This window comes from Gopherus flavomarginatus, chromosome 12 (genome assembly GCF_025201925.1).
Source record: "Gopherus flavomarginatus isolate rGopFla2 chromosome 12, rGopFla2.mat.asm, whole genome shotgun sequence".
Taxonomy (NCBI): Eukaryota; Metazoa; Chordata; order Testudines; family Testudinidae; genus Gopherus; species Gopherus flavomarginatus.
The window spans coordinates 30,906,632-31,050,810 of NC_066628.1; the positions used below are offsets into that span (position 1 = coordinate 30,906,632).

The 144,179-nt window shown below is 45.4% G+C and overlaps 1 protein-coding gene across 1 annotated transcript; it reads left to right on the forward strand.

The window, feature by feature from the left end:
• Positions 1-20,911: 20,911 nt before the first annotated feature.
• Positions 20,912-80,495, forward strand: CDRT4 (CMT1A duplicated region transcript 4). Its single transcript, XM_050919462.1, has 2 exons — positions 20,912-21,178; positions 78,416-80,495. The coding sequence occupies exons 1-2, from the start codon at positions 21,070-21,072 to the stop codon at positions 78,889-78,891; spliced, it is 585 nt and encodes a 194-aa protein (XP_050775419.1). The 5' UTR covers positions 20,912-21,069; the 3' UTR covers positions 78,892-80,495.
• Positions 80,496-144,179: the final 63,684 nt, after the last annotated feature.

Below are 144,179 nucleotides of genomic sequence, written 5' to 3' on the forward strand. Positions count from 1 at the left end.
CCTCTTGACCATCTCAGCAGCGAAACCAAGAGCCAAATGGGCGGTCCTCCAATCGATGAAGAATTCTTGCACCCTACTGCCTTGCTGGAGCTATAGCTGAATATTCTGCTGTGACTCGGGAAGGGTTACTGGGCTGGCACATTCCATAAACTCTCAGATATTAAGCCATTAACATAAAGAAACAAAATATAATAACAGTAGATCCAAAACTTGGTTCCCTTGGATGGTGTCACCATGATGTGAGAGGCACCCAGGGAACAGTGAGGGGCAACGTTTGTCATAGAATAATCTATGACTTTCCAGAGCTACCTACTAGCATAACATGTAAATACTGTATATGCTTCCTACAGCAGAGCACTAGAGCCATAGGAATTAAGGGATATAGCTGCTTCTGCTCCATAAGCCCCTATTTTCTTGAGGTTGTAAACTCAGCTGTAAATCCTGGCTCTGTAGGAGAGCTCAGCCAGGAAGTCAACATTTTTGATGGATGCAAACATTTGGCCATTATTGAGTTTTGTGATTGCAAAAAATAGTGCCCTCATCCCAGATACTCAGAGGTACCTAGACTTCTTATTCCCACTGAACTTAATGGAAATTAGAAGGCTGAATACTTTCATTGATCTGAGCCCTGGTGTTTTCTTCCTGCCCGGGGATAAATGTAGCTCGTCTTCTGAGTCAGCTAGATTGGGATCTCCAAATGAAACCTAGAGCTCAAATGAAGAACAAGGGGAGGAAGTCTGCTCCATTTCTGCCTGTTCCTTGATATGCACTATTCTAATTTGAGGGGTTCCATCCGTTTCTACACTCTTCAGTCGCATCTCCATACAAGCTCTCATTCCACTGGGTGGTTAGGAGACTCCATTTCCCAGTTTGGGGTATGGTTTGACAGATCCAGTACAATGGCAGGAAGTCTTTTCGTGGGGATTGTTTGTTCAGAATTAAGCAGCAAACCCCACTAGCTGGAAATGGAACCATTCAGGGCCCCCACTAAAGGCCAGTTGACCGTCTCACTCTCCCAAGCCTTCACATTAACAGGTCAGGACAACTTCCTGACCAATCCACTCTTCAGCATCAATCACTGGCAGCATCCCCTCTCCCCCACGTATGGATTGCTTGCTATTTTGGTGACAGGGGATGCGAGAAGGCTTGCAGAGTGAGTTTGGGGCGGCGGAGTGTGGGCTAGAATCTGGATTGCAGACTGTGCCAGAGGAATCCTAGAATCTCACCTGATCCAGTGCAGTGCACCTGTGCTATTGCTGAGCCTTGCCATGCCATTAACGTAAGAGAGAGGGAGAGATTCTGCTGCATCTGTCCAAAATATCATCCTTTGCTTTGCCCATAAATCTAAATATATCCCTGCAGTGAATGAAAACGTGTATCTATGTAACTCTCAGCCAAGAGGAATGCACTGTGCAAACACAGCCAGGAACTGTACGTTACAGGAATATTTTCAGGCCATTTCTTGCTTTTAAAATAAGGACCAGCTATTCCACAGTTTTATAATTCAATGTAATCTATGGGTATTCAGTGTATTCTATGGGTAGCCCTCTTTCAGGTGTGCAAATCATTCCCAAACTGACTGGGATATTCGTTGAATGTGTTTGTGATTCATGTTTGCCATGTAGTTCATTCAAACAAATACATTTCACACCGTTTGAGACCTAGTTCAAATATTGATTATTTGTGGTGTGATTAGTCCCCTAAGCCACACGGCATTAACTGGTCTGATTGGATGTCTGCAACACATGAAAAAGAATAATGGAGAGAAAATCAATCACATTATTTTGGGTATTAATTTTTGGAGGATTAATAATTTTGTGCTAAAATTGGTCACACTTTTGGAATTTGAGAACATGCTGGCCATCAATATACTCTTGGATAATAAACAGCAGGTTGTCCTTTTTCTTTTTCCCAAACATACTCTTGCAAAACTAAACCACAATCCCTCATTTTGAGCAGTTCCAACATCATTTCTCATTTCCAGAAAAATGAATGTAATTGTACTTTGTAACTACAAACAATGTAGTTGCCAAGTAAATCCAAACAGTGCCAGGTAGCGAGATGAGTGAATCGTACCAAGGTCTTATGCCTTTGTGCTTACTATGGTGATACGTTCTGACCACCCTAGCTAGTATTTTTTTAATTTTACCTTTGTGGGTTTTTTCATCCTAATTGATTCATAGATTTTAAGGCCAGAAGGTGTCATTTGATGATCTAGTCTGATCTCTTGCCTGACACAGGCCAAGGAACTTCATCAAGTAACTCCTGTACTGAGCCCAACAACTTGTTTAACTAAAGCACATCTTCCAGAAATGCATCCAGTGCTGCTTTGAAGACTTCAAAAGATGGAGAATCCATCATTTCCCTTGGGAGTTTGTTCCCGTAGTTAATCACCCTCACAGGAGGGGAAGCCCAGTTTGTCTGTTTTTAACTTTCAGCCCCTGTAAAGGTACTCATCCACCACAATCAAGTCTCCTCTCACTCTTCTTTTTAATAAGCTAAACAGATTGATCTCCTAAATCTCTCATTGTTAAGGCATTTATTCCAGCCTTCAAATCATTTTTGCAACTCTCTTTTGTTTCCTTTCTAATTTGCCAGTATCCCTGGGCACCAGAACTGGTCATGAAAAACTACGGGCTAAACAAGAAGTATGTCTTCCTATAAAAAGGAGGTCCCATAACAGCCATGTGTAGCAATTATCTAGTGCTGTTCATCCATAGATCTGAAACTGATTTACAAAATGTTTTCATCACAGAGTGAAGACTGTCAGTTTTACCTAACGACAGAATTTGTTTCAAGGGATTTTGGGACGAAGGTGATGAATACATCAAAATTTTTGATAGATTGAGGAAAATTTAAATGAAGAGTCCACCACATCTGCACCTATCCTTTCCAAGATATACATTTTTAATAAGGGGCATGGTGCAGATTTCACATCCAGATTTTGACAACCTCAAACTGCATGTCTTTAATATTTGGTTTGGTGCAGTGTAAAGATAAGGGCTATTTGCAAAATTCAGACTGGGTTTGGTGTTCAGACAAGCTCAAAGTCCAGAGGTAGTTTTGGATCTGGGATTTGTTTGTTATTTAATGTCCTTTTTCAGTTTTAGACAAGAAATAAGGCCCTGGTTCAGCAAGGTACTTAAGCAGGTGCCTAGCTTTGACTCCACTGGGACTAAACCTAAGCTTAATTAGGGCCTAAATGCACCTGCCTGTTGCTTTAAAAAGCACAAATGCACTAAAAACATCCAGATCCCGCAGCATTTCTAATTTTTAATAGAGAGTTCAGGCCTGTTTGATCTTTTAGAGCAGGTGAGCAGGTCCCACATGATGCTGGTAATTAGGTAACTGTTAGAATTTTGTCTTGTAAATGTATGTGTTAGGAAAGCTATTATTTTGTGAAACAGAGATGAAGCAGCAGATTACAGAAGAGACATATACTCTGTACTCTTTTCATTCTTTCTTGTTTTTGTTTCCCCCCCTAAATCTAACCTGAGAGTCATTTGGTCTGAAAGCATAAGGTTGCTCTTTGTGAACAGGAAAACATAACACTATAAAATAAATTCTTTTACAAAACAAATCAGTGCCATAAGCAGTTAGGGCTAGATACAGTTAGTGGGCCATGTGTGCAAATGCCAGTCATGGCAATGAGAATTCTGAGCAGGGTTTTAGGGCAAAATATGGCACTAGCTCGGCATCAATATGTTGACTCAGATTAGCATCCACATGTTCTACGGCTTAGCTGAACCATTTGGATTTAAGTTCAAGGGAACAGGCACTTCCATGAGTTTCCCAGAACTTTTTGGTACTAGGTGGCCCAAAAAAAACCTCTCAGAAACCACAGTGGGGTTCAGACTGAGTTTGGGGCTGAGGTTTATATATATTTTTATTTTATCTGAATTGACTTGCTGGCCTCTTGCGTTGCATGTAGGAAGTAGTTAAGTTGCCCCAATGATGGACGAAGGAAACTGTCATAAGATCTCTCATGATTCACCACAGAGTTTAGAGGACTGAAGCTGTGAACCCTGGGCAAAGGGAAGACCCATTCTCTTCGCTTAGTCCCTTAGTCGCATGACTGACCCACAGGGTGTGTGCATTTCCTTACTGGAATGAATGCCTGTAGTATGAAGCTCTGGGGAAAGGGAACATAGACAGATGGGTGCGATATTTGTCTGAAGGAGTATTGAGTGCTGAACACACGTTTATGGTGCTTGAGGCACTGAACGTTCCAGGAGGTGCCTCTCATCCTTTGGAGTGAGAGCAGGATCTAACAGTTAGACCATGAGCCGGGGAATCATAAGTCTTGGGTTCTAGGCCTAGTTCTGCCATTCTCTCATTCTTGTGGCTTTAATTCCCCTGTCTGTTTTCCTGTTGATAAAATGGCAATAAATGGTGACGATACTTTCCTAGAACACATCAAAGAGTGTTGTGAAAAACACGTCATTATTATGGGTCCCGGAGTAGTTAATATTTTCACTAGAGACTTGGATAATGGGGTGGAGAGCAGGCTTATAAAAGGGGTGGATGCCACCAAACTGGGAGGGGTTGCAAGCACTTCAGAGGGGAGGGTTAGAATTCACAATGACATATTAGAAAATTGGTCTGAATTCAGCAAGATGAAATGCAGTAGAGATGAGTGCAAAGTGCTTTACTGAGGGAGGAAACATTAAATGCGCAAATACAAACTGGGGAATAATGGGCGAGATGGTAGTACTGCAGAAAAGGATTTGGAGGTTATAGTGAATCACCAACTGCGTGAATCGTCAACAGGGCTGGTGCAACCATTTAGGCGACCGACGCTGGCATTTGGGGATGTGCCATTTTCTTCGGCCGTGACCGCAGCAGCCGGATCTTCGGCTGCCCCGGTCGCTGCTGGCATTTAGGCGGAGGGAGGTGGGGCAAAGGGGTGCGGGGAGGGCTGCCTGCAGCAAGTAAGGGGGGGAGGTGGCACGCAGGGGAACTCCCTGCCCCAGCTCACCCCTGCCCACCCTCCTCCCCGAGCACGCCGTGGCTGCTTCACTTCTTCCGCCTCCCAGTCTTGCAGCACCTAAGCTGATTGGCGCCACAAGCCTGGGAGGCGGGAGAAGTGAAGCAGCCACGGCATGCTCAGGGAGGAGGCGGGGCAGGAGTGAGCTGCTTCACTTCTCCCGCCTCCCAGGCTTGCGGCGCCAATCAACTTAGATGCCGCAAGCCTGGGAGGTGGGAGAAATGAAGCAGTGATGGCGTGCTCGGGGTGCTTGTGCATGGAGCAAGGGTGAGCTGGGGCGGGGGGGGGTGCCTCAGGGTGGAGGATGGGGGGTGGGGAGCTGCTGCAAGGGGGGCGCCTCAGGGCGGAGGGGGGGAGCTGCTGGGGGGGTGCCTCAGGACAGGTACTTGGGGGTGGGGTGCAAGGTGGAAGTTTCGCCTAGGGCGCGAAACATCCTTGCACCTGCCCTGATCGTCAAGGTGATGCAGCTGTAAAAAAGGCAAATATCATTCTGGGATGTATTATCAGGTATTATCAGGAGTGTCATATTTAAGACATGGGAGGTAACTGTTCCATTCTACTAGGCACTGGTGAGGCCTCAGCTGGAGTAGTGTGCCCAGTTTTGGGTGCCACACTTGAAGAAAGATGTGGATAAATTGGAGGGAGTCTACAGGACAGCAATAAAAATGATAAAACATTTAGAAAACCTGACCGGTGAGGACAGGCTTAAAAATCTGGACATGTTGAGAAAATAGGACTGATGGGGACCAGATAAGCCATTAGATATATTTAGGGCTGGAGAATCGGAGGGATGCTTGGTGGATTAGATAACACCTTGAGGTCCCTTCCAGTCCTACATTTCTATGATTATTTACAAAATACTTGGCATTCAGATGGCTCTAAGTCCTGCATGTGACTTGGAGATGGAGGGGCTGTAGCCACAACATGCAGTGCAGTGAGAATGAATGGGTGGCCTTGCCCCAAAGAACCACTTGAAAGAGAGCCACAAAATGTTCTTCTCGTCCTGTTCTTTTGACTCAGTGGATCAGAATAGAACGGAACCCAGCAACCTAACCCTTGATGGCATTGGTTCTGCAGGGCTAACTGGAGTCATTTTGGCACTAGAGTTGGCTCACAGGACTCTGGCTCCGCAAAGGGCCCAGTCCATTGAGTTAGATGGTGCCATTTTGGCAGTCACTTTTCAGAGCACAATGGGGCTGTAAAGGATGTACAACCCCGCCCTAGGGTTGCAAACTGAGCATTGTTCTGAAGGTCATTTTTCCATCTCTGTGGTGTGTTATGTTACTGTCTAAACCCTCTGATTCCATGCAGAGAGCTAACCAGGCTAGCAATCTCCAACGGCCTCTTTTTGGGGGCGGGAGGAGGACAGTAAAATATATCAGGTAAACAGACACTGTCTAGTGCCTCTGGAACACGGATCCAACCAAAGCAAACGCCTCTTCTGTGGGGCTCTAGGGCTGTCTTTTACGGCAGAGTGATTTTGATGGATGCGCATGTGTTTGACTAATAACATCTGCTCACCTGGTGCCTCTTATTTGCTTTCAAGCTAGCTAAACTTGGCACTCTGCACAGCCATGACCGCTATTGCTCTAGAAAGGCCCTGTATAGTTGTACTGGGATTTAAGTTATTTTGCTGGCGGCTAAGACTCGCTGCTGGTCGGGGAAGGGATGCAAATGCATTGTGGCCAACCGACTCTCCCACTAATTTCATTCATGGCATGCATGTTGCGGCAAGATAGCGCAGCTCAGGTTTCTTATTTCCCAGCTACTCTGAAATCTGTGGTGCTGGGAGCTATATTTAGGCCTGCATTTAAAGTGAAGGGTGGGTTGGGATCAATACAAAATGTCCGGCTGAAACATGGGTTGTTAACAGCCTCCTGGTCTCCTCACATGCTGTTGATGTAGGAGGCCTAGTGCTTTCTACTGAGATTTGCTGCTGCAAGAGGTTACAAAAGAGCATTTCAGTGGCGGATACTCAGGCAATAACAGAAGCTACAGTAAAGCCAGGTACCTTGCCAGAGCATCTCTCAGAGTGCCTGCTTCCTCTTGTTTCAAAGCAGAGAATCCATCATAAGTGTGGAGCAAATAAATTTCATCTGGATCCCGAATAATTTAATATGGAAAAGCACTGTGGGCTGACTGGCTCTTTCCTTCTGACATTGAGAACAACAACAACACTATCCTGCCATCTCTCCCGAGAACTCTAGCTCCCTGGACTTTCACTGCCTCACACCCTCAGATTCTGAAGCCTGCGGGGTTTCTGATGCTCTTTTAATAACTCAGTAAAGAAGTCTTTGCATGTTTCCCAGCTCTTGCCACTGGGGGATTTCAGAGCTCAATGAATTGAGCCTCAAGCATCCCACTGAAGAGGTAAGGAGGATGGTCTCCATCATACTAAGGCATAGAGAGGATAAATGACTTGCCCATGGTCACACAGTGATTCCACAGAAAAGTGAGAAATAGGAGCCAGGCCTCCCTGCTCTGTCACTTTTCTTAGTCACAGGCAGCTTTGATCATGTTGTCCCATTCATGTCTGTGCTTCCACTCACACTGCTCTTGGCTCGTGCCAGGTATCACACACCCCAGCACTGAAAGTCACTGCCCTCTGACAGCTGTTCAGTGGCCTGTGTGCTAGTCATTTGGTGATCTTGGATCTGTTGCTAGAGGACAGATGAGCACATCACAACAGGCACTAGTATGGCTCTGAGGTCAGTGATGGAAAATATGGCATGGAGGGGTGAAGGGACAAGCCAATGGCAGAGCCAGGATTAGACCCCCAGGCACTAAACCTAGCTCCCACATTCACCCTACTACTGCTACTCTACTATCTAGCTTTTACCGTATATAGCTGTCACGGAGTGTGGGGGAGTCCGGCCCTGCACCCCTCTTTCTGGGACCCACAGTGACTCTTAGCCAGCCAGTAAAACAGAGGTTTATTTGATGACAGGAACAGGGTCTAAAACAGAGCTTGTAGGTACAGCGAACCGGACCCCTCGGCTGGGTCCATTCTGGGGGGGGGGGGTTAGTGAGCCAGACCCCCAGGTCTGCCCTCCACCCTTGACCCCAGCCAGCTCCAGACTAACAACCCCTCCCAGCCCCTCCTCTCTCCTCAGCCCCTTTCCCGGGCCAGGAGGTCACCTGATCCCTTTGTCTCCAACACCTTCAGCTGGCACCTTTGCAGAGGAGGGGCCCAGGCCATCAGTTGCTAGGAGACAGAGTGCCAGGCATTTAGGTGCACTGGCCCTTTGCTCTGCCAGATACTTAAGAACTGCCATGGGGACACTGAGGCACCAACACCGTATTCAGAGAAAACATTAAGAACTTTCCCAGTTCGTCACAATAGCGCTTTTCCGTCAGTAGATCTCAAAGCACCTTACAAAAGAGGACAGTGTCATTATCCCCATTTGACAGGTGTGGAAACTGAGGCACGACAGTGTGATTTGCCCCAGGTCACTCAGCAGGACAGTGACAAAACCAGAATGAGAACACACATATCCTGAGCCCCACTCTAATGCTCTGTCCACTAGACCACACTGCTTAGCGAGTTAACTCATTCATTGGTGTTCTCCGAAGAACGAGAAAAGATGGAATGAGCTCTGGAGAGTGAACAGCCCTCTTGCCTCCACGGGTGAGCTTCCCAGCTCAGGGGTTATCGTCTTCTGCTGGAGGTATGAGGGTATTTCACTGCTGCTGCCCATGCTGTACCTAGTCAGGAGACAGGCCCAGGCCTCCAGTCTTTAGAAGCAGGCACTGTGCTGACTAGCTCTGTAGAAACAGAGACAGACTGAATCAGATATCTTTCACTGATACTACAGTACATTAATTTTATATAAATCAGTCACCAAAATCTGAGCTAGAATTGATTTGGGTAATATTGGAATCAGGATTCCAATGCAATTTCCTTGCAACCAAGATAAGGATATGCCTTCCCCGTGCATACAAGCATAACTTAGTGAGTTTCCGCCTCTGGTGGTTGCAGAGGTGGAGCGATAAATGAAATTCACCCTACTTGCTGCCCCTCAGTTGCTCTCGAAGTAGAACAATTACCAAAAACTACTGCCTTTTGTGTAGTCCTCTGCCACAGGGCAGGGTTCCCTCTCTGGAAACAGTCCTCATGCACACCAGTGACAAGTGCAACAAGGGCATTCTAAATGCTTGTTCCCCACAGCACAAGGTTCCCCCTAAGTTTTTACCCATCACCAAAGCACCTTCCTGAGATCCTGAGTTCCCTCAGCCCTGCCTTCCGGCCTCTTTTAACTGTCCTCAGCTGAGGAGCTGAATCTTTTTCCTAACTGGTTAATCATCTGATTCTTATCCAATTATCTCCTCAGTTTGACCCACAAGGGGACACTTGCAAAGTGCAGGGAGTGATGAGCCATCTTAAGCTGCTCACACTCTGTCACATCCTCCTAGGTAGGCCTTTCTTATCACACTCCTGCTGTCTCCTGCCTCTTGTGCGGCATTGCAATGTTACAGTCTTCCCTGGGATGGAGATGGTCAGGCCTAGTGGTTGGAGCTGGAGCAGTCAGACCTAGTAGTCAGAGCCGGAATCAGGCACCCAGGGTTGGGGAGGAGTAAGGCTGGAGCAGACTAGGAGCAGGGCATCAGCAAGAGCAGGGCTGGACCAGGCCTAGGAACAGGGCTGCAGCAAGAACAAGGCTGGAGTAAGCTAAGGCTGGGACATCTGTTGCCACCATCAGCAGGGCCATCCCTACCCATACACAAAGTATGCAGCTGCGTAGGGCACCAAATTTCCTGGTGCCCTACGCAGCTACATGGTGCTCCAGCCACTGCTCCGCCTCATCCTCATGGCCTATACCCCCCTGCTCCACCCCCGCCCCACCCCCACTCCCCTGAGGACCACAGCAGGGGTTGGGTACCTGCAGTCACCAGTGGCTGTAAGTACAGCGACCCAGCCCTAGCCTGCTCTGCTCTCCTGGCTCCCAGCCATGTCACCGGTGAGTGCTATGGGGCGGTTCCCCCCTGCCCTCCCAAACCCCAAGGCTGGGAGCCAAGCAAGCGGGCTGGGGCTGGGTCACTCCACTTCCCACCGCCCTGTAAGTACGGGGTCACCCTGGCTGCCCTGCAGTCACAGGGCAGCAAGAAGTGGAGTGACCCAGCCCCTACCCGCTCCACTCTGCCAGCTCATGCTGGGGGGCAGTTTCCCTTCTACCCCCTGCAGAGACCTGGGGCTGCGTAGGGCACCAAAATGGCTAGGGACAGCCCTGACCATCACACAGGAAAGAGTTATAAGGCCTGGAATGATGTTCAGCAGACTGAGCTGCTGTTCTGCCTGTGGGTCTTATATAACTGGCCTGGGAGTCACATGACCAGTTCCTGGCTTGTGGATTGGCTAGAGTCTAGCACAGGAGTGATTCGTCATCTTACATTCCCCTTCTGACAAAACTTCTAACCACTAGGAGGCTCAGGACTGAGCTATTGGCATCAAATGCCAGAGAGGCACTTAGTATTTAATCCCATTGTTAATGATCACTTTCTGATGACCACAGAATGGGAGGCAGCTGGTGGAATTCCCCATCTTGTGTGAAATGGCATAATTTGCCATGTTAACTGTGGCTAACTCCTAATACTGGTCATTTGACTGCCAACGTCTCTGACTTGATTTTAAAACATTTGTGGTTTCAGGTGTGTTGCTCCATATTTGTTCTTCTCAGTTGACTTTGACATGGGAGACAATGCTTCCCTGTCATAGGTACATAATTTGACATAGGAGTCAAGAATGAGGTGCATTGTCAGAGCTAGGTGGAGGCCCCAACTTGAAACAGCAGGAAGTGTTGCAAGTCAGGATTTAGGTGCCATGCCAGAACTCCGTATATAATCAAGAACTATTGCAGCAGGTGGTGTTGCAGGTCAGGTTTTAGGTGCATTGGTAGAACTGCATGAATTCAGAACTGGAGCAGAAATGGTTACTGCAAGTCAGGATTGACATGAGAGATTCATGGACAGATGACTGTGTGGGAAGCTTACAGAGCTCTTGCCAGCATGATGTGCATGAGCGCCATCCAGGGCTCTTATTCCCCTACTTTCCTAAACATCAAATTCACTCACCATATTTCAAAAAAACAATATCTGGCAGAATTTCACATTCCTCCTTGTGGCCTTTTATTTCTGGCCTGTTCCTTTCTCTCTTTGCTTTGTAATGTGACCAGTGTGACATTTGGGTTATTAGTACAATCAGTCATCAGCTTTCCCTGCCATCTGGAATCCTGCCACAACTTTCTCATTCTTTGAATATTATACATTCCTCATTTGAGAAGGGTTGATGCTTCCTTACCACACTCAGGAACATGAGCTAGAAAGACCCCAAGAAAATATCTGCCGTGTTGTTCAAGCTAATATCTATGCATTAGAGCAGTGTTTCCCAAACTTGGGACACCGCTTGCGTAGGGAAAGCCCCTGGTGGGCCTGGCCGGTTTGTTTACCTACTGCTTCCGCAGGTCTGGCCGATCGCGGCTCCCAGTAGCCATGGTTCACCGCTCCAGGCCAATGGGGGCTGCGGGAAGCGATGGACAGTAAGTCCCTCGGCCAGCGCCGCTTCCAGCAGCCCCCATTGGCCTGGACCGGTGAATCGCGGCCACTGGGAACTGCGATCTGCCAGACCCGCGGACGCGACAGGTAAACAAACCGGCCAGGCCCAGCAGCAGCTTTCCCTACACAAGCGGCGTCCCAAGTTTGGGAAACACTGAATTAGAGGAAATCCCATTATCCGTGAGTATGGTTTGAACCATTAATAATAGCAAAAGTAGCAATATCCATGCAGTGTAATATATGTGAGTAAATTCTACAGTGCAGACATTTAAAAGGCCATTTGTTATATCCAAAAGGTTCCTTTAATTTTGTGGCAAGGGAAGAAGTAATATGGTAGGAGAGATCAGAGTTGTTGAATATGTCTCCTGTATTAACCGCACATCTCTTTTCTGTACAGCTGCTTTGTGTTTGGATGGGGTTTTATTGCTCTTGGTTTGTTTCATGACTTGTGAAACTTACCCAGTAGTTTTATTTTCAGAAAAACAAAGGACGTTTGTATCCTGCCCAAGACATTTAATATGCAGCTCTACTCTGAGATGTTACTGTGTAAAAACAGCACCTTCTTTTATTATGATTAGGCTTTACCACAGTGTACATGTTAAATAGTAAAGGCCACAACCCTATTAGATCCCATTGTGCTAGGTGCTGTACAAACATAATAATTGACTGTCCCTGCCCCAAAGGCTTACATAACACATTGGCTCTTCATATGTATTCAGCCTCATAGACTGGCCTGTTAGGGATAAAAATAAGCTTTGACTATTCTGTACTACTGGTAGCTCTATGAAGCCAACACAGTTGGATGCTGTTCTGATTCATGCATCTTCAACAGAAATATTTAAAAGGGTCTAAATTCTGCTCTCACTATAAAACAGAGGAATCCATTGACATCAGCTACTCCAGCATTACATCGGAGTAAATGTACTTTCCAACAGCAGGATCAAATTCCACCCTCAGTGATTTCTGTGCATCCCCATGGAGGGCAGACGTTACTAACTGGGGCCAGGAAGGGCAGGTGTTGTTAAGTACAGAAATGGTCTGCGACTGCAGAATCTTTGTTACCATTTGCAACAGGATATGTGTGATCCATCTGGATCTCGGAAGGACTTCAGATGGTAGACTGGGGGGTGCCTGTGTAGAGTCCTACCTATAAACTCCATTTTCTCCTATGCTTTTTGGCAGGATTCAGGGACCAGGCAGGAAAGAGTTCAGAGTCTGGAAGATCCAGGCACCAAGAACTCACCAGGTGATCAGAAAGCAGGAAGCAGGGAAGAGGAAAGTAGGAGCCAGAATTGGGAGGAGGTTGCTTTAATCCTAGGAGATGGTGGATCAGAAATTCAGAGTGAAGATGTTTGTTTGAGTAATCTCACAGCATAAGCTGGCATTGTTACAAAAAGCCCTATTAATTAGTATACTAACCCCACCCCAGACAGCATGTTCCGGGGAACCTGGTTCTTTCTTGGTTCTGCAGAACCTCTAACACGGGGCTGATTAGATGCACCTTCCCCGCTGCCCCACTAGTTGCTTTTGGCTGGCTGCCACTGGTGTTTTAATTTATGACTTATTTACATTTTTCAAATGCTTCCAGTTCTGGGGATCCTGGTAAATACTGAGTGTGAATGCTGGGTGGACAACCACGGGAGGCCCAGGATGCGATAAACTGGCATGGGTTGGTTAGCAAATAACCTTGTATAATCATGAAATGAAACTTGCCTGATTCTGATAAGATGCAAAGCAAAGGAATAGGCGGAGGCAGTGAATAGCTCCTGCTCTGCATTCCCAGCTCCATGAGGATGGGAGGAAGAGAACTGAGCAAAATTCTCTGGCCTGGACCATGCAGGAGGTGAGACTAGATGATCATGATGGTCCCATCTGGCTTCTCTCCGTGGTATCTCTTGCTTGCCCCGCAGCAGCAGGGTGAGCGGAGCCCAGCACTGGGTGGGGGCACAGAAATTGTTCCCCAAAATAGACCTCTGGCACTGCACAGGGCCCTCTAGCAGAGAGAGGTCAAGATATTATTTGGCAATCTCCAGTTACAGTGGCCTCGGACTGTGGTTACTCACAACTGGATTAAAGAACTGTGCACAGTCCCAGTCAATGGGGGAGTTGGGAATTCAGCCATAAGGCTGCGGGAGCAGGGACCATGTTTTCTCATGTCTATACAGTGCCTGACACATGCTGGGTACAGCTGCAATATAAATGAAGTGTAATACCACCATCCTTTTCAACACGGAGACAAATTCGCTGCTGAATGGAGCTGGACCAGTTTACACCAGCACAGAATTTGGCTCAGGGCTTTCTAATAGCTGCAAAATTGCTCACCCTTCACCCTGGTTCTTAAAGTGGCAGCAACTATAAATGCCATGGGTTTAGTCTGACTGGACACAGTGTAATCTGGGAGAGTTAGGAAGTTCTGCATTCTAATTCTGGCTCTGATATTGACTCTTTCTGTGGCCATGAGCAAGTCACTTCAGCTGTCTGCCTCAGTTCCCCATTATCAGATGGGGATAAAAAGTGACCTGCCTCACATGGGTGTTCAGGGGATAATGTTTGTGCAATGCCGGGAATATGTTTTACACCTTAACACTTGGCATTTTATCACATGGGCAAGTGCACATCATTTCAGGGCATGGAATTAGCCTGAGTCACAAGTGAGTGAAACATCCTTTCCTCTTCCACTCTCCATGTTCCATATCTAGGAAGTTCCCCAGGAGGAACACGGAACCCAGTCACTGTGCAAATAATCAGTGTCACTGACTAATGACAATTACTGAAGGCAACTGTCACTGCTAACATACGCATCACATAGGCATTCGGAAAGGGAACCCTGCCCAGGATGGGAGGCTCAGAGACTGGCCAAAGTCTGACGTCTGCTTGAAAGGTTAAAGTGACTCTTTAGGGGGTGTTCTCAGAACAAATGATTCGATTGTGTATCAGAAAAATACAACATCTGTGCCAAAGAGCCTAGCACTCAGCAACATTCACCTCTCCCAGCTCACAAATATACTTGACTTCTTGCCTAACTGAAGGCCAGTGCTTAATGGTGACGTGTGTTGTCCTGTCATTTCTTTTTGTCAATCCTGAACAAAGCAGGGAATGTCTCTCTAAGATTCTGGGAAATTGGGAGAGGAAGAGATGATATACTCCCAGGAATATTTGAACTCTAGAGCGCTCTTGGCAGCTCAGTAGTTTCTGGTGACAATGAGTTTCCCTGAGACTATGGATCACCACACCTAGCTTCACAGATCCAGTAACCACCCCAAACACACCAGGAAATCTGCTAACTACAGCCAGGCACTCAGCTACCACAGGATACGCTCCGAGGAGAATGTCTGGGATATACACCTTAACACACTTAAAACTGCCTTCACCAAACAAGGATACTCCACCAGAGAAGCAGATCGCATCATGGAATGGGCCATCCAAATACCCAAAGAGAACCTGCTTTAATATGGAAACATAAGCCCCTCCAACTACACACCCCTACTTCTGCCCTACCCTTACCAACTACCTGAGGGGGGTTCCAAAGAGGATGGAGCTAGGCTGTTCTCAGTGGTGGCAGACGACAGAACAAGGAGCAATGGTCTCAAGTTGCAGTAGGGGAGGTCTAGGTTGGATAATAGGAAAAACTATTTCACTAGAAGGTGCTGTTACCTAGGTGGAGAATGGGTTACCTAGGGAGGTGGTGGAATCTCCATCCTTAGAGGTTTTTAACACCCGGCTTAACAAAGCCCTAGCAAGACCCACTTGAGAAAGGCCTGAGAGGCGGGCATGTAGGAGTAAGACTGTAGACCGCAGAAGGGTGGTGGAAATCCACATTGTAAATAAACTGCACCAGGTTTTTTACCAACACAGAAGTCTCTGAGCAGTTTGTGGACTTGAGCAGAGGCAGGAGTGAGGGGGCCCTGCCATATTTACCCACCTTTCAATTCTCATATTAATCCCCATCTTCTCCAATTTAATAATTTACCATGTGGAACTGCTTCAGATACCTTACTGAAATCCAGGTAGATTAGATCTACAGCACTTCCTTTGTCTAGGAAATCACAAAGAAAGGAATCAGGGGGGTCTGGCACGATCTACCTTTTGTAAAACCATGTTGTATTTTATCCCAGTTACTGGTTACCTTTATGGCCTTAACTACTATCTCTTTCAAAACTTGTTCTAAGACTATGCATACAATTGAGGTCAAACAAATGGACCTTTCACTATTGGTTTTAATTTCCTTTGCAAGGTCCAGCTCTGCTTGGCTTTTGGCACTTCTCATGTTTGCCCTAACAGCTCTGATCTCCCAGAGGTAGCTTTCCTTGCTGATCCATCCCGTCTTCCGTTCCTTGTAAGTGTTTTGCTTTCTCTGAATAACCTCTTTGAGATGCTTGTTCATCCAGCTTGGTCTGTAACCCTTCCCTATGAATTTTTTCCCTTTGCTTGGAATGCAGGCTTCAGAGAGCTTCTGCAACTTTGACTTCAAGTAATTCCAAACCTCATCCACATTCAGATCAGTGAGTTCTTCAGTCTAGTCTAATTCCCTTAATATTTTAAAGTTGCCCGTTTGAAATCAAGAATCCTACTTTCAAATCTATTTTTGTTTATCCTTCCTTTTAGTTTCCTCAAAAAGCAGAGGACATTGGATCACTCGCTGAGGGAGGGGGACTCACAGGAAGAGAGAAAATAGCCCTGTGTGCTAGAACAGGAAGCAGGAGTTCACTGATAGGTTCCGCCCCAGTGATGATCAAGCTTACTCAGCATCTCTGTTGGACTTCAAGGGAACATAACCCAGCATGGGAGGGGGCTGGGGAATTGAGCACACAGCTGTGCCATTGTGGTTTCTTAATCTACCGCTCCCCCTGCGTGTGCTGTCAGTCCTTTTGCGACATCTGTGGCATGAGATGCAGCATTACACACACAGTTCCTGAGCTAGGGAGGGGGGATCCTGCCAAATTTATTACTTAATCCAGGCACACCATGTGGTTGAATCTTTCCCATGTGTAGTCATATACTGAACCACACCCAACCTCCGGCATTGAGTCTTCACCCACTCGCTGCAGGTGAAATATTATTTCTTTGCAGATAGAATCGCTCTCCAGTTTAGTGTAAAAGCATTTTTCCCAGCCAAGCTGCTACCAGACAGACACTGATCCTAACAAATACCTTGCCCTCACCTGAAGTTGACCATGAGCTGCTAAATGGAAGTTCCGGGAGGACTCATAAGTGAATAGACTTAAGATCTAGAAAAGACCTGTTAGGTCAGTTACTCCACCCTACTGCCAGAGCAAAATTATTCCCTTGTCTGTGTCCCCTGTAGCTCCAGAATTTACTCTGTTAACTGTTTCATTGCTGATCATTCAGAGCATGTTACTAATTCATTAAAACTATTAAGGTTGTTTAGCTTGCAGAATTGCATTATGCAAATATATTAAAGGCCGCTGTAGTGTGTCGTAACAGGCTAAGTGACCTCTTATGTCACAATGCCTGCTCCCAGCAGTGACCTGCTGCCCCTCTTGAGAAATATTCAGACAGAGGCAGGAGCTGTGGTCCAGGAGGGCACCTGGGGTGAAGCAGCGGGGTAGAAGGAACAACAGCAGGTGCTACATGGAATAGACAAAGGCTGGAGCTTCTTTCAGAAGAGCACCAGTCATGCCAAACCCTGGGATTCGATACCAGCTAGGAGACTAACACCTGGGAGAGATTTTGCAAGGAGGAATTTAGGACTCGAATAGGACTAGCCTTCTTTCCAATGCCAGGGCAAAGAAGTGGATGGTTACAACAGTAGCAAAGGTACCATGCCCACCCCTCTATAGGAGTGAGTTAAAGGAGTAAGTGCATGTACCAGTGTATCATGCTCCATGGCATATCATAGCCCCCAACGCCACTGCTGAATATGTTTTTTGACTTAGATCCACCGATTGGTAAGGTAAACAGGCTCACTTTATTTTAGACCCAATAGCCTCTGCTGTTCGAAAGTGGCATATTTTTATTATTTGTTTTCCTGTATCACCTCGGAGCCCTAGTCCTGGACCAGGACCCCACTGGCATAAGGCCACTGATTTTAGGGGACCTCTGCTGATTGACCCCAGTAGATAATCTGGCACACAGCCGTCAATGACCGCAGAAAGGGATGTGAGAAAATAACAGAGCATCCTTGCTGGGGCAGTAGTTCCGCTTGCTATGCACTGGCACTGGCAGTTGCTATCTCTTTAAGACCATGGGGCTCATTGTCACTAGACTGATTCTGGGATGGCTGTTGCTAAGGGACGAGCTTGCTCCAGTGCTATCCCACTGGCCTTGGTGCAGAAACCTTCTGCACATAAAACTCCTCTTGGGGAGCACGTTCTGTTTGGCAGTCAAACAAACCAGCCCAATTTTCACATGCAGACACCAAAGCAGGATGTCTGGAACCTACCTCTCGGGCCCTTATGCCTGTAGGATGGACATTTATGCTCCACCTGAGCATCCAGGACTTGGACTTCCTCTTAATGTTCCCATGTTTGAAAACTGGGTCCACTGAAGTGAAATCTAATCATCCAGAGAGAGGCAAGATCACCTCCCCTTCTGTTCACCTTGGTTGACACAATCTGGCAACATGGGCCCAGATCTTCAGCTGCATTCAAAGACCATTCAGCACAGATCACATGGAGGAGGCAGGAACAAAGGTGTCTTTTGCACTCCCTCCCCGCAATCTTGGGCCATCTGTGCACCACTCGGGTCCTGTGACACAAGTTAGAGAAGCCTGAAGGCTGGTCTAAATTAGGCCAGCTGACCTAGGGGATACAGGAGCTGGGGATCACTGGACCATAAGGGAGCCCTGGCTACACCTGGTTATACTCTGTTTGTCAGTAGCAGGGCAAGGGGTGTGGTAGGAGCCAATATGGTGATCTTCACCATCACAGGTTGCCCCTGTGCTGGTCAGATTCTCCCATGGCTGGTAACTGTGATTCTAGGGCCATTTTGAGCTGGTGGGGCAGCCATGGGGTAGCAATCTCATTAGGATTCTACACAGGCTGCAGGGAAGCAGAACCTGCCAGCCTAGATCAGTTGGCCAGGAAGTGGTGTTGCCCTGGAAATCCCAGCCTACACATAGCACGGAACAGACCAGAGAAATGGGGAGTATTTAGATACTGTAGCACCCCATTTAAGAGTAGTGTCTCCTCCTCTTCCCCTGCCAAACAGAGATTTTAATTCCCTGCCAAACAAAGATTTTAAAAAAACCAAATCTCCTACTCTTTCTTCCTTTCTATTCTTATTAAAGGCCATAAAATCTCAGGCCAGCCTGATTGCCTCACCTTGGGAGTCATGAAGGATCTAAGCCATTTTTTTTCCCTTCTGGTGTCTAATAAGCAAACACGAATCAGTGCTGGGTTGTAATGGAAATCCCCTAGAAATGCATGTGACAGCCCCATGTGAGGCAAAGAAAGATTTCAGCCTCACTGGGCTGAAATCTTCCATGCTGGGTGCCTGTCTTGCGCTGAATATGTTTGGAAAAGTTCAGGCAGCCTCCTGGGAAACCTGAGTGCCAAGCCAATTCAGCAACACTGCTGGCTTTGTGCAAAGCACACTTGGCTGAAAGATCACACTCCCCCTCCAAATATTTTTAATTGAACGTGTGAATTACACGATTACTCTGATTGGAGGAGCTCAAAGCCCTTTACCAATCTGGATTGTTTCACAACTTGTCAGTGAAGTAAGTTGCTAATTATTTGTATTACAGTAGAACCTAGCAGCCCCAACCAATAGGAAGGCCACATTGTGCTAGGTGAGTGAAAAGACAACCTCTGTCCCAAGAAGCTTGAAATCTAAACAGACAAAGGAGCAGCAGGTGACGTGTCTTGGACACCGTCATAGAGCCAGTCAGTGGCATAGCTGGGAACCCCTACTCTGACTTCTAGTCCGGTGCTCTAGCCACTGAGACACAATGCATAGTATATCTACTTTATAGATGGAGAAACAGGCACAGGGAAGTTTGTGTGACTTACCCAAGGACTTCGCAATGAGTCACTCACAGCATGTAGGATTTATGTCTCTGCTGAACTGCTTGGGACCGGGTCTTTCGGCTCATGGGTCAGTGGGACTGTTTGCCGTGCCGGGGCTTGGCGGCCCTAACACGGACACGCACTGCACAGTGCTTCCAAGTGGGCGTAACCGCTGCCTGATTCCGTGGAACACCTGCGTCCAGTGGTGGCTGTGAGGGCATTTGGCCACAGGCGTGGGAGTCTGGGAAAGGGAGAGCAGTGCCCACCCTGTAGCCAAAGCGCACACAGGAGCTGGGAGGATCCAAGGCAATGGCATCAGAAAAGTGCCAAGCTTCCAGGAATCAGGGCCTGCAGCAGATCCAGTCTCTGGGCTGCCTAATGAGCACAGAGGGCCTGCAGTAGGCCCTAAGATGTGGTAGGATCCTCAGAGCTCAGGCTGCAGCCCAGGTCCAAATGTCTACACTGCAATTGATCAGCCCCTTAACCTGAGCCCAGAAGCCTGAGTCAGCTGACATGGGACAGCTGTGGGTATCTAATTAGAGGGTCCATACCCTGAATGTGGCTCTGACTTGGGGCTCCAATTCCTGACTCATGACTCCTGCTCTAAGCACCAAGCATGACCATTCACATCATGGGCGGTGCATGAGCTCCCCATTTGCGGAGGTTAGCCATGCAGCCCCGCTCCTACAGCTCCTACCCAACCCCCCTCCCATCTGCCGGAGCCCCAAACCTTCTCCCAAGTACTCTGAAAAAATCCTATACTAATTGTCTCAAGCCAGGCACCCAAAATTATGGATAGTTTTGACTTTAATCTTTCTGTGCCTTAGTTCTGTATCTGCAAAATGGGAACAATACCATCCCCACAGCTCACAGGAGGTTGTAAGAAAAAAATCAATATTTGTGAAGCACTTGGATACTATAGTGATGAGTCATAGGCTGGGTCGACATTTAAAATGCTACAGTGGCACAGCTGCAGTGCTGCAGTGTAGACATGGCTGCGAAGGAGGCGGTTCTCCAGTTGCTGTGTAGAACCACCTCCCCGAGAGGTGGTAGCTAGGTCAATGGAAGAGCACTGAATGAGGCCAGAGTCCTGTGGAAGAAATATGATGTGATCATGTAATAAAGACTATCATGCATACACACAAGGGGTCTGAATTAAAGTTGCACAGGCAATCTTCATTCTGGCATTTCCTAATTTTAGAGTGCTTGGCTTTGCAACATTAATAATGAGGTGGGTGGGTATGGTGGATCTCCCCTCCCCCTTTTTATAATGTGTGTTTAAGGTCTGATCCAATGCCCACTGCAGTCAGGGGAATGACTCTTACGAGCGTTTGTTAAGGCTTTGTGCCTGGTGGTGTACTAAGTAACTACCACAATTCCCTGTGAATGGGAGTAATGTGACGTCCCTATAGTAACACAAATTGTTTACTGGCACTTGTACAACTTCCTTCAATCTGCTCTCGGCTAGCAGGCCTCTGAAAGGAAAATAGCTGAAAATGTTTTTGGTTGGGAAGCCGTCTGTGATCAATGTTTTGCACCCCGTCCGCTTAGTGAGAGACAGAAATGGATGCTTTTTTAAAGGAAATCTTGGAGCCTTCTCAAAGGGATGCGTTCAACCACCTGACACAGATGGAAACAGCCACTGCTTGCAACTTTAAGAACTCACTGAAAGGTAAGATGACTGCTCTGTGGGTGATGTAGCTTGTACCTTCCCTGGTTCAATTCAGCTGCCATGGAAGTCAATGGCAAAGCTCCCTTTGAGGTCTGTTGGAACAGGAGTGGGCATGCAAGCTCAAAGGTTAAATTCATCTGCAGCTGAGCAAATATTGCAAAAAACAAGCCCTCTAAAATGCAGTCAGACTTGAATAAAGTCACTCTGACTGTGCTCGCTCCCCTTGTGTGCTTGCTTTCCACAGATACTCTAGTGCCCAGTTTACTAGTATGAATACTCACTGAGTGTGAATGTTAAGCAATGATCGGGGTCAGGGGGTGCGGGGAGCAGATACGCTGAGCTCGCTCATTTAACTCAAACTGCAAAGAATGGGGCAGACAATCCCCCAAACTGGTGGCTATTCTAATACTCAAATTCACCAAGCCAGCAACAAAACAGCTTCTACAATACCTTACTGGTTACCTAGAAGCCAGAAATACAGTTCCCCTAAAGCAACCCAGTGTTGAGCTCTCACCCAGACAGCCAAGTAAAATATGATGAAGATTACTGAAAATCTTGTTCATCATATGAAAAGTTCTACTAATCCCAAAGGACCCACCAGGTCAATGAATATTTCAGATCTTACCCAAATACATGCTTACAACTAATTCTTATTAACTAAACTAAAATTTATTTAAAAAGAAAAGACAGCGTATTGGTTAAAAGATCATTCTACATACAGATATGAACAGAGTTCTTAGGTCAGTTTCATGGTAAGGATGGTGAGCTTTAGAGTTGTGAAGAGTCTGTTCTAGAATCAGTTCCATAGGTTATATCCATAGTCCAGTGTCCAATATCCAGAATGAAAGTGGAAACCTCAGTTTTGTGACTTGAACTTCTCCTGATGAAGCTTAAGCAGATCTGAGATAACAGGATCAAGGGCCTGAGAGTAGCTCAGTGAAGAGATGAATTCGTCCATTGACCTAGTGCTGTTTATGCTTGGGGGGTAAGGGGGTTAAGTCCTGGGGCAGAGCATGCCTTAAAATCCACTGCTCAAATATTCACCAAAAACAGATTGCAAAATATAGAGCCAACCAGGGACAGTGAGAATTTTTTGCTGTGAACTTTTCCCTTGACTATGCCGTTTGAAAGTTGTGCTCTTGTTGGTTAGTTCATTCAATCAATCAATCAATCAATCAATCAGGGAATTAAATCAAGGCCATCTGACTTATGGAACTCAGCAGGAAGTTTGAATATGCACTAAAAGCTGTTTGGAAATTATCCGCAGACCTGTCATTATTCACTGATTAACTTTGTGATTCATTTCCAATATACTGGAGAATATTGGAATTTGTTCATGGACAATTAAACAGAAAGAGATGAAATCGATCAGATAAGTTGCTTGTCACAAATCATTTGCCCACCTGTAAATTCTGCCCTCTGAAGTCCCCAGTGAGTGACTGTACTTGAGTGGAGAAAATTGGGCCCAGGATTTTAGCTTATTCTACAGGGTCTTGCGAGTTAGGATCACAAGGTGTGTAACTTCCAGCAGATGGCATGAAGATGATTCTCAGTGTAAATCAGTATGGCTAAATGAGAACCTAGCCCAAAGTAGTCTAACATTGATTAGTCCTCTCTCTAAGCAGGTTTAGTATGAACACAGTAATGGTTAAACTTATTTTCACTAGGCAGGATTACTGTCTCCCTAGCTAAGTGCATTGTTTTGTAGTTGATTCAGTCCAGGGAGTCAAATATCAACACGTTATCTGTTTAGTGCATGCTGTAAGAAGAGGTGCAATTGTTCTTTACTGGGAATTTGCTCCGTTGCCTCTCAATGAAATTGGAAGTAGGGATGGTGCCAGAATCTCAAAGCAAAGCATTGAGCTGGCAAGTCACCCACTATATGACTGCCATGTGCTAGGATTGATTTCATGGAAGGACAGATGCAGCCTGGCTTCCATTCCCACTGAAGGCCTTGTACGGCCATTATGTGGTTACATACCTCTGCAAATGTGGACAAAACTATTCTGCAGAGCTGCCAAGTCGCTCTGCGCTTCAGAAACAGCAGCAGCGACTCTGCACAGTTTGCTGGGCACAGGATTTTGAAGAGAGCTGTTGATAGCAGCTTTTAGAGGAATGGCTGGGGGGCGGGGGTGGAGTGGGGAGAGGGGAAATCTGTTGTATTTAGCCATTAATGTCATGAAGCTATCGGTTCTAAAGAGAGGTGATATTTCACAGAGACTACTCGTATTCCAGAAGTGGAAGAGCACAACATAGCAAAATATGGGTGTGTGACTTCTTGTTTTAATTTAAATGTGTGCAAATACAGCCATACAATCTAGGTGATGTTTGGACATTTCTACTCCAGATCTGTTTTCTGTCCAAACTGCAGCCTCAGCCTGTTTCTCTGGCATCTCCTTGTGGATGTCTAGCTATCAGCTGGAGCTCAGAATGGCTAAGACTGCGCTCTCTATCCTCACCCAAAGCTGTCCCACTACCTCCTACTGTGGATAGCACTGCCATTCCACTTGTCACTCAGGCTTGTAACCTGGGTGTCATCTTCGACTCAGACTTCTCCTCACAGCCAGGCTGTCTGAGTCTTGGAGCTTCTTTCAGCAGAACATCTAAGATCTGACCTTTCCTGTCCATCCACACAGCCAACGCTCTCTCCTCCTGGATCTCAGCTCGCTTTTTCATTATTGCGGCACCGTTCTCTTCGGCCTGGACAAAGGCTGTTGTGTGCTGCTCATATCCATTTAGAAGGCTACTCCAACAGTCATTTTCCTTGCCCATCGCTTGGACCATGTCATCCCTCTCTTAGCGTCCCTCAACAGGTTCCCCTTTCTCTATTGCATCAGACCTATCTCCACCTACCTATCATCTCTCATTGGTTACTGAAAGATCAGCTCCTGTCTCTGATTACCCGGATATGATGCCAGCCTTCCCTGCCCGCTTGTTCAATGTTCAGTCAAGCACCTTTCTGCTTTCTCCCATGCTGCCTCACACACTTGGGAGGTGGCTGAGTATGACCCTTAGCCTCCCTGTGCCTCAGTTTCCCGTCTCTCAAATGGGGATAATAGTATTTATCCACCTGTGTGTTGGGAAGACAAATTCATCAAAGATTCTGAGGCACTCAGACACTACAGGAATGGAGGCCGTATCAGGCTTTTAGATATCCAGAATGGAGCGTGGGTGGTAGTATACTGTCAATGACTGGTAGAGGGTCAGAACATCCTCCCTGGAAGCTCATAGCATCTCTAAAGCCAATGTAACGGTCCCTTGAGAATTCCTCCTGTGGTGGGGCATCCTCTGGGTGCTGCAGAGGTGCTGTGTAAAATAGTCATTTGTGAGAGGCTTAGAAGGAGATCAAATGGCCTGGGGGCTGAGTAATCGTCTACAGACCCGTCAGTCTCTCAGTCATTAGAGTGAATGCACTTACTTGTTGGGAACTAAAAGTAGTTACTGTTCAGTGTGAAATGAGTCTGTGCAACAAATTCAACCCTCGCCTAAGTCATCATCAGCAGGAGTTACACCCACTTGCTAATGTTACTGCATGCTCCAGAGCAGGCTCTCAGCTGGGAGGATTGAACCCAGGACTTGTCAATCTAAATGCACAAGGCACTACTGCCACAAGTGAAAGAGCCAGCTGTGTTAGCTCAGGCTGTAGCCAGCTCAGCTGTTCTCTGTGACCTCAGCGCCACACAGAGTGGGTGTGGGTTACACCAGGGATGAACTTGACGTTCATGGTGTGTGGGTATCTGCATCATCGAGCCCACTTCCATGACTGGCACTAACTAATACCCTTAGTCTCAGCACAGAGGGCAAGGGCTGGTGGTGACTGGCCAGCCCTGGTGCCGATGGAGACCGGGCAGTAAGATGGGAGTTGCTAATACCTGTGCTGTGGACAGATGGAAAAGGGCACCCTGCAGAACTGTCAGCATGACACCTGTCTCCTTTGCTGGGGCTGTGATTTTTCAAAGGCTGTTTGGCACCCAGCTCCCATTGACCTTCAATGAAATTTGGCTACATGGCAAATCCAAGCCTAGGTTCACCAACAGCTTCAAAAAACGGAAAGCCTAGTCCAGTTTGTGTTGGTGGAATTAGAATGCAAGGGAAACTCCGAAGAGGGCAGCTGAGATGAGGGAAACAAAGAGCAAAGGGAAGAAGGGTGAGGAGTGTGGTACTTTCTCCAAGAGATACTCCTTAGAAATTGGATAGATGGGTCGGGAGCCCCTTGTGGTCCCTAGCAAGGGACAATTGAAACAGAAGGAGGAACTCTCACTCCAGAGACCACTAACAGCACAAGATGTGATCCTGAGCCACCAAGCTAACAAGGGCTGCTGCTCAAGGCGATTCGCTTCAGTATCAATCAGTTCCTTTTCCCATTAATTTCCATACATGATTAAAGCAGCCCCACCTGTGGCCTTTTCTTTTAGCTAGTGCACATTGCAACAGTGCCTGGATGTTGTGTGTGCGTGCGTGCGTGCGTGCGTGCATGCACCATTCAGCAATTAACTCCAGCTTCAGCGACACTATCACATATCTCAGAGGTATATCTAGTAGTCACACCCAGAGAAAGGGTCACAGCCATTGTACTGCCCCACAGGCACTTTGATTGAAATTGAAGTTTCTCAAACAGGGGTGGCCACTTGTGTAGGGAAAGCCCCAGGTGGGCCAGGCTGATGTGTTTACCTGCCCCGTCCGCAGGTCCAGCTGATCGCAGCTTCCACTGGCCGTGGGTCGCTGCTCTGGGCCAGTGGGAGCTGCTGGCCAAGGGACGTACTGGCCGTCACTTCCAGCAGCTCCCATTGGCCCAGAGCAGCGACCCGCGGCCAGCAGGAGCTGTGATCGGCCTGACCTGCGGACGGAGCAGGTAAACACACCAGCCCGGCCTGCCAGGGGCTTTCCCTACACAAGAGGCGACCCCTGTTTGAGAAACCCTGGTCTAAATCCTCTCCCTAAAGGCCAACTCACTTGGCTGCATGCTTGTGGACTGCAGGGGGGAGGAAACTTTCCTCCCAGGAAGCCACGCTGCAGTAGCCCAGCGGTGAGTGTGTGACAGGTCTCCCTCTGTCCAAGATCTGAAGGTACAAGTCTAGCTGTGGAGCCTTGGCTCTTTACCTGTAGCAGCTCATGTGTGTAGCCATGGAGGTTCCTGGTTCAATCCTGGTGTATGGGTCAAGCTAGCAGCCATCACATCACTTTGCAGCAAATACTTCATCTGAAGAACTGGAGTAATTACTGCAGCCCCTCTCTGTGGCATGGGGGAGGAAGAGGGGATCCACATAATAGCCTGTTCTCCACTCCTGCCCCCAAAGAACCCCTGGAGCTGGGCCCTGGGGCACACAGGAAGCATGCAGAAGGGAGCAAGAGTTGGGCTCTTTACAACTGTGGGACCAACTGGCGGAGGAAGACAGAACCCAGCCCCCTTCCCTCATGAAAGACAGACTGTCTCCAAATTCCAAACAGCTGGCAGCAGAGCAGTCACGCTCTGGACATCTTGAGGTGGGTGGGGCAAGTTTCTTTTTAACCTATTTTTCTTAGCTCACGTCGTACTGTACGCGTCCATCAGCCTGCAGATGTTTCTGTTGCCACCCACGTGGTAGAGGTTACAATAACACTGTCTGAGCCCTCAGGATCAGTGACCGTGGGCTGCGGAACACCGCCTTAGAGAAAAGGATGCGCTTATAAAACCAGCAAAGCCATTGGCATTCACTTAGCACGGCCAAACTTTATGGCTTCATTTGACAGGCAAAAACACTGGCGGGTCTGCTTGCCATGCGGCTTGCAATTTCTCCCCAGAGGCGAGATGTGCATAGTTACCAGGACACAACAGAGAGGCCATCTCCAAAGCCTTGCTGACAACTACTGGCTGTCAGAGTGCTGGTAGGAGGCAAATAACGTGTACTGTCTGGAGACAGATATATGCATATGTTGTTATAAGCTTGGAGTCCTGCCCAGGGGGACACAGAAAACAGATGGTGCTAGTATTGTGACCTGCGGCTAAGCTATAGGCCTTCACTGCCAGCCCCGTGACATCAGTTTCCTTCTTACACGGGCGGGCCTAAGCAGTCTGGCTCTCGGCCTGTTACAGAGGCCACAAGGCTGTAGCTAGTAAATTGAGGCACGTTTACTACAGCTCCGGTCGGTTCAGCTAATGGTTTATGCCTCATCTAGTAGAATTGTTGGGCCAGGTTCTCTGCTGCATGCAGAGCCAGGTGCTACCAAGGAACTGGTTAATACTCCCTTATTCTCTGCCCTGCCCTGCCGCAGGCCACAATAGCCTGGGGGCTGCTTATACCAGCAGGGGACCATACACAAGCTGGAGTGCAGTGTGCTCTTCTGGTCAACTTCCATACATTCCACCCCAACACATCATAGACTTATCAATTTTAGGGTCAGATGGGACCATCATGATCATCTAGTGTGACCTCCTGCGTATTGCAGGCCACAGAACCTCACTCATCTACTCCTGTAATAGACCTCTAATCTCTGGCTGTGTTACTGAAGCCCTCAAATCATGGTTTAAAGACTTCAAGTTACAGAGAATCCACCATTTACACTAGTTTAAACCTGTAAGTGTCCCATGCCCCCTGTGGCAGAGGAAGGCGAAAAACCCCAGGGTAGCTCTGCCAATCTGACTCGGGAAAATTTCTTCCTGACCCCAGATATGGTGATCAGTTAGGCCCTGAGCATGTGGGTGAGACCAACCAGCCAGACACCTGGGAAAGAATTCTCTGTAGTAACTCAGAGCCCTTTACTTCTAGTGTCCCATCACCAGTCATTGGAGATATTTGCTGCTAGCAGTCGCAAATGGGCAACATGCCATTATAGGAAATCTCATCATACCTCCCTTCCAGAAACTTATCAAGCTCAGTCCTGAAGCCAGTTAGATTTTTTGCCCCCACTGCCCCCCTTGGAAGGCTGTTCCAGGACTTCACTCCTCAGATAGTTAGAAACCTTTGTTTAATTTCAAGCCTAAATGTGTTGATGGCCAGTTTATATCCATTTGTTCTTGCGTCCACACTGGTGCTTAACTTAAATAAACCCCCTCCCACCCTGGAATTAATCCCTCTGATGTATTTCTAGAAAGCAATCATATTTCCCCATAGTCTTTGTTTTGTTAGACTAAACAAGCCAAGCTCTTTGAGTCTCCTCTCATAAGGCAGGTTTTCCATTCCTCAGGCCATCCTACTAACCCTTCTCTGCACCTGTCCCACCTGTGTTAGGGGCTGCAATGAGGAAGCATGCTCAGTGAAGGACCCTCAGTTCTTCAACTTGCTTCCACAGCTGCTTGAGCAGAGTCTGAGGTGTATGAGTGTGCACCAGCTGGGGCGCAGGTTCTAGTGCACACCAGCATGTTGGTGTGCACTAAAAGTTCCTTAACGTATGTTATATCCTTGGGGGCAGCCGGATTAGGAAGAAATCACTTGAGGTAGAGAGCAGACAACTAACAAAACTACCATTTATTTACAGACACAGAGCTCACCTAATCGGCCGAAGCTGGCTGGGTTATCCCCTAATAATCTAACTCAGTTGCCATAGGAACAAAAACCATGACAACCAAATACACAACAGCGTGTGCTGAGGTAGTCCCGTTTCAGAGTACTATATCAATGCACACTAGGGAACATTTACTACGCCAGCAAGGTCTGCGCGGACAATTAGATCACGGCACGCAATTGTACGTTAGAACTCACAGCCCAGCTGGTCTGCACTAAGACATGGGGTAGCCAAGCTCTGAGTTTGTTGCCCTAACTAATTAGACCTTTTCAAAAGGTGTGTCTAGGAAAGATTGCTGTTTGGGAGGAGGCTGTTGGTTCCTTTAGTTGAGTGTCCATTTTGTGTTGTATTAATGAATGAGGTCTTTGGTATATCACCTACAGGTGGCTGGGACTTGTATTTCCTCCTGCATCCCACCTCACCCCCAAATCCTGACAAAAATGAAACCTCCTTGTTTTCTTCTAAATGTTTCCATCTCAATTTTTGGAGGTTTATTTGAAAAACTGAAAAGTTTCTAGTTTTTTGGCAACTGAAATTTTTTTAGGGGTTGGTGTTTGAAATAAAACCCCAAAATGTTAGATTTTAGCCATTTAAAAAAGTTGTGTACATTTCCATTTTGTTGACAAGCCACTTTTCATCAACCTCCCCCCCAAACACAAATACAAACCCCTCACCCCAATTTAAGCGCACAATTTCCAATCATCTACAATAACATAAAGAGATATATAAATGGCGTCTGTCCATTGTGAGTTCAGTAGCATCTTTTCTGGTCTTTGAACTCGCATTTTATTTGTTCCAGTGTTGGTGTCACTCTGGCATAACCCTAGATAACTCGGAAAGGTGATAGACCACAAGTGTCAATGAAGCCCTCCTGTTGTAGGCCTCAATGAACCAGTGTTCCTCCATGTTAAACACTTTGTGTAACCTAGTGTAACTTAATGTACTAATAGCTGCAAAAATGTAGTGTTAGCAGTTAGTTTTGGTTGTAACAGCCAGTTCTCTGCTGTAATACACTGAAGCTCGGCTAAAGCCCGCTCAAGGCCGTTTTAAGATACTGTGTACATGTCTCAGCAGCGGAGAGGGGGGAGGAAGGGGGAAGTCAAAAGATTAACTGAGAAAGGATACTGCAGCTGGATGGGAAAGTACAGGGGAGTAAAAGATCAGCTAGTCAGCATCAGAAGAGGAATACAAGAAGAAGGGTATAAATATTCCTGCCCTGCCTGTGTGCTGTGTGCAGGATCTGAGATTGTTATTTCTCCCTGGCACCTTATTTGAGCTCAAATAAATTTGGTTGTTTGCTTCTCCACCCTAGTGTGTTTATTGGCGCTTAAGCACTCTAGGCAACGAACCACTGTTGCTTGCCTCTGGCACTGATGTGTCTGCAACACCAGGAAGTAGTGAAGATGCCAGAAATGTGACAATGCCTGGATGATTGTCACTCACATGATCACTGCTGGCTTCATGAGTATCTATCTTCAGTGGGCGGAGCCGAGTACATGAATTCAATTAGAAATGGCTGACATTTTCCTTGGGACTCTAACACTTGCCAACATACAATGTGCTTGTTAAGTGTCTGAAGCACACACTATGCAAAAATGCAAGGTGCTGGAACCTCCCAGTGGAATAGATATTTCATCAAGTTTTCCCGTTGGGATTGGGTCAAGATTTCTCTGAGCTGGATTAAATGGGGAAAGTTTCTACTGTACTCACCTAAGCCAGGCTTCCGTCTACACAGCTATTTATACCAGTGCTAACTGGGTGTGCAGTGTCTGAACTCTACACGCTTCCATAGATGTATCCTAAGTGGGTGCTGGAAAGTGATATATTGAGGAGCTTGGAGACAGAATTTCTCTATCAACAGAATAAGTAAAGCTTGAGGCAACAGCAGTACAAGGTTCTCCATCCACTACTGCCCATCTGCCTCAACCCTGACCTGGAGAAAGAAGCTCAAGGAGAAATGTTCAGTCTTCATGACTGTTCAGTCATTGGTCTCACTGCTGAGACTACCTAGATGGGAGGGTGGGTTTGGCAGGTGGACATCTGTCTGTTTGAAAATGGACCAGGCCCTTGTATTCGTTAATCCACACAGGCCATCAAATGGACAGTTGCAAACAGAGCTGGCTGGAAAAATGTCTTTTATTTCCCAGTAAAACATGTTGAATGAAACATTTTTATTTGAGATTCTTCAGGGGATCTTTTGAAATGAAACAAAACTGAAATTGTAGTTCCGTTTTGATTCAAACTGAAATTTTTGTTTCTTGTTGTTTTTTGAGTACCAACCTGAAATGAAAAATGCAGTTAGAAACCAAACCAAAGATTTTGTTTAAAAATTTCCTATAGAAAATATTAGTCAAAAATGGCCCTTTCTTGCAAATATATTAAAAAAAAAACCAAAAACCCTCTCACCCCTATGGGTGGTATGTGTCTTCCTCAAACTCGGGTCCTCTACCAGAGGCCTGGGGGTTTGAGGGTTCTGCGCAGTATCTTAGCTGTTCCTAGCACTGCACTCTTCTGGACAGAGAGCTCTGATGTTGTTCCTGGGATCTGTTGGAGCCACTCACCCAGCTTAGGAGTCACAGCCCCGAGTGCTCCTACCACCACTGGGACCACTTTGGCCTTCACTTTCCACATCCTCTCTAGTTCCTCTTTCAGGCCCTGGTACTTCTCCAGCTTCTCATATTCCTTCTTCCTGATGTTGCTGTCACTTGGCACTGCTATATCTATCACCATCGCTGTCTTCTGGTCCTTACCTATTACCATGATGTCTGGTTGATTGGCCAGTACCTGCTTGTCCGTCTGGATCTGGAAGTCCCACAGAATCTTAGCCCTGCTATTCTCCACAACCTTCTGTGGAATCTCCCATCTGGTCTTGGGAGGATCTAGCCCATACGCTGTGCAGATGTTCCTGTACACAATGCCAGCCACTTGGTTGTGCCGTTCAGTGTATGCTGTTCCTGCCTGCATCTTACATCCCGCCACTATGTGTTGGACTGTCTCTGAGGCCTCTCTGCACAATCTGCACCTTGGGTCCTCTCTAGTGTGGTAGACCCCTGCTTCAATGGATCTGGTGCTCAGTGCCTGTTCCTGTGCTGCTATGATCAGTGCCTCAGTGCTGTCTTTTAGTCCAGCCCTTTCCAGCCACTGGTAGGATTTCCCAATGTCAGCCACCTCAGCTATCTGTCGATGGTACATCCCATGCAGGATCTTGTCTTGCCATGGCACTTCTTCTGCTTGGTCTTCCTCCCATGTCTGCTGCTGCCTCAGGCATTCTCTCAGCAGCTCATCTTTGGGGACCATCTTACTGATGTACTCCTGGACGCTTCGGGTTTCGTCCAGGACAGTGGCTTTGACGCTCACCAAGCCCCGCCCGCCTTCTTTCCGGCTGGTATACAGTCTCTGGTTGTTGGACTTGGGGTGGAAACCTCCGCGCACTGTGAGGAGCTTCCGGGTCTTCACATCGGCAGCCTCCATGTCCTCCTTTGGCCAGCTCACTATACCGGCAGGGTATCTGATAACCGGCAGGGCGTATCTGTTAATGGCGTGGATCTTGTTTTTCCCACTGAGCTGGCTCTTCAGGACCTGTCTTATCCTTTGATGATACTTGGATGTTGCTGTCTTCCTTGCCTCCTCATCGTGGTTTCCATGTGACTGTGGGACGCCAAGGTACTTGTAGCTGGTCTGTATGTCTGCTATGTGGCCTGCTGGTAGTTCCACCCCATCAGTCTTGACTACCTTCCCTCTCTTCACTACCATCCGGCCACACTTCTCCAGTCCGAATGACATCCCGATATCCTCACTGTAAATCCGCGTCAGGTGGATTAGCAAGTCGATGTCTTGTTCATTCTTAGCATACAGCTTGATGTCATCCATGTAGAGGAGGTGGCTGATGGTAGTTCCACTCCTAAACCCATACCCGTATCCAGTCCTTGTAATTATCTGGCTGAGGGGGTTTAAGCCTATGCAGAACAGCAGTGGAGACAGTGCATCACCTTGGTATATGTCGCACTTGATGGCCACTTGTGCAAGCTGCCTTGAGTTGATTTCCAGTGTTGTCTTCCATAGTCCCATTGAGTTCTTGAGGAAGGTCCTTAGTATCCTATTGACTTTGTATAGCAGCAGACATTCACAGATCCACTTATGCGGCATTGAGTTGCAGGCTTTCCTGTAGTCAATCCAGGCTGTGCTCAGATTGGTCTGTCTAGACCTTGAGTCTTGGGTGACTGCTCTATCTATGAGCAACTGGTGTTTTTAGCCTCTGGTGTTGTTCCCAATGCCCTTCTGAGCTGTGCTCATGTACTGACCCATATGGTCCTGTAGCTTGGCGGTTATGAGATCTGACAGGATTTTCCATGTTGTGGGGAGGCAGGTTGTTGGCCGGTAGTTGGATGGTTCTATTCCCTTGCAGGGGTCTTTCATAATCAGCACTGTCCTTCCTTGTGTTAGCCAGTTTGGGTGGGAGCCTGCTGCCAGCAGCTGGTTCATCTGTGCTGCTAGGCGTTCATGCACTGCTGTTAGTTTCTTTAGCCAGTAGGTGTGGATCATGTCTGGTCCAGGTGCTGTCCAGCTCTTCATGTTCTTGACCCGCTGCTGGATGTCTTCTACTGTGATGGTAACTGGTTTCTGTTCTGGGAGATTGCTGTGCTCTGTTCTCAGGTCCTGCAGCCATTTTGCACTGGTGTTATGAGTCTTCTCTTTCTCCCATATGTTCTTCCAGTACTGTTCAGTTTCTGCTGCTGGTGGCTCTGCTGTTATTGTGTCATATATATATGATAAAATTGCATTTTTTGGCAGAATATTCTTTGGGAAACAAAAGATTTTGATCAGTTTTAGTAGGAACTTTTAGTCATGACTTACCTGGATGGGATTCAGGCAAAGGTTTTATGTCCCATTACCAGAACCCGCACTGCACCCTTCACAAGCCTTTCTTGGGGAAATGCTGCATGTCTTCTGAGGAAAAGCCAGAGAGGAGAGACTTGGTAGATTGGAGAGTTGCCTCATAATTGCTGAGAGCCACTGATTACATGTCTGTAGCTATGTGAGCATGCGTGTTTCAGCTTCATCAGACCACACACGTCATCCTTTGCAACACATCTTCAGAAAGCTTTAGAGTAGCCCTTTGGAGATAAGGCATGGGGGAGCAGGGAAACACAAAATCAAGGGTAGGACTGGCCACATTTCAGAAAAGTTCTGTGGAGGGGAGTTGTGTCAGTATATGCAACGTAATATGTTGTTATGTTCTATCCTACAAAGTCAGGTGATGGGAATGGAAGACATAGTGGGGCACAAAACCCATGGAAAGTCTTGGGGCGGGGTAATTGTCCCCCTTGATCTATATCAGGGGTTGGCAACCTTTCAGAAGTGGTTTGCTGAGTCTTCATTTATTCACTCTAATTTAAGGTTTCATGTGCTAGTAATAAATTTTAACATTTTTAGAAGATGTCTTTCTATACGTCTATAATATATAACTAAACTATTGTTGTATGTAAAGTAAATAAGATTTTTAAAATGTTTAAGAAACTTCATTTAAAATTACATTAAAATGCAGAGCCCCCCAGACCGGTGGCCAGGACCCAGGCAGTGTGAGTGCCACTGAAAATCAGCTTGCGTGCCATCTTCGGCACATGTTCCATAGGTTGCCTACCCCTGGTCTATATCCAATGATGCCCCTGGAATAGGATGCAGCCAAACTTTATTTTTTTAAATAGTCTTCCCAGTGCATTACAAAGGCAGAACATTTGACAAAGTCATTAAGCAATGATTCCATTTCAAGACTGTGCAGGAAACACTTTGACCCTGCTTTTCATGTTCAGTCTTTCATGCCAGGTAGCTCAACTTGCCAAAGACACTCAAGGTACAGAAGGATCTGGCTTCATGCATAACTTTTCCATGCGTGGAAATGTTGCTAAGCAGATACAGATGGGGCGGTATGTCCTCAGATAGTTCACCAGAACTAAAAAAATTGTCATGTCTTCTCAATCTCACTGTCTCAGTCTCCTTTACAGCCTGGCTCATTATGGTCACGATCTATTAAGCCCCATGAAACTGGTGTTTCATCACCACTATCCTGTCCTCATGACAGTTGTAAAGCAAATGGCTCACGTAGCCCAGAATATGTTCACTAGATCAATGTAAAGTAACGTCTTGACTGCTGATCCTTTGTTTGTGTGCGTATGGCACGGCAGGCAGGTTTGTTAAGAGGAACAACACTGCCCGCAAATAACAAATTAACCTTTCCCCACTGTCTCTTGGGTTTCTTTCTGTTCAATATAGAAAAATCTCATGAGCCCTTCCCCAAAATTATCTTCAGTAAGCGTAGAATATGTCTGATGAATGTCTCTGATTAATGTGTTGTATTACAAGTGCATTTGAAGACATGAATAATGTATGTGTATTGGAGATGTACAAAAGATTTGTAACAAAACCAGACCTGGGAACTTGAAGCAGGTTCATTGATGACTTTCATAAACTTTTGGTGATCCAGGCCTGAAGTCTGAGTTAACCTTAGGCTTATTTTAGCACATGTGGTCCTGCCTGGAAACCGTTTACATTCCGTGTTTTGCAGAGATATGGACTGAGAAGCTGCTGGTTGTATGTGAGCTAGGTTTAGTCCAGTGTCTGGATTTGATGCTGCTGAAACTTTAGGAGCTAGTCTCATGAGATTTTGGCCCCAAGAAGCAGAAACTTCACCAAACCAGCTGGTCTCACAAAATCTCATCACCTTGGGTGAAAATCATGTGAGAACCCTTATTTCCAGGTACTTGGGGGCACATCTACATTGGAATCAGAAAGCTGGACACTCTGACCAGTTTCATCCAAGTTTCATTTTCAACCCATCTTCAGTTTTGCCTGATTCCACCTTGACGCGAAACTAAAACTGGTGCTTTGGGCTGAGCTTTTAAGTTCATTTGAACTGCAGGCTCAAAGTCAAACACAAAGGGGCTAGAGCCTCAGCTGCAATCAATAGAGCTGTGTTGCTTTACCCCAGCTGACAGTGTAGAGGGGCAGACTCCCCTCTCTTTCATGGAACTCCTTTTCCTCACACTGGCGCAAGCTATTGAAATGAGAGGAGAACCTGACCCAGAGGGAGCACAGAACACACACATGAATGCTCTGCAAACACAGATGCCTGTCTGTTATTCATTGTTAGGGTCTCATTGTCCTGCCTTTACTCGTGCTGAGTAGTACCTTTGGACTGTGTGCACTAAGGGACTGGTATGGATGGCACAACTGGGCCCTAATGAAGGGCCATTCAGGAGGTGTAGAAGACATTGCTCTCCATAAGACACAATGTAGTTCCTTCCCCTTTGTTTCATATTAACAAAGCATTCTTGGTCATGTCAGACTACGTGTGCATTCTCACGTACATGACAATAGTCCCTTGTTTTTGCTCTTCGTGATGCCCTGAAAGTTCACAGGCTGTTTTGTATCAGCTCATGCAAATGAAAATAAGAGCTGCTAGTAGTCACTGAACTCTGTAAACATACTAGCTAGTGTCCCACAAGCTAAAAGAGACCCAGACTTAGGGTCAAGACAAACTGCAGTCAGTGGCCAGAGGCATGGGTGCCAAGTTTGTATAATTTTTGGTGGTGCCCAGAATGGGTCCAAGCAGAGCCGTCCTGTCCATAGGACAGACTGGGACAATCACCTTGTGCTTTGGGGGGGCCCATGGTTTAGGGGGACTCAGGGTCCAGGCAGAGACATTCAGTCCATAGGACGGACTGGGGCAACCACCCCGGACCCTGTGTTCTGGGGAGCCCCATGTTTCAGGGGGACACAGGGTCCAGGGTGGCCTGGGGGATTAGAGTGGGCCCTGGCACCAGCAGCAGTGAGCAACCCAGCCCCAGTCTGACCCTGCTCCACCCTCTCCCCACCCTCATTCCACCTCTTCCCCCAAGCACCCGCCCCGTCCCTTTCCAACTTCCGCTCCCTCCCCTGAGCGACACTGGGAGCCAGTGGAGTAGGCTGGGGCCGGGTCACTCGCTGATGCCAACACCAGGCCCCCTGCTAACCTCCAGGGCCACCCTGGACCCTGCGTCCCCCTGAAGCACGGGCAGCCCACAAAGCACGGTAAGCCCAAACATTGGTGGAGCCGGGCCCATGTTTATAAGTATTGGTGGTGCACAGGTAGAGGGACACACAGACAAACCTTGGTGAGCTAGCTTTTCCCCCTAAAAATGTAACTTAGGTTAAGTTATCCTCGAACACACCGGGACCCCATTTCCTTCACATTGGCTCTGGCATCATTGCATTACAGCTCGGATCCCTCTCAGCAAAAGTTGCTGAGCTCAGGGTAGTGCTGGCTCTGCATTCCTGGATGATAAGTCACGGGTGTCAGTGTTTACTTTGAACACTGTTCCCTGTGTCTGAATCCACCGGGTGTTAAATTCTTCCAGATTTCTGGCTCTGTGCTGCAACTCAGATGTGGCAAGGAAACTGTTCTGCCGCAGAATAGGGAGGTCTCTGTATGAGCTACTCAGCCGACTGCACCCTGATGGTTCTTTGAGTCGAACACAATCGAGAAGGGATTTATTTAATTCTGTTATGCTCATAGGCTCCATTTACCATTACATTTGTAAGGGATATTGGAAGTGCATAGCTGAAAACAGGATGGAGAAATCCCTGTAGAGAAAGCACTATTGCAGAGTTCATTGATAGAGAAAGCTCAGAGATGCTCACAATGATTGTTCTTGTGTAGTGAAAGGCAGTATTTGGGAGGTGGTTTCTAATGTCTTGCATTTTACATTCAGCCACATCTGTCTTTTCCAGAGGAGAGGAAAATACACTGGAACCAACCCCTCAGTGTGGCCCCTAGACTTTTGGAGTCTGAAATCCAGAGGCAAATATTGTGACTTGAGTCCATGTTTCATAGGTTTGGGTCCTTGCGAGGGAATCAACAAAGACTCTGGTCAAGATTTCCAGAAGTGATCAATGATTTTGGAAGCCCAACTTCAGATACCTTAAAGGGACCTCTCTCAAGTTGAGCAACCCAAAATCACCCATCGCATTTGAAAATATCAGCCAGCATTTTCATTTGTCAGCACCGCTTTTCTGAAGCACTCTGTTGTGCTATGTATAAAAATGCTGTTGTAAAATGTATTGTATTGTGCTGAACTTATATTAATTCCAAACACCCTGTCATCCAGTGACAGGGGAGAAAGTGTAGGTTAGTGCTTAGAGCAAGGTCCTTGCAGAAAAAACTCCTGCATTCTGATTCTGGCTCTGCTTTGACTTGCTGTGTGACTTTGGGCAAACCACATAACATGCTTGGCCTCAGTTTACCCATTTGTAAAATGGGAATAATTATAGTAACATTTCTGTACCAAATGGAGGATGATGTGAGGCTGGATTAAATGTATGTAAAAGACTCTGAAGATCTCTAAGGAAAGGCCCTGGGAAGTGCAAAGTGGTACTTTGTTGGTCCAGCCAGGAAAATGGCAAATACTGGGGTGAAAATAAATAATAATAATAATAATAATAATAATAATAATAAAAAACAGTTCAAATTTGTAAACAAATTCAATTCACCTCTCTCTGTGCCTCTTTTGTGTTCATTTCCCACAAATGTTCTGGCAAATAAGTTTCCCAGCAGAAATGTTTGGTGGGCCCAGCAAATTTTTAAGTGACTGTCTTAGGATATTTGTAGAAAGCTAATTTAGCATTTGTAATGGGAAGTATTCTGTCTGGAAGCTTCCATCTGAGAGTCACATTTATTCAGTCATGCAACAGAAACATAGCAAGTGATCTATATGTACAATCAAAACCGCTCAAATATGACCTATGTGTCTGTCCAGAATGACTCAGAATATTGAATACTCACATCAAATTGCTGCAGGACAATCTATGGACCTAGAATCATCTGAGGAGATGAGTATGTATCCACAGGGCAAATGCACCTGAGCCCATCACTGATCTGATTGCAGATGGTTTGTAAGAGGCAACATTTGCCTGATACATTATTATGAGTAGTCCTAAACTATAGCCATAGCCCTTCCAGGGTGTGTGTGTGTGTGTGTGTGTGTGCGTGCACACACACACGTGCATGTGTGTACATGTATGTATGTGCTTTGCTTCTTCCTGTCCCCTCCTTTCTCCGCTGGGATTCGTGTCCTTGTCACCTACTTTTGATGCCTTGGGTCCTTCATGGGATTACACGGTATAAGCAAATCTTTTTTTGTTCAATCCACATATTCAAAAAGTTTCAGAGAGTTGCTGCCATCTGTAGGCTAGAAAAAATACAGTAACAGAAGCATGCAGGCAGCTGCGTAGTAACTTCCTGGACAAGGGCTGCTGATTTAAATATGGAGAGTGGGCAGGAGCCAGTAGACAGGATGATGGGTAGAAATGTGGCTCTCAATAGCTTCCCTAGGATGCTAGGTCCTTTCATTAGTCATCTTCCTCTCTCGCTCCCTTTCCCAATAAAATTGGTTCTCATAAGTGGGCAGCAAGGCAGAGATTGGCAAAGAGCCAAAGAAGCTCCACATTTCTTTTCTTTTCGAGTTACTCCCTTCTGAGGGTACACTGACATTAATGAATGGAGTCTCACTACCTGATTGTGTGCTAGGGAAGTAACATTAGCCCCATTTTACTGGTAGGGAACACTGAGGCACAGAGAGTTGCCAACAGTCCTGCAGCAAATATATGGGGCTGTCTCTCAGCTAGGGGTGCTGGAATGAGCGGTGTGCGGGGTGTCGCAGCAGCCTCTGGCTTGAAGTGGTTTCCATCAAATACAGGGTTTACAATTTTGTTCAGCAGCTCTCAGCACCCCCACTATACACATTTTTCCAATGTCACTGCTCTCAGCTCCATGCCTTAACCCCAAAGCCAGCCTCCCTCCCTTCTGATCTGATACTCTGCAGAGTCACAAGGATGCTCCCATCTTTCCCACTTTACTCCCCTTGTGCCCTAGCCACTGTCTTTCTCTGCAAGAAGTCGACGCCATAGCATTCAAAACCCATCAGCACAGCTCTGCAGCACAGTTGGCAGGGGACACTGATGAATGGTATGACAATCCCTTTACCTCAGAGACCCAGGGCTGATCCAAAGCCCATTTTCTTCAAGAGAAATCTTTGGATTCACTTCAGTGAACCAGCAACAACTCATAATTTATCAGACAAATGTTGCCTCTTGCAAACCATCTGCAGTCAAATCAGTGATGGGCTCAGGTGCAGCCTTGAGAGATGGGATTTGGAAATGAAACCACATCTCTCACATAGCTTCCCATAAAAGAGTTTGCCAGACTGGGTCAGACCAGGATTCTGTCTAATTCAGTACCCTGTGTCTAACTGTTGTTTCAGAGGGAGGTGCAAGAAATTCCCACCTCATGGATAACTAAGGGGAAACCTGTGAATAGAGGAAGTTTCTTTCTATTTCCTGGAAGTTAGTAATTGGCTCATGACCCAGTCTAGGAGGGTTTATACCCCTTATCAAATGTTTTCTTGTCAGCATAGCTGTGGATGTTCTTGTTATTTATGTAAATGTCTTATCCATTTTGAACCTTTCTAATTTCTTGTCCTCTGTGATATACTGTGGCAGGGAGTTCCACAGGCTCAGTTTGCATTCTGTTAAAAACTTTTCTTTTGTCTGTTTCATACCCCAGACCAGGCCATGGGCCCTTTATATCTGTAGTGGTTCAGTGGCATCTCTGCCATCAGCATCCTACAGTTTTTAAAATGTTTTGTATGTTTAAACTTTTAGTGCACACGCACAAAAATCTAGCCTGGAGAAAATGCACCATCAGTGAAAAAGTCCCTCCTGGCCCCAGTTAGGAAGTTTGGTGACTCCGACGAGCAAAGCTGATTAACTTTCCTTTCACTTATTAAATTCCACATAGCCATCCAGATGGGAGGACAATAGGATAGCCCGAATCTGGTATTTTGGGTCCTGATTCAGCAAAACATTTAAGCATGTGCTTAATGTTAAATATGCTTCAGTGGTCTGCAGGGTATGTGTTTAAAATTCAGTTTGTGTTTAAATGCTGTGCAGAATAGGGATGGGATTACCCACATGCTTGAAGTTAACCATCTGCTGAAAGGCTTGATCTTGATCCATCGAAGCTGATATAAGTTTCATCAGGATCAAGCCCTAAGCGCTTTGCTGAATTTGTCTGTCATGATCAAAGCTTTGAAATAGCCGTTGGCTTGATGCACAAATCTGAGTCCTGGATTCAAATTTACCCAAAGTTCTGGGTTGTTGGTTTGGACCAGTCTCTAAGTAGGAATAAAGCAATTCTTAGCTTCTGGTATCTAAGGGGATATTGGATCCATTTCACAGCATGTGGTTTCTGTATGAATTTATGGTAAATCCATCAATGCTTTTGGTGCTCAGTTACCAAATTTTATCATCAGTCAACCGAGGTCAAGAAGAGCACAGGACTTATGAGAAAAAGCACTGTTAAGTCTTCAGTGTCATCTCCTGGAATAATAAGAAAAACTTTCTTAGCCCTATCTTCACATGGACAGGCACAGAGTTGGAGAGAATTATCTGCTTGAGGCAAAATAATTGTCTGACCAAGGATAATCTGGGACAGCAATTATTAAGCGGACCGAGCAGTAGTTAGTTTTTGTGGTCTGACCCTTCCCCCCATCAACCCAAGCTGTTCATGCCCAGAGGCATCAAAACCAAATTCCCAAGCCTGGGATACAAAGGACGGATTTAGCTATGGACTAGCTGTTAAAACATAATAGCGGAGAGTTCCTTTTTGGTGCACCCCTCTCCTGTTATTGGAGCCTGTGCTTCCTGCACACCGCTTCAAAATGCGCTGCTGCTTCCATATGGTCTGTGTAGGCCAGGGGCCTCTAAAGCCATGGAAATCAGGTAATTAAGAGGCTACCTTAACTAATCAGCTTCACACAGGTCAATCGCTGGGCTCCTGAAAAAAAATTACATCAGCCTGACTCAATAAACTGCAGCTACTGTGGAGCTTTTCTGAGTTTAAAACAACATTTATCCTCTTGTACAGACCGACTCCTTGACTGGAGTGATGGCATGGCATGGAGAGAAAAACGAGGGGCCTGCAGAGGCAGATGGGAAAATGGAACCAAACGCAAGAATTCCTTGCAGCTTAAACCGCTTCAAAAGCCCCTTGAGTCAATAAATGTGACAATCCATCTGGATAAACTGAACAGACTCATTCAGCCTAAGGGAGGTGTCTCAGTACTGAAATGTGTGACATGTAGACAGCACAGATCCCTTCCCGAGCTATATTTGGGGTCATGCGCACATATGATTTCCCTTTATGCCCTTGCTGTTGTTTTCTGTTCTTGTTTGTTGCTTAAGAGCGACAGAGCTAAGAGAGCTCCTTGTTGGGTTGTACCATGTTTCCCAGAGACGAGATCAGGGGAATGTTCTTTTCCCCTTGGGAAGATTAATTGTATGAAGTTGACATTTCTGTTCTCAAGGCTAATTCTTCTGGCTACTGAACATTCCTGCTTCACATGTTTAGCATGGCTTGCCTGTGTCATGGCCTCCCAGTATCTTCCTACTAAAAACAGACTCACACGCAACCCTACGGCTCACATTTCGTACTACAGTCCAGCTATACTGTTTTACACAGTAAAATGTGCACATAGATTTTAAAAAGTGAGCCTCTTGGGCTCACGAGGAATATGTCAGTGACGTATGGTGGACTTTCCCTAGGTGTACGTTGATGGTAATCAGAAGGGCAGCTAAGGAACGATCAAACCGCTAACCAATGGGTCATTTCAATGAGCTGGCAGAAACCTCCATTGCTAACTCTGGGCCAGCTTCTGATACTCTTATGCATATTGGGTGAAATCCTGGATCCGGTGAAGTCAATGGCAAAACTCCCACTGGCTTCAGTGGCACCAGGATTTCACCTACTGAATAGCAACTTGGTCTGTAAAAAGTCCTGTTGACTTCAAGTTCTCAAAGAGATAGGTACTGCCCAGTGTGAGTAAGGGTAATAGAACCTGGGGCCCTCTGAAATGACCTTGATGGCCACCAGGCAGGGTGGAGGCTAAAATAAAGCATGCTCTTTTGGAAATTAGATGATGATTGCAGAACCAAGGGTGAAAACTAGAATAGTGCTTTCCATAAGCAAGGTGCTTCTGAGGGCTTGTCTGCATATTGGAACATCCAAGAAAATGAATCTGAATGAACTAAATATGCGAATTTGAAGTGCATTAGTTAAACTTCATGAAATCCCTGAGTAGAGGCTGGTATTTAGCATTAAAGTGGTTTTTAATTTGATTTTATCTTAGTTCATTTTGGAAGTGAATATCAAATTAAGGCCACTTTAATTCTGAATGAGGGTGTTCACACAAGGGTTTAAGAGAGTTGGCGATGCCGCCTCAGTGAAATAGAAATTGATGTGTTTGGTAATGTTACACCTCATCCTGACATTCTTGGTGCTTCGTTGTAATATCTCACCAGAAAGGACCTCACCACAGCTCTTCCTCCACTGCCACATCAGGAGATGAAAAAACCAGCTTCAAGGCCCAGTGGTGAATGACTGATGGGTGTGATACCCACACCACTGAGTGCAGTGGTTTGTCCCCCTCTAAGGGGTTAGGGGGCACATATAGAGGTTGAAGTTGGGGTTTGATCCTACCTTTGATGATCCATCTGAGATGTTAACAGGTTAATGTTGCCAGCAGTCTCCCAGGCACGGCTGTAGTTTAAAAAGCAGCCCTGTTGCAGCAGGTGAAAAAAGCAAGCAAAACAGCGCTGGCAAGAGGGATTTTTGTCTTCGTTGTGAACTAATCAGAAAAAAATTCACTTCCTGTGCAAAACTATTTCTGGCGCTCAAACTGCAGTATTATGTGCACCTGCTTCGCCCAATGGCCTGGGCGAGGCACCGTAAAAATCCCTTCCTGCTGGGAAAGCTGAGTCAGAACACCAGTGGATGCTGCTCCCGGGCCTGAGCAAAGGCAGAATGAAAGAGGTGGCATTGTAAATACATCTCTCTTTAAGGAGCAGGAATCTCTGGTGGAGATCTTACCCAGCTGTCCTATCATAGAATCATAGAATCATATCAAGGTTGGAAGGGACCTCCAGAGGTCATCTAGTCCAACCCCCTGCTCAAAGCAGGACCAACCCCAACTAAATCATCCCAGCCAGGGCTTTGTCAAGCCGGGCTTAAAAAACCTCTAAGGAAGGAGATTCCACCACCTCCCTAGGTAACCCATTCCAGCGCTTCACCACCCTCCTAGTGAAATAGTTTTTCCTAATATCCAGCCTAAACCTCCCCTGATGGACAATGATTTCTTCTGAAACCTTTAGAGACTTGAAGTAGAGCTCTGTGTGACTCTAAAGCTTGTCTCTCACTCACCAACAGAAGATGGTCCAATAAAAGCTATTACTTGCCCCACCTTGTCTGTTTAATATCCTGGAACTGACACAGCTACAACAACACTGCATACAGTGATTTCTACCATCAACTCTCTTCTTAAATTGTGCCAACATATTTACAAGACATTCTGTATGTCTATTGCCTGGGATTTCAGGCTTGCAGGATGAAGCATTGTCATAAAACTTTACACACTGAGGTTTTCACCTAGAAACATAGAGTGAAATCCTGGCTCCATTGATGTCAATGCGAGCTTTGCCATTGGCTTCCACGGGGCCAGGATTTCACGGACAGGGTGAAGACTTATCTCTGCCTAAACAACAATTAGAAAGTCCAGATTTAGGAAGCATGAGTTTTATCCCAAATTCCCCTATTTCTGTGCAAAAAGTGATGATTATTCATATTACTGCCCTAAGCAGATCAAGGCCTCATTGTGCTTGCCACATTGTGTACACACCTTAAGGGTAGGTCTACACAGTAAAGCGAATCTGAATCCAGCTAATACGGGTAGAATAGACCTACAAGCCCTGCACAGACCCTGGGTATGCTCTCAGCTTGCTGACCTGCTCTGACACCAGTGCTACATTGTTGTCACTCTATTGTTACCAATGCCGGCTGGATCAAGCTAGCTTGGGTAGGCTAATCCATGCACCGCTTTTGCTGTGTAGACATAAATGAAGTGAAAGTCTCCAGCTCCACTTGTTTCCTGTCCCTTCTGGCCCACTTCCCTTCCACACTGCTAGCCAGAGCAGCAGTGGTATGCTGGGTTTGAGCCCCTTCAGCTGAGCCGGAGGGCTATCCAAGCCAGCCTGCGGCCTGACTGAGTTCAGTGCTGTAGTGGTGGGATCACCTGGTTTGCTGTAGGGAGCCAGCAGCTTTTAAGTTCGGCATCAGCAGTTGGTTGCTGGCTGCTCAATGCTTCTGCCCACAGCTGTGACCTTTTTGCTCCCACTCTGTCCCTTCCTTGTTCCTGTCCCGCACCAGCCCTGCATTCCCTTCCAGGCTTCTGACTCCAGCTCTGAACCTTGGCTGTAGTTTCTGGTTTCTGACTTTGGCTCTGACCCTTGTCCCCTAGTTCCGGTTCCTGGCCTCCTCAGCCTGGTTCTCACTATTGATCAGGATGGCCAGTACCTGCCCCATAACATGGCCTCTCACTGCTGTACAGTGATGCAGCACAATCTGGCCTTCATGGGAACCTAGATGCAGAGAAATTAGGTGCTGTGCCCAAAGTCATACAAGAAGAGCCAGGAATAGAACCAAGATCTACTGAGCAATGTTGGTGGTCTGTGATCAGCAGGCAGACTAGATGGTCTGCTGGTCCCTTCTGCCCTCAGACTCTATGGGTGGGCCTATGGTGCGGTAAAACACCCATGGCTAGCACAAGTCAGTGGACTCGGGCTGCGGGCCTATAACACTGCAGTGTAGATGTTTATGCTCGGGCTGGAGCCTGGGCTCTGAGACTCCACAATGGCCGAGGGTCCCAGAACCTGGACTCCAGCTTGAGCCCAAATGTCTACACTGCAATTTTATAGCTCTGCAGCCTGAGCCCTGCAAGCTGGAGTCAGCTGATATAGGCTAGTCCCAGGTATTGTATTGCATTGTAGACATATGCTGTGACAGTAGTTCTAGGGGTGTGCAGGGGTCTTCCAGGGAGTACATCAACTCATCTAGCTATTTGCCTAGTTTTAGAACAGGCTACATAAAAAGCACTAGCGAAGTCAATACAAACTAAAATTTCATAATGACTTGTTTATGCTGCTCTCTATACTTTGCACTGAAATGTAAGTACAATATTTATACTCCAATTGATTTATTTTAGAATAATATGGTAAAAATGAGAAAGTCAGCAATTGTTCGATGATACTGTGCTGTGACACTTTTGCATTTTTATGTCTGATTTTATAAGCAAGTAGTTGTAGGTGAGGTGAAACTTGGGGTACGCAAGACGAATCCAACTCCTGAAAGGGGTACAGTAGTCTGGAAAGGTTGAGAGTCACTGCCCTGTGAGACCCACACTGTGACTTAACCCCAAGCCTATCTTTCCTCTCTGCTACATTTTGCAAGGAATTTTTTAATTCAGACCACTGACGTTAAGTCACAAAGAAATGTAAACACCCACAAATGTTCTTTTTCTGATTTAGTTGCTAGCATTTCTCACAGCATTAGAACTCATGCAGGCAGGCATGGCACAAACAGGAGCAACTTGTGACAAAAGCCACATGTGGCGTCATGCCCCTGGCTATGGAAACCGACACGGCACGCTTGGACTGCTCGTCAGCAGAACTAGTCGGGAAAAAGGTTTCTTTTTTCCATGGAAAATTTAGACTTTTCCTTTAAAAAATGAAAACATTAAATGAAAATGGAAAGTTCACATTTCTTGGTTTGGGGTTTTGTTTTGCTGATGAAAAATTTCAGTTTGAGGGTAGGAGGTTATTTCTTTGATGAAAAGATGATGGTTTCCATGGAATCCAGACGCTTTCCATGAAAATGTTTCTTTAGTCAAAACCCTGAAGTTTTCCTTCAAATACAAATATTTAATCAGCCGTACACATTGGCATTATTCATCGAGGATAGGTCCTGATACTGAGTGCATTCCATGGGCTGCTGGGCAACCTTCATTCCAACTGAAGTCATAAATAGTGGCTAAGAGATATCTCTTTGCTTAAATATTCATTTCACTCAGAGATGTCGCTCTACTCTGGAAGCACAAGGCACATTCTCACGATCAAGTGTGTATGTGCATGTGTGTATTTCACTAAGCCATTGTGCTTCAAGGGAAATTGAAGTGTTTGGGGTGTGTCACATCCACACCCTGATATTCTTAGTCCATGCAAAGAGTAAAGAACAATATGAAGATTGGACAAGTCTTTTTCTGGAGCAGGGAAGGGTAAATGGGGGCTGGAGTAGCTATTCTGAATTACGTGACTGAATGATGGTGCCTAGATGAGTAATGAAGTGTATCACAGTTTGACACTTCTTGGTCTGTGTGCGTCTTTCCTTTTCAGAGAGCGAGAGACTTAGTACAGATAGGACCGTATATTTTAAAATTAGAGTCTGACCTAGGAGGACAGCTACATTTAAAGTGGACTGTCCGGGAATACAAGGGTTTGAATTAGTTGTGGGATAAGGTGGAACTTGTTTCCTTAGTGAAAATTCACCTGGCCTATCATGGGAGATAAAGTGACTTGTAAACATGTCATCCACCATACTTGCAAAACAATAATACGTTTATTAAAATTGGTCTTCTGGCAGGACACAGGGGTCTCTTTGAGATCAGGGGCCCATTTTGCTGGGTATTGCACAGACAGTCTCTCCCCCAAAGACCTCAGTCTGTAGAGATGAGACAGTCAAAGAGTGAGAGAAAGAAAGTCTCATTAAGCCCATTGTAGGAGCAGAAGCAGGGAGAGATTAGGTGACTTGGCCTGTGTCACAAAACAGGGGTTTTATCCCAGATCTCTGGAGCTCCAGTCCTGAACCATCAGACCATTCTCCTTTTCTACAATATAGTGTAATTTGAGATGGGCCAAGAACAGTGGGAACACTCAGCTCTGGATCCATCCTATGCAGCAAGACCATTCTCTGAGGGCTAGGTGGTGCCCTGAGGGCACTACCCCATTGGGGAGGAACAGGAGAGGCAAGCAGCCAGGGGAGAATGAGAGAACCACAGAAATGTCAGTCTGGAAGGGACCTCAAGCAGTCAGCTCATCCATCCCAAGTGCTGAGGCAGGATTACACATATTTAGAATGCCTTCCACTGGGCTGTCTGGTGGATGGGGGAGGGCACAAACTGCCCTCATGTGAGAGGTGGCAGCATGATCCCGCCTGCTTGATTAGCCAGCTCTGCCTGTTTTCCATCTCTTGCACCCCGAAGTGCTGCCCCTGTTAGACCCCGAGTGCAGGGTCTGCAATTCGGTCAGCACCTTGGGCTCTCCCTCCCACACCCCCATGCACCATAGTGCACCAGTGTAATGCCGGGTCAGAATCCAACCCCAAGCCAAGTGCCAGAACAGAACGTTGCACGTACTCAGCGCGTCTCTGGGAACAGCTGCCCGTCTTGCCCCAGGGCACTCTGCATAGCTCCGTTGGCTCTCTGTTGCTGACGAGCTTTCCTGCAACATTCTGTGCCATCTTCTGATTGGCTGACAACAAATCCAAAACAGCTACCACCCACCAGCTACTTTATCGCTGACCCCAATGTGCCTGAGGGGGTTTATTTAAAGGACATTTTCCCGACACACACCCCTGCCACAACCTGACAGCCCATCCTGAGACTGAGCCATTAGCTCCCACTCTGGAAAAACCCTTTCTCTGTGCGCTGGGTACATTGTGTTGGACTATGAGAGACTGGAGGACCAAGCAGGAGAGAAGAGTCTCCTAGCGCAGTCAGGGACTCTCAAAATCAAAAGATTCCCAGCTAGAATAAGAAACTTAGAAACTACATTCCTTTTAGGCTGGGGACTGAGGCCAAGTTAAGGACAATCACACACACTGTTGTGGTCTGCAGCACGAATCTAACCAGTGGAAGCCACTAATTAGCCCTGCCAATCACATCCACTTCACTTTCTCTGTCTAATCAATATATAAATACCCAATGTGCATGTTGCCGTGGCATCACCATCAAGTTTGGGTCAGACCAAACTTGCAAGGGAATTGCTGGGCATGCTGCGTATGAACTCCTGCCCCGGGCTTCCCAGCTTTGCATGTGAAACAAGAAAACGTGAAAGGTCAGAAAAGGGGAACATCAGACAAAATGAAGGCTAGGAAGGATTTCTCCAGCTGCTAAGCGGGCGACAGCTAGCTCAGGTTTCCTGGTGCAATGTCTGAATTATCACTCAACCCATTCAGCACATGTCTAGATTTGAGCTCATCTAAGCAAGTTCTATTTAAATGAACTCAGCCAGAACAGGAAGCTTAGACAGTGTTATCAAGCTGAGTTTGGGTCCCAGCCACCGCATAATAACACTGGGAATTCTACATCATCCTGTCTGAAACTCATTCACTGATTGCTACTAACTCCCATGCTGTCTTTTTTTTATTGGTGCATGGGTGGGGTAGGTTGTAGTTTGCCTTCATCTGAGAAAGAATTTGCCATTTTCCTGAACAACACACTTAGTGGGGAGTTGTGCTGTGATTATTGGTGTTTGGAGCCATCAAACCAGAGAAAGAGACTCCAAAACATCCTCTTAGTTCTTGTGGGGAGCCTAGGCAGGAAGGAAAAGCAGTAGTATTTCTTTATCTGGTGTTCTCCATGATAGATAACACATTGACACAAAACCTCAGCATGTCAGGAAGCCGTCAACTAAAAACAGGATTATTGTTCCATTATACCATGAAAATAAATACAATGTCAAAGATATCAGGGTAAGTTTGTAAGTGGCACATAGGTGCTGGAACTAGAGCTGTGGGGGGTGCTTCTGAAGCAAACGTGATTTAAACATTTATCAGCGCCCAGTAAAATTATTTCGCAAGGGCAACCTAATTATTTTACTTATCCTAGGTCACTCAAAATGCCCTTCCATAGGTCCGTAGGCTTATCCACCAACTTATGTACCTCTTCAGAGTGACTGGAAAACAGAATTTTCATTCACAAGAAATTCTGACATTTTGGGAAGAAAAGTTTGTTCTAAATCCGAATGGAAAGTCAAAATGTTGCTGTTTCCCATTAAATGAAAATTACCCCAAATTTTTGACTCAGGACCACTGAAATGTTTCATTGTGATAATATTGAATCATTTAGTTTCCATAAGATATAAATATTTCACTTCAGTAATGTCTAAACATTATAATATTATATAAATATTGAATGTAATATATATAATATTAAATATATCCAATGAATTTAAATGAGAAAGTCCAATCATCACCTTATTAAAATGAAATATTTGGACATTACTGAAACAATATGAGAGAGTTGAAATGAAAAGTGTCACAGCACGCAGCAAAAGTATCACAGCACACTATTACTGAAAAATTGCTTACTTTCTCATTTTTATCATATAATTATTAAGTACATAGATTGGGATATAAATATTATACTTACATTTCAGTGTATAGTGTAAAGAGCAGTATAAATGAGTCATTGTCTGTATGAAATTGTAGTTTGTCCTGACTTTGCTAGTGCTTTTTTATGTAGCCTGCTGTAAAAGTGGGCAAATATCTAGATGAGTTGCTGTACCCCCTGGAAGACCTTTGTGAACCCCCAGGGGTATGTGTACCCCTAGTTGAGAACCACTGAACTAGACTGTCTCAAAATGGCCCTACCTGTATGGGAATATCAAGAATTTAGGATTGTGAGTTGAGGTTTTCAAAGCACTCTGGGGCATTTAGACATACCTCTTAATTAATATAAATGGGAGCTATGTGTCTAAATCCCCATGACTGCTTTTTAAATCTTAGCCATAGAATCCAGTTCTCTCCATTACACCATAGAATCCAGTTCTCTCCCTTACACCAGATTTACACTGCTGTTACTCCATTCATTTTGGTGAAGTTATTCCAGATTTACACAGTGATTGCTGATTCATTATGGTCAAACTAGGAGGAGAATGAGTGCCATTATCCTTTCTGCAGAAGGAACCCAATACTGTTATTCTTTCCTTACCATAGACCTTAGTTCACCCCGTGCTTTGCTGCACATTGGGTTACCCACATTTGCCATCCTTGTCTGTCAACTGCCCTTCTCTCCAAATCTTCCCATTTCACGTTGAGGTGTTTGATGTTCATTTCTATGTTATTCGCGGTCTTCCTCTCTTTCTTCTTGTGTTTTCTGGCTTCCATTCAAGGGCGGTATTTGGCAAGCATTCTTTTTCCATTCTCAGCACATATCCCAGCCACTGATGTCTTCGTTTGTAGATTATTTGTGAGAGGGTACCTTGCCCAGTAATTTTTCTGACTTCATTCGTCTTCCTCTCTATATATGTTATTCCCAATATTCTTCTCAGACATTTGTGATGAAATGCATCCAGCTTTTGCATTTCTTGGTTAAGTTGCTATGTCTCACTGTTATATGTTATGGTGGCGATAACAATTGCTTTGTACACATTCAGCTTTGTCTTGAGGGAAATGTTTTTGAATTGCTAGATGTTTTTGAGTCTTCCAAATGCAGCGTTTGCTTTCCTGACTATTCTTCTTATTTCCTCAGAACTAGTACCATCTTGGCTGATGGTACTTCCAAGATACGTAAAATTGTCCACCTTTTCCATTTCTCTTCTTCAATTTTTATTTCTGTCCCTGCAGTCCCCATTAACAGGACTTTATATTTCTTTGCATTGAATCTCAAACTTATCTTCTCCATTACTTTTACTTGGTTTGTGCATTTTTGTAGTCCCTGGGCATCTTCACCAAGAAGAGTGATGTCGTCAGCAAAGTCTGGATCAAGTAACCTTGAATTGTTCCATTTTAGGCCATATGTATCACTGTCACATTGTTTTAATCCATAGTCGATAACTAGCATAAACAACAAAGGAGACAGGACGTACCCCTGCCTTACACCTGTCTTAATGCTGAATGGCTTACTCAATCCATTTTCCATTTCAATGCAGCATTTTGATTTGGTATAGAATGCCTTCATAATGTTAACTAATTTTGTTGGAATTCCATATTGTTCCACAATTTTCCACATTGTTTCCTAGGGTGCAACCATTCCTTCTACCAATTGAGAGAATGGGGAGTGCACTGGAACCCTGCTGCCACCCACAGGGAAGAAAAGAGCAGGGTTACGCCCTATGTCTCCCCTTCCCCAAATGGCAGCCTGTCCCCCTTCAGAGTCATTGATCTCAGTGTAGGGTGACCAGATGTCCCGATTTTATAGAGACAGTCCTGATATTTGGGGCTGTGTCTTATACAGGTGCCTATCACCCTCCCATCCCGATTTTTCACACTTCCTGTCTGGTCACCCTATCTCAGTGGGAATTTTGCAGTAATATCAACTGGATCAGAACTGAGTAAAGATGGCAAGACTAGGCTCTAAAATAACAACAGGGCCAAAAGGCTGCAGATGACAACGGTATAACTGAGAGCAGAATGCGGCCTCCTGACATGACTGGAACTTGAGCATCAAGAATAACAAATGAACAGTACAGTTGGAAAACCACATGGCCAGAGCCTCAGTTGGTGTCAATTGGTTTCCCCTAATGAAACTATCAAAGCAATGCTGATTTAGACTGATTGTGGATCAGGCCCTGAATACTTTAACTACATCTAATTTTTTTTTACAAATTTCAGGTGTTTTACATTCACACCTTCACTTTGGTCAGTGAGGTGCACACAGATTTCCCGTCTTTGTTTAAATATTCGACCCAACCAAAAATCAAACGGACCCTACCCCATTTCCCCACCATCCATCGGTTTGAAATAACTCAGCAAAGAATTTTTATGTCAGCACCTGCAGATTTCACAGGCATCATACGTATGAGCCTTGTCAGAGGACAGAAGCTGTTCATTTAATTGGACAGATAAGACCAAATTCTACATTCTACAGCTCTTCTCTGACATGTACCACACAGGAGGTCAGATTAGCTGATCACAGTGGTCCTTTCTGCCCTTGGACTCTATGAACCTGATGGTGACTTTTTACATGCGCAAAGTGTGAGCCAGATCCCCAGCTAGTGTGTATCGGCATTGCCCCATTAGAATGGTGCTGATTTATAGCAGCTGAGGGCCTGGCCATATTTCCAGGTCATGTTACGGTAATCAGACTGTTCAAGGATCCACTAAAGATACTGTCTGATGGAAACCAAATAGTAAACATGCTGAGGGGAGGCCTGTAGCAGGGATATGTGGTTCTCTTTTCTGCTTTGTAGGGAGCAGGGAAATGTGTTTTCTATTTATCCTGGTGCCTACCCCATAAATGGTATTTGTACTGTGAGTATATTACAGACAGGCCTGAGTTGTTGCATTCAGAGCTACATCTGGAGCTGGACTTTCTCTGCGTTCCAGCAAGTCACACCAGGGGATTAGATCTGGGCCCTTCTCTATGTTGGACTGGGGAGAAAGCACGTCAGACCAATCCATTTCTAATATGTAGAAGTGGCCTGATGCCACAATCATTGCAATGGAAGGGGATTCCCATAGCAGGCTGCTCAGTGGCTTTGGAGACGCAGTCTGCAGTGGGACATGAAGGTTGTGACACTGCCGTAGTTGCAGCTCCCAGAGGAGGAAGCATTGTGGCAGAGGCTAGGAAAGTGCCTTCAGAAGAGCTGGGGGGTGCACATCTCCCATGGGCACTACTATCCCCTGCCTGGCTCCCTCCCTCCCCTGTGGCGCTCAGTGTCCTCGTTCATATGCAGTATTCCTGACTTGTGGAGCCATCACAGCTCGAGGTATGATATGATCTTCCATGGGCCCCTTGGGTTAGAGATCTGCTCGGCTCTAATTGAAAAGCCCAAGGTGGAGCTGAGCACAGCCAACCTGAACCCAACCCAAGAGTGCTGAATCATTTTCAGAATCGACCCAACGCTTCCTCTCCTACCTGTGTCAGCACTGCCGCTGCCTCGTCCTTAGGGTTCAGCCTGGCGGGGGCTTCCTGCTTCTCATGCCTGTGATCCACCTCCGGCTGCCTCCTGCCCATGGGGTCAGAGAAGTGGTGGTACCGTACCCTACTCCTGCTGGCTGCCGCCATCTTGCTGCCCTGTGTGGACTGCGGAGTGAGAGACACAGCAACTTGTTGATAGCTCATGCAGTGCAGTGAGGTGGTGGTGGCCGGCAGGAGCAGGGCACATAGCTGCCGCTGCACTGGCCACCTGGCAGGAGGAGATGGTCAGAGATGATCCGACCTGAGGCCGATGCTTGTAGTTGGATCCCACTGGGGTTGGGTCAGATTGCAAGACTCTACTTCGTGTGCCTGCTTTTATTACTGGGTATCTCCTCCCTGCCTTTGTAGCGCCACTCTTCAAGGGAATCTTATTAAGTCTGATGCCCACAAGCATCCTTTTGGAGTAGGCTCTCTGTGTTCTCCCCTTATAGGAGTGGAGTCTTTGGGGACTTTCCATGACCTTCAACCCCAGTATCAGTCTTGTGCTCAGGCTCCAGAATGCAGAAGCCTTAGGACCTGTGGTATTTGGCTTTTCCAAGCCCATTGGGATGGACTCTGACTCATTTACACTAGTGTAAATCTGGAGTATCTTAACTTATCAGAATCTGGCCCCGTGTGTATATTACTGGATGTCAAAAGCCAAAGAAGCCCTGGTACGGTGCTTTGGTGGCAGCAATTGACTGGGATCCCAGCACCAAAAGGTAAAGGAGAGGAATTAACCAAATCACAGGTTAAGGAACATGTTCTGCTCAAGGGATGAGCCAAAATATGCTTGGATCTAACTTTGTCCAGTTTAAATCTCTTGTGCACTGGGGCTTCCATCGCTTCCAAGTGATGCTGACCAGCAAGGGTGAGATTGTGATGGAGAATCCTCACTGAGAATTTCCTGTCTCTTTCATGCTTCTCAACCTGAGTCGGCACTTACAAAGCTTTTTGGCTGTGGGAATAGAGTGAACTTTCGACTCTTTCTGACTAATACTTAAGCCATTATCCCTCCCAGCCTGTACTGCCAGCTTGGTTTGTTTTTTCCTTCATTTTCATGATCTCATCTGATAATAAGTATGATCCTTACCAAATGGGAGACAATGGCATGATGATTGTAGTGCTTTCTAACCACCAGCCTTCTAGCCACTGTCTCATAGGTAACCTGGTCATTAGCAACTACCTAGAGCAGTGTCAGGGCCCCCATAGAAACACAAGGGCCTACTCCCTCACCCCAGGATAAATTCACTGGTTCTTGCTCCTGGGGATCCATGAAGGCATAGGGCCATCTGTATGGAAGCCCTGTGCTTCTGCACTGGTTCCTGTCTTCCCTCATTCCCCACTCCCATCCAGCCTCCTGGCAGTATGGTTCCTGGCAGGATTCCTCAGTGACCTCTGCCCATGATCCTTTTAAATTGGGGATGAGGCTTCACCATCAGGAAGGGGAAAGCTAGTAAGTGAGGTAAGCTGCTGAAGGATGGTTTTGGGGGCACAGACAATGCTGCAAACTGTGATTAGTACTTAGATTTTTAGCCCTTTGGGGCAGGGACTATCTTCCTGTTCTGTGTTTGTACAGTGCAGAACACAATTGGGTCCTGTTCCAGGACTGGGGCTCCTAGGTATACCAGAGTTGGAAAAGGTTCTCCTATCTTACGAGAATTTTTGAGATTTAAAAAAAATTCCGTCTTGAATTAGGGCAAAATGCCAAAATCAAATTTGCACGAACTGCTAATCCAAAAAGAATTTCAGGTTGAGTCAACCAAAATGTTTCATTTTAATTGCAACTTTAAAAATACATATTTTGTTTTGGTTTTTGTTGGTATAAATTAACTAAAATTTCTAAAAGGAAAGTCATTTCCAAGGAAAAATGAAAGTTTTCATTTTGAAAATATTGAAATGGGATATTTTGACAATTCCAAGCCCTTTTTTTAATCTTTTCCTCCAAATTGGGAAATTTTTCCAAACTGAACCTTTCCTGTGAACAGTTTCACTTCCAAAGAATTGGTGCTTCCTGCAAAAAAATACTGTCAGAAAATTCTCAACCAGAACTACTCCTGGGTGCTATTGCAATACAAATAATAAATAATAATTAAAACAACTCTGGGTATCCTCCACACATCCCACAGCCCTTTCCCTTTCTGTATCCTGTAGCCTGAACCAAAAGACGTTCCCATGAATGTCCTTTCATGAACTCCTGGGAAAGGAGAAGCAAAGCTGCATGTATCTCCCTTGTGGAGGAGGAGTGGGTGACATAGCCTGTAGACATCTGAATGGAAAACCCGTCTTAGGACTTAGCTACCTTCCTGCAAATGCAGGACCATATTTTTAGGTAATTAACCAGCCTAGTTAAAAGACACTAGCAAAAGGATTTCCCCAGGAGGCTATTACAACCTCCCACCTCATTCAGGTTCTTCATGATATTCAGCCCAAATTTTCTTGGCCTTGTTTCTTCCAAAGTTTCACAAGATTGTTGATTATTCCTGAAACAATTCTGTTCCTTCCTTGGGATTTACCCTCGTTCCTAGTACCGGGCCTCACAGTAGGATCATTTCCGCACAGAACATGCCGAAGCACCCGTCGACGTGTTGTGGCAGGTAGGGGACCTCAGCAGTTGGCCTTTATGTTCACATTCTGCTTTGTGGCATTCTGCTGTCACTGAGCACTGGAAGAAACCCACACTGCTAAACTGATGGTTTACACAGCCCTGTTTGAATAGTCCCATGGTTAGATCTCAGGACTAAGACTGGAGAGAGCGGGGATCAATTTCAGGCTCTGCTAGAGGCTTCAGGTGCTACCTTAGGTTCTCCTAAGAGTAATTTACTCTGTCTGTGCCTCAGTTACTGGTCTGTACAATGAGCATCATAATGCTTCCCATCTGACTTGTCCATCGTTGAGAATGGGAGCTTGCTGGAAGTAAGGAATGTGTCTCACTGTGTGCACAATAAGGTTCTCCTTTGATCTTGCTTGTGTTATGGCTGCAGTCCCTTGTAATTGCACAGCCATCTGTTTGAGGTTTTCCTGTAGCATCCATCCCCATATAAGAGCAGTCACTTCAGTGGGCATAAAACATGTCCTTTTAATTAATCAGGAAAAACTCAGTTCTCAGTCTGGATACTGCATGGCCTTGGTGGGTCAGATTCGCCTCACACTTACTTTAAAGAGTCTTTATTTTGGAGGAGGTGGAAAACATTGTGTTAAAACAAGACAATTTTCAGTGAAAAATGAGCCAGATTTCAAGGACAAACAGGCCAGCTTCTGAGCAAAATTATGTTCATAGGAAAAGGTAACATAAATTATATGATTTTTATGTGCGTTCTTTATTTGGTTTGTGGTAGTACCTGAGGCCTCAGTCAGAGATCTGTGCTTGACTGTCCCAGGCACTGTACAAAACACCATAAAAAGATGGTGACTCACAACCTAAAGAGCTTACAATGATTTGGTAACTTCTCACAGCCACAGTGACAGTAGACCCTCAGGGTTACAAACATCTCCAGAATGGAGTTGCTCGTAACTCTGAAATGTTCGTAATTCTGAACAAAACGTTCGGGTTGTTCTTTTCTGAACTGACTGGTCAACTGCACAGCTTATTTGGAACCGGAAATACACAATCAGGCATCAGCAGAGACAATAAATAAATAAATGAATAAATAAATAAATACAGTATGGTACTGTGTTAAATGTAAATGACTAAAAAAAAGGGAAAGCAGTGTTTTTCTTCTGCATAGTAAGGTTTCAAAGCTGTATTAAATCAATGTTCAGTTGTAAACTTTTGAAAGAACAACCATGATGTTGCAAAGAGTCCTGTGGCACCTTATAGACTAACAGACGTATTAGAGCATGAGCTTTCGTGGGGGAATATCCACTTCGTCAGATGCATGTAGTCCATGCATCCGACGAAGTGGGTATTCACCCACGAAAGCTCATGCTCCAATATGTCTGTTAGTCTATAAGGTGCCACAGGACTCTTTGCTGCTTTTACAGATCCAGACTAACACGGCTACCCCTCTGATACCTGAAACCATAATGTTGTTCAGAGTTAAACATTTCAGAGTTCCAAACAACCTCCACTCCCAAGGTGTTCATAACTCTGAGGTTCTAATAAGACTCGGGCTTTTCAGCTTGGAAAAGAGACAACCAAGGAGGGATATGATGGAGGTCCATAAAATCATGCCTGGTGTGGAGAAAGTAAATAAGGAAGTGTTATTTACTCCTTCTCATAACACAAGAACTCTAGGTCACTGAATGAAATTAATAGGCAGCAGGTTTAAAACAAACAAAAGGAAGTATTTCTTCACACAACATGCAGACACCCTATGGACTCTTTGCCAGAGGATGTTGTGAAGGCCAAGACACTAACAGGGGTCAAAAAGAACTAGATACATTCATGGAGAATAGGTTCATCAATGGCTATTAGCCAGGATGGGCAGAGATGGTGTCCCTAGCCTCTGTTTGCCAGAAGCTGGGAATGGGGGACGGGATGGATCACTTAGTGATACTGTTCAGTTCATTCCCTCTGAAGCACCTGGCATTGGCCACTGTCAGAAGACAGAATATTGGGCTAGATGGACCTTTGGTCTGACCAGTATGGTTGTTCTTCTGTTCTACTCTAGCACAGCAAGTGGGAGGGAGAAAGTGGCTCTGTGCTAGCTTTTTAGCTGTCATACAACCATACTACTATGGAAGTGATTCTTCTTTTCCTAATATTTACTGTGGGCCATGTTTCTCATGCTGCTGTCACATGCAGTTATAAAAACATTTTGCAAGATTCTTCATGCTGAATTATGGTGAACGAGAGGGCTCTGATTAGCAGAAGAAGCCAGTCTATAATGTGACTAGTTCCAGCTACATTGCTGCAATTTGGCCGTGCTAAATCAGATCTCTGGTCTAATGAGGGAATGATGCTAAGTTTTTCTCAATAGTAATCACCCCCTTGAAGTGTTGCCCAGGAGTTTCCTGGTTTCCAGTGCTGATTCTGGTGCACTGGGGTTGATAGGCAGGCACATTCTGCACTAGCTGATGTTTCTGAGTGACTTCTGTGGTCAGCTCCAGGTAAAGTTCAGCCAAGAAGTAATGAGAAAATGTCTGGTTATGGTTAAGACTGAATCAGAGAAGAAAGGGGGCAGTTTTCTGCTCCCTGCAGAGATCAACACATGTGTTTATGGCCATCACTGCCCTCTGAGAATCCAAGAGCAGAGGTGTGTCCCCCAGACTGCGAATGGCTTTAACAAAGGGTGAACAGAGGCCCACAGCTGATGGAGTGGACAGCAACACTGGCAACAGGAAGCATCTCAAGGGATTGCCAATCAGCATCACCTCTGTCTTGTTTGGGTCCCTACATCTGCCCGAAAAGTGGAGAGCAAGGAAACAGGGCTGATGGACAGGAGTCATAGAGTCAAATGTCATTTGCACGGTGAGCCCGCTGTGGTCCATACCATCTTGTTCTCTCCCATAGTGCCTGATTTCACATAAATGAAGGACAACTGGGGATGGCAAGTCAAGGTCTTATGGCCCCCTTAGCTGAGAACTCACTGGAATGTCTCCAAGAGAGGAATAAAACTGTGCTGGAACATAGAGAGATGGTCAGCAACCAAGAAAACGATTCGGCAAAAATTTCTGAAATTTCACTGGTGTTCCCAAGTTGCAAGGTTTGAAACTAACCAATCTTCTGTGTTTTCACAACTATTTCTACCATATCTTTTACCAGAAAGTTCCTTTCCTTAATAAAACCCCAGTTTTCTGTAAAAAGATGCAGTTTTCAGAAGGTGAAAAATTTCAATAATAATGAGAACAAAACTTTGAAAAATAATTTAAAGGAAAATTTTATAATGTGGATAATTTTTCACAAATAGTTTTGGTTTCGAAAAAAGCCCATATTTTGAACAAGTCATTTTTTTATGGCAAATTTCTCCAGGCTCCACTTTCTGGTTAGTAAGGTCCAATATTCTATGGCAAGGGTAGGCAACCTATGACACGTGTGCCAAAGGCAAGCTGATTTTCAGTGGCACTCACACCGCCCAGGTCCTGGCCACTGGTCCGGGGGGCTCTGCATTTTAATGTAATGTTTAATGAAGCTTCTTAAACATTTTAAAAACCTTATTTACTTTACATACAATAATAGTTTAGTTGTATATTATAGACTTGTAGAAAGAGACATTTTAACGTTTTTAGAAGGTATTACTGGCATGCTAAACCTTACATTCGAGGGAATAAATGAAGACTCAGCACATCACTTCTGAAAGGTTGCTGACCCCTGTTCTACAGGGCCGCCCAGAGGATTCCAGGGGCCTGGAGTCTTTGGTGGCAGGGGGCCCCTGCTTTGGGGGTAATTCGGTGGTGGGAGGTCCTTCTGCTCCGGGACCCGCTGCCGAAATGCCCCAAAGACCCGCAGCGGGGGTCCTCCACTGCTGAATTACCGCCAAAGCGGGACCCGCCACCAAGGCGCAGCTGGATCTTCGGGGCACTTCGGCGACAGGTCCCGGAATGGAAGGACCCCCCACCGCCAAATTACCGCTGAAGACCCAGCTGCACTTCGGTGGCGGGTCCCGCTTCGGCGGTAGTTCAGACGCAGGAGGTCCTTCTGCCCCAGAGTGGAAGGACCCCCCGCCGGCGAAGACTGGGAGAGGAAGAAGCTCCGGGGACCCAGGCCACATGAGAGTTTTCTGGGGCCCCCGGGGTGAGTGAAGGACCCTGCTCCAGGGGCCCTAAAAACTCTCGTGGGGGCCTGGGGCAAATTGCCTCACTTGCCCCCCCTCTGGGCAGCCTGCTGTTCTGTGGCATGGTGTTAGAGCGGACAAAGGCCTGAGTCTGGTACTCCCACAGCCTAATTCTCCATTGCTCTGTGTTTCCATGATCATTTACACCAGAGCACATGAGAGCAAAACCAACTGTACTGCACAGCTATTGGAGTATTACACCCCCCTTTGCAGTGGTGGAACGGCTACCTGGAATGATGTGACGTAGGGAATGGGGCCCATGGCCTCCAGCATCTGTCACCAGTTTGCCATTCACCACCAAAATGGATTTATGAAAAGAAATAAGAGGCATTGACTGCTCCTTTCGGAACAAACAGGGTTAATCACAGGCTGAATCAGAGCGGTATTATAGAGGCTTGGAAATCTGGGATGTATTAAAGCTAATCAAACTGGGAATTAGGAGGAAGAACCATGTCCAGCCAGTATAAGAGTTTTCTCAGGGCTTTAGAGCCCAACTTCTTCAAATGAAGCTCTGATCTGAAGTAGCAATGCCAGAATTTCTAATTGGGGCCTCAGGGAAATGAAGGATGAACAGGCTGATCTGTTTGAACCACCATGCTCGCCTAGCATGTAATTTTTAATGCCTTGTTGTACTTTCCCTGCTTGTTCGCCAGGCTTACAAAGCACCCATTGTTCAGACTGCAGCAGCATTTACTCTTTCAGATTGATTAGAAATTGTGCAGTTGCATATTTTTTGTGGTCTCACGGCCTGATGGATAGGGAGGTTAGTGGCTCTGTAACACAGCAGAATAGCCCCTAGGTATATAAACTGCAGTGGAGTGCCAACAGTCATAAGCCAAGGAGGACTCACTTCCTGAGCTTTGGGGCCCCTTGATCTCCTGAGGGAAGGAGAAGGAGCTTTTCACCTCTCAGTGATCATTTCCCTCTGTTGTGCTGCTTGGACTGTCCCCTTACGACAAACTGTGCCATTAGCTTTCCATAGGGGGTACACTCCTTAAGTACCCAGGAGACAGCGTGGCCTGCCGGTCAGAGTCTAGGATTAGATAGGTGTACTTGGTCTAAATTTACTTGGTCCTTTCTCAGCATAGGGGAATGGACTAGATGGCCCATCAAGAAGCCTTCCAGCCCTTCATTTCTATGATTCTATGAAACCTAGATTCCCCTCCCAGCTTTGACCGTGTGACTTGTTGTTTGACCTGGGCTAGTGACTCAGTTTGCCTGTCAGTAAAATGGGGATTATAAAATTGACATGTGGCTGTGACTAGCTTAATTAATATTTGTAAATTGATTCTAGGCCCTTGGACGGAAAGTTCTGTAGAAGTGCTAGCTATTACCACATGTTTCAAAGAGACGCAGACTCACAGCTAGACTGGAGAGAATTATTCCACTAATTCTTTCTGCCTTCTACCAGGCTTAACTGAGACAGTGAAACGTCAGGTCATAGTGTGGCCACGCGCCAATCACTCCAGTATCATGTGATTCACTCAGCTACAACCCAATGCATTCCATTGTCCTCGGCATCTGTAGCCCCCGTTCGTATCGTGCTGAAGCTGAATTACTAATTTTCACTGGCAGTAGGGTCACAGTGAGCCCTTACTGTAAGAATGGTGTATTTATTTTGAGTGTGTCCAGCCTCACATACAAACACTATCCTGAACTGACCTTGTTTGCTAATAGCTTTTCTTGCTATAAGTGTCCAGCATGGAAGCAACAGAACCACCAGGATGTGGCACCATCCTGTGGTGAGTCGAGCAGCCTATCACAATCTCCAAGAGACATCAGGATGAGTGTCAGGGTGGAGTCCCCCTGCTGCTACCTTGTTCCAAACTCTTACAATCCTGAGGGAGGCAGGAACTCAGCCAGGAATCAGTCCAGTACACAGAACTCTCTGTGCCGTTATCAGCGTGAACAGAACCCTTTTGCCGGTGCACAGGGCCGTTAACAGGAGCACGGCATAAATCCAACAGCCACAAATAGTCTTGATGGCTTCTCCAGCTTCAGCCTCTTAGTCCTGGATTCAGGCATCTCCTTCTCTTTGGGCAGTGGCTGATTCCTGCATGCAGGAATTCCCACACTCAGGCTGCTCCCTGGGCCTGTCCCTCAGCCCCGAGCTCAGGCTCTCAGCCTGCTGCGCCCCTAGCATGTGCCCTCTTCTGCAGCCTGCACAGCTCCTTCTTGAATGGCATCCTAGAGGAGATCTGGCAGGATTTCCTGCTAGCAACCTACTCAGCCAGAGCTGGTGGGAGGGCAGAAGGTGAAGAGGCCAGGTTTTCCAGTCTGCCTACCCCAGACCACGCAGGTCTCCAGGGACAGGGCTGCCACGTACTGATCTGAGCTGATCCGTGAAGTGGGGGTCCTGAGTGATTTATAGCCACCTCTCCTGGGTGCCGCTTCCTTGTTTAACACATTTGTTCTCTCTGTTCCAGACCAATGGATGGTTGTACATTTATTACCATAGAGCAAATGCGTGTGTTATTTATACCTCCATTGTAAGTGCCCTAACGGGATAGCCTGAGTCACACATACCCTAGTGTACTTTTCATCACTTCCAGAAGACTAACTGAACAAAGGGAAGAACAGAGGGATTGTTTGGCTGCAGTCTAAGGAGTGGGATCTTATAGGAAGTGTTTGATATGGGATAGAATCAGATGGATCTAGATAGCATAATCAACATGCAATAGGAACGAGTAGAAAAATAAGTCCCACTTTACAGAGAAGTAATCTGAGGCAGAGAGTGCATGTGACTTGGCAAAGGCCAGTGGAGGAATCAGAGAGGTGATGAAAATGCAGGAAGCCTGGCTCCCAGGCCAGTTCTCAGACCACTAGACCATGTCATATGCAACATGACAAAACATTGAGTGGTAAAGATTTCAAAAGTGCCATAGTGACTGAGGTGTTAAAGTCCCATTGACTTTCCGTGAGACTTAGGCACCTACACATCTAGTTCACTTTTGAAAATGGGATGTAGGTTCCTAAATCACTTAGTTGCTTTTAAAAATGCTACCCTATAACTCTGAAGCCATCTGGTCTGGCTTACACAAGCTGGTCCATTAGAATAGACAGGTGGCTGGAGCAACTGGCGATTCCATAAAGCATTGGATCTTTGGCCCACCCCTGCTCCAGCCTTGTGCACTGCCATGCAAGAGATTCTGGAGAATAGGGCTCTGCACACACACCTCTTCCAGGGTCAGGAGCAAGACTGGCTCCTAAATGAATATCTTCAGTGCATTCATTCTCCTCCTTGCTGAGACTTTATATTAGCCATGGGGTTAGTGCTCAGCAAGCACACCCCACTGCCTGAAACAAGTCTAGACTCCCAAATCCACTGTTGGCCGAACTCACTGGAGCTCCAGAGGAAGCTCAGGGCTTTGGAGCAATAATGGCTTTGGCTGGGTGGAGGCTGGTGGGGGTGGCAGCTAAAAGAGGCAGATACAGTCATAAGCGAACATCTTGGCCTTTGCGTCCTACTTTGTCTGTCGCTTTGGAGCGCAGGACATTGTGTCTCGGGGAGAGAGAAAATTCACAGAAATTCCAAAGACCCTTCCCTGGCCATCAATATGGGTTCTGTGTGTGGCTGTTATTTTGCTTCTCTTTTACAGTGTGAGGGGGAAAAAGGGTCCCTTTGTGTGAGAACTGAAAGAAATAGTCCAATCCCACAGCCTGCCTGAAATCTTAAGGTCAACTATTTGTCTCCTTGTGTTTTCAGATAAACAAGCTCTTTCCCCCGTATTTCTGACCACTCCTGGCCACTCCCCAAAGTTTTTCGCTTTACTCTGTCCTAGAGGGCACTGGCTCACCACCAATGGGGATCAGAAAGCTGTTGCTGGCAGGGCCCATGCTGTAGTAATAGGATAAGTCTGTGATATGCTTTATCACAGTCAGTAGGAAGGCTTCCGTCAGCTGCAGTGGGCTTTGGAGCCAGGCCCTTTGGGATTATTTGATTCTGTTTTTAAAACATCAGGAGTAAAATCCTGCCCTTGTAGGAATCAATGGCAAACTCCTCATTGACTTCAGCAAGGCCAGGATTTTGCCCTACATTTCAGTTGGAAAGATTCGGGTCCAGCCAGGGAACAAGGCTTAGTAGCAAACAGGGAGGAGTGGGAATCAAGCTGAGTTTGAAGGGACATGAACTGCAGTCACCACCTGTTTCTTGATTCAAGGGACTGCTGCTCATTTTATATGCAGCTGGTATGAATCAGCACAGCTACAGTGAAGTCAAGGGAGCTACTCTAATTGATGCCTGCTGATGTCCAGTATCTCTTTGGACCATTCATTGGGCATCAGATAGCATCCACCCTAGCTAAGGTTCCCAAACAAAACTGGATCAGAGCTTCCTCTGCTTTAAATCAACGGAGCGACATTGAATTCCACCAGTTCCTGGCCTGCCCCTTCTGTTGTAGCTCCTATTTATACCCACTCAGAACTTTCTGAAATGTTCCGGAAGGTTTCCATGCATGATGCCTGCCCCCATTTCTTTCCTCCCTCTTTTCTTTTAAAGCAAAGAAATTAGATATAATCCCCCTACCGCAAAGTTAATGCAGTGGCATGGCTGCAAAGCAAAACTAATGGATGTCATGAAATGCAAAAGTCAAGTGGCAACTGTTCATCCAGGTGCATTGCACAGGTGCATTTTTAAATGTTTCTTGTCTTCTAATGTATTAACGGGTAGATTGTAAAATATGTCGGGTCAAACACAGAGGATAAAGTGCATCCAAATTGCCATTGCTGTCAGAACTTTAACTTTTGCATTTCTTGATGTTTTCCAGTGTTAATTTTGTAAACCTAATGGCTGGTGCTTTGCTATGGGATATTTTGCTATGGGATATTTCTGATGGTGGTTTCTGTCACTAAACTCTATGAAATACATAGTTTCATAGAGTTTAAGGCCAGAAACCACCATCAGTCTATTGTGCTCACTAAAGATGTTGGAATTAAAGAAGCAAAGCTGTGGAAGGGCTCCACTGTATTCTGGTTCTTAACCTGCCTTCATCTTGGTAATAGCTGAACACCATCCAGTAGTGCATTAAGGGATATGACTAGCATCTGCCAGGTTAATGCTGGATCTCAGCGAATTGATTTCATATCACCACAAGCCTGCCTGGTGATTCTGTTTCACCAGTCAGATGCTGATTTGCATTAATGGGCCTGATCTAAAGCACACCGGAATCAACGAGAAGAAGGGTTCCCACTGAATTGAGCGGGTGTTGAGGCCCTTCCAATAGGAAACCGGTGAAGAAAGGAAATATTTGCCAGGCTGTTTTCTTCTTATATTAATTTCTCACTGTGAGCTCGGACCCCAGGTTCAGCATTTTCCTCTTCACTGGGATGTGATGCTGGGCAGTAGACACACAGGTTCTCCCATGCTGCCTTGTCTGTCATCTTCTCCTCCACTGGATTTCGTGAAGATCACTTTCAATCCTTGTTACACAGCTTCCCAATTCACACTCATGGGTAGGAGTTTGGCTGTGAATCAGTTTATGGAGAATTTTAAGTAGTGAAATCAGATGTATGAATAAAGAGTTTTTTGTTGCTCTTATTCCTTCATCAGCTTTATTCAGTTTCAAGCAATACTTTTAACAGTTGCTGCTATATCTGGGTTGGCACTAAGGGTGGAAGCCGTATCCCATTAAAGTCAATAGCAAACTACGATTGACTTCAATAGGACGAGGATCAGCTGCATAGGGAATTTCTTGTCAGTGAGATTTTAAGTTGGCTTCATCTCCTGAAAAATATTACTGACATCCCTTTGTACATTGCTGAATTACAGAGGCAGAAAATACATCACCTTGTTCTTGGAGTTTCATATATTTTGTTCAGGAACCTTGATGGGGGGAAATGAACAGCTAAAACATTGCTGTAAAAACTAAGAACCACTAATTATAATCTCATATCTAGAATGAAGAAATGCTCCTGGGAAGATGGATCCATTATATCCGCTGTAAAATCTAATCTATCCATCCCATGTTCAGCATCAAGGTAGCTGCATCTGCACTTCAGAGAGTGATTTTCTCCAGGACTGAAAGCATTGACAGAATCACAGGTTTTCTTGCCTCTTTTGTCAGTTCTGCTGCAAGGCCTCACCCAATTTCTCACCCTAGGGGTGCACTGAGGAAAACAAGGGATGTTTCCAGGATCCCTGAGGAGGACCAAGTGGTTGGACCTAGGGAAGGAAGAAAGAAGTGACGTGAAAGATCTGGAGTAAAACCACAGTTGTCACAAAGTTTGATCACATTTGTGATCTGACTGATATCCGCCATGATGCATCAGTGATTTCTCCTTCCCTACAATATTTGATATGACAACAACTCCTTTCCCAGAGGCTGATCTAAAGAAACTGATTAAATTAATGGGCCCCTGAGTGGGTTCAGATGGGGGTTGGGTGCTTAGCTAAATTGCTTTGATCTGGCAATTACTTGGGGATTACCTGTAGGTTCCAGCTTTGAAAAGATTGCAAGAGGAGATGTCCTAGCATGTTTCAGTATTTGTATGCACCATATATGGATTAATTCACAGGAATTATAGATTTCAATTGGATTTAAAATATAATGTCAATGAAAGACGTTATGTCTCCAACTCAAAGCCCACTGAAGTCAATGAGATATTTTTCCACTGCCTTTCGTGGATCAAGCCCTATATCTGTGCACTTTTGCAGTGTAAATGTGTGTCTCTCCTGCAATCCGTTAAAGCCACTCAAAAAGCAAATGTTTTTCATTAGTCTGATTCCTGATTCCAAAGCAAAACTAAAGTATTTCTCTCTCCTCTGCCACAGTCTCTGGAGACATGAGCTCTTTCTGATTAGCAGACCCAAACCCAGTGAATATAGAAACCACATGGTGACAAGTAAAATAAAGAAGAGATCAGCATTTGGGAGCCAGCAGTCTGTCAAGAGAGAGCAGCGAGAAAAACTGTAACTTCAACAAAAGAGTGAGAGAAAACTAGTTCTAATTATTCCAAGGTTATTTTTTTTTTAAACAAAAGCTTATTAGTTTGCAAAGTTCCCCTCTGAAACATGTAATTTCATTTCCCCCTCATTTGCTTTTACTACATGTTCTGGGCACTGTCAGAATGGCCTGATTTATAACTGACAGCTTTGGCTATTTTTCATACAAGCTCTCTCTAAATATAATAGTGTGAAAATTGTCCCACTGCCAGGAATTCCTCTTAGAATTATAACTAGCAGCAGTTGCAGCATGCAGAAAAGTGTCAGTAGCTTTATGTTTTTCATAAAAAGCAAAATCCTCTTTTTGGGGGGAAATTGTTTCTCTTATCACTTTGAGTACATTGACTATCTCAACATGTCCTGGGAAAACAAATCAATGGGTGTTACTGCAATGATTCCTGCTGCCAGCAGTGCAGATTTTAGATTACAGAGGAAATGTTTATTGACCAGGATTTTTTATCTGCAGTTTTGTTCCTTAGGCTTAATTCCCATCCAATAGTCTCCTGAAGCAGCTTGTAAAATAAATCAGCAACACGGACATGATGCATAATGTGGTGTTTCTGGCTACAGGGACTGTAACATGGAGAGCAGCATATGGACAGGCGCTCAAGTGCTGCATTTTATTCAGTGAAATTTCAGCATTGGCCAAAAATTAGTTGTTTATTTTTGGTCCGGGATGGAAATTGCACAATTTTAGCAGTGACAAGCGTTGTCCATTAAGAGACATTTCTCCACCAATGATGCTGGCAGATTTCTCCAGCTGTTCGTGAAAAGGGTCTCCCTGTTTGTCTGCAACAATTGCTGGTTTTACAAGGATTTTCCATTGTTTTCATCTCTTTTTGTCAAAATTAGAGTGAGCTCTGAATCTCACGCCTTGAATCAGAGCACCCGTGAACTCTGGAAGCGTTTGATCCGGACTTGAAATTGACTGCTCACATTCCAAGGGGTGGGAATATTTCTCCTCGCTTTTAGTGCTTTTGATTTTAAACTTCCTAAAGAGCATCTATTCTTGCTGGTTCATGGAGCCATTGGTTTGATGAGGATCTTTGTGGAGATGATCACAATGGGCCAGATTCACCGACATATGTTGGGTTCTTAGGTGACACAGAACAGCTGTAAAGCTGGTTTGGTAGCAGATTCAACTGGACTGCTTGTTGTTTTGCATCACCAACACAGTGCAAAACAATTGGGGTTTACCAGTGAAACTGGCCTAATAATGGCCAGCCTAGTAACACTGCATCCAAACTTTCTAGGAGTAGTTGAATGTTCCTAATTTGAATCTGCGTTGGATAAGACTGCAGAAGTATGGATGCTTCCAGCAAGCTCCTCTGTTATGTCTGTGCCTGTTGCACACTCAGGGTCAAATTGTGGGTGTGTAGTGTGTGGGTGTGTGCTGTGTAAGGAACCTTCCTCCTTTTGCACACCACATTCAAGGCTAGAGAAAAATTGCAATCCCTGCACTATGCTAAGCTAGGAGGCTGCTCTCTGCCAGCACCCTCTGTGACACAAGCCATCCCACGAGGGGTGTGGAAGATGCTCCACGGTCCCCTCTGTCCTGGCCAGCAGAGCTCACTGCTGAGGAGGAGAACACCTACCCTGCCCACCCAGAGATGCACTCCCCTTGAGTGCCATGAAGCACCAGGAAGAGCTGTCCTTACATCACACACTGGAACGCAGCCTCTGTTTCTGTTTGTTGGAGCAAAGAAGTGAGAGTTCCAAATTGCAAATCAAGTGTCTGTGAGCAGTGGGGAAGTCCTGGCAGATCCCCCAACCTGCATTCAAATTCTGGCTCATCCCTAGAATAAAGATCAGAAGATTGAGATTTGAGTGCCTGTGTGAAATGGACTCAGCTGGGGGCAAGAGGAACCCTTCAGGCAAACTGTTTTCTAAACAGAGAAAGGATCTTCAGCGCCCATAAGGAGATGTGTTTCCAGGAAAACCAGCTAGGGTATAAAATCCAAATCCTTGATAAATGCATGCACATGCATTTAGGAACCCATCCTGCTCCCACTGGGTCAGGGACAAAACTTTGACGGGACCTGGATCATCTAAAGCCCTTCAGGGTGTGTATGAAATTAAGCAGGTTTAGGTTGCTCAGAGGTTGAATTTTTGTTGCAAGCCTGGACTTCATGTCCCCAGTTAAAAAGTCTGGCGAGTTTCTACCTGCCCTGAAGGCCAGTGCTCCCCAGGCCTATTACTAACAGGAGCTGTTCCGTGTGAGCAAGGCACAAACCTTCCATGCCACATTCTTCTTTGACAGGTTACTCCTGGAGATCCTCCATCTGCCAGATTGGCTGGGTGCTGCAGGAGAGGTGCCTTGTGCTGACCTCTGGCTCATAGAGTTTCAGTCTGTTTCCTAAATTATTCAGTTTAAATACGGAGGAGGATGGGGGGTGGGGATAAGCTTCCTAGGAAAATAATAAACATCAGGGATAGATCCCTCTGTTTGGGTGGGATATTGAAGAGCATTTCGCTTAACTCTGCTCCCGCTGAAGTCAATGAGAGCTTTGCCTCCTGCGAGTTTGACTGCAGTGGGCACAGAGTCAGGCCAGCACTGAGCGCTTCTGAAATCCCGTTCTGTATGAATACTGGGGAACGATATTCTCCTGAGCCTTCCCTGGAACTTTCCCATGGGGAGGAGTTTTCAGGTTTGATTTCCAGGGCTTGTGTTGTCAAACTAAATTTTCAATAGTGCTTCAGGCTCTCAGCCTCAAAATATTTAGAGATCTGACTCCCATTGATTTTAGTGGGAGTTAGACACCCAGATACCTTTGAGCATCTGGGCTTAAGGAACTTAGGAGCCTAACTCCTACTGCTTGCTAACAAGCCTTGCTACCTTTGCGTATATCCATTTCATGGTCTCGGTGGGTTCAATCAGGTTCCACTGCTGTCTTTAAATCTGGGGCTTTCCTGGAGTCACATAGGAAATGGGATAAATGCTTTCGGGAATGTCTCTTACCTATGAGATTCGATTACAGGAACTGGCCAGACACCTGCAGATAGATTCCCAGAACCACACCTCACCTTCCCACACCGCAGATATCACCCAGGAGAGGGAACTGGGTGTGGCCATGGGACCCATCGAGCTGAGGGATTAGGATACTCGAGTATGTGCATGGTATAAGCAAGGGGAGGCTGAAGGCAAGGATTGTTGGCAAAGAAAGTGAATTGGAAGCAGAGAAAGAAGGATGGAGTTGGAAGGAGGAGAGGAAGAAAGATGGGGCTTGGAGGAGAGAAAGAGAAGGGTGGGATGGAGAAAGAGGTAATGGAGACATAAACTGTGGGGGAACAGCTGAACTCAATGGCTGTGGTTTATCCCAACAGCCAGGCTTTTTAGAGGTTTGATACTTGCCGATTGCCAGGCAGCTGAATTAAATGTCTCTGAAGACAGGACATGAGAACGTGGGCCTGATTTCAGCTGTGTGGTGCAGTGGATCACAGGCCAAACCCAGCCTGTGGGCAGCATGCCCCAGCTGAGTGGGCAGAGAGGCTCAGCGAGGATGCTGGGGGTGACCCAAATGAATATCCTGGCAGCAGCCACTGGGATTCCCCCGGCACTGAACCAGCCTGAGCTTGCATTAGCAGAGTTTGCTGTGCTGGGCAAGGGTGTGTTGCTAGAATCCGCTGTGAGGAGGGAATGTGAAATTTCCATTGGGATATACCTGGAGAGCTCCTGCCAGCTTCAGCATGAGACAAGAGACAGCTCTGTTAGGCTGCTCAGCCCCTTTGGGTAGTTCGTGAACTGTTTAATTCTTGAGCAGCTACAGATAAACCCCAGGCTGGGTTTACTAACCACCTTCCAACTTCAGTGGCAGACAGGGACTCCTGTCCATGCCATGGGAAAAACCTCTTCTCCTAAATGAGCTCTGGGATGCATCACCAGATGCACTGCAGAGGCAGCCCTTGGTAACAGCCACTCGCACAGTACAAATCTCAAGATTTGTAGTGGATCACAGAGCCTTTTCTCTGTAGGTTGGGGGTTCAAATCCAGGCCAGGCTAGTAGCCAAGTCCAAGATCTTACCAACTGATGGTTCTTCAGAACCCTCCTTCATTTCTCACTTAGGTGCAATCCCTCCACCCTGAGCATAGCCCGCCTACTTAGCCCCCAGTCCTTCCATGACCCTGTTTCTCCTCAATGTGTCCCACACCAATGTATCCCTTAGCTAGCACCCCGGTTCGTATCTCTGGTGGAAATGTATGGAGGGACCAACTTGGAGTGACCAGAAATCCTGATATTATTTGGGCCGTCTCAATATTAGGGGCTTTGTCTTACATGGGCAAATATTACCCCCGCCGACCCTCAAAAAAGAAAGTATCCTGATTTTTAACACTTGCTATGTGGTCACCCAGCCTCTTCCCGGTGGGGTGCTGAGGTGGGCTAGACAGAAAATTGGGAGAGCTGCGCTATACAGCTTGTGAGCACACACACTTTTTTTTAACAATAGGGGGTGTGGAATGTACTCTGGGAGGGTATGAGCTGCCCAGCTCTGAAGGCAGAGCAGACAGCGGCAGCTGCTGGCTGGGCACCCAGTTCTGAAGGCAGTGCTGCTGCCAGCAGCAGCACAGAAGTAAGGGTGGTGATGTCATACCATACCACCCTTACTTCTGTGTAATGTTTGACCTTTGCACTGGGAGGGGTGGGGGCTAAGGCAAATTTTGGGGTGGCTATAGCCCCCACAAGCCTCCCTGGCCAATGCTGCCCCTGTGGTCACCATAGACCAACTGCCAGGAAAAGTTATGGAAGCCTTGAGGACTCAGACTGGGAATGGGTGTGGTGTTCCAAGCAGTCAGTGTTGTTCTCACTGCTGTCTTGGAATGTAGCTTGTGCATCATTATGGTAGGTGCCAGTGCAGCGAGGACTGGAGGTGAATGTTGGAGGAGAAACACCTGGGAGAAACACCAATGATATAACAGAGGACAGAGGGAAGGTTTGGAAATAAGACCCTGAGGCCTCATCCCAGGTTTGTTTCACTGTCACATGCAACTCAGACACACAAACACACACAGAGAAATGGAAATATTCTCGTTGGCCAACACCAAATAGCCTTAACTTTGCTTTGTCGCAAAACATTCCCAATATCTACAAAAATCTAAACCAACGCTATCCATCCATCACATAACTTTCTTTCCTACCTGTGCACAAAAATGCAAATGCCTTGCTCGTTCATCACACAGAGTGAAGTCTATGCACCTATCCAAAGCATATGCAATTCCACAAAAAGGTATTTTAGCAATTCGAGACTCTAGGCTTTTTTGAAAACCTCAGCCAACATGATTATCATGCAAATAGCAATGCTTTCCCTCTGATCAAAATAATTCCATGCAACCCTAATTAAATATCATGAGATCCAAAACTAGTAAATGCACATATCTTCCTATCCCTGACTCTTACCCATGACCATAAAGTTATCTATCCCCTTTGTATCAAAAGAGAATGTGGTTCAATACAGTTTTTGGTTTAGTGGAGCTCAGATAAGTATTTCTTTAAAAAAACCATATAAATGTAATTGAGATGTGCACATGCCAAAGCCAAGTCTCGTTGCTGTAATTCTCGTCATTCCTTATTCCATCCCCTACTATGGCTCGTTGCTTTCATTTGTTGCACTGTAAATTCCCTGAGGCAGGAACTATACCATGTCTCTTTGTTCACTATCCTTTATCACATTTTCAGGGAGCTCTACATATAAATTAAAAATAATCTGCTCTCCTTACTTCACCCTCCCACAGAGACCTTTGAACGAAGGGCCCGTCGGCTGTCTCTTTACAACACCTACAGTGTTACGTTTTGATTTGCTTTGGTACTACTGTACATAGCGCTGACCGTTTGTGGCTCTCTCTCCAAGATGATCGGAATGCAGCTCACAGCTGTTTCATAGCAGAGCCTGTGGTATGGGAACAGACTGTAAGTTTTGGATGTGCCTGTGTGGTGCATGGAGTTCTTTTCCATGGCCTTTGTTATTATTGTATTTAATTTACAACTCAGTGTTGCTGAGTGGCTGGGTGCACGGCTTTCAGCTAGAGTGTTAGTTCTTCTTTTTGAAGACCTGATTCCTAGCCTATTGAAGTCTGTGGAAGGACTCCAAAGTGTTTTGGATCAGGCCCTTACTCCTTGAGCCTTCAAACACAGAATCATCTTTGTTGCCTTTGGTGCGGATCCTTCTGTTACACAGTGGACCTCAGTCTGCAGGGCTGTCAATGCAACACTATATTTGCACACAAACACAGTTTAAACACATTTTCTGTTCTGCAAATGTATCACATGCAACCACTGATTAGTAGCCAGGCTCCTTGCTAGCAGATGCCTTTTGGTTTGCAAAATGAAGGCTGAATGGAGCTGCTTAGTGTTGTTTTCCTGGCTATGTACCAGGCAAAACTCTCATAAATAGAGCTGTTGGGGGGGGATGAGATTGTCCTTTTATGGGAAATTTCAACATTTTGAAATGACTTTCTGCTCAGAAAAGGAACAAAAAGTCAAAATGTCAAACTGACAAGTTTCAAATCACAAATATTGGAATGGAAAATTTTGATATTTTTCATCAACAGAAAACAATTTGATATATCACCAGGACTTTTTTTTTTTAATTTTGGAGTAGAAAATTTCGCTTTGTTTCAAAAAGGTGATTTCAAACAACAGTTTTTGTTTTGATTCACCTGATCAGAAAATTGAATTTTGTTTTCAAAATTGACAGTGTGCTGTGGAAAATTTTGATTTCCACAAAACCACATTTTCTGACAGGAATTTTGTTGTGAGAAAATTTTTCATCGCCTCTACTTATATATTGGTGGAGGAGCTTGCCTGTCTCCACACCACCTGTGTATGTAGTAGCCCATTGCTGTGGCATCTGAACTATAAGAGAGCAATTGGGGAGACCAAAGCAACCTCAACATTTATTCTACAAGTCCTCCTATTGCATAAAGTGTAGACTACTCCAGCTTAGAGCTGAGCGAATAATTGATTTTTTGGTTCAGGGCCAAACTGGAAAGCAAAAGTGGTTCAGTTCAAACCAAAACTGTTTTTTTCACCAAAACCAAAACAATTGGAAAAAAAAAACCTTTGTTTCAGGATGAACAGAAAAGTTTGTTTGATCTCAAATGATTTTTTGAGGGGGGGTCATTTAGTTGTGGGCCATTTTTGAATACCTCCCCTTACTTTAAATTATCTAAATTTTGTAAGAAAATGCTGTTTTTTTAAATGAAAAGTCAAAACATTTCATTTCAAAATGGTCGAAACTAAATGTTTTGACTTTTCTGGAAAAAAAATCCATCTTTTTTTCAGCCAAAACTCATTGCCAAATTCAATCTGAATTTGTAAATAGTTTCTGTGGCCTGAAAAACGTATTCTTCTGCTAATTTGCTATTTGCCCCTCTTTTTTGTGTGTGTTTTGTTTTGCCCACCTCTAGCTGATCTACTCACATTAGCCTCACTAGTGCTACCGAGAGCCACATCTGTACATCAGAGGTAAACTCAGCTCATGCAGTAACTACATGGAAATTCCACTCAGAAGCATGAAGGAAAATGCCTGCAGCAGACCTTGAACAACTTAGTAATGCAGGAGAGTGAAGAAAGCCTACAACACATGCCCTTGGGATGTAATGAAAGATTCTTCTGATTCTAATCAGGTGACTGAAATGAGTGCCAGCATTATCCCGGTCAGAATGAGATTGCTGACAAGCGTGGAGAGAGCCGAAGGGAGCAGCGGGAAGCAGAAAATAAAAGAACAGTAGCCAGTTATCTCAGTGACTTTCTTGTTCTCCAGGGTGGGCAGGAGTACCACATACATAAGAGCAAATTCTGGACTGTGTGCACCCTGCATGAGACAGTATGTCACCAGGAGCTGCAGAGCAACAGAGCCAAGCAGGCTGCAGGAATAATTATACAGTACAACTGCTGCTGGATTCTCTAATTTTCTTGGAGCTGGGAATGGACAGAACGTGGGTAGGTGCAGAGCACTGAAAACAAACACGTGGTTTTTTTCTGGCACAGTGCTATTCCACCAGCAAAGTGAGCAGAAGATAAGCTTGAGCAGAGCATGGTTTCCATTAATAATTAGGCATAGCGATGTTGCTTAGTGGTTAGAATAGATGACTGAGAGTCAGGTCTCCTGGGTTCTGTTCCTGTTTCTGCTAATGACTTGCTGAGTGACCATGGGAAATTCATGTAACATTTCTCAGAGTCTCTGTCTCTAAAATGGAGATAAGAATATCTCCCTACCCGACGCAGGGATTGTGTCTATTATAGTAGCGCGTAAAGGCCCTAACAGAGATCAAAGGGCCCTTTGAGTATGGCACTGTACAAATACATAGTAAAAGCTTAACCTCAAAGAACTCTTTAGCTGAATAGAGCGGGAGAAAAGAAGTGGTATCCCCACTTAACAGATGGGAAACTGAGACACTGAGAGATGGGATAGAATTTAGGAGCACCCTAAGGGGTTTAAGAGCACAAGTCCCATTGACTTGCATTCCTAAAGGACTTAGGTGCTTTTGAAAATTCCACCCTAAGTGACAGGCCTGAGGTCATGCAGAGAGTTTGTGTCAGAACGAGGAACTAAGACTAGAACGGCTGAGTTCCAGTGCACTTCCTCAGTTGCATAACCATATTTCCTCTCTGTGCCTCACTGCCATTTGGGGCATTGAGAGGTTGATCAAATGACTGCAAAACATTTTCAGCCTCTCAGATGGATGGTGCAGATATTTACTGGTGCTAATTCTTCCTGTATAAAACATTTCATAAGGTGTCCTGGGGTAGAAATTACAGACGCTTGGTGGGCTAGGCTTCCTGCATCTGCAAATTGAACTACAGCTGGTTTCTCCCTTGCTCTTTTGAAGACACCGGGAGTCTCTGCATTGACTTTCATGGGAACTGAATCTGGCCCCAAAAGAGCATCATACAATCCTGGAGTGATGGGGAAAGAATCCCATTAGTCTGGGTTGCCTTGCCCGTCCCCCTGCCCGCTGCACTCTTCCTGCCAACAGTCTGTTCTCCAATGCTTAGGCCAAATCTAGTTTTAAATATCTCTACTGTGGAAGCATCCCCCATTTCAGCAGAGTGATTATACCACAAGGTGGGCCTGGTCAATGGAACCTTTCCCCTGCTCTCCATCCTCAATGACCTGCTTGTTTAACCAAGAGCAGGCTTTAGCCTGTAAATATTTAATCGCTAGTTACATAATTGTTGTGATTATGCAGTGCTAGTAAAGATAAAAGCAATTACAGGAAATTCTATCGCTGCTCGTGGGCTGTGCAATTCTTAAAGGAATAATTGCTGCCAGGCAAGAATGAGTTGCTTTTGTGACAGGTTTTAAGTTCAACACTATAAAGGAAACGAAAAGTCTGATTTCTCAAGGCATGTTTGATGGGCCATCAGGTCTTTTCAGCAACTTTCTTTCTTCTTTGGATTTTCTCTCCTATATGAAGCTGCATGTGCACCAGAGAGTCTAGATCTGTCTCCTCTGCACGCTGAGCTGTGACTGCAGCATAGGTAGGCATACCTGGGCTGGCTTGACCCATGGCTAAAAACAGCAGAGTAGATGAAGAACTGTGGGCTTCAGCAACACAAATAGGTATCGAGGGTCCCTGGCATGCTGGTACAGCCCATGCCACTACATTGACATGGCTATCTTTAGCTATGCTCGGGGCATGTGCAGGGGGTGGGGCAAGCAGGGGCATGGGCCCTCCCAATCGGCAGGGGCACAGAGATCCTCTGGGGCCCAGGCGGGGAGCATGAGCTCCACCAGCCCTGGGGCTGTTGGGGGGAGGGAGGGATGGAAAGTCAGCTCCACTAGGCTCATGGGGAGACAGCTCCTCCAGGTGCAGGGGACAGAGGTGGGGGTGGCGGGAAGAGGCAGCTCCTCTGGACATGGGGGGCACAGAAAGTGCCCCTCCAAAAGCAGCCAAATTTTTATTCCTGTGCATGCCCCCATGCTAGTGTAGGTAAAGTTAGCACAGGTCTGTCTACTCCAGCTGCAGAATAGACATACACTCCGACTCTCATCTCTCTAGTCATATCTATAGCTTCTAAAGCTTTTTGTTTTGTTTGTTGAGATACCAGAGGAGAAACTGTGTCTAGTGGTTAGAACAGAAAACTTGGGAGTTGGGAGATTTTAATGTAGGGATGGGCCCTGCTACTGATGCGCTGTTTGACCTCAGGCATGGAGCAGCTCTGCAGAAAGGCTAAGTATTGTTATGATTATGTTTCCTTTGCCTTTCGTCTTTTTGTTAATTGATATGTGAGGGTTCCAACTTGACCTCAGTTCCATATTGCCCCCAAGAAAATGCTGTTTGGAATAGTGAGAACAACCCATGCCTTCAGTGCACAGTAACACCGAGCTCTTACATAGCCCTTGTCATCAGTAGATCTCACAGAGCCTTACAATGGAGGTCAGTGTCATTACCCCCTTTTTACAAAAGGGGAAACAGAGGCACAGAGCTGAGCAGTGACTTGCCCAAGGTCACCTAGAAAGGCAGTGGCAGAGCCAGGAATAGAATCCAGGTCTTCTGAGGCCCAGTCCAGTGCTCTAGCCATTAAGTCACGCTGCTTAGACGGTAGAGTGATAAGTGCCTTAGATATGTAGCTTATTTTAAATATAATTAAGCAAGAGGTGATAGGCCCCAGCCGCTCAGTTGTTTCCTTGGGCATAGCTGCAGTCCCGAGGTTCTCCTGAGTGCACGCCCGGCTCTCTGATACTGCCTGGTAGATTGCTGGACAAACCAAAGAGAGTTGGGAAGAGGTAGGGCCTTGGCAGAGTTAACTGGCCATGATGAAGGGGAACTTACGCCCCCAACCCCAGAGGTGCTGCAGGCAGGAGCACTCTCCCTTCATGTTGGGCAACTCTGGCAGATCTTGTGCCTTCTGCTGCTCCCACTGAGACATGACTCTGCCTCAGTAAAAGTGCAAAGGGAAAACCTTCCATACCCTACACGGGACCTGTTATCTGGTGAGGGTCAACCCTGCTGCAACTCAGGTACCAATGGCGGCAGCAGCAATGGGAATCTTGCAGCAGAATAGGTGCTGGGCATTGCACTGTTTGCCCGCCAAGCTCTGCCCACTCTGACTGGTTTTGTCGGAGCCGTGGGCTCTTCGCTGTGGCAGGTGTGGGTGCTGCAGATAAGCGCACTGATTTCTTTCCGTCTTGGAAACCAAGCCTTTCCTCCTTGTACCTCTGTGAGTGCTGTGGCGAATTCAGGCCTTTCTCTGCTGCCTCTGAGGCCGTCAAAGCAAAGCAAAACGTAACTGGCTGTGCGTGCTGCATTCTAAACTTGTCCTTATCTCTTGGTTTCCAGAACACAGTTTGTTCTCAGCGAATATCGGCCTCCCCAGCCCTTTGATCCACCGCTGCCGCCAGTGGCCAGCCTACACCACTTTCACGTCTCCGATGGTCAAAATGCTAGTGGAGCAAGACGAGCTGAGGAAGGCTGGGTCCCAGGGAACATCTGAGGAATGCAGACAGGGAATGGGCAGCAGCAGGAGCAGCGGGGGCCACATGCCAGGACGAAACCCAAGTGATGGGTCTCAGGAAGCAGGTTTTACTGGGACAACCCAAGAGTCATCAAGGCCAAATGAAGATAGCAGACCCCTTAGGATTGCCAGGGGCACTCCAGCAAACACCGAGGGCTTGGTTTTCCAGAGTAGTTCATCCTCAGCGGGCCCCCCAATTAAAGGCAATAAGGTTATTTTCTCCAGTAAACCCCCCTTCCGTGTGCTACCATATGGCTCCCAGATGTCTCCCAGCAAGCAGAAATCAACTGCCTGCAGTTAGAAAATTTGATCTCAAGTGTTATGCTTCACCACTCTGGACTGCATTAAAGTTCATCTGCAACTGACTGTTCAGGGGTTGGTTTGGTTTTTAATCATATCCTTAAAAGCCCCACTTGAACTCATTTGGATGATGGCATGAAGGGTAGAACGATGCTTACACAGCATACGGAATGCTGTCTTAGGAAACACCCTACAAGGGGGTATAATGTAGAACACAGCATACAAATGTTTACACAGGCACACACAGATCTACACGTTCTGGACCTAATTCTTTGCTCCCTTGCACCATATGTCTTCATTTGCATCCCCACAAAGTGAGCGTAAGATGCTACCATTCCAATTTAGCAATGTTTTACATTCAGTGGACTGGTGGAACTGACTTTTCACTAGTAGACATGACTAGGCAAAGTATCAGTGAATCAGACTATAATGATCATAATAATTAATAATGAATAGTGTAATAAACTGGCTCTTAGAGTATTGACTTTAGGTGAATACAGCAAGCCTCCATTAAAGCACATCAGAATGGAGTGAGTCCAGCAGCCCATTTATATATTTATGTGAATATCATCCTATAAAGAGTCAAAGATTCTCCATTGCCCTGTAGCTTGTGTGGTCATTTATGCCAGAGCAAAGTGGGTATAAGATGCTACTTAACCAGAACAGCCTGACTCTTATTTACATTAAGGCCACTTTACATCACTCAGGCAGCGTAACGTGATGGTTGGTTAGACTGCCCAAATGGTGTCGAGTGGCCTTAGTGCAAACGAGAATCAAACCCAGACCCTTTGCACTGGTGAAAGTCACTATCGCAGGGCAATGGCTGATCAGGCCCGTATGCATTCTGTGTCCCGAGAACAGATGTTCATCTTGTGATGTTGCACCCCATAATGCTTTATAGAAATACGTTTATGAATGTAAATATGCCATAACTGGAATATGTTTTATGCTACATATGCCATGTAACAGATCTCTGCAAAGGTTATGATCTACTGAATATATTCATCCGATTTGTATCATTTTAGTTTTCAAAGTTATGAATATTGGCTGTGTACTTGTTTGATTTTAAGTAGCCTCAGCTTCTTGAGAAAAGGTCAGCTTCTTGAGAAAAGACTATTCTCAGTAAGTGCCCAGTCAAGAAACACTTAATCTGACAATAGACTTTGATAGATGCAAATCCACATCTGAGGTTTCTTGGGAACATTCCTGTAGAGAACTAGGTCATGCATAGACATATGACCTGCCCAGGTGATTCCAAAACTCCCTCTTGTAGAGGGGATTCTACACAGGGGAAGTGGGGGTTTCCACCCACAAGATATAAACTATATAAAGCCCTCGGAGACCCCTCCATTTTGTCTTCAGCTGGCTCAAGAGGTAGCCTCTCCACCCACAAAGGATACCTGAAAGAAACTGGAACAAAGGACAATAAGTGTAACTGATTGCTGGACCCACACTAGAAGGAGGCTAGTCTGTAAAAGAAGCTCATTGGAACATCTCTGAGGGTGAGATATCACCAGTAATCACTTTCTTACTGTATTAGGCTTAGACTTGCATGTTTTATATTATTGTGCTTGGTAATTCACTTTGTTCTGTCTGTCATTACTTGGAACCACTTAAATCCTACTTGTTATATTTAATAAAATCACTTTTTACTTATTAATTAACTCAGAGTATGTATTAATACCTGGCAGGGAGGGGGCAAACAGCTGTGCATATCTCTCTATCAGTGTTATAGAGGGTGAACAATTTATGAGTTTACCCTGTCTAAGCTTTATACAGGGTAAAATGAATTTATTTGGGGTTTGGACCCTATTGGGAGCTGGGTATCTGAGTGCTGGAGGCAGGAGCACTTCTTAAGCTGTTTTCAGTTAAGCCTCCAGCTTTTGGGGGACATGGTTCAGACCTGAGTCTGTGTTTGTAGCAGGCTAGCATGTCTGGCACAGCCAGATGTGGTAAGAGGAGGCCCTGAGATATAAACCTTGGTATCAGAGGCCTGGTATGAGGCCTGAGGCCTGAGCTAAAGAAATGGTCAAGACTTTGCTAACATGAAGCAAAGTTAAGCTGTGAGCCAGAGGCAGGCCCTGCTCACAGAAGCTGGCAAGGAAAGGGCTGATGCTGCAAGAAGATATGTACCTAAAAGGTACTGAACACTAGAGATCAGAACATTCACATACTTGCACATTCCACACAGATAACAAGGAACAGGCTGACCCATCCCAATAACAGGGCCAAAAGGGTAATATAATGGATAGAGTTGTTTTGTTTGAACCAACATGTACAAGGTAAGAGGCGGCACCTTACTACGTAGAGGGGTTGTACCTGGCTACGTAGAAGGGTTGCACCTCAATACGTCAGGAGTGATGTGTAACTTGTTTGTACCTGTGTATAAGAATGCATCCCTGGGGCGGTGTTTTTGTCCGGCTGAGGGGGCAGTGGAAAGTCCCGCCACTGACTGAGCCGAGTCCATTGCCAAGAGGCACTTTCTCGTAGTATACCCTGAATTAGACTAAGAAATCTACAGGGAACTATCATTGTGTCCATACGGCAATAAACCTGGCCGACGTGCCTTCATACCTTACTAGACTCTGTGGTCATTGGAGGTTCTCTTCGGGGTCTGCTGTGTCAGCTATTTGCGCAAGCTGGGACGGCACACAGAGGGAACACACTCATGCAGATGAGTGATACCAACATTGGAGAGAGCAGAGCATCACACCGGTAGCATCTGACAACACCAGACAGGGCACTGAAGTCCCAAGCTGCCAGGGAAAATGGGCTCAGAGGTAGTCTCGGCACCTCAGGTGGCAGTTCCCAAGAGGGTGTCTGTGATCCAACTCGTCACACTTCTCTGAAATGCTCCCCCGCAGTTCTAGTTAGTTATTTTACACTGAATCCTATTGTGGGGTGGCGGTAGCGGAAATGAAAGATCTACTTCCCAGTTCTTCCTGCAACCTGGGGCTCATTGTAACTACTGACTTAAACCACTTTCTCCATCACCTTTCTTCACTGGAGGAACTGGCTGCTAATTCTGCAAATGCAGGAAACCAGAGCTATTTATAATCAGCTCAGCGAGCAGAAAAAATACAGTAGAAGGCTAAAATCATCCCTAAATCCCAGAAATAGTGGCTGAGGTGACTGAAGAACGCTTTTGTTTTCCTTTTGCATGAGTGTGTGTTTGTGCATGTGCGTACACACCTGTGTGTGTGTGAATTTAGTGCTGGTGAAAGGACAAAGCAAGGCATCCATGGCAATTGAGTTCTCTTCAGACAGGAAGTGTGGTCTAGCAGTTAGAGTGCTGGATTGTCTGGGACCTGTTCTCTGCTTTGCTGTTGATTCTGTTATATTTGCAGGTCACTTAAATTATCCATGCCTCAGTTTCCCTGTCTATAAAATGGGGATCACAATATTTAACTGCCTGACTGGGAAGTTGTGCAACTGATGGAAAACTTTTGGACAGAAGTTTTCTATTGGAAAATGCCAAGTCATTTAAATCAAAATGTTTCATGGGATGTATTGTCTTTGTTGAAATTTTTCAACAAAAAATTATTGAAACTTTTGTTTTGATAAGGTGGAAGCATTTTGTTTTTACAATATAATAGGGCTTTTGTTTTTCTGGGTTTATCAGTTTCGTTGAGGAGGGGTATTTGTAGCAATTTTTGAGTTTTACATAGCTGTCCAATAATCAGTGTGTGTTGGGGCTTTCTGTTTACATATGCTGTGTGCAATGAATAATCTCTTGGTAATGGTCCCTAGTGCGCTTTAACAAGGTACCGTTTCAAACAGCACTACATTAAACCACACTGGGGAACGTTCAGTACGCGCCAGCAGAGTATGCACAGACCAATTAACGTGCAGCACATCAGTGCATGTTAGAAATCACACCCCTGTAGGCCGCATTACTGCTCTGTGCAGACAAGATAAAAATAGCGGTTTGTGGGGTTTTTCTAGTTTTTATTGGATCAACACTGCTTTCTTTGTGTGTGTGCGTGTGCATGCGTGCCCAGGGTGATTTATCTGTGTTTATTGGCTAAAACCTAAAATCAGAAGCCCTAAATAAATAACTAAATATAATATAATATAATCTAAAAGTCAAAATGATAAATATGAACCAAAGCGCTTCAACCTTGTTGTAGTAAAACGTTTCAATAAGGCTATTTCATTATTTCCTAAATTCAGTTTTTCAGAAACTTCATGTCACGGGAAATTTAGAAACTTGGGCTTTTCATTCTGAGTTGGGATGAAGGGAAAATAGGAAACGTTGGAATGTCTCATCGAACGAAGTTTCTGAGTTTCAGCCAGCTCTATCCATTAGCATTGCTAAAATACTTTGAAGGCCTGATCCAAAGCCCCTTGAAGTCAATGGAAGGACTCCCGTTGACTGCAATGATTTTATATTGGGGCCTTCCATCTTTTAATGAAACATGCTACAAGAGGGCTAATATTATTTGTTATCCAGAGTTGGTAGGGCTCCGCAGCAGCAGTGTAAGCTCTTCCATGCTGCTCCATCATCTGTGTGGACAGGGGATAGGTTACAGACAGTTGTGATTGTTAACCAGGATGCCAATTAGGGCCAGTTAAGTTTCTGTGTTTTGTGCTGTGGATGCTTATTCTCTGGCAACTGGACTGAGACCTACTAATGATTTTTCATGTAGGCCACTGAACTGCCATCAAATAGTGACAACTTTCTGTTAACTTACAGCCATATCCTAAGCTGGATACAAGCTCTGGATTCGGCTACCAATTCTGGGAGCCAGCCAGCCCCTCTGTTACACTTTAGTTCTCGTGAAAACCACCAAACGGACAAGCCTGCAGGCTGTAGTTCACTCTTCCTCTGCAGACCAGACTCAGCCCCGACGGAAGCAAAGCTTCCTCACTCCCCACCACCAACCTACCTCAGATTTGGACCTGGACAGATGGCACCTTTCCCAGAGGAGAGAGGAATTCACTGCTCGTGCTTCCTTAGTTCTTGGCACCTCTGCTGAGATTGCAAGTAAGAGTGCTGATTGGAGCCAGTTATCATGGCTGTTTGTGTGGAGTGGACACCAGTTCACCAGGAACTGACAGAAAACTACCGAACAGAGAACGTAGGCCAGGCTTTTCATCGGTGTCCAAATCCTCCTGGAGTTGGGCAACCAAATGCCTTAGGCTCCTTTGAACGTCTCAGCCTTGTTTCACAAAGGCCACAGACCGGCTGTCAGATAACAACTTCCAGTTCCTACCCGCCTGAGCTGGCTTTGAATTAATGACGTAGAGGTGAAAAGTCCCATGTTCCTGTTACCATTCCCCTGTTCCTGCCAGGCCTCCGTGTTAATCCACACAGTCTATAATTCACTCATTTTATATGCCTGTGTGTATATAGTGAAGTGTAGTCCACTGGTTAGCACAGGGGCTTAGGGGTTTTATTCCTGGCTCTTCAACAGCCTCTATGGGTGAAAAGAGGCAAATCGTTTTGCCTCTCTGTGCTTCAGTTTCCCCAACTTTGAAAGAGTGCTCACAATAATTAATAATTAACCTGCATCTCAAGAAGGCCCCACTTCATCAAAGCACTTAAGTATGTGCCTCACTTCACTCATATGCTTAAGTCCCACTGCAGTCAATGGGACTTTGGCACGTGCTAAGCATGTGCTGAATTAAATCCGAATTCGTTCATGTGTGTAAAGTGCTTAGATATCCCCAGGTGAAAGAGGAAATAGAAGTGAAAACCTGGAGCATAACATAAAATATAGGCCAAATGAAAATCTGGACTTAGACAAAAGGAAGAGGAGACATACCAATCTACCAGCTTTTCCATCTGTGCTGGATAGGGAGTAGCCAGAATATGCAATTTAAAAGAAAAGTTACTGTTTAATGAAAAAGAATCAAAAGTCCCTGAAGCTGTCAATATATGTGGCAGCACCAGTCAGGTATTGTAATATAAAATCAGGGGCCCCAAAGCTAATTGCTGCTCTAAATGACCCTCATTACATTGTGACTGCTCCTGGCTCTGGTATATTGAAAGCAGACATTCATCTCATTAAACAGATGCAAGCCAGGTGCCGCCTGCCTTGTTTCAGTGAAACATTGGCTGATTTCACAGAAAGGTGAGTGTGGTCAAATTGACACTTACGCACCCCCAGAGACAAACAGCAGGGATTTGGAATGATGGCCACTGGCTTTTATTTAGGACCCAATTTGGGTTGTTAATGTTACTTTGAGAGCTGGTTGGCACTGAGGGCTGGCCACAGATGAAAGCAGTTTATAGCTTCCTGGTTCTAGGCTGCAGTAGCTGACGCAGGATCTTTGCTGTCCTCTCAGCTAAAAGTAATTATACTGTGATACTGAGCATACCTCTTGCACTTTCTTTGTTAGGCCCTTGCAAAAACAAGAGACTCACTTGTGTGCATGCAGACTCTTCAGGGCTGCCCAGAAACTGGATAGCGGAGCCATGGATGGCAGCTCCATCTAATGAGCATAACTATTAGAGTGCTGTGGTTGTGGTGCTCAGGGAATATGGAGAATGCATTGTCAGTTTGGGTTCAGGTGGGGTTTGTAGGCCTGGGTTTCACTTTGTTTTTATTCCAACCCATCCAAAATTTCAATGTCAACCAGTCAGAAAAGCCACATTTAGACTAGCTTGGGATACAAGTCAGGTGGAATCTCTGAATTTGGCATGGTTTCTGGCTTCAACTACAAAGCAGCCTGCAGTGTAGTCAGCAATCCATACCATAACGGCACAGGAAATCTGTGAGGTCACAGGTGACAACCCAGCCTTGTCTACAGTAGGGAAATTTCCTTCTAGGCTAATCCTGATTCGGTGAATCCTGGGAGCCTAGGGTCCCTGGGCCACTGGCAGATTCAAACACCACATCTACAGCTGGTCAGGAAATGTTTTCAAATGATTCTGCAGAAAATATACTACTCTTTTCTGTTTTAATTGACTTGGGAGGAGGCTTCACTGAAAAAACCCCAAAAACCTCCTTTCCAAAAGCAAATGGAAACAGACCTTTGGTTTTCAGTGTGCTTGGTGAAAACCACTTCTTGTAAAAATGCCCATTTTGTGAAAAAGCCATTTTTTGGAGGGTGGAGAGGAGTTTTGCTGAAAGATTCCCCACCAGATCTGGTTGTGTCATCTATGTGTAGAGAATGATCTAACTGGTACAATGGTGACAGACCACTTCCACCAGGCTTCCCAGTGTTTCTCCAGCTCTTTGGGGGCAGGGATGGTCTTTTTGTTCTGTGTTTGTACAGCACCTAGCACAGTGGGGTCCTGGGCTGTGATTGGGATTCCTAGGTCATACCATAATGCAAATAATAATAATAGAACTGAATATGTGTCACCAATGGAAGGATATTTCTGCCAAATGTCCCTAGTGTGGACAAGACTAGAGGGAGCCCCAGGGTCGGTCTGTGGCCATCAGTCTCATAAAGAATCCCAATTTGTATTAATTACAAGTGAGTCTTGTCTCTTCTCTACCAGGGGAGAGATTACACTCAGCCCAGGTTCACTGGCTTGCTGAAAGGTTTCTCAATAGACCTTAGGAAAAAAACCTCTGAAAATATCCCGCTTGCCAATAGAAAACTCGAGAGAGAAATCTGAATTGATCATTTAAGATGCTGAATGTTCCCCATTGTTTTCTCATGCCATGTGTTGTAACCCTTCCTGTTTTCAGCTTTTAAAGCTGTGGTTGTCCTGACCCAGAGAAAATCCTGGAGATCACTTAAGAGAGGGTGTAGGGGAGGGCTTTGGAGCTGTGCATGCTGTGCTTTGCTTGCAGATTTTGAAGATAGTTATCATGACTGGATGGTGCAAGACTTAGGATGTGTCTACACTTGGAGCTGTGGGTACGATTCCCAGCTCCCCAAGATGTTCCTGTGCTCACTCTGATCTAGATTGTGCACGATACAGAGTGTAGCGACAGCGGCCTGAGCGGTGGGAGGGGCTAGCTGCCCCAGGTACAGACCAGTCTGAGACCACAGAGGCACTTGGGGCAGCTAGCCCTGCGGCTCATGCTGCCATGGCTATGCTATTTTTAGAGTACTAGCTCGGTCAGAGTTAGCATGAGTATGTCTCCTCGAGCGCCTCCTTACAGTGGGTAGGGAAGGGCCAGCTTTTTAATTAGCTTGGAAAGATTGAAGGGTTAGCAATAAGATGCTTCAATGTCTTGCCATGTGAGGGTGGTATCTTGGGCATCTCTGAAGCGTAGCCATTTCCAGACGAATCTCAGTTTAGCTGCGCAACTGTAAAATTTCCAGCTGGGAAAAGTGAATTCCTCATTGGCCGTATAAGAAGCCAAAGAACTAAATAGACTAAGCCTGCGTCCTTGTGCCTTGTCTGATAAATGACATACGGGGCAATTTTTCCTATACGAGACTGGAGAAATTACTGGTGAGACTACAGGTATGAAACCCTCACTAGCATATTTATCTTGAGTTAATAAATGCAACCACATAGAGATAAAGGGAGATTATGCCACCTTTGAAGGTCTAAGGTTTCAGCTTACAACATGAAGGAGGAATAGATTCACCATTATCAATTTAGTTAAATCAGGTGCATTTTATGCTAACTACAAGTGATAAGAACCTTAATTTTGGCATGAAGCAGAGTTCATTGGAGAAGACTGAGTAAGGTGCTTTCTTACCATCTAGGTGGAAATCAGTCATCCAAGATGGAAAAAGAGATGAGAGTGGATCCAAGATTTGCACTTAGCTGAAACCATTCAATGTAACTACAAACCTTTTAAGCAGCCTGGAGTTCAGCCAGATGACCCGTGGTTAGCCAGACTCATCTCTTAGAAATCCATATATGTTGACTGACACAACTGGAGACAGTGAGCTAGGCAAGCCCTGTTGCTATTTGGTTGTATCTGGTGTGATGGCCTGCATGAGTATTTTCTCCAAGAATTACAGGTCCCCAAAGCATACTCTGGGTTAGAGAAATTCTGAGGAAAGAGGTCTCTGAAAGAGGATAAGGAAGTAGGAGAATTTCTGTGCTGGTGATGGGCTCATGGTAGAGTGAAAATAACTAATTCCACCAGCAAACTAGTACATGGGATTTTGAATTAGTGTCTGTAGCTAATCCAGGTCTTTATCTTTAAGGGCAAGAGTGTAGCTGGTCCTGCCTGAGTATGAAATGGAGGGAACGGTTGAAAAGCGTGGTCTTCCCTTTATGCCCAGCTCTCTAACTGGGAAGCCTAAACCTAGTGTTGCATGGACATCTTTCAGTGTAGAACAAGGCTGTGAAAATTCAGGCTTTGGGAGAGGTATGGGGAGATTATGAAAAGCCACACCATGCCCGTTCTTCAGGTTCACCTGGCATTTTTCACAGGAACAAACCCACCATTTTCACACGTGAATTCTTCCCACACAAAAGTTGTTGGCTCTTTTCAGGCTAAGTGGCCAGCTTCTTTCCTGGCCCCTGAGACTGTGCCAGAATGTTGCTATGCCATTCCACGTCTGCCTCAGTAGGAGCTTGGTATGATGTCAATGTTTCGAGTGGGTGAAGCAGAGGAGGCAAAAATAGACATTCAGACATTTTTCCAGCTCTGTCTGCTTGAAAGGGAATATTTATAGTTCTGTGCATAAACACAAGTTCTCTTTGTGTGTCCGCTACCAATGGCATAGTGCTTGTCTTTCCATAACAGCACTCAGCCAGAACGTTATCCTGTGATCCCATCACATACTTGCCTTCTCATCTAAGGCCTACTCTGAGCCCATTTTTCCTCACCAGAAGTAGGAATCTTTGCAGGTCCCTTTTCCAAAAGCCGGCTGGGCAGCACTGCTTTGCAAAGGTGCTTCTTCTTTGGAGCTCTGAGGATCCATAAAACTCTATTTTTAAAAACATCACATCAGTGGCTTAATTATGGGCTGGACCCTACGAGGTCCCAAGCACCAGCTCCGCATTTCCCTTTTTGAGGCATCCAAAAATGGAGGTACCCAAAGTGACTAGGCACTTTTGTGAATCTTGACCATCTCTGGAGAGCACATGGTACCAAACAAGAAGATGCAGCCCCTGTGACCTCAATCTAATTAGGAAGAACAATCTGAATGGAAAGCCACATACTTTGGGTTGATTTTTTAATTGCGACCACAAGATGATTTGTGATTCTTGGTCACTAAGCTGAATAACTGTACAGAAGCTGTCATGCCTCGTCTCAGTGCTGCAGTGGTTATGCAGGGACAATGAACCCTAATGTGGATTCAGTGCTGATGAAAGAGGATGAACAGCTATCTCTGCAGACTGACATTTTCTCTGCATGCACAGGATCGGGACAGTTCAGGCGCCAGTGGTGAAAGCTTTCTTCTTCTCACCTCCATGTATCGCAAATCCTTCAGGGCCTGTACATATGTGACCACAGCTTCAGCTGGTATGAATTGGAATATGGCCAATTATTTTATATTAATTGGTAAACAAAGAACTGTGATCTACCCACCTACATCACTATAGTGTCTCAGTGCCTGCCATGTAAATTCATTAGCAAACTCCCTGGTGGATTTCATGGAGTCTCTGGCACTTCTCTCGTTATGGGTTCAGAATTCTGCTTGGGGTAGATGGTGTGTGAGGTTTTTGTTTTGTTTTGTTTTTTGTGTTTATTTTTTAAGAGGGGAGATTGGGAATGAAAGGGGTGTTTGAATTATGAGCATCGTGTATGTGGAAAGGTTTTCTCAAAGAGGAAGACTTTGCATTGTTTCCTGACACCAGTCAGATTCTGGATTGGCCTGATCTCCTCTGGAAGCTCTCCTCTTTGCTGGGTTCTCTCAACCCACAAGGCTTTGTCTCTAGATTTCCCATGCGTTGCCCTGGGTGCTCTGATCTTCATTGTCCCAGAGAAGTCCAGTTGTCGTCAGGGTTCCTAGAGCGAAATCAGTCTTTGAAGTTGCTGTAACCCCTGACTCATGCAGGCAAAGAGCAGAAGGAGTGTATTTGCAGGGGTGCTGGAAAAATTTGTACAGTGGGGGTGCTGAAAGCCATTGAATCAAACTGTAAACCCTGGATATAAAGGAAACCACTTCAAGCCAGGGGATGTGACAGTACCCCCCACGCCCCTAGTTCCAGCACCTATGTGCATTTGGGAAGCAGAGTGCGATGGCCAAGACAGTCCAGGCGAGGAGCTGAGGCAAGCCTTTCCTTGTTTGGAGGAATGCTGCTTTCCAAGGCAGAGCTAAAAAAGGGCTTGCCTGTCTGATGCATCCCTTCTGTTTACTATGCTTGTAACATCTGATCCCCCAGAACGAGGGGAAGGAGGATCATAGCAAAGCGAGGGAAGATGAGACTCATTTGGTAAAAAGATGTGCAACTTCTCGGGGCAGCTGCCAGGTCAAACCGCTGCCACACACAGCACTGTACATCCAAATAAAGCAAGCTGCACCTCTCCAGAGGCAGTCCTGGCATTCCTCAGGGAAGCAGATTACAGCCCTAATGTCAAGGTTTCCTATTACAGTGGGCACAGCAGCATGCAGGGGAACAGGCTGTCAGATGCTCGGCATTCTTTGGCCTCCCGAACGGAGGAAGTTGTAGGAGATGCACGTGCTGTTCTGTCCTTTATCCATACCCTGTTCCTTGCCCAAGCCTGGAATCTGGGAAAGGGACAGAGATATATTACCCGGGGCTAGATCTACAGCCCGTGTCCATTGACATCAGGTTGATTTACATCAGGGGAGGAATTCCTGTGCTCCCTGCAGAATCAGAAATGGGGAGGTGTTATTGGGACCTCTAAGTGCCAGCAAGATCTGGAGTTTAAAACAGCAGAGGAGAGAAGGAATATGCCAGCAGACCTCTCAGTCATTATCAACAGAGATGGTGGACCTGTTCCTTATTGATCATAGAAGCAATATGATACATGCCTTCTTCTCACTTTCCCCCCAATCTTGGCTATATCTTGGCTATATCTGGCCAGGCCCCTCTCTAGCTGTATGTGATCTGGGATGGGGAGGGCAGTCATGCCATAAAGGATATTAATCCCATGCAAGAAAGGAAGGGAAACCATGCAGCAGCCTGTCTGCCTAGAAAACCACTAGATCATCTGGCCCAATAGCCCTTTCTGCTGGGCTAGGATTCCTCCATAAGTGGTTATTGATACCCATAGATTGGTTTCTATAAGCAACCCCCTGACATCAGCAGGTGTCCAGGGTGACCTGTGATGTCACTGAACAGAGCCATAGAGTAAAATCGCCTTCGAATTGCAATCACGGTTCTCTAGGGACTCCAACTCCATGTGGGGTTTTGTCATCCAGTCCTACCATCGGCACATACTGGCCCTTTAGTGGAGTGAATGGAATGCCACGCCACTGCAGCTATCAAAAGAATTCCACCCTCCATATTGGCACCCCAGGTCCTGTTTTTGCAACCTCAGGAGATGGATGGCATTCCAGCCACCCACAAAAATGATCCATCAGCTAAAAACAGCCGGAGGACTGGGTAGTGTGTAAATGAGCTGTGTGTCTGGCTGCTGCTGCATCCTACACTTGCTGCTGCAAAGCAGAAAAGGGAACATAATACATTACATTTGTGCAAGATGCTTTGTTTCTTGTCAGTCCAGTAGGCTGGCAACTGAGGCAGTTTTCTTTTCTTTTCTTTCATGCACTTTAGACTATACCCTAGCTCCAAAATGTGTACTTATTAAAAGAATAAATAGATGATTCTTCTTGTAAATTAAGGAGGGGGCTATCCTGAGTGGTACCTGGCACTTCCTAGAAGGTGCTGGCCACTCTCACTGAAGGCAGGGGAAGAGAAGGGTGCTCAACACACAGCAGCAGCAAGCTCAATGCCTTATTTCTACTGTTGTTTATTTCCTATCAGCCTAGTTAATGAAACCCAGGGGGTTATTTGTCTGGATGCAATCAGATGTCAGCAGTGCAGGGAAATTGACCCATGCAGGTTTCCAGTGTATGGATCGGGTTACAGGCACCTTGCCTATTGCACAGCCCAGCTACGCAGGGGCATCTTTGCATCACCCTGCAGCGGGGTTGGAGAGTGAGTCAGTGACAAACCAGCTGGTTACTGGCCTGCTCTCAGCTACTCTGCTGCAGTGTCTGAGCTCTGTATTTTGGGGGGACTTAATGCTTGATTTTAATTGATCTAGATATAGGTCTGGGCCAAAAGCTGTGCTCTGAAGACCCCGAATTTGGGGGTGCTGGTGGCTGAGGACCTGAGCCCAAATCAAAAAATTTTCTCTCAAACCTCAGTTCCAGCCATCCTGAATGTGAAGCTGTTTCAGTGGGGTCCTGGGTGTGAATTACAGAGCCCAGGGCCACCTCCGATGCTCACCTCACTGGGTCCATCCTTTCTGTCTTGCTTCTGACTGTTAAAGGTTCTGCAAGCTTGGTTCCTGGAAAAGTCTAGCTGTCTTGTATCAAATTGCCATTGATCTCTTACATATGGATATGGCTTCTTCCTCTTAGCAACTGCTCCTATTAGGGCCACTGGGAACATGCAGTGGCTGGGCTGAAATACGCCCCCAGTGCGTAAATTCTGTCTGTGGCCTCAAGAGCTATTCTGGGCTGCCAGCCAGCCTCCTTAGGATGGATTAATGGCAAAGTACAATGAGCAGAATGAGGGCTCTCACTTCTAATGGAAAGCTAATCCATAGCGAGCAGAGCGACCGGCTGCTGATTCAGACCCTAATGGATAAATAGGAGCACTCTCCACACTCAAGCATCTAGATGGAGCAGGGCATGTGTAAAGAGGTGTTGCTGGGAAAGGCCGGGTGACTTGCACTGGAAAAGTTTGGCAGCATTTCCACTAGAAAGCCCCCTGGCTTGGGGAGTTGATAGTATAATGATGTCCAATATAACGGTGCAGAAATGACTGGGTGAGGGGCCATGGCCTGGGTGATGCAGGAAGTCAGCCTAAAGGATCGTAGTGGCCCCTTACAGCCTTAAGAAGCTCTGACTCTATGGATAATTGTGATTCTAATGCTCTGCACTTCTTAAATCTGAAGATCTCAAAGTGCTTTCCAAATATAAGTGAGCAAAGCCCCACAGTTGCCCTTGGGAACTGGGGTATGATGCCCACCCCTTATGGGAAAGGCCTATAGGATTTAATACAAGATGGTCACCTTTCTATAGGTGTTTTTTTTTAATGCAGCTGTAGAACGCAATGGAGAAATATATCCCTACTGTGGACTTCTACAGGAGGGTCCCAAAAACCCATTGAGAGGATCTCATATATTATTCAGTTCTATAGGCTTTGAGAGTCATTTTTCATTAGAAACCTGCTGGCTTTCTTCCTGAATTCAGCTTCTCTGCAAAGGTATTTTTGCAGTTTCAGCTCAGCATTTCAAATGCTGGGTAAGTTCTGGGTTTTATCTGAACCCCTTTCCTTGTCCCCCAAAGAGACACTATGGCCCTGTGGTTAAAGCATCAGCTATGGAGGAACTTGAACACCTAGGTTCTAGTCCTGCCTCTGTTGTTGACTCAATTTCTCCATTTGCACCTGGGCAACAATTCTGGCCCCATTGATGTCAATGGGAATTTTGCCAGCCGGGAGCTGATCCCATGTTCCTGAGCAGCATTAGAGGCAGGGGTTTGGTTTCATTTACACTTTGATTTATATTTTCCCATAGAGAGAAGAATTCCCTGGGGGTGAAACTCTCCCTTGTGCAGTTAGGCCAACAATAGTACAGTCCTACTTGAGTCTTCAGAACAGGGTTAAATGTTGCCTACCCCCTCACCATCCTCCCGCACAGGGGCAAATTTCATTCTGTTTTTGTTTATATAGCATAAAAGTCAGATGAACGTCACGCTGATCAGTGCTAGCTCTGAATACACTCCACTGCAGATCAGCTAAATGCATCCCCATCCTGTCCCTCACCAAACAGTTATCCTGTGTGCAGTAGTGGAAAAATCCCCTTTCCAGGATAAGGGTTTGATCCTACCGAGGTGTTCATGGCCGCCTGGCAGCCGTTGGAGTGACCTTCACTCCCATGGATTTCAGCACCTCCAGAGAGGCACGCAGCGCTGGGCAGGATGGGGCCCTAAGTGAAAGAGAGACCCAAGCCACAAAGTTTGGATCTAGGACATGATATGAACTTTCCCCAAGTTAGCGAGAGTTCAAAATCAGGGCCGTGGTTCGGATTTATCTCTAAACTCCGACGTCACGGTGCTGAGCATGGAAGAGAGAGAAAGGTTAGATCGATATTGAACATCAGTGTTTATGACTATAATAGCCCCAAATCAGCGAAGCACTGAAGCACATACTTAGCTTTAGACGTGTGTAGTTTCTTTGAAGTCTACAGTATTTAGGTATGTGCTTAACATTAAGCATGTACTTAAGTGCTTTATTGAATCTGGGCGCTAGAGAACAGGAGCATTACATCCAGTCTATCATCTCAGCCCTACATGAGAGTGAGGGGGGAAAAGGCAAATGAAAACACTTCTCTTCCACTCAGAAATCCACTCCGCCAATGTCGCTCCATACATAGACTGTTGCAGTTTCATGCCATTCATTGGGGAGATGTGATATGCTGCACAAAGGGGATGAAAAACAGTGCAGTACATTTCATGTGAACAGTTGCTGTCACTTCATTCTGCGCCATGTGTGGATACAGAAATTTAGTTTCTCATCAAACATCCATTTGCATGCCAAGAAGAAGTGAAATCCAGATGTTCCAGGTTTTCAGTGCAAATGAATGTACATCCCAAAAGCATTTTTAAAAATTTAGTCTTTTTTTGTTTTGTTTTATTGCTAATGGTAGGACAATTTTGAGTGGAGACCCATAACATCTTGAAGGTTTTACATACATTTCAACCATTTTGGAAAATGGTGAAAATGTTTTTCAAAAACTTCAAATTTCTCAAAATTTAATTTTTCTTTCATGATTTCGTGCTTTGGAGACTTGGGCTTCTGACCAAAGTAAACACCACTCGGACAAATCTAGTGCTTGCAATTTCTAGGCAGGGATCGTTAATCTTCTATAAAAAGGGGCTAAGGCCTTGATCCCTCCATGTGTTTAACCTTACACGCATGAAGCTTCTATTGAAGTCAATGGGATGACTTACCTGGGTGAAGTTAAGCAAGTGCCTACATGTTTGTAGGATCAGATATTCTCTTGGATGCTTAGCTGAAATGAGTCTCCAAACCTCATCTGACCCAGGGATGGGGGACCCCTTCAAGCTCACACTGCCTTTATCACAGGCAAGTATCTGAGAGTCTTTTGCAGATAGTAATCCACATATCTTCACAACCTCCTGTGAGGAAGGGAGGAAAACAGAGGTGCAGAGAGGTTCACTGGCTTGGCCATGGTCACACACAAGTCACCTCTGCTGGGTCCCAGTCTTTTATCAATAGGATCACAGAAGGTTTTGTCCTTGTTGCTGGGATATAGACATGAGCCTGTGGTTTCCCCCTCTGCTGCTCCGTGGGAGAGGTTGAAACGTTCACTAAGGGGTAGAGCTGGTCATGAAATGATTTTTTTCCCTTTAGAAAAATTTCAGTTTTTATTAGAAAACCCAAATAGGTTTGGTTTAGTTTAGCTCTTGGCCATGGAAAATGTTTTAATTTGAGAATTTCTTTCTTTCAATGAGAACCTAAATGTTTTCACTGAGAAATATCTCACCAATCTCCTAGAATTCTTTGAGGGGGTCAACAAGCATGTGGACAAGGGGGATCCAGTGGATATAGTGTACTTAGATTTTCAGAAAGTCTTTGACAAGTTCCCTCACCAAAGGCTCTTAAGCAAAATAAGCCGTCATGGGATAAGAGGAAAGGTCTTTTTGTGGATTGGTAACTGGTTAAAAGATAGGAAACAAAGGGTAGGAATAAATGGTCAGTTTTCAGAATGGAGAGCGGTAAATAGTGATGTCTCCCAGGGGACTGTCCTGGGCCCAGTCATATTCAACATGTTCATAAATGATCTGGAAAAATGGGTAAATGGTGAGGTGGCAAAATTTGAAGATGATCAAAACTACTCAAGATACTTAAGTCCCAGGCAAACTGCGAAGAGCTACAAAAGGATCTCACAAAACTGGATGACTGGGCAACAAAATGGCAGATGAAATTCAATGTTGATAAATGCAAAGTAATCCAACTATACATATAAAATGATGGGGTCTAAATTAGCCGTTACCACTCAAGAAAGAGATCTTGGAGTCGTTGTGGATAGTTCTCTGAAAACATCCATTCAATGTGCAGTGGCAGTCCAAAAAGTGAACACAATGTTGAGAATCATTAAGAAAGGGACCAATAATAAGACAGAAGATATCATATTGCCTCTATATAAATCCATGGTACATGTACATGTTGAATACTGCATGCAGACATGGTCACCTGTAACAGGGTGGTTACCCTGCTCCTGCCCTGAAGGGGTGAAAACAGCCCTGGGGGAAGGCTGTGGCTGGGAGCAGCTAAGCTGGGCTGATTGGGAAGTGGCTTCAGCTGTGCCATGCCCCAATCAGGCCACAGCTGGCCTGTATAAAGAGGCTGGGAGCCAGGCGCTCAAGAGTCTCCCTCTGCCTGTAGAAGCTAGAGACAGGGTACCTGAGTGGAGCAGGGCTGGGGACAAGCTGGGGCGCTCTAGCCTGGAAAGCCCCAGGCTGCTGCCTAGCGTAAGGCCAACAGGTACTGGAGGTTGCAGAGGGCAGCCCAGGGGTAGGCCAAGGCAGCAGATTCAAACCCATCCTTGCCAGTGATGAGTAGGCTGATACTGCAGTCTGCCCTAGGGTGTGAGGCTAGACAATGACTGGCAGTAGCCTTATACTGAGGCAAGGTGGGAATAGTGGGTGGGGGTTCCCCAAGGAGGGGTGACCCTAAGACTGAGAGGTTCCTGCCAGGGGGCAGCAGCCAGAGAAAGGGTGTCATGGAGTGTGGGGGAGTCAGGGCCCTGCACCCCTGGTTTCCTGCTATTCACCATGACTCTCAGCCAGCCAGTAAAGGAGAAGGTTTATTTAACACAGTCCAAAACAGGTTTTGCAGGCACAGACAACAGGATCCTTCCCAATTAGGTCCATCTTGGGGTCCCAGGAGCACCACAATCCCCTTGGGGGGTCAGAGCCCTGTCTGTCCTTCCCTCCATTCCCCAGCCAGCTCCTGAAATTCTCTCTCTCCAGCATCTCCTCCCCCAAGCCTTTGTTCAGCTTTCCAGGCAGAGGTGTCACCTGGCCTCTAACCCCTTCCTGAGTTCTCAGTTACATGCTTAGGCATCTTCCCTCCAGCCAGTCTCCCATCCCTCAATGCAGATCATCCTCTCAGACCAACAGCCCCCACTCAGCATTCACAAACCACAGTAAGAACAGTCCCAGTTTGTCACAAAGGGGCACCGGGGTCCTGGGAGGGACACAGGGCCAGAGGACAAGTGGAGCAGTGGCCTGCAGAGGGTGCTCCGGAGCTGGAACGAGCTAATTCCCGGAAGTCATCACCAGGAGGTGCCGCAAGGGTAAGTCCACTCGTCTACATCGCCCTATCTCAGAAAAGATATATTGGAATTGGAAAAGGTTCAGAAAAGGGCAACAAAAGTGATTAGCGGTATGGCATGGCTTCCATATGAGGAAAGAGTAATCAGACTGGGACTTTTTGTCTTGAAAAGAGACGACTAAGGGGGAATATGATTGAGGTCTATAAAATCATGACTGGTATAAAGAAAGTAAATAAGGAAGTGTTATTTACTCCTTCTCATAACACAAGAACTAGGGGTCACAAATAGAATTTCTTTACACTATGCATAGTTAATCTGTGGAACTCTTTGTCAGAAGATATTGTGAAGGCCAAGACTATAACAGGGTTTGAAAACGAACTAGATAAGTTCATGGAGGATAGGTCCATTAATGGCTATTAGCCAGGATGGGTAGGGATGGTGTCCCTAGCCTCTGTTTGGCAGAAGCTGGGAGTGGGCAGCAGGGGATGGATCACCTGATGATTACCTGTTCCGTTCATTCCTTTGGGGACACCTGGCATTGGCCACTGTTGGAAGACAGGATACTAGGCTAGATGGACCTTTGGTCTGACCCAATATGGCTGTTCTTATGAGTTTTGAGATGTAGGGATGAAAAGTGCTATATTAATGATGGAGTATACCTGCATCTGCCCTGGTATCAATAACCCATCCTCATTATGTTATTTCCCCCTATTGATGAATCAGTCTCTCCTTGTTTGCAAACACACCCCACCCAGATGCATGCGTGCAGTTTGGATAATCAGGCAGATGGCAGAGGTGGTTTGAATAGATGGTGTTGGTTAGGTAGCTTTCATTGAAGCAAACAGGGTGGCAGGGATTGTTCATCAGGAGTCAAACAAGGCAGGAGGGGAGTTTTCATTTATAACTCAATTTGCCCTGTCCTCTGCAGCCAACACCCACAATAACACAGGAGATGAAGCTAATCTGAAACAGGAGCCTTTTTCATTGACATCAGGGTAATTCTGTAGGTTTCAGTGGCGTGTTTCCTGATCCTTTCTAGTGTAAATGTGATCAGAATTGGGCCCTTCGCCCTTGGACTCCAGCAGTAGCATTAATGAATGAGCAAACTCATTGTCTCTACTGAAGGGTACAACAGGGGATGAGCAGCTGCCTCTTTTAGTTTGGCTTTAAGTCCTGCCCCCTTTTGTTCCACCCAGCAGTCTGTCTGACAGTCCCTAAGGGACGACTTGCTCCTCTGAGGGAAATGTGCTGGAACATTAAGGCCTTGCTCCTACTACAGCCTGGCCCTGGTGACTTCCTGGAGTCCCACTGAAGTCAGTCAGGCTCTGCAGCGGTGCAGAGATCTGCTCAGTGGATTGGATTGCAGGAGTCTTGTTTAAACTCCTTAATTACAATGGCTATTTTGACCCTGTAACTGGCGGCATTTGTTTTACTGCAAAGGGACTTCCCTAAGGACACAAGCAATGCAGCAGGCTTGCGTTCAAGCCAATGAAAATGGCTCCATCCTGCTCTGATCCTATCTTGGAGTCACAGGCACAAGAGTGGGAGAAGTAAATGTTCAGGGAATTTAGGTTGGAGCTGCAGTGGGTGATGGGGCAAAGGGTTAAGGGACATGATGGGGATGCAGACTTAATTATTTCTAAGCCTCCCCTCCCCCTGTAGGTTGGATCTGCTGCTTGCTTTCAAGCAGTAAAGGGATTTTGCTTCGCGGAAGAAGACGGAGAAGGGAGAATCTGGTGGAAATGCAAAATGTAGGGTTAAAAATCAGTGAGAGGAAAAATGTGTCTAACAAGCCAAAAACAACTTTGAGGAGATTAGAGAGCACACAGAGAGGGAAGACTCAGGGAGAGAAATCCCATAGCCTAATTGGAGAGAAACTGATCCCCTCTGTGTGGGTTTAGAACAGCAGCCAAGCAGGAATCAGATAAGGGGAGGATTTTCCTGTTTTCATAGCACAACAGAGCAATGTGGAAATATTAGAAGTGGAGGAGGAATTTACCAGGGTGAATTTAACCTGACTAGTGTTCCTAGTTGCAAAAGCTGGAAATGGAGCAATCCAGCTGTTGGCAGATGAAATTCAACTGTCTTTTGTGGGACTGAATCTTGTTTAAGTTCTCTCGTGCTGCTATCCCCATAGTACCTAGGCAATGTGTATAATTTACTCTCCACCCTTCCCCTATTATTCTGTTTTCTTCCTAAGAAATCTTCTTACTTTATTCTGGTTTGAATAGAATGTAAGCACCATTATGATGAGGTGTACGTACCCCACACCAGGCAGGAAGGGGTTTTAGAGCAGTGTTGGGCTCAGGCAGCCCTGTCCCGTTGCATCTGCGAGGCATGCTAGTCTTGTAGAAGAAGCCAAGTTTACAAGGGTGAGACCTGGGAGGGGGTCAGACCTCTCCAGACTAGCTCCCAGAGAGGAGCATTGTGGAGGAAGATGCTGACAGATGGTTCCTGGGAACCCTGCATGGCAGGACACTGAGCCCACTATGGCTTGTCAGGGGTCCCTGAAGGGAGGGAGGCCAGGGATGTGTTTTGGACTATTTTTGTGCTGTGTCTTTCCTTAGTTACTGTTCCTCTGAGGCCTGAAGACGGCCTAGAAGCAGGCATAAGAGGAAGAAGCTAGAGCTCTAAAGTAGCAGACCTTTCCTTGTACAGGAGTCCTGGGCTGGACCCCAGGGCAGAAGGAGGGGCGGGGTTCATCTACAGGCCGCCAAACAAAGGCCTGGTGAAGGCCCTGGAAAAGGGTCCTAAGGCCTAGTGGGCCTAGAGTCAGGCTGGAGCTCTGGCACAAAGCAGATGAACTGTTACTGGACTCAACTCTGGCTTACTCTGAAAGGGGTGAGGCCGAAGAGTGACCTGGCCAGATGGCTGAGTCACAGGACAACAGGGACCATTGCCAGACCTGAGCAGCCAAGTGGAGTGGCTAGAGAGAGAAATAGCTTAGAAGACAGCACACTGGTTGGTGAGTCACCTAGTCACGACCACATTATCCAGTAAATGCCTGGAAGGTGCCATGTGGTGGTGTTGCTTAGTGTGCAGGATTTACTAAATATAGTACATCCAGGAACTGGTTGTCTTAGGTACTAGGTGCATCTCTCTGAGTCTCTCTCATCTAATTCATCTGCCAGCCTTTCCAAAGTGTGTGTAGCTACAGAAAAGCCTACTGCAGAGTGAAATTTTACTTGTCCTGGTGCTCTGTCCTGCTTACAGTGGAGTCTAGGTCCATTGAAATGCGGTGGTGCAATTTGGGATTTTCTCCCCACGTACCACCCCTGGGTATTGTTGAGCACCTGCAGTTCCCATTCATGTAATGGGAGTGTCTGGTGCTCAACATCTCTCCGGGGTTTGGCCCTATAAATGGAGTTTCACTATAACTAAGTTGTGGGTGAAGTTCTGAAAATGAGTGGGCAAAAGAGTGCCACAGGGAGAGAGGCCCTTGGCTTTTTGTCTCATTAAGGTATGGAACTTACCTGAGGTGATACAGTAACTTGTGTGCAGAAGATGAACCCAGGAATATAATGGATGGATGTCACCCATGCTGAAGGTCCACCAAATGTCCTCTGCACAGACAGCCCTTGGCAGAGTGGAGAAGCTGTGGGTAGCCTCTACAGCATATGTGCACAAGGGAGTAAAACGCTGTGCTGTCTCACAATATGTTGATATATAGAGGAGCACTGGGGACAGGCTGAGGAAGAGAATCTTTGCTTCCTGATGGCCTGTATGAAGGGTGTGGAGAAGGAGCAACCACCCTTCCATCCAGGGAGAACTGTTGCAGTGGGTTGGAGTTCCACCCCCTTGCCTTCAGCCCCAGTACAGTTCCTTTTCCAAAGAGGTGGATGAGGGCAAATTCCGGTCTCTAGGGGTCTGCCCCTCAGGAAATTAACGTTGATGTCTCCATGTGAGAGGGAACGGGTTGTGCAAAGGATAGTCGAGATTCAAGCCGCACTGCCAGTGTTCAGGGCACCCCGCCTGAAAGGGGATACTCTGTGAACTCATCACCACATACGTGGCCAAAGAGTAGATCAAAACCAGACAAAGAACAATTCTGAAACAGTGATCCCCCAAGCCCCTAGCTGGAGCTGGGATTAGGTGTGTTTTGGGTCTGAATGAAATCCCCTGTCTGCTGTTTCCCTTTGCCAGGCCTGAGCTGGGATGGAATGCGGGGTGTTTGTATGTTGGGAAGCGAGAAGTTCCCTGGGCAGCCAGCCGGAGCAGTCGCAGTCTGCTAGCCACCAGCAGCTGGTGCTGCTGGCCCTGGGCACTCCCCTCAGAAGTGCTTCCCCCCAGTGCTCCCTCCCCAAGATTTAATCACAGGTATTTTTAGTATAATTCATGAATAGGTCACCAGCCATGAATTTTTGTTTATTACCTGTGACCTGTCCATGACTTTTATTAAAAATACCCATAAGTAAATCATAGCCTTAGTTATTAGCCACAGCAACATGGGGAGCATGCTGGCCCATAACCCAGAGGTCACAGAGCTGAAACCATAGTCTGCTTCCTCTCCTTGTCTCATTGCAGTGAACTTTGGAACAGATAATCAGCGTGGAAGAGAGAGGGGGCTGAGGTCCGATCCTGAAGTCCTTACTCAGTTTTTCCTCCCCCTGCACGTATATCAGCAGGGCCCTCTCTCCACTAGGTCATATTTTCATAGTTGCTTAAGGACTTTAGTTGCCCAATTCCAATTAACATGAATTAGAAGTGTGTGTCTAAATCTCTTAGGTAGCTTTGAAAATCTCAGCCCATAAGCCTATATGGTTTTGACACCAGGTCAATATATACTAGGGAATTAGAGGGATCTTTATGGAAGAAAGAGAAGAGGAGCTATTACATGTTTCTATAGTATGCTAGGGATGCCATTTTCAAAAGTGCCTATGTGATTTAGGAACTTGCATCCTATTTTCAAAAGTGATATAGGCACTTAGGAGCCTAAGTGTCATTGCTAGTCACAAAGCGGTCTGAAAAAAGTGGTGGTGGTGGTGTGGGAGGGGTCTATCATAATCTGGGAGCAGCAGTTTTGCTAAAATATTGCTTAAAGTGCACCCCTTGGTGACCTGGCTCAATTTTAAAAATTTATATATTTTTGCCAGGTCTGTGATCACTTGCACCTCCTACCCACACACTCTGTAAACACAGAAAAGTCAATATGATTTAAGCTTCTAAGAGCCAAAATCACTTTTGCAAATGGGACCTAGCCTCTCAAGTGACTTAAGTGTTTTTGAAAAATCTTACTCAAAATAAATATTTCAGTTTAGTTTTTCAGTCAAATCAAAACATCCAACTTGCCACTCAGGAACCATATCTGGAAAGGTCCTTGGTTTGGGCTTTGTGGACCATACAACAACCTGTGTGATGAATAAGGCCCTATCACAATACGGATGTGTCAGAAAGTAGCGTAAGTGTTGATGGAACACATTCCAATCCTGAAGTCCCTATGGAGGTGAGAAGTCTATTGAATAAGGCCTGCAGGGCCCTATATATAAACACAGACACACATGATAACTACATAAGAAGTACATCCAATAGATAGCTACCAAACATCACCCATCCACTCTGTTGTTGTTTTTCCCCCTGCCTCATCTGTCTGGATTTGGTTTTTGATATTGCCCATCACCATAGTAGCTAAGTCATTTTGGCTCTTAATTTTGTGAATGGAGGTACTGGTCACAGAAAGGAATGACTGAGAATCCTGACATAAGACAGACATAGCACAGGCGGGTGTAAAAGTTTCTTCTACATTGCTCTGCCAATTCACTGCAGTCCTGACCTGCAGCTTATCCTGCTATTCCTGTCCTGGTTTGCTCATGAATAGAGAGTGCCAGACATGTGGTCGTTTTATGATGTGTGCAAATAAAGATCTACCAGGCTCGTTTTTTCACTCGGGCAGGACTGGACCTCAGGTCTCCAAGATTTCCACTGCAAACCCTGATAAAGCAGAGATGGATCCAAGCTGGGAAGTTTGGTTTCAAATCCAAAGTTCCCCAGAATGAAGGGACCAGAGTTTGGATCCTATGTTTTGAATTAGGTCTGTCTTGATTTTTCTTAATAATTGATGCATGTTGATTTAGCAAACATGAACATGCTCTAGTAATCCAATGTAAAGAATGATGCAGACAACAACTACTTAAAAATATACAGTATTACTGGGAGGGGCCATATTGTGAGCCCATTACTTGCACTGGTGAGGAGTTATTCTCACAGTCATCCCGGTGGCTGGTAAATATCAACTCAAGGTTGAAGTAGACCAAGGAGACTACCTGAGTGAGCAATTGCTCACCAATGGGAGTAAGGTATTCACAGGTTGGTGTAAATTACTTTAAAATAAAAGATGATGGGTGATGGAGTGTAACCCCATCCTTGCTTGGAAAGAGTGAATTGGAGTAGGAGAGCCCAGTTAGGCCACTCAATGACACCTGGAAGGCGAGCCACTAATTAAAGAAGTCCAGCTGGGCAGGAACTGGGTGGTGCTATAAAGGCAGGAAGGCAGAAGGAGCAGCAGGAAGAGAGGGAAAGGAACTTTGCAACCTCTCTCAGGATATAGAGAGGCTGTGGCAGAACTGGCCAGGTAGAAAGAAGGCTTTTGTAGCAGCCCCGAGACCAGGGGAAGAAACAGCTCCACCAGGGAAGGTTGAACCTAAGAGTGGAAGGTGATTTTGGAGGAGCTCTGCAAGGGTAGGACTCTGATGCAGGGGGCCTCAGGGAGCCACTTGCAGGAGCCCTGAGGAATGGCTTGTGGTTCGTAGGTGGAAGTCCAGGGAGGCTGTTGCAAGAAGTCTGAGGGAGCAGATCTTGGTTGCTCTTTACAGGGTCTGGACTGGAACCTGTGCAGAAGAAGGGCCTGGGTTCCCCTCCCAGCTGCTGGGAAGGTGGCATGATGCCCCTGAGAAAGGGATATGGGCAGCTGAAAAACCCTTAGTGGAGGGATATAAGGACCACAGGGAGAGCTGAAGATGGAAGACCAGACATAAGGATTGAGACTATTATTGTGTTGAACTGTGTTACTCCGAAAGGGGTGAAATTAAAATGTGACCTGGCTGGAGGGCCAAGTCACAGGAAGAGGTAGTTCACTGCAGGGCCAGAGTGACTGTCAGCAGGAGGCACTAGAGAGGAAAGAGCTGTTACGCCATGCCCAGCCATCGGGGACATGTCTGGTGAGTGCACTCATCTGCAACACGACGTGCCATCAGTGCTCCACTGTTACAGCACAAAGCTTGGCTTGTGTGTCATGCTGGGTGTGTCTTTGTGGCCCATCCACAGGGAAATACTTAACCCAGCCCCTGTCTATGGCAGCTTTGCACTTGTAGGATTGACCACAGCAAATATACGTGTTTTTTTCCGCTGACTGAAGCTGAGTTGAACCTGTGACGTTGTGGTTGCATCACCCCAGCACCATTCTGTTCTCACTGGAAACTATAAAAAGCCTGACACCAACTAAAACCACAGCTTAGTTCTTGGAGTTCATTAAAAGGAAGTTTCATATCATTCACAAATGCGGGGTGGAGAAGTCGGGGGTTTGATGTACATGTTGGGGTGGGTTTGAGTTGCAGGACGGTGACAAAGTGTGGGGGTCAAAGGGAATGATTAGGGTAGGATGTGTGTGTGGGGGTGTTTGAGAGTGACTGTGTATGCACCATTTTAAAAACTAATCTTCAAGTACAATGTATTCGTGGCCTTCAACCTTTCTCTGTGGCCATTTCCCGCAGTACCCCCCGACAGCTCTGCTTGAGGCCTGGCCTTGTGCAGAAGAGGTCTGTACCTACAGGAGATGTTTTCTCCCACCAGCTTCCAAACAACTTTTAAAGTCTTTCTTTCCCTCCTACTGTTGGCTGATATTTGCCTAGCCTGGGGAGCATGTGCAGATTTAAAGGAAGGAATCGGTGAGGGAGGAGAGGACAGCATGAAGCCCTTCGAACCCTCCATCCTGCAAACTCCCCTTGATCCCAACAGTATTCTGCAATCCCCAGTGGGCTTTGGAGTTCATTTGATTAGAGGCAATGATCTGCTGCTGATACAGTAGCAGCAATGGTGGTGGTACCTAAGAAGGAAACATGACCTCCAGGGGGAGAGGTGTCTCTGTGTATTACAGCAGCTGACAGAGAATACAGGAACCTGAGTTATGGATTTCAAAGAGCAGTGAAAGTGCCACACTTTAGTATCATTAATTCCTGCATATTGGCATTACAGGAACAGCTAAAGGCCATTCAAGTTTGGGCCCCCATTGTGTTGGCACTGTACCTTGGCTTGATAAGAGGGAGCCCCTGTCTCAAAGAGCCTGTGGTCTAAATGGATGAAGTGCGGGAAGGAAAACAGGCACGGGGAGGTGAAAGAAGTTGGTTAAGGTTGCACAGCACATGAGTGGCCCAGACAGGAGTAGAGTTCCAGTCTCCCGAGTCCCCATGCAGTGATCTATCCACTGCACCATACTGTCTTCTATTGTGCTAGAGGTGAGAGGGATTCCCTGAGCCTGAAACTCCCCTGGTGGCCCTATGGTTAGTGCCCTGCCAGAAGGGAGACCTTGGCATCATTCCAAGGTCCTGTCTCTCGCTCCTTCCTGGGCTGGCAGAAAATGGAAGTGCTGGGGCGTCAGATTTTCTCATTTCGCCATTGCAAACTCTCTTTGTTCCCTCCGTGGTCACAGTGTACTCTACTGGGGATGGCTATGGAGCACAATTTGTACTTCGCTGGCAGCTGTTGTTGCAGCTGCATCCTGCCAGTATGGTCACTCAGTCAGAACCTCACAAAATACCAGCCCGCTGATCGTGTGGTTTGAATGTAACTGTCATCCACTTGGGTCACTAGAGATGTGACCTTCCGGAGTGGGGTGGGGAGCATGGCCAAGATCTGAGAGCTCGCCATGCAGAGGACAACTGGGGACACAGGCCTGTTTTGATACACACAGTGCTTACTGTGTTTAACCTCCCTGGCACTTTCGATGGCTGTTCCTGCCTGTGGCATCTCTGTTTATGTCACTGCACTATGAAGTGAAACCACATGACTGGCAGCCTAGGATTTATCTGCCTGCCATGAGTAGGACAAATGACACACTGCTTTGTAATCTTTCGCCCCAGCTTGCATCTAGGAAATCCAGCTCTGCATATCTTGAGTCTTGCTGTAAAGGCTGGTGACACATACAGAACTCCTCTCCCCTCACCACTGGGTATTCAAATCGGGCCCTGCAGTTCATAAAGCCAACCCTGGGTAATATTACAAAATCCACACTATATATTTTGTGGTAATTTACCCTCTGGTCAGGCCCTGGATATGCATGGACCCTGCCACTTATGGGTGCCCTGACTGGAAGCAAACCTTAAAATGGACTTTGTTTTTCACCATCCTGTTAACCTACACGTACTTGTGTGTTTCCCATGACATGTGAATACCTCCCTCTGCCTGGGAATTACTGACCTGGCGACTCTTGAATTGTGTCTTCCAGCACAGAGGAACCTGCACAGAGTCAAACCCATTTTAAAACACTCATTCCATTTTGTAAAAGCTTCCTCCAACCTTCATTTTTGCAAACTCTGCTGTAATCTTATTAGTTTAGTTTAGGTGTGTGAATGAGGTATGTATGGATGACGGAATCAACCTCCAGTCCCAGCCTGTCCTGATGAGATAAAGTTCAAATACCAACGGCTGAAGACCTAGACAACAGCCCTAAACAAAGTAAGAAGCATCCACCCTAAAAAGAAAAGGACAACAGAAGGAAGATCAAAGCCAGGTTCAAGGCTGAAAGTCACGCCTGCAATTGATGGGTGATCAATCCAAACCCAGAGGCAGCGTGACACAGCAAGATCTATAGACTTTGAATCCAAACTAAAAGCCTATAAAAAAGAAGGATGAGATGAGAGACTCTGGGTAACATTCTGCTGCCAACATGGAAGGACATCGGTGCCTGCCCAACAGAGATCCAGCTTGTCCTTGTGCCCGGCTTTCCTGGCCAGTTAGCCGCCACAAACTACGAACCCAAGCTACAAAATCAAGCTATGAACTTAAGCTATCTTCAGGACTGGTAACTATGCAGCAGCTGCAGAACATCTGATGGATGTGTGTGTGTGTAAGTATTAGGTATAATGTGTGTGTATAAGAATTAAGATATTAGTTTAGTCATAAATCAGATTATCATAATAAATGTGGTATCTTTGTCTTGCCCCCTGAAAAGATCCTGTGTAGTTTTGTCTGTACAACATCCCGGTTGTCATCGGTATTTCAGGGGCAGGATCTTCCGCTGCCTCTGTTGGGGGCGCCATTTCAGGGGCAGGACCTTCCACCACCTAGGGCGCCAAAAAAGCTGGCGGCGCTCCTGCACAGAGTCCATACATCTGGAAAATATTCACATAATGCAGATGGTATCTAGATATTCAGGCAGCTTAAGCATGTGCAATACTTGCAGACAGAATCTTTTTAAATTGTCAGGAAGTACTGGTAGCACCTGGAATACCTTAGTAACAATAGTAACGTCTAGCATATCCTGATAGCAATAATAGCTCCTGGAATACACTGGTAACCTGATTATCTTGGTAACATAGTAACATCTGGAATACTATGTAGCACATGGAACATCTGGTATACTCTGGTGAGCAATGGTAGCACATAGAATGCAAATAAGTGAGTGGAAGATTCTGACTTGGCAGCATTTTGCACCCACTCTGCCCTCGGTGGTGTAAATGATGACCCAACGTGCAGGGCAGGGGAGAATTGAGACCACCAGTCTGGTTTCATATTTGATAGTTGTCAGTCAAAACATCAGAAATGAGAAATCATGATTCTGAGGCCATGTAAACCATCACTGATGCTAAAGAAATCCCACCTCCATTTCATACTTTCTGTCTCAGGCATTCTTCTCCTGTCCATCACGCTCGGTTTTGGCCCCAAACGCTGTCCCCGTTTGGGTCTTGACTGAGCAACAGGCTTATAGTCATATAGTGTGTTGGTGAAAGAACAGCCAAAGGGTTGTGAAAGTGAACCACAGGTACCCTAGCGTTCAAGGGACTTGGCTTTGGCTTTCCCTGACTAGGCTACCTGCAGATACATACATATATATTTTAATTCCCAGTTTTTCCCTTTTGCTGTCAGTGGAACAAGTTCCATTGTGTCCCGCTCATGGTTTTTATCTTTTTAAAAATGCCTTGGTCTGTGGGATCTCAGAAGATCTTGGCTGTCTACACAAGGCAGGGCTGAGCCTGGTCAATACTTGTATGGGATATTTCCAAAGAGAACCCAGGATGCTTCCAGAAGTGCTGTAGCCAGCAGTTTTTCCTGTCTCCTTATTGAACCAATTCTTCAGGAAGGAGCTAGGGGGTGCTATTCTATTAAAGGTATGGTCTTTCAGAGGAGATAAAGAATCCAGGTCCTGCCCACTTGTGGACATTAATGACTTCAGCACACTTTTTTGGAAGAGTGGAGTTGTTAAGCCCAGTTTTCTGACCAAATTCCAATGCTAACTCTCCCTTTTTGTACTGGCTAACTTTCTGCTGTCCTCTCTTCTGGCTCCAAACTAAGGTTGCTGTGTATGGTTAAACAGCTGCTGAGTTCCATCCCAGAGGTGTCTGCATTTTATTTCTGGGGCATGTGATCTGGGACTATAATGATTAACTGGAGTTTTCCCCTCTCTACATTCTATATGTGTGATTCGCTCTCCTGCTCAGGCCCCTTTATGCTGAATAAAGGAGCCAGCACAACATAAAGGGGTTCTAAAATCTGTCTGGGGAGAATCCACGCAGCAGGAACTAAGGAAGATAGCTGGGGGCCTGGCTGGTTATGGCAGAGTTATGTCTAGGGGAGAGAACTAGATTGTGGTGCCGTGGAGAATCCAGGCAATACTTTTGCCCATAAGCAGGTGAGGACAGGCTGTGATAATTTAGACAGTGCCCTCAAGGCAGTCTAAGTAACACTGGGGCCCTGGTTCTCCACAGTGGTCCAGCCTCAGGAGGGTGCAGGGGTAGGTTAGATTGCCTGGGCTGAGAATTCCATGGCACAGCACTCCTCTTGCCCTATGATTGAGATCTGTCCCTTTCGCTTCACAGGGCCCTGCTAGTCACAGTCACACAGATAGCACCACGAACAGCAGCTAGAGTGAAAGGAGGACAAGAGAGGAAAAAATGAACACAAACTGTCTATGAAAAGTCAGTATGAAACATAAAAGAACCAGCCCTTAAGTGTGAAATGCAGGCAGCTCCTCGAGCTGTTGAAAACTGAAATGTCTCTTAACTGGCAATTTGAAGCTGCTGTAATATTTCCTTAGCCTGTGCTTCAACTTGGCAGCACAAATATCAACAGTCCTGGATTTTTTTTCCATTTAAAATCATGATATGCTTGACGCCCAGTGCAACGTGACACAATGCCCACTAAAGTCAATGGAAAGGCTCCCATTGACCTTCAGTGGAGGTTGGCTCAGCTCCATTTTAATCTACACAAAAATGACCTTCCATGGGAGACCTGAAGAAGAGTGCCATGTAAATTCGAAAGCTTGTCTCTCTCTCGCCAACCGAAGCTGGTCCAATAAAAGATATCCCCGCCCCCACCTTGTCTCTCTAATTCCATGGTAGAGTCCATTGTAGAATCAAATGTATTACAGCTGTCCCAATAAAACTCCTGAGGAAACACAAGGAGACCTCATGTGGGGAGTGCACATGTCTTTAACCACACGTACACCAAGAAAAATGTCCAAAGATGCTTTTATCCCTTTCTTTGGGTTTATTTTATGAGATTCCCTTTTACCATACGACTAGAACATCATGCTCAAGGCTTCTTGGCTTTGATTTTCTTTCACGAATCATGTCTCTTGTGGGGAGCCCGTTTAACTAAGACAATCATTTGTTTTGGCCATCACTTGTGGACGCGGGCTCTTGTTTGTAATTTAAGCCTTTCCAGATATGTACTAAAAGTTGAACTTCTCAATCCAAAGAGGCAACAGGACCCTGATTGTTAACCTGAGCAAAGCAAATAGGTTGTTAGCACCCCTCAGAACAATAACAAACAAATGAAACAGCTCTTTGGTGCTTTGCAACCATGCCAAGCCAGGAGAATATTCCTTCACACTGCCAAGAAGCATAACTAGCCTAAAGATCATGGAGCAGGGAGCCTGACTATAATCAGTGTGTTTGGGAGTAGCTGATTCTTAAACATCTCTCAGGCCAAATCAAGACTTTGACACCTAATCTGCGATTCACTGCAGCACAAATTCAGCAAGAGCAGGGCATGTATCATTTATGAGACCATGGGGTCTTTGTCCAGCTGTCCATTAACAAGGTTGGTTTAAGAGCTTTTTGTGTTTCAGGTAAGACCAGATCATAGAATATCAGGGTTGGAAGAGACCTCAGGAGGTCATCTAGTCCAACCCCCTGCTCAAAGCAGGGCCAATCCCCAACTAAATCATCCTAGCCAGGGCTTTGTCAACCTGACCGTAAAAACCTCTAAGGAAGGAGATTTCCACCGCCTAGGTAACCCATTCCAGTGCTTCACCACCCTCCTAGTGAAATAGTTTTTCCTAATATCCAACTCAAACCTCCCGCACTGCAACTTGAGACCATTACTCCTTGTTCTGTCATCTGGTACCACTGAGAACAGCCTGATTCATCCTCTTTGGACCCCCTTTCAGGTAGTTGAAAGCAACTATCAAATACCCCCTCATTCTTCTCTTCTGCAGACTAAATAATCCTAGTTCCCTCTGCCTCTCCTCATAAATCATGTTCTCCAATCCCCTAATCATTTTTGTTTTCCTCCACTGGACTCTTTCCAATTTTCCAAACCTTTCTTGTAGTGTGGGGCCCAAAATTGGACACAGTACTCCAGATGAGGCCTCACCAATGCCAAATAGAGGGGAATGATCCCATCCCTCAGTCTGCTGACAATGCTCCTACTTATACAGCCCCAAATGCTGTTAGCCACCTTGGCAACAAGGGCACACTGTTCACTCATATACATCTTCTCATCCATTGTAACACCTAGATCCTTTTCTGCAGAACTTCTGCCTAGCCACTTAGTCCCTAGTCTGTAGCAGTGCATGGGATTCTTCCATCCTAAGTGCAGGACTCTGCACTTATCCTTGTTGAACCTCATCAGATTTCTTTTGGTCCAATCCTCTAATTTGTCTAGGTTCTTCTATGTCCTATCCCTACCCTCCAGCGTATCTACCACTCCTCCCAGTTTAGTGTCATCCGCAAACTTGCTGAGGGTGCAATCTATCCCATCATCCAGATCATTATTGAAGATATTGAACAAAACCCGCCCCAGGACTGACCCTTGGGGCACTTCGCTTGATACCAGCTGCCAACTAGACATGGATCTATTGATTACTACCCACTGAGCCTGATGATCTAGCCAGCTTTCTATCCACCTTATAGTCCATTCATCCAGCCCATACTACTTTAACTTGCCAGCAAGAATACTGTGGGAGACCATATCAAAAGCTTTGCTAAAGTCAAGGAATAACATGTCCATTGCTTTCCCCTCATCCACAGAGCCAGTTATCTCATCATAGAAGGCAGTTAGGTTAGTCAGGCATGACTTGCCCTTGGTGAATCCATGCTGACTGTTCCTGATCACTTTTAGCCCCTTGAAGTGCTTCAGAATTGATTCTTTGAGGACCTGCTCCATGATTTTTCCAGGGACTGAGGTGAGCTGACTGGCCTGTAGTTTCCCCAGATCCTCCTCCTTCCCTTTTTTAAAGATGGTCGCTACAGTAGCCTTTTTCCAGTGGTCCAGGATTTCCCCGAATCGCCATGAGTTTTCAAAGATAATGGCCAATGGCTCTGCAATCACATCTGCCAACTCCTTTACCACCCTCGGATGCAGCACATCTGACCCCATGGGCTTGTGCTTGTCCAGCTTTTCTAAATAGTCCTGAACCATTTCTTTCTCCACAGAGGGCTAGTCACCTCCTTCCCATACTGTGCTGCCCAGTGCAGCAATCTGGGAGCTGACCTTGTTCGTGAAGACCGAGGCAAAAAAAGCATTGAGTACATTACCTTTTTCTACATCCTGTGTCACAGGGTTGCCTCCCCCATTCAGTAAGGGGCCCACACTTTCCCTGACTTTGCTAAAATACCTGTAGAAACTCTTCTTGTTGCTCTTAACATCCCTTGCTAGTTGCAACTCCAAGTGTGATTTGGCCTTCCTGATTTCACTCCTGCATGCCTGAGCAATATCTTTATATTCCTCCCAGGTCATTTGTCCAAGCTTCCACTTCTTGTAAGCTTCCTTTTTGTGTTTAAGATCAGCAAGGATTTCACTGTTAAGCCAAGCTGGTCGCCTGCCATATTTACTATTCTACACATCGGGATGGATCATCATCAGATGTGGTTGGAAAATTTCAGTGGAAATAAAATTTGGTGAAAATATTTGGACTTCTTTTTTTGTCTTTTTCCCCAATGGGTTTGAGAAATAACACTGGGACTTGGCCATACCTGAAGTCTCAAAGAGCTTACAGAGCTGAATACCCCACAGGATGTTGTGAATCCAGCTTCACAACATCCCATGAGGTATTTCATATGGAGAAACCAAAGCTGTGGGCCAAAATCTGGATGTGCGGTTGGCTCAGATCTTGTCCTGACATCACTGACCCAAGCAAGTCTGTGGCAGCGCCTAGACCAGAACTCAGACCTCTTCAACCACAAGAACGCCCTTTCTCCTGGTATAGTGGTTACAAGGGCAGGCTTAAGAACAAGCTAAGCACCAGGCTCTGCTCTTTTGGTGTGTTCACATCTCCACTCCCAGAGGAGGCTTTAATAGGATGTTTTCATGGTAGAGAAAGAGGAAAACCTCACGATTTCTCAGCACTTCTCTGGTGAGAAACACAGCTTCTCTCTATGTTGTCAGGAAGAGAATGTATTAATGCAGGAGCTATCAAAACTGTTCATAGCATGGACCATCTTAACAGAGGGTAGCCGTGTTAGTCTGGATCTGTAAAAGCAGCAAAGAATCCTGTGGCACCTTATAGACTAACAGACGTTTTGGAGCATGAGCTTTCGTGGGTGAATACATGCATCTGAGGAAGTGGGTATTCACCCACGAAAGCTCATGCTCCAAAACGTCTGTTAGTCTATAAGGTGCCACAGGATTCTTTGCTGCTTTTACATCTTAACAGAGTCTCATAAACAGCACTGGCTGGAAATCTTCAAACTGCGAACAGTTTGGCATTATTTTGCAAAAGGCTGTGGAAAAAATGTTTTGTTGCTTTTCAATCATCTTTTAGGCTGGTCAAAAATCTCAAAGTTTCAAAAAAAAGAAAATAATCCAAACCCTGGTAAATTGTATTTTTTCCCCTTTTCTTTCTTTTCTCTCTCTCTGTGTGTGTGTGAAAATATTTCATCATTTTCTGACCAGCTCTGCTCATGAAACACCTCCCCACCCATTCTACATCACGTAAAATATCTCCCCTTCTGTGTTCAGCCATTGATTTTTATAGCATTTAAGGCCAGAAGAGACCATTGTCTAGTCTGACTTCCTGTGTGAGAGGCAAGAGAATTTCACCCAGTTACCATGCTACTGAGCCCAATAACTTGCATTGGACACATCCCCTACCATTCTTGATTGTACAGACCACCCCTGTCTCATACTTGACTGAGTGACCCACCTCCTCTCCTAGCCATGATCGCATGTATACTTCTACTCTGGTTTGATTTCCCCTTACCAGTGCATGCAGGGAATTCTTTCCTGTGAAATGTACTAGCCAAGCTGTGGCATAGCTTTTACCATGCTAATTAGCCTACGGCTCCCTTGACATCAGATATATTACAATATGGTGGCACTACATTATAACACTCATTCTATGATAAAGTTTGCGTGGTGCCAGTGTGAATGGGATTAAATCCTTTTCTAACAGTTTTACAGATGTTCTAAGTCCTGGGGCCCTGTGAAGGAATAACTAACTCCCACCAGGTGTGCCCCCAGGTGGCAGATAGGGGAACGTCCTGCTGCTGTGGGACTGCTATGAATATCCAATAAGCAGTCATGGGCCAAGTGGTGGCATCTCTCAGCAGGGCATAGTGAGGTAGCTGATGGCAAGGCTGCCTCTATAAAATGCCATGTTGGCCTTATGATGAGAAAGCCAAGTTGAAAACAGGCTGCCTTTAAAATAAGTCTTGCTGGGACAGGTGGAGTTCAGTAGCCTCAGTAGGCAGCTCAACTCGGAGAAGGGAAACACTAATTTCACACTCAGGACGTGCATGTGAACAGCTGACATGAAAAGCTTGTCTAATTGATATGTTCATGTGAACATGTCCAGTGGAGGACTGAGAGTTATATAGATAGCATGGCCTTTGCACTGGTCGTGGATGGAAGAGGACCAAGGGGGAGACCAGGGTTTAAATTCAGATGGAGCTGTCTGGAGCAAAGCTCCAGAAAATACTTTCAACCCCCCTGGAGTTTTTATAACATGATAATAGGAGATATACCAATCTTCTAGAACTGGAAGGGACCTCAAAAAGTCATTGAGTCCAGCCCCCTGCCTTCACTAGCAGGACCAAGTACTGATTTTTTGCTCCAGATCCCTAAATGGCCCCCTCAAGGATTGAGCTCACAACCTTGGGTTTAGCAGGCCAAATCTCAAACCACTGAGCTATCCCTCCCCCCGCATGTTGAGAGAGGATATGGGGGGCTCCAGGAAATACTCTATGGGAATTTAAGCCCTGAGGGAGACCAAAGACTTGGTACATGGAACAAATATTAGGGGACTTTAGAGAGATCAATTTGCATGACAGCCTACAATCATGAGTTCCAGAAGGCTATAAAAGTCACCGACCCTGAATAGGGAAGTGACAAGAAAGAAGCAGCAGCAGACATTCTAAAGCCCAAGGCCAGCTTAGAAGCTGCTTGGCCTATGTGGCCTCTCTATGTATTAGAGTTAAAATTACTGATTTTTATTAGTATTCATCTTCAGCATTATTATTACTGTACATGGGTTTTTGTTTTTTTTAATAGTGCTCAATATCCAGCTACCATGTAGCATGGATCTGTAATGTGGTCCCATCCATGCTGTTGAGAACGTATGATGTTATAAGACATACAGCACTGTTGTGTAACAACAAGGTGTCCCAACTAGAGCTGATTTTTAAGTTCATTGGAATTTCTGAAAAATTAATCCCAACACATCATTTTTATTCCAAAATTTAAAAAAAATTCAAAATGTTTGCCAAAGCAAAATGTAGGGAAAATAATTCATTTCATTTGATAAAGAAAGGAAAAACTTTTGAGCTTTTAAAATGTTTTTATGAATAAGATTGAAGTAAATTTGGAATAAAAAACTTGTTTAGAATAAAAAAATCAAAGCATTTCAATTTTGGTGGAATTTTATTTTTAGAGTGTTCCCCCCCCGTTGAAAAAAATTCAACAAACTTGACACGAATTTGTTAATACCCAAATCTGCGTATTTTTGGTCCAAAAGAAGTTTCAGCTGAAAAATTTAGCCTGGCTCTTGTTATAATGCAGCATTCTTGTGTTACAGCATGGTGTCCCATGCTCAACAGAGTATAAGGGAGAAGAAAGGACCTGTAGTGTTCTAGCCAAACAGAGAGGAGAAATGTCCACCAAGTAGGTGGCAGTTGTCTAAACAGACTAACATAAGCACAGGTGAATCTCCAGAGCTCATTGGGAGTGCAGCTGCTTGGCACGCTTTTGAATGTACAGAAGATTACATCTGAATTTGTTTTAGGAAGTTACAACCACACATGTCCCTAGGACATCAGCCAAGGTTAAGCACAAAGCCAAAGAAAGAAAAATAAACAAAAACTCAAAGAAGAGAGAAAGACCAAGCCTGAAACCAAGGAGGAAGGAAAGATTAAAATCAAATAAAAGAAAGACACTGAAATAAAAATTCAGTAAAAATAGAAGTTCAGTGTTGATCATAAAACAAAAGTATTAGCAGAGTTGAGTGCAGGTCCCAAAGAGATTTAAGGAGATGAATGTAAATAATTTGAAAAGATTTGTTTTATAATAAGCTGTTTATTGGTTTATATTCTTAGGTAGGAAAAGGTTTAAAAATATAAATAAAGGGAGATGTGGGGTAGGATTGAACACATAGAATTATGGGTCTTCCGCCTACCAGAGTGGACCATAGGATGTTGTAGAAGGAACTTAATAAAATGAGGGACTTCTGGGTAGTAGGGTACTCTCTAGTAATCTGCTAAAGCCCATGGAGTCTGGTTTTAATCTGCTGTCACTATTGTCTCTTAATATGCAGGGCAGAAGAGGGCCAATTGAATGGGCTTAGAACATGGTTCTCAGAGGAAAAGTTCATCTCACTCTTGTCTTAAGAGTCCTGCATTTAAACTAGTTTGCAGATAGCATGGTTCTGCTATTAATGTGAACTAGTGCTTCCCAAAGCATATGCTGTCTTAAAAGGGACAGCAGTATCTGGTAGAAAGAAAACTAGTCTACTCTGAAATGTGCATTTTTTTGTGTTCTATAAAAGAAAAAAGTCTTTTGTTCAGCTTTTGCCACATCCCTTGGGACTTTGGTCCACCTATATGCAATAATAAAATAGATTAAAATAATACCTTGCATTAATACAGAACCTTTCATCATGTGGGGCCTCAAAGACATGGAGGCTCACTTCACTCACCTCTGAAATGCAACCACTTCTGGGGTAAATGCAGCAACTGTTTAGCAGCCCACTGCATCACTACACTTCACTTTAGGACATGGAAGTAAAGAAGACAACTCTTCTGTTGGAACAAGCGAATGTCTATTCTCAAAGTGGATTCCTTATAAACTGGTCTGTAGGTGAGAATCTCTCTCAAAGCCCCTATGCCTAAGATGACTTTCCTCGCCTCACTGATGTCTCAGTACAATATTTTAAGCACTGCCATTTTCATTCATTTTTGAATCAGGGATAAAATACAGGTGCATTACTCTCTTCCATCCATCTAGTGGATTAGCTCATGGCAAAACAATGTCTCAGGCAACTAGGCATTTTTCTGGTGAACTGAGGCCTGTAAACGGAATTATCACCACGTCAGTGCCTATAACCGTTGCATTTGGGTGGGTCTTCACTTAACGTCACGGGTAATAAACCAGCAGCTTGAGAGATACTGAATGATTGCAGGTCAATATGTAACCTTCCTTTCACAGTCACACCTTGGTTACCACTTTCCATCTCAATGTGACTCAAACCCCAGTCATTATGCCATTGCCAGCTTCTTATGCAGCATGACACGTGGGACTGGAATTTGGTCTCAGGTTCAGTTATCCCAATAAACCAGTGTTTATCATGACAAAGTGGAAAGGTTGTGCAAACATGCTCCCACCCTGGAACTTTCCATCTTTCATGCTTATCGACTCCTTAAATGACCCTCATGCTGGCATTGCAGGATAGTACCTGGCGTACAAATAATTGGATGGTGAGCTTTGTTTTTAATAAGGAAAAAATTACAGCTAGTTGTAAAATGGGTATTTTTTTTCCTGAAAATTCCAGCTTTTCATCAAAACCTGTTTGGGTTTTTTTGTTTTTTGTTTTGGGAGGGGAGAAGGGGGAGGTGAAACTGCCAAAAACAAATATTTTTTATTTTTTATCATAAAATCATTCATTTTTGGGGTTTCAGTTTTCTAACCTTGTTTGCCTTAAAAATACCATCCACAAAAATTTTCTTGGAGTCAAAAACTAATTTTCTTCTGGAACAAACTTTTGATGGGAAAAATTTCAACCAGCCCTCAAAGTATTAACTGGGTTCAGCTATGGGTCAAATTCACTGCAGCTGGTTCAAGAATCTCTATATTACAGCTCCCTGCACCCACCCTGACCCCCATGCAGAGGGGAAACTCACCCCACAGGAGGATAAGCAGTGACAGTAGCTTTAAGATATTGTTGAGGCTTCATGGAGCCTATCGTGTGTGTGGAAAGGATGGTTTCCTCTACTGCAGCCCTTCCCTTTGCCTGCTGGAATTTCTTCCCTGGAACTCCTATGTCCAGGTTTATGCTGGCAGAGATTAGGGTGAATCCAGGTTGAATATGACTTTGGCTCCTTGGTCAGACTACATCTCCCATGATGCACCACAATCTCCTCTTATGGTGAGGGGAGTTGCATCATGGGAAGCTCTGTCCATGGTGCATAGTGGGAAATGTATTCCAGCTAGGGGAGCCAAGCTCACAGAGGAGAATGAGGACACAAAGAAACCGAACTACATCTTCCATAAGGCACTGTGGTGGGATGCCCAAATTTGCAATATTTTGGTTTTCGGGCATTTTGGTTTTTCAATGAAAAGTCAAACATTTCTGTGGAAATGAGACACCGTGCATGGTAAAATTTTGTTAGTCAAAAACCGCCTTCAATGGAAAATTGAAAACTGGCTATGACATTGCACTCCATAATGTTTTATGTAAATATGCTTATGAATGTAAATATGATGTAACTGGAATATGCTTCATGCAAAAGGTCTCTTGTAAGGTATCATTACAAAGGTTATAACCTACTGAATATATTCCTCTTATTTGTATGCATGTATCATTCTTGTATCTGAAGCTAGAAATATGAACTATAACTCTGAAGTCCTATTGTAATTATGCAAAGTGTGGGCCATTAATGGTTTAGATTCTTGCTGGCTCCCACTGACTAGGACAATTGGTTGTAAATAGTTTATTTACCTGCAAGCCTTCCTATATATGTGCCGGCCAGCCCTGGAAGAATGGGGGGCAGGGGTGTGTGTGTTTCACAGTGACATGTGACCATGTCACGTGATACTGGACTCCATCTTGAACCCGGTGCTTTTCCATTTAGAAGGAGGAGTGGGGACCCAGAAAGGCAAAAGATCACCACCTTGTGCCAAAAATATAAAAAGGAGTGGAACAGAACAAAGGAAGCTTCTAGTCATGAGAGAACCCCTAGTTTTCGCCTAAGATCCCTTCTGAAACGAACAAGGATTGTACCAGGGAAAGGATTGGGCCCAGACTAGGAAGGAGTCTAGTCTATGAAAGAAGCTTATTGGAACATCTCTGAGGGTGAGATTTATCTGAACTCAGTTTCTAAATGTATTAGGCTTAGACTTGTGTGTTTTGTTTTTATTTTGCTTGGTAACTTACTTTGTTCTGTTATTACTTGGAAGTTTGGAACCACTTAAATCCTACTTTTTATACTTAATAAAATCACTTCTGTTTATTGATAAAGCCAGAGTAAGTGATTAATACCTGGGGGAGAAAACAGCTGTGCATATCTCTCTATCAATGTTATAGAGGGCGGACAATTTATGAGTTTACCCTGTATAAGCTTTATACAGAGTAAAATGGATGTATTTGGGGCTTGGATCCCACTGGGAACGGGTATCTGGGTGCTGGAGATAGGTGAGCTACTGAGCAGTTTTTGGTTAAAGTCTGCAGCGTTGAGAGCGTCTCCCAGACCTGGGTCAGTGTTGCAGCAGGTTAGTGTGTCTGGCTCAACAAGACAGGGTTCTGGAGTCCCAAGCTGGCAGGAAAAACGGGCTCAAAAGTAAATTCAGCATGGCAGGTGACAGTCCCAAGGGGGTCTCTGTGACCAAACACGTCACACTGGCCCTACTAAATTATCCCTCTTTCTCTCTGTCTGTCAATCAAGGTTTTTCTAAGGTGTTTTGCTGTGGTACATACACCCACTGAAATTAATTGCCAAGCTCCAATTAATTTCAGTGATGCAGAATTGTGCCTACTCTAACCTAGTGTTACTGCAGCCTTGTCCACTTGTGTGCCATCCAGTATCTCTTTAATATAGGCTGAAACATGAGAGTGTGGAGAGGAAGAGTAGCTCTCATTGTGTAAGATTGTGGGGTGTGGCTGCGAGAGCAAAGGTCATCATCTATGCTGGAAGGTGGGATTCTGGGCTGCACTGAGACCAGTACTGGGGTATTTTAGCTGTCTCTTTGGAAATGGACTGAGAAGGTTCTTCTGACCCCATCTCCCTTTAGAACAACATTCCACTGGCCAGAACACAAGGTGACCAGAGACTTAGATTACAATTTGGGGCCTGATCTGAAATGGAATGACACACGTTTACTTCTATGGACTTTGGATCAAGCCCTGACAGCATTAAGCGAACTCCCCTGTTTTTTGTGGGGACAGCAGAATTAGCGAGCAAATCTCAGCCCTTGGATTTTCCAGAGGGCACCAAACAGATCAGATTGAAATGGACCTTTCTTTGCTGGCTATCCACTCAGACACATGTCAGACACACAGGCACTCTCTCTTGAAAAGTGTCTGTGTCCCAGATTGTGTTTCAGTCAGATGCAGCTGGTGAGGGCTTTTGGTTTAGAACACAAATCTCTGCTAATTAGCTACACAAACCCATCTCCCTTTGTCTACAACCACTCTGATGCAGCATCAATTCAGATGCTAACTGCACTCAAGTTACTGCTTGCCGGGGCAGTGCCAGTTGCAGTGGGCTCATGATGGATTGCAAAGTGAAATGTAAGTGAATTAGGAAAGGCAGTTATGTAATTAAATAAAATAGATGGCACAATTAGATCTGTTTTGCATGAATGCAGTTTTGGATGCAAGCCTACAGCTCTGAGGCTATGCTTATTAGTGGAGTTTCATCTTTACAGGCTTGGAACTACCTAGCTCACAGATGAGTAAATCTGTAATCTGTGCTAGGTCAGCAAAAGCAACTGAAAATAGAGAGGGCCTAACCTGACTCCGATTGAAGTAAGCAGAAATGCTCCCATTGACTTCAATGGGCATTGAATTGGGAACATGCTACTAATTTCTACTCTCCTGTAAAATACACACAAGTTGGTCTGTTTTAGAACTAGGCCAGAGACACCAAGTTTGGATCTGAATGTCCTCCCAGATCAGGGAAGTTTGGGTCCAGGGTTTGCTTTTGGGCCCAGCTCTGCCCTTATGGGGCAGATTCTCCTAGAGAATTTTATAGGATTGAAATCTATAAGCACTACAGAGATTTAATAGTGTTCTATAGAAATTACTCTACAAACCTATGGAATTTCAAACAGAAGAATCATCTTTCCATAGAATTTTTTTTTTAATCGCCCTATAGAATCCCATGGTAGAGAGAGATTTCTGTATTAATTCAGAAAACCTACAGAAGGGTAATCATTTCTTTACATTCTATAGGAGTAGTTCAGTTTTAATCCCTCCCTCCCCACCCTATAATTTTAAGTAGGAAATCCACTTTTCAAACGTCTTAATGGGAAGGTCCAATTCCATATTTGGATACTCAAACTCTCACTTACCCATATAAATCACCCACGCGCTGATTCGACCATCCAAAAGCAGCGTGTGGGTGTGCTACTGAGATTCTCCACATTTGCAAATTGCAGCTGGCAATAAGAATACTTAGCTGCCTCGCACAGTTGGTCTGAGACTTCTAATTCACGAACAGGAAATATTTACCCCTGTGCAGAGTGCCAGTTGAAGGGCTATCCACCTCTATACATTATAGGTTAAGTTCAGGCCTTATGAAGCCGGTGGCAGTGTTGCTATTGACTTCAACAGGGCCAGAATGACACTTATGGGTTTAAAGGCTGCCTGAGCCTTGTGCTGGTCCTGCATGTGGGGGTGTATTTCATCCTCCTATTTGTAAGTTGTTTTGAAATCCTCTGATGGAAGGTGCTCTTGAGGCATGAGGTGCTAGCATTACTGTATTCAATTAAAGAATTAATTAATTATTCTATATTGTTACCGGAGCCAGTTGGAAATCTTCCGACAGAACCTCAGAAACCTGCCTGATTTCCTGGCAGCTTGCTCACCTCCATGGAACTCCAAGGTCTCATCAGCTCCCAAGGTCCCCAGCACCTCCAGGCTCCTCCTGGCAGGATGACTTTTTGAAATGATCTAAAGGAAAAGTTGCGATTTTTCTGAATGGCTTTTTCTCCCCAGATTTGTTTCACGGACAGCTTCAAAACTTTGGGGAATGAAAACAAAATTTCAAAATATTAAAACCCTCCACAATGCAGAATTACCATTCTCCACCCAGCTGTAATCGTTATCCCAATAAGATACAAGCACGAGGATGAGTGTGTATGGGACCCCACAGAGTCTGAAATGAGCCAGTGGCCTAGAAGGTGTTGAAATAATATGTGTGATACATGTAATGTTGGGCTAACCCGTTATTTCCATGCTCCCAGGCACCATTAGCAGATTATCGAAGGGAATGTATCCATAAAGGTCTGACTGATTTGTACGGAGACTCAAACACACAGGTGTATTTATCTTGGCTGCAAAGTAGTCATTGTTTTTCTTGCTTCAGAGCAGTCACCATAATGTGTTGGCACAGTCTCTGTTTTCTCAGTTGTTGCCTTCTTACTAGCACAGGCAAACAACACATTAAATGCGCTGGGAAAGCAAAGGAGAGATGAGATAAGCTGGGGTGGGGGCAGCAGCTCAGGTCTGACCCACAAGTGGCAGGGGAGTGGGGGAAGTGGCCAAATTAGAGCCCTGCACTGGTGCCCCAAGGCAACAAACGGATGAAGTGGAGTTGTCCAGTGGTGACAGTCCTAGCACCATACTCAGGAGACAGCCACAGGCTCTTCATGTGAGTTTGGGCAAATCCCTGAGGCTTTGCGTTCACTGCAAGAAGATTGATGTAAAATCCTGGTGGAGACAAGGCACAAGAAATTTTTACCTCAGCATAGCCAGTCGAGGTCAACTTTATATCCCTCACCTGGGGTTTCCCTGGATTAGTTACATCGAGGTTAAAAACTACCAGTACCTCGTTTCCAGTAGGATTTTACATCAAGACAGCTGTCTTACATTAACTATCTCCAGGTAAAAGGCAGCTTTTTTCATTGTGAAGACATCGCCTCAGATGCTCTGTGCCTCGGTTTCCCCACATGCACAATGGGGATAACAGTACAGGCCTGTTTTGCAGAGTGCCTTGTGATCTATGGATGAAAGGTGATGTGTAAAAACTAGGTGTAATTATTGATTTTAGAGGAAGCTGAGTTAGGCCAATGCTGGGCACTTCTGAAAATTTCACCCCCATCTGACGGGGCAGATGAAGTGTTAGAAAGTGTTTGAAGTTCCCTGGGAAAGAAAAATGTTTTCTCCCAGGTGGTCTAGATACAACAGAAGCCAAATATGTGTCTTTTTAACACAGCCCACTCACTTCTATGTACAGTTCAGCCGTTATACAATTTTCCACTCTGATGGGAATAACGGTATATTTCTATAATGCTGAGACCCCAACGTGCTTTGCAAACATTCATTCTCCCAACGCTTCCCTCATGACTATTCCCATTTTACCCAGAGAAGACCCAGAGCCGTGGAGTTGAAGGAATCTGTACAGATAAGCTCCAAACCAACAAAACCCTTCAACATGGGCTTAAATTTAAGCATGTGAGTTCTCCTGCTGAAATCAATGGTCTCCTCCTTTGCTCACAGCTAAGTAGGTTTGTAAGTGCTTTTCTGGATCTGGGCCATAAACAATAATCTCAGCATCCTTTTGCCAGCATAGATACTATCCAGAACGCCTCATTGTAGCAGCCTGCTTTCTAGACTCTGTCTGTAGAAACTCCCACTGGGCTGAAATTCTCTGCTTGAGCTTTCTGACAGAGGCTGTTACAAGGACGCCCTCTTGGCTTCTGAGCTTGGCTGATGGCTCTGATGGAATGCATTAATTGCTCCTGGAACAAAAGCTACTTATGCTTCTTTCGGACCGCATGGTGGTTCTGTGCTGATTCTTCACAGCCACTGTCTGAAAACTCCCATTGTTTCCCACCATGTGCTCTGTGCTCATTTGTAATGTACTTTTGCTGGGAAAGGACTTACGTTTATCCTTTCTTGTTCTAATCTGTTTATAAGGCAGTTTGTTTGACATGCATAGATGCAGAAGGACCTGTCAAGGGAAGCCTCCCATCCCCTGGTGTTTTCCCCTTGTCTTCAAGCATAAATAGCTTTCCAATGTGGAACTTGTTCCTATGGCTATGGAATAGATCCTCATCTGAAGATCTGCTTCTAGGTCTATATTTGGTAATATTTTATTGGCAACTGATTCTGCAAGCCCTCAATACGTGAATTCCCGTTGACTTCAAAGGGAGTTCCACGTATCCTGGCATGAAATACATCATGTGAGATCTCAAGGGCACTAATTTCTGTTGGGGGAAATTCAGAAGATGGGTTGGAAACAGGATTTATAATGGGAAGCTAGCTGCAATATTTGCTGCCACTTCAATGTAGAGCTGGTGGAGAATTTGCTGATGAAGCATTTTTTTGTGGTTGAAACTGAAGCTTTTCACTGGAATGTTTGAGGAGAAAGTTTTCTCAGGTCCAGGATGGAATTTCTTGAGGAAGTGGGGGCTGCTGTGGGGAAGTAGCCCAGGGAATTGCACTTGTCCTATTCCTAAAAGGTCAGCTACCATCGCTGATACTATTAGGGTCCCTGGACTGGAGCCTGGAGTAAAGGGTGGGCCTGGGCTCCCCTTTGCCCCCCTGATTAATCACTGAGACTGGGAGACAACAGAGACTTGCAAGGGAGGGTGACTTCTCCTCACCTCCCTCGCTGGCTTATGATGAAAATGGCTCAGTAGACTGTCACCCTTGTCTCTGGAGAGAGAAAGGTTAAGTGGAGGGTCACAGTGAGCCTTTGAGGCTAGTGAAATCTGTCAGGAAACCATAGGACCCACGGAGACAAGGACAGAGCTTTGTCATGCTTAGTCATCAATCTGTTGGCTATTCTGGAGTGGATCTCTTTCCTCTTCCTTCACTCCCCCCAAAAAACTTCAGAAGGTCTTACTTGGGTTTCATCACAGTGCAGAAAGGGAGCACATTGGAAATCTGCAATAGCTTTATGGGATGGGAAATCTATTTCCCACCAGTTCTGTGCTAATGTATCTTCTCTGTCTATCTATTGTAACAATCTTATGTAAACTGGGTACCCTATCCCTTCATATAGCTTCAGGATCTAACTATCCAGCTAATGTGTCATTATAAGTTTTCCAAACTACTGTGTGCACTTACTCTTGCTATTTATGCTTGGTTATCATTTCTCTTATCTTATGTGATGATATTGATATAATCTGGGACCATATAGAACATGGTTGCAACCAAGGTCCTGTAGTGGCACCAAATCTTATGTAAAGGGGGTCATATAAGATGTCTAAGACCAGGTTATGATTATGCTGTCTATATGTATGTATCATTTTGTAGCTGAAGTTATGAATATTGGCTCTATACTGTCTGTACTTCAAACTTGTGCTGTGCTTCTGGGTGACACCCCAGACAGGTTGGTGTTAGCTCTGCCTAGCCTGCTTTATGGCCCATTAAGGACCATCAGCTATACAATTGACCCATTGAGAGAAAGCAGATATGCCTTGTAACTGAGCAAAGTATGCAGGAACTTTCCCATGTGGTTCCAGACTCCATTTTGCTGTTATTTTCCACAGTAAGAACAAAGAAGTGTTCTTACACTTGGAAAAGACTTTAAAAGGTTGATACCTCATCTCCATCTGGTTTTCAATCCAGCTTCTTACCTCTGGAGGGACTTTGCTACAAACTGAAGCTCTGAACAAAGGACTGAATGACCCATCTCAGTGGCGGATGGACTCCAGAGACTTGATTTGAACCTGCAGTTTACTCCATCACTGCTACAAGCCTGAACTAAGAAATTTGCCATTACCGTATGTAATTGATTCCATTTAACCAATTCTAACTCTCATCTATATCTTTCCTTTTTATAAATAAACCTTTAGATGGGGATTGGTCCTGCTTTGAGCAGGAGGTTGGACTAGATGACCTCCTGAGATCCCTTCCAACCCTAATATTCTTTAGTTAAGAGGAAGGGATAGCTCAGTGGTTTGAGCATTGGCCTGCTAAACCCAGGGTTGTGAGTTTCAATGCTTGAGAGGGCCACTTACGGAGCTAGGGACAAATCAGTACTTGGTCCCACTAGTGAAGGCAGGGGACTGGACTCAATGACCTTGCAGGATCCCTTCCAGTTCTAGGAGATAAGTATATCTCAATTATTTTAGATTCCAAAGGATTAGCAAAAGCGTGATATGTGGGTAACATCTGATTTGTATATTGACCTGGGTCTTAGGCTTGATTCTTTTACTGGGGTGTTGGTTTTCATAACCATTTGCCCTCAGGACGAGTGGCACTGGTGGTGATACTGGGAAACTGGAGTGTCTAAGGGAATTGCTTGTGAGACTTGTGGTTAGCCAGTGGAGTGAGACCAAAGTCGTCTTTCTCTGGCTGGTTTGGTTTGCCTTAAAGGTGGAAAAACCCCAGCCTTGGGCTCAACTGCACTGTTTTAAGTGATTTGTCCTGAATTGGCACTCTCAGTTGGGTCCTGCCAGAACCGCATCATCCCGCCTTATCTTGCCACTCTGAAACTGTAGGCATTTTTTTTTCCTGTGGCATTCTCTCTGGTATTGCAAGCAATGATACAAGCATGATGCTCTCTGCTGACCTCTTTCCACCTTCAGTAAGCAGTGGGATTATCAAGAGATCGCCCTGCACATCTCTTCACACACGCGTCACTCCTGAAGACGTAATTGTACCTAAGGACTCAGAGCACGTCGACATTGGGGGTTAGCTGCTTCTTGAATAGGCAGTGATATAACACTTTTTCCAGCTGGACAGTAGGGAGCGCTGTACCTGCTACTTGTACAGGGTTATGTATGCTGAAGAGCAGATGGGGACAAGACAATGGCCATGTCCCATAGAAAGAAAACAGGAAAGCCACAGCATTCCATGCCCTGGCTGGATGGACTGTGCTTGGGTGGGAGAACCCACCCTGGAAATTTATGCTTTTGAGTTCCAATTACCACTGGAAGTTTGTCTGTCTAGAATCTGGACTCAGGTGGAGGAAGAAAACTCCTTGGCCCCTCAAAAAAAGGAGAGGGCAGGAAATTGTTTCTGAAGGAATCAGTTTACTTAGCCCTGGTCTACATTAGAGTTGGGTTGACATAGGACAATTTACATCAACCAAACCCTGGAAGTGTCTACACTAAAATGTAGCTCCCACCAATGTAACTTGCCCATTACAGCAACTTAATAACTCCACCTCCGCGAGAGGTGTAGCGCTTAGGTCGATGTAGTCAGGTTGATGCAGTGTCAGTGTAGACACTGTGTTGCTTATATCAACTGTTGTTGCCTTTCAGAAGCCATCCCACAATGCCCCACACTGCAAACACTCCTGGTGAGGACATGCATTGCCGACCCAAGGAGCATAGTCAGTGCTTAATTTGTAAAGAAAGCAATTAGGTGCCAGGGCACAAATAATTATTTTATATTCATAACTGATGCAGCAAGCCCAGAGGAGCTGGGGCTATGAACTGCCACTCCTAGAGGTGCCATGGCTCAGCCTTGGGTAGCCTTGGCACAAATTAAGAACTAAGCGTAGTGTAGACATGCAAAAGCAGTTTAATTAGTGCAGTGGCTGTACATCAATGTAACTTAGGTGGACTTAATTTTGTAGTGTAGACTTGACCTTAGACTGTACTCTCTTTGAGGCAGGGACTATGGTTTTGTTTTGTTTGTACAGCCCCTTGCACAATGGGTTCCTGATCTAACAGCATGGCTCTGAGGCACTATTGCAACAAAATAGTTACTTCTGCCACATGATGTGCTGCCGATACTCTAATAAGGGGATTTTGCGAAAATATCTCCCTTTGAGCTTATCTCCCAGGGTGTTTATTCTCTGAGAGCGGGGGAGTGAGGAACTGAATGATTTATTGGTATGGTTCCATGTTTAAACAAAAACATAACCAGCAAAGAGGCAATGCAGTTTGGCAAACAATGCGTCTATGAAGTGCGCTGCCTGGAAAAGTTTATACTAATCGGACAGCAGGGTGTTCATCTTGCGTCTCTTAAATCTCTCTGAAGATCTTTTTGACAGAAGTCCAAAAGCAGCCACCTCTACCTTTCCCTGCCCTCTTTTTTTTTTAAATACCTGATACTTGATTCATTCCAGAGGGAAAAATTAGTCCTTCCAAAGTACTTTTCTGAGCCGTAGAATGAAGCAGTCTTTAGTAGTGAGATTACCCATTTTATTATAAAGGGGGCTGTTAGCATTGCCTGTTAAGGTGACCTTTATAAGAATCTTACCTTTAAGCCTTTTGGATTCACACAGTGAGGGGGGACACACACCACTACCTTCCCCCCTTACACACACAGGGAGAGACAACCCACGCACACCTATATACCTCTCTCACACTGGGGTGGTGTCATAAACAGATAGTTAAGGGTTAATGCCTCTTTTACCTGTAAAGGGTTAAGAAGCTCAGTGAACCTGGCTGACACTTGACCAGAGGACCAATAAGGGGACAAGATACTTTCAAATCTTGGTGAAGGAAAGTCTTTGTTTGTGCTGTTTGTTTTGGGTGTTGTTCGCTCTTGGGACTAAGAGGGACCAGACGTCAATCCAGGCGCTCCAAATCTTTCTGAATCAGTCTCTCATGTTTCAAAATTGTAAGTAATAGCCAGGCAAGGCTGATTAGTCTTATTTTTGTTTTCTCAACTTGTAAATGTCCCTTTTTTGCTGAGAGGATTTTACCTCTGCTTGCTGTAACTTTGAACCTAAGGCTAGGGGGCGTTCCTCTGGGCTATATTGATCTGATTACCCTGTAAAGTATTTTCCATTCTGATTTTACAGAGATGATTTTTTTGCTTTTCTTTCTTTAATTAAAAGCTTTCTTTTAAAGAACCTAATTGATTTTTCTTTGTTTTAAGATCCAAGGGGATTGGATCTGGACTCACCAGGGATTGGTGGGGGGAAAGGAGGGGAATGGTTAATTTCTCCTTGTTTTAAGATCCAAGGGGTTTGGATCTGTGTTCACCAGGGAATTGGTGAAGTCCCTCAAGGCCACCCAGGGAGGGGGAAGTTTTGGGGGGACAGGAAGTGCTCCAGACACTGATATTTCTGGATGGTGGCAGAGTTACCAGAGCTAAGCTAGTAATTAAGCTTAGAAGTGTCCATGCAGGTCCCCACATTTGTACCCTAAAGTTTAGAGTGGGGAAGGAACCTTGACCGGTGGTGACAGCCCAATTGACCTGATCCTCTCTGCCTCGCACTCTCTGCCCTCCACATACTCCTATCCCCCGCCCCCAGATTTCTGCCAAGGTTCACACCAGAATTTGGCCAGCAGCAGCCTTTTGGCACTGTGCGGGAAGGAAGGGATGGGAGCTGCTTCCAGCTGCCGGGGAGAAGCGTGTGGGAAGGGATGACCTGGCGTGTATCTTTGCAGAGCTCATATCCTCTGCATGCCCCCACCACTAGGTGGCTGGAAGCAGCTTGTTCCTTCCTGCCCGCACTGTGTCAAAAGGCAGCTAACACCTCCAGGCTGCTGCTGGCCATCGACGTAACCTAGCCACCTCCTGTCCCCCGGCTACTGCACAGGCAGGAAGGGGTTAAGCCCTAAGGCTGCATTGTGCGCCAGGGCCCAGGGAGCCTGACTGCAGGGGCTTCAGTGAACCCGGTCAGAGAGGTGACTCAGTAGAGGAGGGTGCCTAAGGGATGGAGCAGCCCCATGCTTCATGGGTGGAAGGACCCAGGGCAGGGGGCTGGGGGGTGAAGAGGGTGCTAAGCCCCTGCCCTGGCAGCTGCTGTTGAGCCTGCAGGTTCGGGGCATGAACAGACTGGAAATTTCATCCCCATCTTCCCTCCCCCTATCCCCCCCCACCTCACAGTCACTCCAGAGCTTAGTTGAGGGACGGAGAGTCTTCCCCCATGCCAGTGCCATGCAGGGATTTGGCACATGCAGGGCTCAGCATCTCCTGGCCAGTGCCCCAGCCGGAGAGTCTTGGGCTTTCCCCACGGCATCAGCCCATCCAGAGGCAGTCAGGGAAGGAAGGAGCCTGCTGGCGAGCTCAGTGCTCTGACCACAGGCTGATTCTGCTCAAAGGGGTGTGAGCGGGATGCGCCGGGGGAGGGGAATTTTGAGGAGCAAAAGGGCAAAGCAGGGAGAGGACAGTGAGATGGGGAGCACGTATAAGGCTGATGGGTGGGCAACAGAGGTGACACATAATTCTCCTCTGCCTAGCGACTTTGTGCACTCACCAGCTACTGCAGCTCACAGTCTGCAACCAGTGATGGCCGGAAACAAGGTGGGGGGCAGGGCCCTACTGGCTAAGAGTCGGCACGCAATGGGGACTGTAATGATGGACCAGCAGGGGGAGTGACTGGCCCCGAGCGCTGCATCTTCATCCCACTCCCAGCCTTGCATACCCACCCCCATCGTTGGCCACTGGATCCCACCCCTCAATCACTGCTGGTGGGCAGGCTGCTGGCAAGCAGGGATCTGGCCAGCAGCAGGACCCACCAGTAGTGATGTGGGGGAGTTAGACGTCATGGGACAATTTGCCCATTTTTAAGAAAAAGTAGGGATACCTGCAGGATGTCTTAAATATGGGATTGTCCATTTAAAAATGGGACATCTGGTCACCCTAGGTATGTGTAGAGGCAGCACAAAACAAGGGGGGGGGGGAGAATGGCCCAGTGTTGGGGGTGGGGCTCACCTGTGATTGGGAGACCTTGGTTCTAGTCCCTGCCCTACCTTTGTGACCTCAGGTGAGGCATTAAATTGATTAGTGTCTCCATTCCCCATCTCTAACTTGTTGACAATAGCACTTCCCTATTTTACAGGATGCTGGGAAGAGAAATACATTAAAACCTTTGAGGTGCATGATGATGGGGCCAGATAATTGATTTTAAAATGAAGAGAATAAAGTTAATCAGATTTTTTTAGACATCTCAATAAAAGTTTCATTCTGAGGCTTTATCCAAAATGGTTCATTGGCCATTGCAATAAGCCTAGATGCTTGCTGGTAATGGGCCATGCTGTCAGCTGGTGTCAATCAGCCCAGCTCCAATGACTTTACTGGAGCTATGCTGATTTACACCTGAGTATCTAGGCTATGTACGTCCAGAGTGGACGTGGAGATAAAATATCAACCTCATTACCCTGCGATGTTAAGGACAAGTTGTACTGGGGAGATGCTGTTTTGGTGAGTCAGCAAATAACTCCACCGCCCATTAACAATGCAGCCTGACAGCTAGAGCTGAAGTGAGAGATTTGCCAGATGCCCAAATTCCAGTGAATAACTCCCCGTTCCGAGGAAGCTAGAATTCTAGAATCGGTGTCTGGTTTTGTCTCTAAAGGCTCAGCTGCCCGACTCTAACCATCCCTCTCATCGCTAGGGCCTTTCTGGGTAAGAGATGTTAGCAAAGGAAAAACTTTTGAACGTATTACTGCTAATCACTTGTTGCCTTAGGAATGAATGAAATGCACACAGCCATTCTGGATTCTTGGGAGTAATAAATCCATAGTGTACAATAATGAAGGGAGCTGATGATTGGGACTACATCAGTTCACATACACAGTATCACCTTCCTGATGCACTGAAGAACCCATATCCCTCACTAGTCATGACCTTTCTGCATTTGGTTGTTTCTTGGCTCCCAGTAGAACAGAAGCATGAAAATGACATAGTTCCCCATGTATACAGTAGCACATATGCAGGTTAATATTAGAAACTATCTCATCCTTTCCATCTCATGCTCAGCAAGGAGCATAAGATGGGCCATTACAGATTCACTGGCATAGGGGAGTCAAGCGTTTGCCTCTGAAACCTGCTGGAAGTTCATTGTTTGAACTAGTGTAGTGTACGCACACCTGGATGAACAGTGGTATTCTTGCAGCATCTTTCATGTAAGGTTTACAAACATGATTTAACGAAGCCAGCAAACACCTATGTGCTGTAGAGAAGCAGCATGGGGCAGTATCTGGGGGGTGCTGGGCTGGAAGGAAGCGAACATGGGTTCTATTCTGGGCACTGTCACTGACCCACTATTAGAGAGATGAGCTGGGTGAGGTTATATCTTTTGTTGGTCCAAGAGATAAGTTTGAAAGCTACACAGAGCTCTGCTTCAGGTGTGGGGAAGGCCCTCAGTGAATCATGGCTAAATGCATGGTGAAGACAAGCCCTAAGTGACTTTATTAAGGTCCCAGAGGACATAGGCAGTAAAGCAAGGAATTGCACCACAGTTTGCCAGAATTTCAGACTTGCACCCTCACCACTGGAAAATCATTCTCTCCAACTGCTGGCCCTCTCCCACTGGAACTGCTATGTAGTTCCCTTGCTATATTGTAAGGGAGGGAGTAGAGCAGATTTGGCTGCTCCCATCCATTGCCAGCAGGGCTGGGGGAGCTTTAATGGCTGTGGATCCTTGACCTCCTTTGAAATAACCTGTTTAGCCCGCACGCTGGAAAGGTTGGACTCCTCCTAATGTGAGTGGGGCAGTGGGGGTCACCCAGGAATGGCTGCACGATGTAGGGAATGTTGTGAGTTAAACATCAGAGGCTATCCAAGGCTCCAAGAGTTTCAAAACTGGAACTGGTCCAGAAACAACTTTTCTTGACAAAAATTGAAACAAAAATAATTTTCACCAATTTTTTTCTTTGAAAATTTTCATTAAATAAACCAAGCCTCCCCCCCCCCCGTCTTTTCTGAGGGCTTTGGTTTTTCAATGACCTTTCCCCTCAAATGTAGCTGAAAACAGATTTTTTTTCCTGAAGGAAATATCAGTTTAGTTGAAAAGCCACTTTCCACTGAAAAAATGGTTTGATGGAAAATTTCCGATCAGCTCCATTCAAAGCTGCCAATGGGAGGGAATGAATAAAACCTATGGCAGCTAATCAAAACAAATAACATAAATATTACTCGACTTCAGTCATTCCTAGCAGCGGAGTTTAATTACCTTGTCCTGCTGTTGGGTCCTAGAATATGCCAGACATGTCATAACCATCTACTAAACGTGGAGCTAACAAATTAATTTGGTTTATCCAATGGCCAGCCTAAAAGCCCTTCAGACTGGGGTCTCCAAGGTGAAGGTTTCTCAGCATTCTTCGGCATCCTTTAAAGGAAGGAAAGTATTCCAGCATTCCGACCAAATCCCCTAAATATCTGTTGCTAAACATAGCCCATCCATATCTCAGTTCAGGATATTGCCATGAGGAAAATGAGTTTGGGGAAACCACAAGTGCTTTCCATAAATATCCCAGGTTTAATTGTTAAGAAATGGGTTTCAGCCCTGGCCCCAGGTGATCACGCCCTAAGCATCCAAATCAATTCTGACTCTTTGCCAAGGGAGGCTATTGTGCGAACATGGGTGTGGCTGCTTTGTCATCTGGACCTTTGCACACTGGAAGCTGCCAAACCATCTTTGTTTGGCCTGTGACCAAAGTTCCTTCCTGAAGTCTAGGATTTAAGATTCTATTCATTTAAAAATCAGTTGCAAAAATCAGCCAGACTGATTGCAAAGATTTCAGGTAGCCTGCCAGGCTCCCATTTGACACACAGTTCATCTTAATTTGGTTACATGGAAGGGCTGGGGTAGCAGAACTGTAATTATAATCCATGCACAAATTTGCAGGCTGAGAAGTACCTGGAAATGTCCCAGACAAACTATCTGTGCTTCCAGGCAGAAAGAGGAGAGTTAACCTATGAGAAAATGGCCAGGTGCCAGGAGGATGATACCTCAAAACTGCTGATTTTGAGGGCTTTGGTGAGTGGTTCTGGTAGTCCAGGGAGTGGGGAGAACTTCCTGCACAGGGGAGTTGAGGTGAGCCACGACTCCAATCTAGATCAATTCCCCCCACACTTTCACTATGAGCCCCACCCTCATACTAGGAAAGCACACCCCAAACAACACTCCTGCTGGGTGCTGGCTCCTAATCTGACCACTGGACACTTTCCACAGAGAGTGGAAGTGGTCAGGCCTTGGGACCGGATGAAAGTCATTCTCTTTGTTCTAAGGCAGGGATGCAGGAAAGCTGTATTTCCATGTCCTGTGACACTGAGTCTTCCTAGATAAGTGAGTATACTGCCACAATGCATTGCCAGCCAGTGCGTATAAACACACCCTTGCCAGGAAGAGATCCCACTTCAACTGGGGTCTCCCACAGAAATGTACTTCCCCTGGGATGCCCAAACTTTCTTTGGCAACTTGCCAAAATGCCTTAAACTGTAATTAATTAGCCTAACCTAGAGCATATGTCAGATGTCCTGCCTTTGTTACAAAAGGGCAGTGCAAAGAGAATACAGACCCTGGTCTCAATCCAATGCTATAGGTGGTGCAGCTGTTCCCCTCCCCTGCATCTCCATCATGGGTCACGTTTTGGCCATGCCTGCCCTAGCAGATGCAAACGGACTGGCCCAGGTCAGGAATGTAGCACCAGGCTTATCTAAGGTTCCTTTTGGATTGCAGCCAGAGGAAACCATGACACCTTAGATGAAGGGCTGCGGTTTCTTGGATCTCGGATAATATCATGTGATGACCTCTTGGAACTGCAAATATTTACCTCAACACACATGGTGAGTCATCCCTGTGTCCTTGTGGCTTATGGCTATGATACTCAAGCTTCATTAGAGTAACTAGGTGGGTCAGTCAGAGATGAGGCCACCTCAGACCCTGAGTCAGGAAGATAATTAAGAACATGCCTAAATTTAAGCCTGAGAGACAAGGTGGGAGGTGCGAGGTAATATCTTTTATTGGACCAGCTTCTGTTGGTGAGAGAGACAAATCTGTGAGCCATCCCATTCACTTTGCCTTCTCACTAGTTTATCATTTAGCATGTTACTAGAGCTAGTTAGAAATTTTTCACTGAAACAGTTTTTTGACAAAAATGTCATTTTCATCAAAATCAAAATAGTTTTCATTTTGGAAAAAAGAAATCAAGTGTTTTAATAAGGTCAAAACACTGTATTCTGAAAGTATTGAAACCAGACATTTCAACATTACCAAAATTGTTTTTTTTTCCAATAAACACTTTTGTCAGAATTAACATTTATTTTTATTTTTTAAAAAATATTTTTGATGGTTTTGGAACGAGATGTTTCAATTTTCCAGTTTGAAACAACTTTTTGAAATGGCCTATGTTTTTTATATGAGTCGTTTTAAAAGGTCTCAGTTGGAGCAAACTGTTTTGTCTTTGTTGAAATGAAATGTTTTGATCAAAGCCCTTTTTTTTTTTCTTCTCGAATTTTGTTTTGCAGGAAATTTTAGAATTTTTTGTTTTCAATTGATTTCAGAGTGGGGCAAAAAAAGTTGAAAACTGGAATTTCCTGAAAGATTGAAATTCTGGTTCCCATCCAGCAACTTTAACTACGTAACTGTATCAGGGTCTCAGCCTATGGCAGTCAGTTATCAGCACCTCTATGACCAGATCTATCCTTAATTTGATCTGTAACCCAGAGCTAAGGCATGAAAAGGGAAATATTTACTAGTCATCCAAACCAGGCAGAAAAGTTTAAATACTGTATATAGAAGAATCCACTGTAGACTTTATTCCCTCTGTTAGTTACATCAGGGAAGTCTGATTTAACTTTATACATTAGACTAGAGTGAATGTAATTTTACATACTCAGTTTTGTTCTTTTAGGAAGAGATCATAGAATTGTAGAATATCTGGTTTGGAAGGGACCTCAGGAGGTCATTTAGTCCAACCCTCTGCTCAAAGCAGGACCAATCCCTAACTAAATCATCCCAGCCAGGGCTTTGTCAAGCCTGACCTTAAAAACCTCTAAGAAGGAGTTTCCACCACCTCCCTAGGTAACCCATTCCAGTGCTTCACCAGCCTCTTAGTAAAAAGTTTTTCCTAATATCCAACCTAAACCTCCCCCACTGCAACTTGAGACCATTACTCCTTGTTCTGTCATCTGGTACCATGGAGAACAGTCTAGATCCATCCTCTTTGGAACCCCCTTTCAGGTAGTTGAAAGCAGCTATCAAATCCCCCCTCATTCTTCTCTTCTGCAGACTAAACAATCCTATTTCCCTCAGCCTCTCCTCCTAAATCATGCACTCCAGCCTCCTAATCAAGTGTATCCATTGCACTAACTGTGAGATATTCATATCCTTTCCTTTACTGTATATAAACTGCATTCCTGGAGCATCCCAAATGCCTACTGAAGCCAGTGGGACAAGGGTACAGATTCATCTCCTGTGCCCTTGAAAATACAGAGGGTTTTTATTGTTTTCTTCCAGAATTGGTCCAAGAGCACATCTTGTGTGAGAGCCAAATGTTACTGCTTCCATGGTAACTTCTGTCAACACGACTGGGGGTGGCCAGGAATCGGACACACGTTTTGACTGTTTAATGAGCCCTGTGTAAATCTAATCAGGTACTTTAGTCACAAGACTAAATTCACAGAGGTGCTCGCTTAACTCACTTGAGCAAGAAATATTCACTGCTGGGTGAAATCACTCCCCCCAAGAGCTGGGGCGGGGGTCAGAGCCCAGTGCTCCACAGCTGCAATCTCTCGTCACCCTTTGCATGGTGTGGGAGGGTCACTGGATCCTCATAAATGGGGATCGCATGGCTTGCTACCCTCTGTGCTGGTGTATTAAAGAATTTGGGATCCAAGATTACAATATTGCTAAGCACAAGTGTTCAAAAATCACGAGTCAGACCCCAGAATAGACTCATAGACTTAAAAGCTAGAAGGGACCATCATAACCATCAAATCTGACCGCTGCACATTCAGGCCACAGAACCTCACCCACCCGTTCCTGTAATAGATCCCTAACCTCTGGCTGAGTTCCTGAAGTCCTCCAATCATGGTTTAAAGACTTCAAGTTATAAATAATCCACCATTTACTCTAGTTTAAACCTGCAAGTGACCTAGGCCCCATACTGCAGAGGAACACAAAACAAAACAAAAAACCTAACAACAAAAAGTCAGGGTCTCTGCTGCTCTGACTTGGGGGAAAATTCCTTCCCAACCCCAAATATGGTGATCAGTTAGACCCTGAACATGTCAGCAAGTCCCACCAGCCAGACACCTGGGAAAGAATTCTCTGTAGTAACTCAGAACCCTCCTCATCTAGCATGAGATCAGTTTAAAAATCATGAGATTTCTTTTTTTAGTATTTTTTTGGCCTTGTAATTTGCTTTCTGGTACTTGAGGCTGTAGGGGGAGTGTCACTTTTTCAAGCTTTTCTTCATAACCGTGAGGTTTAGAAATGTCCTTTTTAAGGAAAGCTGCACTTCTCATGCAGTTGCAGTCACAGGACACCAGGAGCAGGGGCTTTCAGAAATACCTCAAATATTGTGATGCTCTGGCGACACTGGCAAATTAATCTTTCTTTCAGTCCACTCTGATGAAACAATGGCAGTAAGAATTTCATTCTTACAAAGAGAAGCACTCCCTTAAACCAAGGTGCTGAGGGAGCTCCACATCTCTCAGAAGCCCTAGGCACTTTGCAGGATCCATCAGTAGATCATTATTAAGCCCTGCCCTGCCCAAGCATAGGTTAACCCTACAATGGGCCTGTACTGAAGCTGCTCTTCACATCATGGTGCTGTGGGGTTTGACTCATGGTAGCTCTAGGCTCTTGGTACGCTGCACTGCGCTCAGGCACAGTACAGCCACATGGAATTTTCTCTAGCTGAAACCAGGTGACGTTCCAGCAAACTTGGGCTGGGTTTGGAATGAACTTGGGCCAAATGTAGGTACAACCCAGTGCAGTATTCTAATTAACCATTAGGATATATTCATACTGTACCTTCATGGTTTGATTGCTGAGTAGGCAACAATACTCGTATTTCCAACCCCAAATATTCAAAAATCCTGAGTCAGGCCTAAAACCCCATGAGATTGGCTCAAAAATCCTGAGATTAAAAAATGTTGGGCTCATTTTATTTGTCTTTTTTGGTTTCTGAGCCCTGGTCTATACTACGAGTTTAGGTCAAATTTAGCAGCATTAGATCGATTTTAACCCTGCATCCGTCCACACGACGAAGCCATTTTTGTTGACTTAAAGGGTTCTTAAAATTGATTTATGTACTCCTCCCCAACGAGGGGATTAGTGCTGAAATTGACCCTACTGGGTCAAATTTGGAGTAGCGTCGATGCAATTCAAAGGTATTGGCCTCTGGGAGCTATCCCAGAGTGCTCCATTGTGACCACTCTGGACAGCACTCTCAACTCAGGTGCACTGGCCAGGCAGACAGGAAAAGCCCCATGAACTTTTGAATTTCATTTCCTGTTTGGCCAGCATTGCAAGCTGATCAGCACAGGTGACTATGGATGGAGTCTGCATGGAGTCCCAGAATCGCAAAAGAGCTCCAGCATGGACTGAACAGGAGGTACTGCATCTGATCGCTATATGGGGAGATGAATCCGTGCTATGTGAACTCTGTTCCAAGAGACGAAATGCCGGAATATTTGAAAAAATCTCCAAGGGCATGAAGGACAGAGGTTATAACAGGGACCCGTAGCAGTGCCGCGTAAAACGTAAAGAGCTCAGGCAAGCCTATGAGAGAGGCAAACAGCCGCTCTGGGTTAGAGCCCCAGACATGCTGCTTCTACGATGAGCTGCATGCCATTCTAGGGGGTGCCTCTACAACAACCCCACCCCTGTGCTTCCCTCCTCCCCCACCGCTCCTAGGCTACCTTGGCAGTTATCCCCCATTTGTGTGATGAATTAATAAAGAATTCATGAATTTGATCTCCGCTTGCAGAGGTAATCAAATCATTGTTTCAAAGTGGGAAGGGGAAGGCGATTCGCTTACAGGGAAGTAGAGTGAACCAAAGGGGCGGGTTTTCATCAAGGAGAAACAAACCAAACTTTCACAATGTAGCCTGGCCAGTCATGAAACTGGTTTTCAAAGCTTCTCTGATGCGTAGCGTGCTCTGCTGTGTTCTTCTAACCGCCCTGGTGTCTGGCTGCACATAATCAGCAGCCAGGTGATTTGCCTCAACCTCCCACCCTGCCATAAACATCTCCCCCTTACTCTCACAGATATTGTGGAGCACACAGCAAGCAGTAATAACAATGGGAATATTAGTTTTGCTGAGATCTAACTGAGTCAGTAAACTGCACCACCACGCTTTTAAACGTCCAAAGGCACATTCTACCACCATTATGCACTTCCTTAGCCTATAGTTGAACTGCTGCTCCTTACACTGTCCAGGCTTCATGAGCCATGGAAGCAAGGGGTAGGCGCGACCACACGGTACTGCTGACTGGGAGAGCAGCCTGAGGCAGAAGCCTCCAGCTGGCATGATATTCCAGGCAGGACGGAATCTCCATAAGACAAAACTTTAAGAAGAGAATGACCTGGAGTCATTCCCATTTTTTTCCAGGCTCCTCTGCCGACCTCACCAAGGCTGGCCAGGAGCACCCATGTCTGTCCAGGCACCCCAACCAACCTAACCGAGGTTGTTCAGGAGCACCCACGGGACGACGACGATGGTTAGCAGTTGTATTGCACCATCTGCCATCCGCAAGGCAACACAAGGAAATGCTGCTGTGTAGCACTGCAGTACCGCGTCTACAGTGACCAGATGAGAGGAAGAAAATATCGAGACACATTGGGGGGTGGGGAGCGCCGGCAGAGGGGAAAATAATGGAGTGCGAATTATTGGGACAAATTGCCTAAATATCAGGACATTTCCGATTTTATAGGGACATCTGGTCACCCTAACTGTGTCAGCCAGCAGCACCCAGGAGACATATGGTGACAATGAGCTGAGCAGGCTCCACGCTTGCCTTGGTATGTCGTCTGCATGGGTAACCCAGGAAAAAAGGCAAGAAATGATTGTTTGCTGTTGCTTTCATGGAGGGAGGGAAGGAGGGGGGCCTGACAACATGTACCCACTCCCAACAATGTTTTTGCCCCATTGGGCATTGGGAGCTCAACCCAGAATTCCGATGGAGGGAGGAGACTGTGGGAACTTAGCTACCACAGTGCAATGCTCTGAAAGTCGATGCTAGCCTCGGTACTGTGGATGCACACCACTGACTTAATGCTCTTAGTGGGGACACACACAATCGACTGTATCAAATCGATTTCTAAAAAAGTCAACTTCTATTAAATTGACCTAATTTCATAGTGTAGACATGCCCTGAGTCTTTAGGGTGCACTTTGAGTCATGGCTTTAAGCTGATTTCTACAGCCAGGAAGGCTAGAAATTAAGACTGTCAAGTGATTAAAAATTTTAATTTGTAATTAATTGCACGACTTAAAACATTAATCATGATTAATTGCTCTGTTAATAGAATACCATTTATTTAAGTATTTTTGGATGTTTTCTACATTTTCAAATATATTGATTTCAATTACAACACAGAATACAAAGTGTACAGTGCTCACTTTATATTTATTTTTATTACAAATATTTGCATTGTAAAAAACAAAAGAAATAGTATATTTCTATTTACCTAATACAAATACTGTAGTGCAATCTCTTTATCATGAAAGTTGAACTTACAAATGTACATTATGTATTTATGTACAAATTATGTACAAAAAATCACTGCTTTCAAAAATAAAACAATGCAAAACTTTAGAGCCTACAAGTCCACTCAGTCCTACTTCTTGTTCAGCCAATCACTCAGACAAACAAGTTTGGTTATAATCTGCAGGAGATAATGCTGACCACTTCTTGTTTACAATGTCACTGGAAAGTGAGAACAGGCATTCACGTGGCACTGTTGTAGCCATCTTTGCAAGATATTTACGTGCCAGATGCGCTAAAGATTCATGTCCCTTCATGCTTCCACCACCATTCCAGAGGACATGCATCCATGCTGATGATGGGTTCTACTTGATAACGATCCAAAGCAGAGCGGACCGATGCATGTTCAGTGGAGTCCCTCAAGGATCGGTTTTGGGACCGATCTTATTTAACCTTTTTATTACTGACCTTGGCACAAAGAGCGGGAATGTGCTAATAAAGTTCGCGGATGACACGAAGCTGGGGGGTATTGCTAACACGGAGAAGGACAGGGATGCTATTCAAGAAGATCTGAACCACCTTGTAAACTGGAGTAATAGAAATAGGATGAAATACAATAGTGAGAAGTGCAAGGTCATGCATTTAGGAACTAATAATAAGAATTTTGGATATACGTTGGGGGCGCATCAGTTGGAAGCGACGGAAGAAGAGAAGGACCTTGGGGTACTGGTTGATAGCAGGATGACTATGAGTCGCCAATGTGATACGGCTGTTAAAAAAGCAAATGCGATTTTGGGATGCATCAGGCGGGGTATTTCCTGCAAGGATAAGGAGGTGTTAGTACCGTTGTATACGGCGTTGGTGAGACCCCATCTGGAATACTGTGTGCAGTTCTGGTGTCCCATGTTCAAGAAGGATGAATTCAAACTGGAACAGGTTCAGAGACGGGCTACGAGGATGATCCGAAGAATGGAAAAACTGCCTTATGAAAGGAGACTCAAAGAGCTTGGCTTGTTTAGCCTGGCCAAAAGAAGGCTGAGGGGGGATATGCTCGCCCTATATAAATATATCAAGGGGGTTAACGTTAGGGAGGGAGAGGAATTATTTAAGTTTAGTACTAATGTAACCACGAGGACGAATGGGTATAAACTGAATATTAGGAAGTTTAGGCTTGAAATTAGACGAAGGTTTCTGACCATTAGGGGAGTGAAGTTCTGGAATAGCCTTCCGAGGGAAGTAGTAGGGGCAAAAGACTTTCCTGGCTTTAAGACAAAGCTTGATAAGTATATGGAGGGGATGTTATGATAGGATCGTTAATTTGGGCAATTGATCTTGAATTACCACCAGACAGGTCTGCTCAATGGTCTGCGGGGAGATGTTGCATGCGATGGGTACTGAGTTGCTGCGGAGAACTCCTTCTTGGGTGCTGGCTGGTGACTCTTGCCCACATGCTCAGGGTTTAGCTGATCGCCATATTTGGGGTCGGGAAGGAATTTTCCTCCAGGGCGGATTGGCAGGTGCCCTGGAGGTTTTTCGCCTTCCCCTGCAGCGTGGGGCACGGGTCGCTTGCTGGTGGTGTCTCTGCAGCTTGAGGTCTTCAAACCATTTTTGAGGATTTCAAAAACTCGGTCCTGGGATAGGGGTTGTATAAAATTGGATGGGTGGGGTTCTGTGGCCTGCCTTGTGCAGGAGGTCAGACTAGATGATCAGATTGGTCCCTTCTGACCTATGAGTCTATGAGTCTATGAGTCTATGTTCATTTTCATCGTCAGAGTCAGATGTCACCAGCAGAAGGTAGATTTTCTTTTTTGGTGGTTCGGGTTCTATCGTTTCCGCATCGGAGTGTTGCTCTTTTAAGACATCTGAAAACTTACTCCATACCCCGTCCCGATCAGATTTTGGATGGCACTTCTTGTTCTTAAACCTTGGGTCGAGTGCGTAGCTTAGGAATCTCACACTGGTATCTTCTTTGCGTTTTGTCAAATCTGCAGTGAAAGTATTCTTAAAATGAACATGTGCTGGATCATCATCTGAGACTGCTATAACATGAAATATATGGCTGAATGTGGGAAAAACGGAACAGGAGACATACACAATTCTTGCTCAAGGACTTCAGTCACAAATTTAATTGACACATTTTTTTTTAATGAGCACCATCAACATAGAAACATGTCCTATGGAATGGTGGCCGAAGCATGAAGGAGCATATGAATGTTTGGCATATCTGGCACTTACCTTGCAACGCTGGCTACAAAAATGCCACATGAACACCTGTTCTCACTTTCAGATGACATTGTAAATAAGAAGCAGTCAGCATTATCTCCCATAAAGGTGAACAAACTTGTTTGTCTTAGCAATTGGCTGAACAAGAAGTAGGACTGAGTGGACTTGTAGGCTCTAAAGTTTTACATTGTTTTGTTTTTGAGTACAGTTATGTAACAAAAAAATCAACATTTGTAAGTTACACTTTCACGATAAAGAGATTGCACTACACTACTTGTACGAGGTGAACTGAAAAATACTATTTCTTTTGTTTATCATTTTACAGTGTAAATATTTGTAATAAAAATAATATGAAGTCTGCACTGTACACTTTGTTTTCTGTGTTTATAATAAAAATCAGTGCATTTGAAAATATAGAAAAACATCCAAAAATACTTTATAAATTTCAATTGGTATTCTATTGTTTAACAGTGCAATTAATCATGATTAATTTTTTTAATTGCTTTTAATTTTTTTGAGTTAACTGCAATTAATCAACAGTCCCCGAGAAATACACTCTTTTAACAAATGAAAGCTGAGATTCTAGCCAAATTGCATGAATCAAGAAGCTGGGGGTTAAGAAAAACATCAAATATCATGAGAGTCGCAATAAAATCATGAGAGTTGGCACCAGTTCTGATAGTTGAGGGTAAGTCTTCATAGCCAAAAATGCCCTGCAAGCAGCAAGTCTCAAAGCCCGAGTCAACTGACTTGGGCTCCATTGTAAGGTGAAAAAATAGCTGTTTTGACATTCAGGCTCGGGCTGGACCCTGCACTCTCAAACCTGGCAAGCAGGGAGGGTCTCTGAGCCTACGTCCACACTACAGCTTTAAATCGATATTAGTAAAATCGATTTTATAAAACAGGTTTTATAAAATCGATTTTACGCATCCACACTAGGGCACATTACTTCGGTGGTGTGCGTCCATGGTCCCAGGGTACCATCGATTTCCGGAGCGGTGCACTCTGGGTAGCTCAGTAAAAGAATAGGACCAATAACTTTGATATCCGTCCACACTAACCCTAAATCGATTTAGTAATATCGATTTTAGGGTTACTCCTTTCATTTAGCTGGAGTACAGAAATCGATTTTAAGACCCCTTAAAATCGATTTTAAGTGCCTTGTAGTGTGGACGGTTACAGCGTTAAATCGATTTAACGCTGTTTAAATCGATTTAACACTGTAGTGTGGACCTGGCCTGAGCTTGGGCGCCAGCCTGAATCCAAATGGCTACACTGCTATTTTTAGCCCCACAGCTTGAGCCCCATGAGCCCAAGTCAGTTGAGCTGAGCTCTGAGACTCATAGCTGTGGGGGTTTGTTGGTTTGTTTGTTTTGTGCTGTGTAAATGTACCTGTAGACGCCCTATGGGTATATGGGTGCACTCCTGCAGAACAGACTGCAGGACTCGGGGGCAAGAGTATGACTTCTTGTTGCCTAGAAAACTCTAGAGAGCTCCCAATTACTTAGCAGAGTGGTTCTATCTGCCCTGCTGCAACAGCCAGTATTAAATGCTTGTTAGAAGAAAAATGAGTCTCCTGCTTTTATAGCACAACTTCACAATTGGGACAATTTCTGTGGTCAGGTGTGTTTGCAGGATTTT

What these genes read in the sequence shown, in the direction of transcription:
- CDRT4 (XM_050919462.1), top strand. Translation starts at nt 21,070, where the DNA reads ATGGATGCTTTTTTAAAGGAAATCTTGGAGCCTTCTCAAAGGGATGCG. An exon ending in CTTTAAGAACTCACTGAAAG is followed by an intron (nt 21,179 to 78,415) that starts GTAAGATGACTG and finishes CTTGGTTTCCAG; the next exon opens with AACACAGTTTGTTCTCAGCG.